The sequence below is a fragment of the Strix uralensis genome, chromosome 13 (assembly GCF_047716275.1).
Source record: "Strix uralensis isolate ZFMK-TIS-50842 chromosome 13, bStrUra1, whole genome shotgun sequence".
NCBI classification, from domain to species: Eukaryota; Metazoa; Chordata; class Aves; order Strigiformes; family Strigidae; genus Strix; species Strix uralensis.
Genome location: NC_133984.1, coordinates 23888121 through 24025705, shown reverse-complemented (window position 1 = coordinate 24025705; position 137585 = coordinate 23888121). Strand labels below are relative to the sequence as shown.

Below are 137585 nucleotides of genomic sequence, written 5' to 3'. Positions count from 1 at the left end.
TATATCTGTTTGCAGCGGTTCAAATACCAGTAAAGTTCCACTTTTCTCTGCTGGATAGGGGCCATAGGCAAGATCTGATGAGCCTCACAAGATCTGAAAGCCAACATCTTGAGCAAAAACTGAGCTTAGTCCAACACAGTGCCCCACAATCAAATCTGGCATCTCTTAGACCAGAGGAGGAATAGTCCTTAGTGTTACTGCAACACTTGGCTCTCTTACAGGAACTCTGTGGCTACCAAAAACCGTATGTAATCAAGTTTCTCCAGCCTTCAGCACCACATCCAACCCTAGCTGATGGAGATTAAATACTCACAGGACAATTTTGAAGCATCAGCAACCAGGCCTTCAAGTTGTTATTTTCCGATCTCTGAAAGATATTTTGCCTGAGCTGCAGGGACCTTACTTTTGAGATCTTGTGTGGACAGCTCACATTTTAATTGTCCTTAGACTGCTCATACACGAATGACAGCAACCGGTACATGGTGTGGGGCTGTTCCCATTTAAAAAGTCTGTTTCTGCATTGAATTCCTCCTACCATAATCTTAAGCATCACTCAAGAAGACAGCTGTGTGTGCTTGCCAACAGAGGAGCTTTTTTGCTGGTCTCCACAACTGGGGAAAATCATAGGATCGCAGGAAAATTCACATTAGAAGAGATTTCAGGACATCATCTAGTCCAACCTCCTACTCAAAGGATGGTCAGCTAAGGAAGAGCCCCATGACCAACACAAGTTGGCCATACTTATTCACACTGTATTTCTGCTTACATCTAAGTTTCCTCCAAGGCACATCTTCTGTTCCCGATTTATATGCTTGTGAACACAAGAGCGTTGGCAAGGGAACAGTGAGGAACTCAGAGGGAGTCCCAAGGCACATCCATTCACTTGGCTAAAAGCCCCAAGGATCTGGTCCACCATCTTCCCACTGGAAAGTGGCATTCCATTGGAGAATACCACCAAGATGACCATGCCCAGAGGTGGGACCAGACACAGGACCTGGCTAACTCAAGAACACTGGTTGCCTGGAGACTAAGAGCAGAAGAGGCCCTAATACTTGCTCTTCCCCCTTTCCAAACTGACTCAGCTATTGGCATGAACTGCCTTGGATATGAAAACAGGCACGAAACAGAATCAGTGAGACAAGCATATCCAGAGACAGAAATGACTCAGGATTTTAAATGGCTCATATTGAAGAACATTCCAAGATTTACAGATTAAAGTAGCGCTAACAATAGTCACAGGCAGTGGAAACCATGGTTCTCTCGAGGCCTGTTCATCCATGAGCAACAGCCATACAGATTTCCCCAGGAGCAACGTATCTCACTCCACTCTGAGATGTCTTCTAAAAAGACTGCCTCCTCCACTCAGAGGTCTCCTCTGACACTGCCAGCAGCCTGAAATAGTCTTGGGCATGAGACCCTTTGTTGTAAAAGTTTTTCCAAGAATCTAAAAATCACATTAAATTCCCTCCCCTTGTAGCCACACCAGACACCGAGTTCTCCTTACAAAGTTGGGGGAAGTGGCCATAATTGGGGTCAGACAGGAAAGAAAGCACAAGGTAAGGAATTACAAGGCTGTAGCCACACAAACAGTGAGTTGCTAAGAGCAGAGCAAGAGATACAGCACCTGAAAAACACCCTAAATGAGGAGGTCAGGGGACACGCACATTGCAACCCTTTCTGCCCCTCCAGACGTGCTGATCCACACCGTATCGGCTCATGCAAATCCGTGGCACAGCAGGCACCTGTGCACCACAGCAGTAATCAAAATCTCCATCAGTCAAATCCCTCCTGGATTATAGAGGCTGGACCAGACAGTCTCCAAAGCTTTGCATGATCTGTGCCCCTTATGTTTTGGCTGCAACAATAAGGGCTGGCTGGCTCCCCCCTGAGCTAGCCCTGCCGAGACAGCAAGGGAGGCCTTGTTAAGGATGGAGGCAGTGGAAGTCTTCCTTCATCCCAGCCAGTGCTGAAAGCCAACTGACCCGTAAGGGAGGGGACGACTCCTACCATCTGGGTAGAGCACGAGGACAGAGTTAAGGACGCAAGGGCTGTTCAGCAGTAGCACGGGATGGCTTTGAACAACAGGGGATGCTGTCGTGGGGAGAGGCTTTGGCCAAGGAAGAAGGCAGTAGCTAACTCAAGAAGTCCAGCATTAGACAACCTTTTCTTCGGTGGGGGTAGGGGTAGTGTTATCGGTAGCTGGAATTAGCTATCTGGAATTGTCTTGATCTCTGCTTTGTTCAGAAGGAAAGGTAACCCTCCACTAAGAGCATCAGTCTCTGTGGATACATCCATCAATTTAGGAGGCATAAAAACATCTTGTGAAACCTGTAAGCAATTATCTTTTAATGCATCACTCCATCACAAGGTTTTTTATTTCCTTCTTAAAATATATAACCTCTCTCCCTACCCCCTGCCCCTCCCCTCCTGCTCTCCTTTACCTGCTGGAACAATTGCCTGAACTCTGGTGCACTTCAGGCGCTGACGGCTTTGAGGCAAAACCCTTCTTATGGTGATCAGGGTTAAAATATGGCTGTCGCCATATTATTGAAGAGTAATCTCTCAAAATGGAAGTAGAGCAGCCTGGGAATATCTTGCTAATAATTAGCTAAGCCTTTCCCTCCCGTCACCCTGCTCAACTAACCAGAATAAAAGTGTGCTTAGTTTTAGATCCATGCTACAGTGCCCTTGAACTGAATGCGATTGCAGACTTAACCCCGACTATAGCAAAGCAGGAGGGTCCATTCTGAAGCTACAGGCTGGAGCAAGAGCTCAGGGATGTGCAGCACGGCTCCAGTACACCCACCTCTTTGGAGGCAAGTCCGTGCCATCACCATTCATCCCACCCAGCATCCAAGGGAGCTGGCTGCACTTACGTTGCAATGGCTGGGATGAAGGACCAAGCCAGGCAAGAGGTGACCTTCCCAGTGCTGAAAGGCAGAAGGGCAGCGTGCTGAGGGAGACATGCCCCAGTAACACACAGCTCCCCAGGCCACTGGGGAGACCTGCTCTGAGGCTGAAGGCTCATCAGCACAGGGAGGGAACTGCAGTTAGAAAAGTCCTGACCGCTTGGGTGCAGGCACCCTCCTCAGCACGGAGCAGGTCCTGTTTTCCCCACACATAAGCTAACCTTGAGCACAGCAGAGTCCTTTGCACCAGTCCTGTGTGAGGTGGCCTCTGCAAGCTGACATTCACAGTGGCTTTGAGGCCCTCTCGTGCTGCTAGGGGGAGCAGCCAGCTCACAGTCACTAAGCAGACAGGTGGTTGATGCGGGCAGGCGACCAGAACAAAAGATGCTCTGGCTGCACAGGGGTCCAACCCCTTCCCTGAAAGCTGCTGGTCCCACCCACTGCTGAGGAGCACCGAGCTGACACTCCCCTCCCAAATTGCTGGGAGAAGGGGGCTCTTCTCCCATCACCCCTTCCTCTCTCAAAGCATCCAGGGCCATCTCAACAACCCTACAGACCCAACTCCTGCCCCTCTCTCCTGGTGCTACCCTGTTCTCACTCTCCATCCCCACTGGGCCAGCTGCCCCTTCTCCCCACCCGCCTGCTCCTTGCAACCGTAGCAGCGTCAGAGCCGGCTGCTGCCTGATGCTTTATTAGCCCATCTCCATGGCAACTCGCCTACAGCTTAACTCGGAGAGACCCCTATCTCGCTTTGGCCATAAATCAGCCACCCGCCTGCATCCGCGGTCGGAGACGGGGGTGACCGCTCATCGCAGCCTCCCTGCCGGGGCTGTCCCACACGGGCAGCAGGCACCGCAGAGCTGCGGTTTGCCCTCCCTGGCACCACGTTTGCACCCCTCAAGCAAAGTCTAATAGCCAAAGAAACAGTACTAGAAAGCTGGTGGTTTTCCCAGTTTGAAGGCAAACTGGAGCTACCCATACAAACCAGCAATGAGCTGGTGCTCTTCCTGCTTTGGGCAGGGAGCAGAGCCCCGGGCCAGCCTCCAGAAAACAGGCATAGCACTGGGCTGAGGCAGAAAGGCAGCATCTCCTTTCCCCGTGGTAATGCAGCCTCCCCTCTTTGTCCATGGTAAAGCCCTCAAAGCCTGCCAGAAGGGAACAAAGAGCCACCTAAAATGCTGTGCTGTCCCTGGTCTCCAGAAACAGCTCAAAACCAACCTTTCCCCTAGCAGAGTTCAAAGGCAAGGCTCCCCTTCAAAGCATTCTCTCATCAGAACTGACCTTTGGGCACCACCTTCCCAGTAAACCCACTGGCCGTTATCGCACACGTGCTGGTGAGTTAAAAGTAGGTGACTGGTGAGAATCTGCAGGTCCCCACAAGAGGAGACTTTCCCACACACTTTTTCCCTGTAGCACCAGGAAGGGGCCTGCAGGACATGCTGCTCTTTTCACCCTCTCAAACACACAGCAAAAACGTGTTCTCGCTGCTGAAACTCTCCACCTCTAAACCTTAGACTTAGAAAACAGAGAGAACTTTTTCTTATCCCACGTTACGCAGTTTGTCATTTCAGTCACACATTTCAAGCATCTAATAATGTTGGGGCTAAATCTTGGCGACACAAATGCAAAGGGGGCTCCCACCACCACCAGTTTAGTCTACAGAAGCCTGGCAAAGTGAGAAAGGAAGCATCATCTTCAGAAGCTGTTGGGTGTTGCCGGGCTGTGCTGGTGGGAAGAGGAAGGGGATGGGCTAAGGCAAAGTCATCGAATGGCTCACCTGAGGTCACAGACACGATCCGTGACAAAACAGACAGGTCTAACATGCACTAATGGAAAGGATGATAATTTTTCCTCCCCTTTCCACATTCCCTGAGAGGTACTGATCTACACATATAATCCCAAGGGATGTCTGAGGCACAACACGGTGTTTCTGTACAAGATCCCATAATCCTTGCTGCTTTAGATAAGGGCTCCAGTATATCTGGTGTTTTACCCATAGCTTAGACATGCCCAAGGAAATACAGAAGTGGGCACTGGGAGAGCTATATATCTTCATTTTACATAGATGATCAGCATGTATACCCATGCCACAACTCAAAGAGCTAAAAAGCCCTTCTTGAGGGACACTGCAGAGCTTGCAGTCTGCGTCTCAGCAGATTCTGGTAAAGCAAAGAGCAGGAGGCTTGTTTCTATGACAAAACATGTCCATCCAAATCTCCAGAAGCCAGGTCCAACTACATGGAGAAGTACCAGAGCTCTTTTAGCAGGGATAGCTGTCTTGAATTTCAAGAACTATATGCTGGCAGTGGAACAAATTCATAAAAGCTAATGGGCCTGAGACTGTATTTGTCCTGCAGTCCCTTGGCAAAGGCAAAAATAAACCTGGAGAGAAAGACCTGTTCACATACTCTTACTTTTCTCTTCTGCAGTTACAATAGCAGCATCAGTTCAAAAATCCCCCTGTGGAGTCATAAGGTTTTAGATGCCTCAGCATTTCTATTTCTAACATTGCGCATGCTTGTCAAGTCCAAATATGTTTAGGCAATTTAGGTACCTAACGCTTATCTAAATCAAGTGCTTAGGAAGGCTGGCTTTAAGAGTCCTGCTTGTTTGCTTTTCTGATCCAGGGTTCTTCTGAGTTTGTCTCTGCACCCACAAAGCTGTGAACTCATTTTTTGTTTCAGAAGCAAGTGGAGAGTGGCATGAAGCCAAAACCTGGAACTTGAAACAGGGCCAGATATGAGGAGGTTCACACTAAAAATTGCAGGAAAGTGTTTGGAAAACGGCCTATGTTCGTATTACATGGAATATGTTATTCCAGCTCTTCCCTCCCCTCCAAATCCCTTCCTTAGCTTTCTTTGTCAACTCAGAGGAGACCCTCATCTCATCATAGCTTGATAAACTGAGCTCAGTTTACAGCTGCACACCAAAAAACAATGAGCCTCCTGGCACAAAGATGTTGCTGAGCTTCAGGTGCAAAGGCCATTAAGAGAATAAATCCCAAGGGGAGTATGAACCCTGCACTTGGAAACCTACCACATCTGGAGACTGACTGTACTTTTGTTGAAACAGCAATTTTAGGATCCTCTCCATCAAGCAGGATAGTTAGCCACGCAGTATGGTTGTGGATAGAGCCCGTCAGCAGGAGAACAGAAGTTGCCTAAAGACTTCAGCTGAACCTGCTACTTCAACAAGAGCTCTAAATGTCACCATATTGCCTGCACTACGGTCCCTGAAAGGATTAATATCTTGCCATGTTTGGTAAACTTTACAGGGACCGCAGGAAGCTGAGGGACAGGCAACTGCCTAACACTGAGTGGATCTCATCAGCTCTAATTAGCTCAAATAAAACAGCAGATACCCAGGTAATAAGAGCTCTTCGTGATAGTAAGGTGAGTGGTGGCTGCGAGAGACAGGACACTCCAACTGCTGATTCCGGGAAGCTCCGGTGTGGGAAACTGAAGCTGAGCCAGAAGCTCAGTAGTTAATGAAAGGAGGAATTGCTCTGAAATGGTTCATGTGTTAGCCTTGTCCTGGCATGTGGTGAAGCACAAAAAAAGGGGCAGTTCAAAGCCCAAAGCCCATCTCCCTGTCACTCACACATCTTCTCATGCACGCACAGCTGGTGCCAGGGGTGGAAGCATGCTGGAGGGCTGGCTTATCCATCAGTCCAGGTCCTGTCCATCCCTATCTTCATTAGGACTGATGATGAACCCCACTCTCAGAAGCACCTTCAGACATATGCATTGGAAACTACCACACCAGTTTCCTGCCAGAACTGGGCCCACACTGAGGCAGACAGACATTAGGCTACGGGTCCCAGGGCAGGCAGCTGGGACTCCTTCCTGGCACAGAGCTTCGAAGAATCCAGCTGTAGTTGTGACTACAAATGTACCACTGATAGTCAATGCTCTCCCAGGGCCTGTCTGCTTCAGGAGGGTTTGTTAGAGTAAACAGATCAGAGACAAGCAGCAAGAGGAGTTGTGTATTTGATGACGGGAAAGCACACGGCACAGCAGAGCAGCTACGCACGGGAGGAAGAGCCACAGGGCACAGAGACTGGGAGATGTTCTGCTGCTGCTATCAGCTGTCTGGCAATGGGACATGGAGCCTCTGGAAATGCAGTCAGCCTCAGCCAAACAAGAAAACACAGGCCCAGGGAATCAAAGGACACTCAAGATGAGAAAAGAGATTCTGTAACTGTCCCCAAACCAGCAATACTCATAACAGGCCAAGTTGCACAACCCAGAACAGCCCTACACAGAGGGAAGCCCTGAGGCTGGTTGGACTGTGATGAGCATCACTGCTTCCACTCAGCCCCATATCCAAAAGCACACCAGCCTTCAATACTGAGAAATTTGAAAGAGCAACATTTTCTAAGTCTTCTCCCTCCCACACCAGCTGAAAACACTCAGAACAAGACAGTCCTACAATGGTTTGGTCAAACACCTACCAAAGATTCAGGTTAGTTGTTTCCTTCATATTCCTCCCTAGTCCCAGGTCCTGGGCTATTCAGGTGAATCCAAAGGGTCCTGGCTCTGAGTTACCCCCACTGCTGATACGCTGCCCCTGCAGGGCTGGACTTGGGCGCCAGATGTTTAAGGCCACCAGCTGTAGCATCTGAGCGTTACACTTTGCAGGATTTACCAGAGCAAGCTTTACTTTGTTCCAGCTGATAGGAGGGGAGAGGATAATAATTAGCAGGATCCATTCTGCTTTTCCCAGTCCAGACAGGCTCACCATTAGGGAGGAGAGCTCCTCCTGTCTGGGAGCCACTGCACATGCCACCCTCTCCATTTGTAATTAGTAGAATAAAAATGCTAGTCAGATGGGAAATCTGCCTGAGTAAATGACATCCTCAAGTGCTTTCTAATCTGAGGAAGGCAGCCTCTCACTTCACTGCTAATGGGGTGCAGTGGGGAGCACCAAAATTTCTGCTGCGGACCCACATGCACCCAGGAACAGTTCTTTAGCTGATTCTCTCCAGGATCCATGCCAGCAGCCCCAGCTGGTCACCTGGGAGAAGCTGCTAGGTCCTGCCAAGAGTTTGTGTCAGTAATTAAACTGCCTCAGTCTCACAGCACTTGCTCCCTCCTCCAGGTATCATGAGCATATACTGTTTAAGGAATGGTCCAGGCAGAAGGAACTCTTGGGTCAAGGAATATGGGAGCTACAGGAAGCCCAGAGGCAGGTTTAAGGACAGCTGCAGTGCTATTTCCGTGGACAGGACTTTAGAAGTGAAAGAACAGAGGCTGTGAGTCAAGACAGAAGCTGCACAGCACCTGGCAAATCACACACTGGAATATTAACTAAAATAACCCTCTGCCTCATCTCTTTTAAATTCAGATGCACAGGGGAATCCATCAAGGTAATTTATGGTGTGTAGCTGCTGATATGCCAATCAAAGGAAGCCCAGAGTAACAAGTGTGTTAAAAGAGACCTCATTGATTGTTATCTCCACAAACACAGGCTTAATTCCTTCAATCCCAGTTAATCAGGCTACTTTGTTACATTTCTTATACAAAAGGGTAAGTGATCAGTGGGAAGCATTAGGCATTAGATATGCAGCCCCCAGATAGCTTCCCTTGTCTGGAGGGAGGCTGTGGAGGTGGTGTTTAGTAGGGCACATGTTCTGGAGCAAATCTGAAAAGTCCCCAGCCAGAGGTTTTCAATAGGACATTTTTTTTCTTTCATAAGTGGAAATTTCTTCACATACAAACCCCCAAGATTTTGATGAAAACCTGACAATTTGCAGATGCAGAGATGATAATTAGGAAGGCAGAAAGAAAAGAAAGAGCTTTGCTAAATTCCAGGAGCCCACAATCAGCTTTCACAGAGGGAGCAGGCTCACACGTTTTGCCAGGAGCAGCAGAGCAGACCTTGCTCTGTGGATTGCAGAGCTGGAGCCATCCAAGGTGCCAGGAGCTGCGGCAGGAAAAGTACCACTACAGCAGCTTCTCTTTCCACCTTCTGTTTAACAGCACAAGCAGAGGTCTCTTTTCCTAGGTCTGATATATTTTTGTTCTTTACTTGAAAAGAAAGCCACTCTGACCAGGTTGGTAGGGACCTTTTCACACGGCCTGATGTGCAATTGCAGTTCTGTAAGCTGTAACATCATGGCAAACTGAAAAGTGTTGAGAGAGCAGGAGGTAATGCACAGATCAGGACTAGATCTGGTCTTATTAAATGTAATAATTACCGATCTGTAAGAGGGAATAAGCAGCACATTAATTAATTTTGAAGAGGATCTGAAACAGAGGAGCTGCCAATTACAAAACTGAAAAAAGCATATGAAGAGAAGGAAAAAAAAAATCAGGTGAGAAGAAAGCAGAGAAGATCAGCAAAGGAAAAGACAGTAAAGAGAGGCTGGGGGGAGAGGAGGAGGTTCAACCCTACCTCACCCCAATGTCCCAGAAGTCCCTTGCTTATCTCTGCCTTTTTCCACAAAGCCAAAGCAGCCCCCGGGCAAAAAGGGGTTTGGCACACCATTGTAGGAAGACAAGTCCTCCAGAGTTTTTTACTTTAGTACTGTTAGGAGGGAATGATGGAAGCTTTGTCCCAGATAAGATGGGAAACTTTGCCCACTTTTAGCAAAGGGCCATTTTGGGAACCTGCAAATATTCATCCAAATTCAAGTTTCTTGCTGCAGGGCATGGCCATAAAGCACAGCACTGCAGCCTTGCATGCAGACCAATGCAAGATGTGTGCGAAACTTCACCCCTTCCTAAGGAGGAAAATGTGGGGCTTTGGAGTTTTTTTGGGGGTGGGGGTGTGTGTGTTTCTTTGAGTAGTTTAAAAGTTACAAAAAGCTTTTAGTGAAGCAGTCTTCAGGTGCAAAGGAAGCCAGGGAGTGGCATGCTGCAGAAAAGCTCTTGCTGAGCAGCAGGATAACTGGATGAAGCAGCAACCTCTCCAGGACAGAGATATACTCAGAGAGCCCAAGTGACTACCCTCAGAGAGGCACAGACACACTCCTCTATCAAGTTGCAAAACAAAAGAGCAAACTCCATTTCCCTGCCCTGACAGTGACAGCATTTCCAGCTTTGCTATGGCTGTCTTAAAGTTTCTACACATTATAAACTTCTTTAATGCAGATTACTTTGTTGAATATAGTATCTTCTTCCAAAGGTGATGTCTCAGTTGGTCTGCCCTGGAATTGCTAATGGAATGACATCACCACTAATTAATCAGCCTCCATCCTGGGCATTTCTCAAATCCCCTGAATTCAAAGCACAGCCAGCAGGAATTTCCACCTTCCTTCTTTTCTCTTGCACTCCTCTCCCATTTCTTGCTCACACACATGTTCTGTAGCTGTGTTGCTGAGCCAGCCCAAGCATATATCCACAAGGAAAATGTGATCATGGTATTGCTTGAAGTCCATATTTGCCTTTCTCATCATCATCCCTGATAGTGTTGGCCAACATCAGTATTAACAGCAGCAGAAATGCAAAGGACAAAGAAACAAATATTTCCCATACTGCTGAAGAGAGCTGGACTCCACTCAGCCCCCAAGCAACCTTTCTGAATGCCCTTCAAAAAGCAAGGGCATAAGCACATGCAGAACATGCACAGTAGGAATTCCAGATTAAAAGGGACAAGAGGGAGTTCAGTGGCTGGCAGCTCTACCTGTCAAGTCAGGGATGTTGGGACTGGCTGGGGAGGTAGCAACAACTGTGCCAAGGCCACACTGGTCAAATGCTGGGCTGAAGACATTGGATTCTGGACCATAAAGAGCAGCCAAAGCATGTGGGGAGGGGACCAAAGTCCATAAACACTGCTATGGCCACAAGTGTCTGCTGCCAACAGTCTGTGAAGCCTCTCCAAAAGCAATACCCACAAGGCTGTAGAGTCAAGCACTCAAATCAGGAGTGCCAGAATTCAGAGAAGCCCTGATGCCCTTACCTACAGATAGAAGAGCAGCAAATCATGATAGTTTAATTATATAATCCTATTACTCCACTACAGGATCTCCAGCTCTTTCAGCCAGCCAGATGCATCTATCCCAGACTGAATTAGCACAATGAAATAGCAGCAGTTCCTGTTTACAGGGAACTGCTATTTGTTGCAGATGATGAGGGACAAATAGCAGACAACCATAAAGCTGCAGAAAGACAGAGGATGCTCATCTTGTGAGGGCACATTGTGGGAGCAGGTGCTGGCCCTGGCTCTTACAGAGTACCGACAGAACCACTCAAACACAAGTTTCATAGGGAGCCACTTTGGTTCCCAGAAGTGTATGAGATCTCCTGGCTCTGCCTTACAGATGTGCCAGGCACCCACTACTGTTACTCAGGAGCAGCTGCACTGCAGAGAGCCCTCTGGGGTTAAGTATTCCAAAATCATGACCCTTGATATCTTCAGCTTGACAGCCAAAAGCATTCACTGCTTTTCTGCTTTAAACTCTGCATGTCAATTCTCACAAATTTAAAGAGAGGATAAAAATAACCTGTCTTCCAGTAGTGGTGGTGTGAAATTAAATTCATTACCATGTGTGAAGCAGTCTGATACAATAGTGATGAGTACTACCATGCAGCAAAGAAGCAGATTCTACAATAGGCAAAAGAAAAAAACCCTAAGAGCCACATTGAATGCAAGCACTGGGTATCCTGAGCGCTCAATGAGGCAGAGGTGCTTGAGAGAAGATCCACGGGGGTCAGGTAATTGGGCTGTATTGATGCGTATGCACAACCTGGGGTGGGGTAAGGTAAAAGGAGACAGATTCAATTTTCATCTCCCAGCTCCTGAACATCAGGCTTCACTGCCTGGACTTTTCAGTAACATCAGAGTACATAGTAGAGGCAAGCTTGGTAAAGAGCAGAAGGTTAAAAATGAAGCTAGGAAAAAAAGAGAAAGAAAAATTTGGGCCGAAAAGACTAGTAAAATCAAGGTAGAGAGTACCAGGTTTGCATAAAAGCTTGGCTGCTTACAAGGAAGCACAGCTTCTTGAAAAGGCTGATCTAAGAGCCAGTACTTCATTTACTCTAAAAACCATAGCTGTAAAAGAAAAGCTATCTAGAGCATAGAGCTCAGGGGAAAGGGAAGGTGGGCAAGTAGAAGGGTTTGCATCTCTTGGTGGGAAGGCACGAAGGTGAAAGCAGGGCTATCAGAGTGACTCCAGGCATCCTAAGAGCCATACAAAGCACACTCAGCAAGCACTGCTAACCCCTCCTACGACTGCAACACCCATGAGGCCTCACCACAGACTCTGGGGAGTGATTTTTCAGCTGTCTGATGCCTTTGCCTGGCTTACATTTTGCTGCTGTGGCTCGAGCCTTACAGATCAGCAGCCAGCTGTCCTTGGCCTCCAGCCCACAGCAAACACATCTGGAACAGCTGCAGATGGCAAACTGCTGTTGGCCAAGAAAGGATTCATCATGTGGATTTACTCTAGAGACTTCCATGTGATGTTTTGAATTGGAAGTGTAAGACAGCCACACTTGTTGTCACCTATGTAGGCATCTGGTTGGTCTCTGCTCCAGACTTGGCATTTCTGTGCTTGGGAGCCCCTGAACCACAGCAACAGGCTGGGCTCTTGGTTTCTTCAGTGAATTTAGTCTTTCCCACCTGAGCCTCCTGCAGGCAGTCAGACTGCTTTCCATCCCAGTCATTAGTCAGGTGGTTTGGTTTGATGCAAGCTGAAGCTCTGACTTTATGTCCCAGCTTCAGAGGATCTTGCCCATGACTCCACTTTCTTTTCCAGTATTTTGTCTCCTATATAAAGTTCATCCCATGGAAACCAATAACAGACTTCTCCTCATTCACATTTATGAAATGGCAGCACAACCTACAGCTGGTTCCACCAAAGGCTCTTTGCCTCAGTCTCACCTGCTATCCATTAGCATGAGGGAACTCAAGCTTGCCCTCAGGATGCTGCTTGACACATTTAGAAATAGGATTACCTGAGGCCTTTTTCCTGTCTGGCATGAGGGGAGGCACAACTGACCTTTTCCCACCCCCTCACACTGAGTTTCCACACCAAAACTTAGACGATCTTTTTGGACTAGTTTTCATTTTGTCTTGATTTCATCTCCAAAGCACCTCCATGGGGCACGGCACTGCAGCAGGAGGTCAGCTCGTTGGTTGTTTTTGGGGCATGCAGACAAGACCAGCAGGTGAGGGTGCTCCAAATCCCCCTGAAGGAGATAGAGGGGAATTAAGAGGAAAAGACACAGTGCAAAGGTGCGATGGAGCCGAGGAGCCACTGCCAGGAACTAAACAGACCACACTGCACATCAGCTGCACAGGCTTCAGCACTGCCCTGCTAGTAAGCACCAGAGTTACAAGGATGTGATGCTGGCCACTTATTAATTTTAAAATATTTTCTGCTGGATTTCCTACTTTTTTGAAAAAACAACAACTGTGACTTTAAAAAAGTAAAATGAAACTTTTGAAAAACTGTATTTTTCTCCAAGGTCTTACATTTCCACTTTAAGCTCCCTACCAGCCAGAACAGCAGTAAGAAAGATGAATTTTTCAGAGGAAACAGAACAATCTCTTTCAGTTCTTTTCTCCTTTTTATCCTTCTGTCTTCACCTGAGCAATGTCAGAATATTTGAGCAAGTAGCTACTGCTTTAGCCCCTTTCTTCATTCCCATTTTACCAACTAGAAAAGCAATGAGGGGTTTCCATCACTCTGAGGAAGGTGGAAAGGCCTGATAAGTCCTCCCATTAGAAAATAAAAAATTAAACCAGAACAAAAAAGCTTTGTCAGGTGAAAATGGATGAGAAAACTCAAAGAAAGAGAAGGCTGTTTCTCACCAAGAAACCACCCATTTGAACCAGCTTCAACTCTTGTGCTAAAACATTCCTCCAGAAAAAAAAAAGTGTTTAATACTTGCTGCTAAAGGTACTTTTTTTAACCTGGGCTGATAATATCAACCAGTTTGCAAAACAAAGCCCTGTGGTGAGACAGTAGAGAGAAACACTAAAGCTGCCTTTACCCCTTGGCAGGCAAACTCTGAGCCTCCAGAGCCAGGCAGTGCTGTGCACTGATTGCTGCGCTGCAAGGAACAGACCCAGGCTTGGTCCTGGCCGCGAGGATGGGGCCAAGGAACACCACTGCAATCCGCAAGAGGTGCTGTCCAGTGGGATTAAACACCTGTGCAAGTCACCCAGATATTGGGAGATTATAACCTGCGTGAGAACAGCTGCACATTTTCCTAAAACGCTGAGGGAAGGAAAGCCACATCTGGGGTGGCACTGGGCTGTGCTGATCAGGACCTCTTCCCAAAAGCGGCTGTTGTCCTTTGGAAATGACTAGCACCAGAATACCCTGTTTCAGGAGACCTAGAAAGAGGCATTCATAAAAAGGAGGTTACTGAGGGATTCCCTCAGCTATTGACACACCGAGATACTTGGCAAGATGCTCGCTCTGGAAACTGCAGAGATACAGATGCTGTGCAAGCTCCCTCTGGGGCTTTTAAGAAGTGTCTGACTCAAATAGAAATCAATGCGAGGCTGGAGTCAACTACTCTGGGGAGAAAAAGCTCCATCCAGAGCCAAGCCCAGGCCAGGCTCTTTGTGCTGCCCTTGGGCCAAGAGGCAGTGTCCCAGGGCCCTGCTTAGCACACAGCGAGGGAGCAGCATGCTGAGGGGAGCCCAGGGGTTTGCACCACGTTTCCAAGAGCGCTGAGTTTTCCCCCCTGCCCTCCCTCTTTATTTTCTCAGGCTCTGCCCACAGCCCTTGCTGGCCACACTCCCATTCCTTCGCCTGGGGCAGGACTGTGCCTTGGTCCCAGGACAGCTGGTGGCCAGCAAGCTGCAGTGCTGCCTGCCAGAGTGCCACAGGCCTCCTCCTGGGCATCACTGCGCAGACTGACCAGGCGCTGGGAAGTTTGTTTTGCCAAAACCAGCTGCTTCCCTCCTAGTTCCTGAACGAGGCTGGAAGGCAGAATTACTTGTAATGCAAGGAAAGCTCCCTAAATGGCAGTAGTGTCAGGAGCCACGGCAGTAACAGGTTTGAAGGACTGGCCAGTGTCATGTCCCGCTCAGATGAGGGAGACAAGTGACTCAGATTCATAAATCCCCGAGGGAGCGGATAATGGTGAGACAAGTCTCAAAGTCCAAATATTTATTAACTTCCCACAATGTGGTTGGATTTATTTATTAACTTCCCACAATGTCCTGACTGGATACACAAGTTGTGGCAAGCAACACAGTATGCCTTGCATTGCTTAATGGTAGTGAAGGAAAAGGGGAAAAAGGAAAGGAGGGAGATGGAGGGAATAGGGGAATAGAGATCACCAGTCTGGGCTCCTGCGTCGATCCCGCCAGCGAGGGTTGCAGGAGGCAGCCGCCTTCTTCGCTTCACTGCACTCTCCAAGCCCCCCCTGCCCTCTTTCCTCCCCTTGATATATACCCACTTGCCTTGGGTCCGTCCCCTAGGTCAACCCACATACCTACGTATCCCACGTACGGGGAGGGGTAAGATGCTTCATGGGATGATGTAATGAGCATGATCTTGTTAGTCTTTGTTAGCATATGCAGGGGGGTGTTAACTTTAACATGCATTTTGTGGATAATGAAGCAAAGGTCATTCACTGGACAGATGGCCCTCGAAATTTTATTCAGGCAGCCTTATCAGCTTCAACCTCCACATCATCCACCCCGTGACTATAGTTTTGTCTTGCGAGTGTTTGAGGCATTCCTTAGCTCGGAGGGTCTCCACTTTTCTCTCTTTCTCAGGCTGTTTTTCTCAGTCCCCGTTTTCGTCTCTCACAGCCAGGCCACAGTCCTGCTGGGGGCTGACACTGCTCTGGGGCTGATTCCTCACAGGGGACAGAAGCGCATTTCACAGAATCACGGAATCATCTAGGTTGGAAAGGACCTTGTAGATCATCTAGTCCATTGGCTCCAGCCGAGGTCCTGCTGCTCTCAGGTACCTGCGTCCCAGCAGAAGGGCGGCTGCAGGCAGCACGGGCCCCCCCGACGGGCACAGACCCACTGCCCGCAGGGCTGCCCAGGGAAGGAGCCCGGAGGGAGCTCACCGCGGGGGGGCGGGATAACGGCTCCAGGCACTGCCCATCTCCAGGTTCTGATCAGCCCCACCCGTGCTTGTAGGCAAAAAGTGTCTCTGTGCCCGCCGCGGGCTGACAGCGGGGGACAGGAGGGCAGCAGAGTGGGGGACAAGAGGGGACGGGGGGACAGAGTGGGGGACAAGGGGACACAGGGGGGCAGGGGGGGACACGGGTGGACACAGTGGGGGGCAGAGTGGGGGGCAGCAGGGGACGGGGGGCAGAGTAAGAGTGGGGGACAGGGGGGCAGAGCGGAGAGCCGCGGGGAACGGGGGGCAGAGTGGAGAACAGGGGGGACAGGGGGGCAGAGTGGGGAACAGCGGATGGTGGGGGGGACAGCAGAGTGGGGACAGAGGGGGGGGACAGAGCTGGGGGTGGCCGCTCCGCCGCCCGTTCCGCGGCTTCTGCTGCCCTCTGCCCGCCGCGGGAGGGAAGCGCCGCGGCCCGGCCCGGGGCTCTGGGGACAGTCGCACAGCGCCCGCGGGGGGTCCGGCGGGGCAGGCAGAGAGGAACACCCCCATCACCCGGGAGCAGGCTCACAGCAGCCTCCGGCGGGGACAACAAAGCCTCCCCCCCATCCGGCAAGTGCTCGCAGAGCCCCTCGGAGTGTGCCCGGTCGCTGCACGCTCAGGTTTTTCAGACTAAAACATCTGTTAGAAACCTCTGCACCTCCACTGGTCATAGCAGATTGCCCAAGGAGTGGACAAGGATACAGCTTGTTTTATTTATGCATATTTATTCATGCAGAGAAGTGATCAAAGAGCAGGCAGGGAGCTCCCTGGGAACTTCTGCACAAGGGTAGCACCTGAGGAATGGGGCTGATTCAAGAACCCCTCTCTGGACTCCAGCAAAATCCAAGCTCTGTAGTTAGATGGACACAGTCCTGTCTTCCCAGAGAGGGAAGACACCTCTGCGGTACACAGCAGAGTGTACACAGCCTCACCTGCCCCTGGTACACAGCACTTCTGGCAGCCCTTGACACACTCTTCCCAGAGCATCTTCGCTAGGCTCACCTGCTGAGAAAAGCTGTAAAACAATAATAGTGTCACCTGCAGACATGCACTGCAGCCATTCAGGTCAAGGAGTGCATTTCTGGTGAGTGGGCATGTCCACGGGAAACCCTGCTTTCCCAGATGAACTTCTATTTTAAAGGGAAGCTTATTCAAGCATTTGCATCTCAGTGATGCATGGAAGTGTCCCTCTGCAGGTAAAGTGACTATAAGACGGTATTTTTGTGTATCTGGACTTTTTTTTTTTTTAAACAAACCGAGTTGTGGATAGTTCCTTCTTCAAGTTACTGCTTTTCAGTAGAGTTAGGGTTTGAGCTACAAGCCTACCCAGCAAGGTAAGGAGCAAAACCAGGGGCTTTGCTTACCAAACCCCTACCCAGCAACTGCAGGTCTTACACAACTGTCCAAGCTGGCCATCTGAGAAGTCATTGGCTTTGCTTTTGAGGGATAGAGAAATTCAGTCTCCCTGCATCTGTGGAAGAAAAATTCAGCACAAACAAGCCTCATCCCAGCAGCTCTCAACCATACCCAGGTTAGCACTAGGCATTTGCCAGCTTATGCTACTGCAGATGTAACAAGGCTCACTGCAACAGGCTCATGCCTCTCAAACTCTCCATGCCAAGCAGGCAACGGGGCTCATAGGAAGACATTGGCGTGTGCCCCCAGGGCAGTCCCCCCTACCAACCCCCTGTGGTCCTAACCCTGTGTTTGCACCCGCCATAAGCCACAGAGGCACAGGCCCTCTCTGAAAGCCTGCACTGCTGTAAGCTCTGGAGAGGCCCCATAAAACCATGGGGTTTGCTTTTCTTTCCCATTAGAACTCCTTGCTACTAACAGATTGTGTGCAAGCGGGCTGAAAAGCCTTAGTTTGATCTCAAAAAGAGGAATATCAGCTTTTAAGAACTGTTCAGGCAAAGTGTGACCTACCAGGGTATCTGTTTCTTCAACAGATCCGCTTCCCTGCATTTGTTTGAAGTCTGACCTGATTATTCTTGTAATTGTATTTTTAATGCTCATCAGGTATCCTCAGAGAAATGGGTATCACTTTTTTTAGATCATGCATATGCAATCAGACAAACAAAATATAGCTCACCTGCCCTGTTCTTCCCCTTTACAGCAAAAAACACATCCTTAACAATTGCTCCAGTGGCAGCAACAGCTATTCAGATGGGACAGCACCAGTTTCTGATCTGCCTTGGGCACATGCACCAGAAGTGTCATCTGTCTTCATTGTAGGGATAAATGCTACCTTCATACTGGAATAAACCACAGAAAGTTGTTTCCCTGTCACCCATGCAGTTGCCCTACCCACATTAGGAGTTCATGCATCCAGTGCATTCCTCTAGTGTTGTACAAGTTTACCTCAATTTTTAAACTGACAACTTCAGCTCCATGGGTACTTTTATTCCTGTTTTTTTACAATCTATTAACCATTGCCTGGACAAGACAGAGGCAGAGAGAATCACTCTTGGTCCTTTGCAGTAGTGACCTTGCCAGGAATGTGCCATGGAAAGGAGAGGGGCACTAATTCAGCAGATGATGCAGCATCAGTTCAGCACTTTGTGGCTGGTGAGATGCCACCCACACGTGCTGGGTCACCCCCTGCCCCTGCCACCTCAGGTAATAGGAAGACCTGCTGAAGCAATCACTTACAACAGCTCAGCCAGCCCAGCCCACAGTGTGAACCTGAGACATCTGCTCCAACCTGTGAGCATGCCCCAAAGCCCCTCTGGTCTCTGAGGCTTGGCATGTGCTACAGTTCTAGGGCACACAGGAAGGTCCATAGGCAGCCCCTGACACTAGGAAATGGCATCTCATCCCAGTGCCTGACCAGCACAGCCCCCAGCCCTCAGTGAGTTGTGGTCAAGGCTTCATATCCCAGCCTTGCTGTTGAGCAGCTGCTCTGTCACAGATCAACAATCCCTCTCAATTCCTGCCTCAGCACTCCCAGTATTCCCTTCGCTGCTATTGAATCTCCCAGCCAGAAAGGGTTGGGATCAGGGTCAGCAAGCCTGGGGTGCAGGGGAGCTCCACACTCCAGTCTACGCAACAAGAGCTGTGGAAACCCCCCTCCAGGCCTGAGTTAGAGGCAGAAAGTTTGAGATGCTGCAGAGTGCTGCCATAAGCAGGAACCATGGACACAGGCAGTCTCTGCACGTCATAAATCATCAGGAGGGGGCAGAGAACTAGCCACCATTTCATCAGTTAATTACAACTGTTAATCATATTTTCATTAACCTGAAATGAAACTGCCAGCTTTCCCCCTATTTCCACCCCATGCCCCAAGTCCCATTTCTCAGACAGTGATTCTCTATCAGCCAGGACACATGCTGTCCTTTGCAACACACATCTGGCCAGCCGCCTACGTGCAGTAATTTCCAGACCCTGCTATTTTGCCTCTTTTCCACATCTGCATACACACCCCTTCCTAGGGGCACACATATTGCCTTTGAGGTGACATGTTTAACCCGCCTGTACTCTCCCAACCCTGCTCCAGGTAACCTCCTAACCCTGCTTAGGATGGGGAAAGCCTGCAGGGTCTATACTCTTGACTGTCAGACTTGCTAACATATTGATCATGTTGCTATAATGGCATGCCACAGTTTCCCCTATTTTTAAAAATAGACTGGTGCTATAAAGCTCCTATAAAGTATTTTGAGTTCTCCATGTATACCTGTAAACGGAGCTGCTCATGCCAGATAGCCCATGGGACAGCCAGGAGAGACGGAATCCTTCACCCTCTGCGTGGCAGGAGGTAGCTGCGAGGGCTGTTGCGTACTGCCAGGGGTAGAAAGCAGAGTTAACAGCTCAGCAGTAATCTTGCAACAGTCAGGCCTTCCTCCCCCAGGGACGGAGGAGTGGGCTGCAAAGCCCCTGTCCCGCACTGCTCAGTGCCCCTCATACAGCCACAGCAGTGGCTCTGCACACTCCAGCTCTGCTCCTGCTTCCCCGTCAGCTTCCACTCATGGCTCTCTATGAGGAGAAGGTTAATGTTAATTGAAGACTTTGGGTGCTACGCCTTCTGCCAGGGTACAGAGAAATAACGAGCAGCGTGACATCTGAGTTACAGCAGCATGCCTCAGCCCTGCCTGAGGGGACAACTCACCTCTGGGGCGAGAAAGGGATTCAGCATCCTGTGCCTCAGCTGCTCTTCCCTTCCCTGCTCCAGCACTCTGCTGCAGGCCTGGAAAATCCCCTCTTCCAGGCTGAGGCATCACATCCCTCACGTCTTTCTGCCCTTGGGAACGCAGCCCCTGAGCAGAGCCATCCCCAACTCTAAGCAGAGGGCACCACGTCAGCGGAGCAGCACTTACCAGAGGGTGGGGGAGAGGGAGGACATGAGAGCAACCACAGAGCTCAGAGCTTCCTGCTCAGCTGCTCTGGTTCAGCCTTGGTCTACAAAGGTCACTCCCCGTCTGAACTAGGTGGCTTGAGGGAAAGTGGTGACCACCCTGGTCAAAGCCAAGTCCTACAAGGGGCAGGACAACACTTCTTCAGCCTCCAGAGCTGTCCCAGATTTCTTAGACAGGGATGTTGCACCTCTTCCTCGATTTACTTCATCTCTTCACCCACTCCTAACACCCGGGAGTGAACTCAACTCTTTGCTTGTTCCACTACATGCGGGGCTGAAAGAAGGTCAGAAAGCCAGCCAGGGAAGGTAGGAGAGCTTGGTTATAAGACAGGACCAAGCTCTGCAGTTGCTTTTGCCTCCCTCTCCTCTCCCCCACCCTCCAGGAGCCTCAGATGTGCGAAGCAGCCTGTAAAGGTGTTAATGGGGAACGTATCACCTCTGTCACAATTGCAGTTGAACATGGCACCCAGCACAGAAATGAGATAAAGAGCGTACTTACTCTCCCAGTGTGAAAACTGCTGGGTTAAGTGTAACAGAGGCTTGCTGGCTCCAGGAAGCATAGCTGATCTCTTCATTTGATGGCAGAGTGCTTACTTCGCCAAACAGCCCTCAATCCCCATGGAGCAGGCAATTTCTCCTGTGTTATATGTGTATATACATTACCAGGTATGTTAGAGGTGCTTAAATTGCCTTCGTTATATATATATTTCTATGGAAAGCATCACAACACAATGTCTCACCAGCCAAGCCCAGCTTTTTTTTTGTTGTTGTTCAATTAAGTTTTTGATTGGGTCCAAGTAACACTGGTTCCTGCAGATGCAGAACTTAATGAAGGAGGAGTTTTGCAAAGAGGGACCAAGAAACCTTCGACACCTCCCTGGCAGCCTCAAGCTGAGACACAGCAAACAGGACACAGGATTGCTACTCATCAGGACCTGCTTCTGTGGCAGCCTTGAGAGTTAACATCTGCATTCCAGTTAGAGCTTTAGCCACAGATTTCCTCTCTGTTTTGTTCTTTCCTGACCCATTAGGCCTCAGACAGAGTCTTAGAGCGAGGATAAGCTGCATTTGTAATATACCATTACACTGACAGCACAGACTACTTGTCATTCACCCTAGGTCTTCCACAGGATCGTCTGTAATCCCTTGGACTTGAGTCCAACACAGGACATCCTTATCAGCTACCAGTGAGGAGAGCTTAAATGCCATGTGAACACTCCCATAGACCTGATCTCCCAGCTAAGCAACTCCCACACTTTGCACCCATGTTAGGAGACTGCAGGTGCTCACCATCATTAAAAATGAAGCTTCAAATGCAAAGCCCTCTAAATTCAGCAGTACACTGAGTTAGTTTAGCCATGGAAGAGGAGGGGGGGGAAGAAGGTGAGGAACAAGACTTCCTTCTACCAGAAGTGATCTTCGGAGTTTGGAATGAGCCAAGAAAAAAGCCACAAACCAAACATTTTTAATGGCAAGGGTAATCAAGTACTGCATTCTTTGTCTATCTGGCTGCATAGGAGCTTCTGTCTACGAGAGGTCTACAAACCAAAACACAACCCTTCTAACAAGCTGGCCTTGCCAAACACCTACACTGTCTTCATCCAGCTAAAGTTACTGGGCTTATCTACTGAGGAGAGTTAACCAGCTGAAGCTTCAGGACACCCAAGATGGAACAACATATCAAATCACCCCATTTGGCCTCAAACTCCAAGAGCTCAAACCTTCTTGAACCCTTATCAAAAGCTGAGGCGCTATAAGCCATTTCCTATAGCAGAATAGCTATAGAACTGCCAACCACACACAAGCACACTGCTCACCTTAAAAAAGTCAGCATTAATATTTACTAACCAAATGCAAACTGCATAACAGCTGTTATCTGTGCTAGGTTTAAGAGCAGCCCAATAAAGGCATGTCAGCAAGGCTTCTCTTTTAAAAAAGGTGCCAAGGGATCTTATTGTAAGTGAAGATCTTTGAGAAAAGTGAGGAGATTCATTGCATTAAGTGCATGGTATAGAACTGGGTTAGACAGGACTGCTCTCCCTAGGGAGCAGGCTTTGCCAGTCACCTGGGGGGAGTGGGGAGGAAGAATCTTTTAGATAAAAAACCCCAAACAATCCTCAGTATTACGCAATGTATTTAAGATCATGGCCCTTTCCCAACCCAGTTGTCCTTCTCAGCCGAATGGACGACACCCTCAGCTCCCTCTGTGCGTTATCCTAGATGGGTGAGGACATACCACAACAAAAGGCATCAGTACCATCCTCCTAACTCCCCTGCCACAGCCCACATCTTCATGGCAGCTACAGCTTTAGCATCACCTTCCTTTGCAGTATGTTAAGCTAATCCAGGTTGTTGTCAGTAGAAACCCTGAAGAGTAGCTGCTAATACATCCCAGCCTATTTTTAAGGAAAGACTATATACAGGGTTTGCCAGCTTTCTTATATCCACAGTAAGTTTATATCACTTCATTTTATTACCTAGCACTGTGACACAGAGCAGTGCAGGCTGCAGCTGGAACACCATCCCCAAATCTGCAACAGCTTCTGAGAGACCAGACTCACTGCCAGGAAAACTGGAAAGCAACAGAGGCTTATTAGCCTTGTTTCTTCAGGCTGAAAGAAGTGCTTTGAAGACAAAGGCAACAAACGGGGAAGTTTCAACTCACCTGAAGCATTTTGCTAAAAATAGCTACTCTACCCCATCACAAGCTTGTGTTAGCCTGCTATAGTATTTTAAAAGAAAGGTTATGCATACAGCTTTCTTCTCTTACCTCACTAAATTTCTGATCAGCAGCTGCAGCACATACGCACACTTTACAGCATGCACAGCACCCTGGCAACCACTCTGCCTTTAGGGCTTGTCAAGTATTAGGTCCAGCTCAGTAGGCAAACCCGAACACATTTGCTATGGGGCAGTGATTGCTCAGATCCCCTCAACACTTTGCAGAGGAATCACAAAACTCAACAACTCACTGCAGAAGGAAGAAGGCTAAAATAAAAGGCAGAAACAAGAAACAGTACTTAATTAGAGCAGGGACTAAAAAACCAGGCTCTGCAGTGCCTTAGACCGCTGCCTCTGAGGGCATCTGGTTGCACTGCTGGCGCTGGGTCCCTCACCAAGGTCCAGAGCACTCTGCCCCACAGCTTCGCTGCAAGGGTGAACCACGTCCAACCCGTGAGACCTCCCACAAAAACACAGCACCTACCCATCAGTAAATGTGCTGATTGTGATCTGCAGGTAATTCATTGCAGACGATGTTGCTGCAGTCTCTGGGGTGGATGCAGGGGCTCCCCACAGTATCCCGGGTGGGCACGGTTTGCTGCTGGAGGCTGGCACCTCCCTGTGGCTGGAGAGGGGATGGATGTTGGCAGCAGTGCCAAAGCTGCTACTCCCAGGCTCAGATTTTGTTCCTGCTCAGGCTGGAAGTGCCCGGTGTGAACACAGCACTTTGCTAAGATAATCAGTGCTTAAAATAATTCCTCAGCAAACACCCCACCTGGAGAGCAAAGTCTTCCTCTCTAATGCCCTCATTTTGCAACAAGATGTTTTTTGCAGGAGGGCTTTAAAGTCACTTAGTCTGCTCCAGATCACCAGTGAGAGATATGTTTGGGCTAATGCTTGACTACATCTCCTAGGGCAAAGGCCAGGGAGAAATACTGCAGGAGAGCAGAGAGGGAGGGAGAGGAATTCCCTGAGCAGAAATTACTTTGAGCAGAGAAAGCTGCAGAGCAGTGTGGAGTGAGGCAGAAGAAATGCAGGGGAGGGAGGTGGCTGTGCTGGGGTAGACAAAAGAACAGAGGAGAGTGGAAACTCCAAAGGCTCCTCCGGGGAGGATGAGGGGGGAGGTAGGATGCTGTTCACTGGGGCTCTGTAGAGGATCCCTGTCAGGAGCTGGCTGGGCTCAGCAGTGCTTCCCCCTGCAAAGGGATTCCCTCTGCCACCCGCTATTGGTTCTGGCGCAGTGACGAGCTACTGGAGTGGATTTCTCTTCCCTGCATATGTGGCAGAGGTATAGGAAAACAGCAGCCCCATCCCCCTCCATGCCCCTCAGAGAAAGCGGGATTCCTTCCTCTGCTGTTGCTGGATGCTCTACCAGGGCTGGGCACTCACACAAAATCACACGAGCTGCCTTCAAGGAAATCCACTGGGGTTTGTGCTCAGCCTATCTGCAAGATACAGGGGGAAAGGTTGCTGGGCCAGCAGAGCACCAGGGAAGGGATTCGAAAGCTCAGTCCCTGGTGAGAGCCAACACATCTCCACCTGCTGCTGGCACAGACACCCCCTCAACCCCATAGTCATACTAGGGTCCTCTCTGTCCACACAGAAGCAGGCACCCAGACACCAACGAGTCGTGCAAAGCTGTTGTGTTCCTGCATGTGCAGAAGGTGCAAGAAAGGCAGCTCAGGAGGTATGGGACCTGGGCTGCAAGCTTTCCCATTAACCAGTCCTTCTGCCTTTTCCTACATGTAAAAAAGGGACATAACTTCTACCTACCTGTTCAGGATCATACCCAACCACATCTAAGTACAAAATATTACAGTCTAAAACTCTACCTTAAGTTCAAGTTGTATTTTAGTGACAAAACACTAATCTCTGACACAGACCTCCTGGGTGATCTTGGGACACTCCTTTTTTTCTTGTCCCTCTTCCCAAGAGAAAGATCCTCACTGATTACCTTGAGGGCTGCTTAGGAGCAGGAACAGGCTCCTGCTCTGCCCAGCTGGGACATATGGCAAGAGAAACTGCAGTGTAGGAGACTCAACTGGTACCTTCTTTCCAGGAGTACATCTGCTATCTGCCCTCCTCCTTGGATAGGAGCTACAGAAGGGTCCTCAGAGAGCCTCTCCCACTGGGTGCTGAGGAAGCAGCAAGAGCAGGGCTGGTCTGTGAGGAGAAGCAAACCAGGAGCCAAAGGTGACCACAGCACAGGCAGTGTCCTTACCAACCAGGATGCAGCCCCACAGTACCTGAACACGGTGAGGCAGTCTGCTACACAAGGCAAGGCAGCTGAGCAGATCCAGCGAATCCAGCCAGAGACAAGGCTGTAAAATATGTGCAAGAATCAACAAACAAAGCTACAGCATAGCCCAAAGCAGCACTGTGGGTCTGAGCTTAAATGGAGTCATGGCCCAATGGGTGGGTGGGTGTCAGTAGACATCCCAAGTGGGGCTGGTTGGGGCAATCAGGTGATGCACTCAGGGCCCTGACATAGCTGCAGCTTCATAAGGTAAAGCTCTCCAGGGGTGGGTGTCCTGCTGGTTGAGTGGTTTTAGGTGTCACAGGTGGCTTTTCTTCTCATCACATCTTGCTTTATGCTGTTTCTGTGGTTTGGGAAGGAGCAGCACAGAACCATTGCAGAGCTGGATACTGCTCAGAGGCTGGAGAGAAACCTCAGTGAACCCTTGCAAGAGACCTGAAATGCAACCTGGATCTGTCTGCAGTCCTGGCCAGGGAGAAACCAGAACCAGACTGAAATATCCCCTTGATGTATCTGGACAAAAAGCAGTAGAATATTTAGCCTGGCATTACCCAAAACTGCGTGAAACTATGTGGTGTGTCACACTGTCCCAAATCATGCGCGTGAGGGTAACACGTCTGCCTCCTGTGGGTGCCTGGACAAACCCCTTTGAGTTGCCTCCAGGGTGGGAACAGGGACTGTTACGATTGCCATTTGTGTGGGGACTCCTGAGGGCTTCTCCAGCACCTCAGAGATCCTGTGTGGAAGCAGTGAAGGTTTTGGCCATGCAGGCAGACCTGCTTTTTTAACCCCTCTACCTCTTCACTCCTCTTTGTTCCTTAGGGAACACTTCGCATGATTTCTAATAGTGAACAAGAATTACCTAATGCTTAAAAAGCCCAGGATCTTGAACCATTTTAAAAAAATGTAATTCAGAGTCACCCTCTCCATCCTGTAATGGGGAAGGTAAAGCAGTCCAGAGCGGTCATGGGGATGTCGTGGCACAAGCAGAGCCTGGTCTCCTGCTTGCACTCCACATCCCTGTCCACCGCCCAGCTCTGCCTCCCCAGGGAGGGATGTTGGGAAGAAAATGGGGGGATATCAAGAAGAAAAGTGGTTAAATCCTCTGTCCCCCTTCTCCATGAGAGCCACGGTACTGATTATGCTGTTTTTCGCCCACCACAATAACATCGTTATTCAACTTGGCAGCACAAGGTGGAGTGAGTGAGTGAGAGAGGGACAGTGCGTGCGGTTGGTATTTTTTAAATCTATCAAACATTTCCACGTTCTGCCGACTGCAAACTCCTGCTCGGCCGTCCCCGCTGCAGCATCTCGTGTTGCCATGTCAACAGAGGCTGTCATCCCCTGTGTCGCGAGGGAACGCTCTGCTTTCCTGGGGGCTGCAGGCTGGCAACAGAGGGATGTGTATGTGCCTGGCTGATGCTCACCCCTAACCAGGGCATTGTTTGGCAATTTTTCCCCAGAGCTTCCAGTGCTGGGAGATGATTTACCCCTCATCAACCTCTTTAAGATGTCATCATCAGTGCTTGACTTAATTGGGACATCTTGGCATGAAAAACAGCCTTCTCCTGACCCCTGTGCTTCCACTGCGAGTTAGATATAATAAAACAAACAGCTCTTCCACTCCCCGCAATGCCTGGCCGCCTTCCTGCCCTCGCTGCCACTGCAGGGGAGCGTTCAGGCTGGTTTGAGCCTGTGGATCAGGCCGGGCTGCAGGGCCTCTGCCTGCTTATTTCTGCTCTCTCCTCTCCTCCTCTGCGGGAGCAGGGAGCCGAGGCACCGCAGAGCCAGGCTGCCCAGCCCTGTGCCAGCATGGTTTCTTTTAGAGCGTGTTTAAAGCACCGGCTTCCCAGGGAGACGTCCCGCAGGGCTAGTCAGGAAACAAAGAAGAGAAAGTTTGATGAGCTTTGCTTCTTTCTGCCAGGGTGAAGATGCTGTGGAAGAGTTGTGGATGTAAATGTGAGTGCCACCACCAGGAGATAACAGCCTCCTCCAGGGTGTTGGTTAACACCAACCACAGGGAAGCAGTGGATCTGCTGCCTGGTCCCAAGCTCACACCAGGCTGTCCTCCCTTCTGTCCCTGAGGGGAAAAAAAGTGTCATCACAGTGGGGACAGGGGACAGGGCTTGTGCTGGAAGATAAAGCGATGGCAAGCCAACCTGAGACCAGGAAAACAAGAATCCCCTCAGATCAGGAGTGTCCCTTGCTTTGCCTGCTGGTTACAAGGTGTGGATGGCTTGCAGTGTGAGGGGAGGTTGGACTAGATGAGCTCCAGAGCTTCCTTGCAACCAGCGTTTCTGTGATTAAATCTCTGGGCATCACCAATTTGTTGGTTCAGTTTAATCTGCAGAACTGGGCAGCCGTTGCTGGAAGGATTGTCATGTTGGTGGTCTGGAAAACAACTTCACAGCCAGAAGCTGCGACGGTGAGCTGGGAAGCTGCTGCTTCTCCTGGGAGATTGCTGCCTGAGGCACCCTAGGTGCATGTTCCCTGGGGACACAGCCTTCCAGCTCTGTCTTTGCTCCTGGGCTTACCTCTGGAGGCTGTCCCTTATGGTTATGTCTACAGAGTGCTTTGTCATCTCCAACTGTGGAAGAAAAGTGGCCCCTGCTCTGGGTAACAGAGACTGGAGGAAGGGCATAGCAGAAATACAGGTCACCTCACTTCAGTGTGGGCAGTGTTGTGCTGTGTCTTCCTTTGAAGAGGACCCAAAAAGATGTGAAGATCTGGATTTAGCTTGAACTGTGGGTTATTTAGGCTTTGCAGTACACTTCCACTGGGGCCTCTGCTGAAGGCAGCAGTGAGATTTGCTTTTATTCAGTTAAAGAAACAAACAAAATGCATCACTTACACCTTCAAGCCCAATAAGGCTAGGTGGTGGCTTCGGAAAATCATGACCAGCCAAATGTGCAACCACACCATACCTGTTTTTTAGCCTAGCCTGAGGTCACCTCCTATAGCCTTTCAGTTTGCAAATGAGGGCCAGAAACTCTAAATAAAGCAAAGAGAAAGATGATGTTTCCAGGATCCAGGAGTTCAGAGACAAACGGCAGCCTGTGGGAGAGTGCCAGAGGCCAGCGAGGCGATTGGCACCCACCATTGCCCCAGCCAGGGTTTGCTGGCCCCCAGGACCGCACAGCCCAGAGGTCCTGCTCCCCTGGGCTGCTGCTCCTCTTCTTTGCAAGCCCCTGCCCACAAGAAGGCCGAGCGCTGTGACCAGTCCTATTTCCCATTCGAAAAGGAAACTGCCTTTCCCTCCCAGAGGAGGTTTGTACCGAGCAGCATTGCAGGAATGCTTTATACTTCTCCTTCCAGTTGCTTTGTTCCCTTGCCTCCCTGCAGTTTCCTTGGAAAAGTTAATTTTCCCTGTGTACTTTCTTTAGATGGAAACATTTCCCCTCAATGGATTTGGTGAGCACAGAAACCATCAGCTTGGAACCTGAACGGAAATTATTTGAAGCACCTTGGTGAAGAAAAAAATGGGTCTGCACTGAGAAAGCTTGCAACCCTATATCCATGCCCCGGTTCACAGTACATATGAGATATGGCCTAAATTTATGTCAATAGCTTTCCAAAAGCTCTTGTGTTAGCTTCAACTCACTTTCTACTACCTTCTGCAGCAGCTGGCACCAGCATAAAGCAAATGTAACATGCTACTAAAGTGTTATGTCTTTGCACTCACTTTAGGCTGGTGCTAGCTGCAGCAGGAGGTGTTGGCTAGTGGAAAATAAGATGTTTCAGCTATTGCTTCAATTATAGATATCGCTTCCTGAGAAGAAGTAAGTGGAGTTAGAGGGACAGCAACCCTGCACAAGGATGGCTAAGAAAGGATTCATAGCTCCTCTCCACCCTGCACAGGGAACATGCTGTAACCCTCCTCTCTGTCAAGTTTTCTGGGTATCGCTCTTAAAAGTAAGTTTTTTTCCTTATGAAGTTCAGGCTATGGCAAGAACAGACATGGTTGGCAACACAGCTGACACAGGCAAACCCAGTGTGACCTGCTTCACCCTGCAAGCACCAGCCCCAAGGAACGCTGCCTCCCCTTAAGCTCTCAGGTGCTCTGCTGAAACTTAATTTTTAAAGAGAAAGCAATAGATTAATTTTCTCAGAAAACACAGTACAAAATGAAAATGTTCTGCAGAGAGAGATTGATTTTTTCCTCAATACTCATGATAGAAGATTGTAATAGACTTTGTTCTGATAAGTGCTGCAGTTCTTATCAGTTTAAATTTAGCATTGCCTCATATTAGAAATGACAAGAAAGGTACAGCTAAAACAAAACTTTATCCTGACATCTCAGAAGCAGCTGTACTTAGAAAAAGTATTTCTGCTCATCTTTCCAAACTGGGATAAATCAAGTTCTGGATTTGGGATTTCCTGCCAGGTCAAAGTCCTGTTACAACACTGTTTTCTGTCAGGCTGGGTGGAAAAGCATCAGGATGGAAAGAACTGAGCTAAAAGGTTTATCTTAATTATTAAGAGTCTAGAGCTGAGCATGGGGAAACCACAGTCTATTGCAACCCTACTACTCCCTCACTGTGTGAGTGTGAACAAGATACCTTGTTTTATGTGTCCCAGAGGCAACACGGATGAATGCCTCCTCCTGAGGACACTCGAGATAGTGTAGTTACTCTAAAAAAGCAGAAGGGAACGCCAGAGGGTGGCCAAAGGGATGGCTGATGTCTGTTTGCAATGTTGTTCTGGGCAGGGCAGTCTTGTGTGGTGTCAGGGTATTGATGCAGAGGGCTGAGTTCTCAACCTCCTGCCCAATTCGGTGCTGAAAATGGGCTGAAATGCAAGCAGAGGGGAAACCTCATGTGTGAGACAAAACAGCACTCCAGAAAAATTCTTTGGGATGTCTGGAGCAGAGGTTTGCAGCCAGGACCCTTGGTGCTGTGCCCCAGGTAGGGGGGATTACAGACATCCCCTGTGGAGGGATCAGCAGTGGTGAATGAGCGATTTACCAACAGGCCTGGGATTTCCCGGTGGGGAAGGACTCAGTGTCTCTTCAGTCAGCATGGTGGCCTTCCCCAGGGATCTTCCCCGAGGGCTGGCTGTACCCCCTCCCTGAGCCATAGCTCAGCTCCAGGCAGGGAGTCCCCTCTGGTCTTCATGTTGGTGTGGGGACAGGGATCCTCAAAGGTTGTTGTGGATGCAAATGGAAGGACAGAGGTGCAGGGAGACCTGCAGCTTTGGGAGGGACTATCAAGACCAAAAGCATTTAGTATGGATGGAAACTAATTGTTTTCCTTGTCCATTTACCCTGTTCCTTCCTTCCTTCCTTCCTTCCTTCCTTCCTTCCTTCCTTCCTTCCTTCCTTCCTTCCTTCCTTCCTTCCTTCCTTCCTTCCTTCCTTCCTTCCTTCCTTCCTTCCTTCCTTCCTTCCTTCCTTCCTTCCTCTGTTCCTTCTGTCCTCCCTTCCTTCTTTTTGCTTTCTTTTTGTTTTCTTTTTGTTATTTCCAAGCAGGTACATGCAAAGGAAATGAAGGTTAGACTCACACCCTCTGTGCTGACCATGCCTAACCCCTTAGCCTGAGTATGGTCCCCTTGGGACAGTTGAACTGGGAGTGAGATCCTTTCAAGGGTTTGTCTGAAAGGTGGTGTTATTCCCAGTGTACCTTGTACGGATGCTCATTGCTCAGAAGAATTCCCGTAACCCCAATCACTGCAATCAGCTTCAAAACTAGTCTGAGATCTCCAGGGGTTGTGGGGGCAGCAGGAACGTGCGAAACCATTGCAGGTGAAGAAAAGCTACTGGTGCTCAGAGGAAAACTGCATTTTCCTGTGGTTCTTTGGGTCAAGGTAGGACACATCTGAAGAGAGACAGCAACTGTCCCTGGGAGGTGACAGCCATGAGCCCTTGAAGCTCAGTGAGTGCCCAGATGTCTTCCCTGGCCTCCCCTTTCCTCTCTCCCTCTCTACTTCTCTCTTTCCCCCTACCCTCAGTTAGACTTTCACCTCTCTCTTGGTTCTTCTCACATTTTTGTGCCTGTGCCTTTGCTCCAGGATACATCCCTGTGCTGGAGCACACTCCCCTTCCCTCTGCTACACACACACGCAGGCACCCTGGCTGGGGATGCTCCTCTCCAGCACAGCCCTGGAGAAGACTTGCCCTGTGCTCCCAGCCTGTTGCCAGGCAACACAGCATCACATGGATTTCACTCCCAAGCTCCAAAATAAACTGTATATACAGGGATTTTCCTCCTGTTCCTCCAAAGAGGGACCTTGCGGACATGGGGACTGGCAGGTCTGAGAGGGTGAGGGGTCTCCAGCAGTCACTGTTGGTTGCTGGATTTGCTGGGGTGCTGCTCTGCCTGGAGAAGAAAGATGGGACAGAGTGGGGTGGTGAAGACAGAGAGGAGACACCTGTAACTCCTGCTGGGACCAACCATGGCTTTCTTGTCCCCGCTGTGTGTCTTGCTCACTCTTGACATCTACTCCCATGCTGCAGTCCCAAGGGATGGGCAGCAAGATTCCTGCCAGCCTGCGGGACCAGCGCTGTGTTTTCTGTTACACTGGTTCAGATCAAGGTGGTTTCTTACCAGTGTAAGAGGGAACACAGAGCCCATCTCAGTTGTTTTCTCTTCCAAGGTAGAGGCATACTCAACACTCAGTTCCTCCCTTTACCTTCCCATCCGCCAGCTTTGCAGTTGGGAAGTCCCACACCAAGTTCTGTTTGAAGGCAGTGGCTCCCTCCGGGCACAGCCCCACACGTTGATCCTTGTCTCCTGCAGGGATTTGTTTAACAGGTCCCCCACCTTCAGCCTGCACAGGACTGGCAATCTGCAGGCTTTAATTTGGCACTCTGCATACTTACACAGGAGTTTTGTTTTCACATCTACAGAATGAATGCTAAAATGACTTCAGAAGTTGAGGCATGGCCCAAGCTTACTTGTCAGACGGCTGATGGACTGTCAGACCTATTTCAGGAGCAAGACACATGTCTCGCTGTCTTCCACCCTATAATGTACAAATTGCATTTCATGACAGCCATATAACACTCCTGAGAGCAAATTTCAGCACAATTATCACCCTTTTCAGGTTGTAAAAGTCATTCAGCCCTCAGCCACCTGTTTTAGAGCTGTCAGCCAAAGCCCCTTGCAACCACTGCAATGGTTAAACACCACGGGAAAGCACACATTAATATTATCTCACATAAAATGCTGAGTTAATGAGGAGCATACATCATGTTCCCGGTGAGAACGTATTACAAATATGTCCCAGGCAGGAGGAGGCCTAGAGGAAGCACACCTTTCCCAAAGCATCATATGCCTTCAGAAAGCACATTTCAGATGTATCCTCCAGCATTTCTACACTAAAAACTGTTCAGTCTACTGTCTCCATCACAGAAACAAGCCTGCGAGTTGGCTTAGGTGTCCAGTCAAAACTAAGAGATGGCCTCAAGTTGCGCCAGGGAAGGTTTAGACTAGATATTAGGAAGTATTTCTTTGCAGAAGGGGTTGTTAGGCGTTGGAATCGGCTGCCCAGGGAGGAGGTGGAGTCCCCATCCCTGGAGGTGTTTAAGAGTAGGGTTGACATAGCGCTGAGGGATCTGGTGTAGTTGGGATCTGTCAGTGCTAGGTTAACGGTTGGACTAGATGATCTTCAAGGTCTTTTCCAACCGAGATGATTCTGTGATTCTGTGAAGAGAGACCAAATTTGGGAAGTCAGAGACCTTCCAACTGGGCATTACCAGTGGGGACCTCTTGATCCAGCACATAGTGGGGTCCTGGTCTGCTCCAGGGAAGCAACTGAGCAGAGCAGCTTCCCAGCATGGTGTGACACTAGAAAACTGCAGGCTGACAGCGCTGTGGTGCAGGACTTTCTGCTGCTGTAGTGTCCATGGCCCTGCCTACAGGGCTGTACTGTGCTAAATACTCTGCAGCCACTGGGACGCAGGAACGTAAGGGGCTTCCCTCAAGTGGGGCAGCTGTGGTGTAAATTTCTTGTAAATGGTCATTGGGATTGGTGCCACCTGACACCAAGGGAGTTTTTCCACCCAGTTTTGCACTCCCCACATAAATAATCACCCATGCCTGGTCTCTGGAGCTCAGAACAAAATCAAAGCCTTCCCCAGGACACAGACATGTCACCTGCCTCTCCTCCCTAACTGAGGTATTTTGTACATCTGATCACCAGAAGTGCCAACTTTTCATTCTGAAACAGAACTACATATTAAAAACCTCTCGGAAATCATCAGTGAGCTGAAAAATCCCAGTGACTGAAAGACCCAAAGAACTAACCTTTGCCTTTTTGATTGCACAAGTCCATTGTGTTTGGGGCTGAGATGCTCTTGCAATGTGCAGCTCTGGCTGCACTTCCCTGGGTTCTTGGTCCCTCACAGAGCTGCCCCTGGACAGACAACCTCCTGACTCTTGATTTAAACCATCAACTCAGGGAAAACTTCTCTTACTGTCTTTTTTTCCTTTTAATCTCAAATATTGTCTTTCAAAGGTCCAGGGTTTTAAAGTCTTCTATAAAGAGAAAACTCTAATAGTTAAAAAGGAGACAGGAGTTTTAGAGGACTGAAATTGTGCATTGCAGGCAAGTAATTAAGCTAGTGTCTGCCTCAATTTCCCACCTGAAAAATGAAAACAGGAATTTATGATGATCAAAGGAGTGGGGCTGTTCCTTCTGCATTAAGTCCTGGAAACTCTGAATGCAGATTTATGTTCTCTCTTTCAGCTCTGCTCAGGGTAGAAAGCCCAGATGGACACCTCGATGTGTGTGACACCAGTGTCCTTCACTGGTGTCACAGCCTGGGGACTTCATGCATTTTCATCCCTGCAGCTCACACGTCTTTGGGATGCTGCCTTCAGCAATGTGCTTAGTCAGGCACCATCTACATGTTCCCCCCATGACATCATTGCTTGACATTGCCCTCCACTGTGACATCACTGGCTGTCTTTCCCTGTCATTTCCCAGAGTGTGACTCTGCCTGGGTGACCCCTACAACTTCCTAGGCATGGCCTCTCCTGTGCAAGGGGGCTCTTTGCAAGCAAGCCCTAAGCCCGTGACCCAGCCAGCCCCCGATGAGCAGGAAAGTCATGGGAGAGAGCCCCAGCTATCTCCAAGCACCAGGGCATTGCCTGTGGAGGACACGACCATGAGCTTTGTCATGGGATAAAATACAGACAAGGACTTGCTCTCTCCTACGTGCCTGGGATGCAGGAGACATGGGCTTGACCTCCCTGAGGCTAATTGGGGAATCAAGCGCAGGTGCCCCACGGTGTGCAGGAACCATCTCTTTTATCACCTTTGCTGTGGCCCCTCAGTGCAGGTGGTGGATGCTGCAGGGCTTTGGGAGGACGCAGCTCCAGGTGGCACCTGCTCTGGGAACATGTTGTCCCTGTAGCCAGCAGGGATCAGCAACTGGATTTCTCAGCTCCTCCTGCCTCCTGGGTGATGGTGTTGAGCCCTGGCCCTCCTTGGAGCAGGAGAGCTGCAGGGTCAGAGGGAGAAATAGGAGCTGAAACCATCCACACCTCCGTGTGGTGGTCAGGAGTGGAATTTTTTACCTAGCTCCTTGCAATCTGTTTCACTGCTGTTTCCAGCACTTTCTGTGGGATCTCCACGACTCAGACCATGAGCTTTGACTCAGAAGGGGACGCCTCTGCTGGCGTAAATGGGAAGGAGCATCCCTAGGAGCAAAAGGTGCTACACCCTCTGAAATGGGGATGCCTCATGAGAGACATGGGCCCAACAGACACACTCTGTGTCAGAGCAGATCTCCATCGTTAACAATAATGAGCAGGGAGGCATTTTTAGCACTTCGTAACTGTCTGCAGGGGCTGAAGGGCCTTTTCCTTGCTTTGGGCCCTTCACACTGCCAGTCATAATACGATCAGAAATGCCAGTTCCAAAGGGCATCGCTGCTGCTCCTAACCACCATTGTGGAAATGTGAAGAGAAAATAAACTTGGGGCCTTTTATGCACTAAGCTCAAACCTGAGCCACAGATCAGGAGTTTGTGTTTACAGCCCCAAGGTGAGATGTGCAAGTGGGATAAGTCGATGACACGCCACTGCAGTAAGCAGGGCCAGGCAGGCTGACACCAAAGACATGCTGCTCCCGATCTCTGCTGCAGTCAGTAGCCGGGGGACTTACAGCCATACGTGCATTCACAAGGTTGCTAAGGCTCTACATCCCTCAGCACTCATGCAGGAACGAATTCACACCTCCTGGGGTACCAGAGCTCTGCTGCAGTTGCGTGTCAGCCCTAAGGCTGCCCTGCAGACCCATCTCACCTGCCTTCCCCATCACCAGCTTTCAGGTGTGGCTGGAGCAGGTTGTTTCCGTGCCGCAGGTTCAGCATGGTGTCACTGTCACCCTGCAGATTGTCTGTGCATTGCAGGAGAAGGCTGTGACATGGGGGAACCAGCATGCATAGGGCTGTTCTTTCGTTGTAGATGTGGGAGCTAAACCTTCTCAACAGTCATAGCTATCACAGCACTTCTGCACTCTCATAATCAAAGGACCCTCACTTGGCCATTCCATTTTTCAAGTGAAGGAACGCCCAACTTAGAGTATGTCTGCAGCCTCGTAAGCTAAAAGACAGGCTGGAATGGGAGCTGGTGCATGAACCCACCTCCACGGACAATCCTTTCTTCCTTCTTGCCACACATTCCATCCTCTAGTTAAAGAGATGTGAACACAGAGGAGCTACGTGACTGATGCAAAGCTCTGTTCACCAGTTCACCCATTCACAGTTCCTAAGAATGGTCAACATTTCCACTTGCTCTGGAGAAGTCTGCACTATGCTGCAAAGTGATGAAGGATCTTTAGCTCACCAAAGATGGGAAACTCTGTATATACACTATGTCTTTGGGATATTTTCTCAGGAATATATAACACCTAGCATATGGGGGGTCCAAGCAGAGGGGCTCCCAGGCTAATATATTAGGAGTGATTTGTGATTTAGAGGACACAGAGCTGCTGAAATGACAGTCCCAGCTGTCCAAGCAGTTACTGGTAGCTGTCAGCCCCCTCAGTACATGGGGGCTGCGACTTGTGGTCTTCTTTTGCCAGTGCCTGAGGGTGATTAGGTGACCCTGTAATTGCTGATGGAGCATTTGTCCTGCAGGATAGCTTGAGGGAAAACCTTTCCTGCTGGAACCTAGAGTTGGAATTGCAAAGGCTCTCAGCCCTGGACGCAGCTGCAGCAGGAGAGAGAGGCTGTGTGCTACACCAGGTGGGAAAGCTTCTCTTGCCTCTGCCCTTCTCTATTTCCACCTCATGAGGTACACTTCATTTACTTTCAGGGTATTTTCCACCTTCCACACAGGAATGCCAGCTCTAAGGCTGAATATTTTCTCCCTTCCTGCAGGGCTATTATTAAACTTCTGTTTTAGTGCCTGGTTTGTTTTGCTTTCTGTTCTCTTGTCCTTTTTCTACTTTAGAAGAACAACCATCTTCTTCTGGGAGTTGTTGGCTTGACAGAAGAGCCAACCATCCTGACAGCAGGGAAAAGGGACCAGGCAGATTTTCCACCTTGATGGCAAGCCCTTTGGAAAAGTAGCACTTATGTGATAATCGTGATGGCAAGGGAAAGAGCTCCTTGTTCCCTCCTGCTGTGAGAGGGACACGTGACACCTTCTCAGGGCAGGCGGTGACACAGCTAAGTGGTGGACCTGTATTTTGGATGCTCCCTAGTGCTAGTTCTAATTATGGTATTTCCTAATGTTGGATGCTTTCTACTGAAATATCTGCCCCGAGTCCGTTTGCTGAGTGCATCTCCATGCTTGGAGAGGAGGTCTCAAGCATGCCTTGGTGCTGGCAAAGCTCAGCCTCCCTTTCTCTCCCTGTTTTTGCCAAAAGGTAGAGACAATCTGATTCACTGCCTCACTGCTTTACTCGTGCAAACCCCTCAGGACAGCGCTGATCCTTCTCTCCCGTGCCATGAACCTAAAGATGGAGGTAGCACACAGATAAAGACCTAGCAAGTGCTCAGCTGTTAGACACTGTGGAGGAAAAAAAAAAAAAAAAAGAAAGAGGGGAAAAAGAAAAAAGCAGAAAAAAGGAAATTGTACTGTCTCTAGTGGCTGTAGACCATAAGCCATGATCCGTAGAGGCTTTTGGCACAACACTGTCACACTAACTGTGACTTGGAGTCAGCGGTGGCTACAGGATAAGAAGGGAGGTCAGGGTATGGAGCTTGTGGCAGAGCAACAAGTAAGAGAGGAGTGGAAATGAATGATTTAGTAGTGGAGGACAGCAAATGGCTATGAACACAATCCTCCATGGCCTCTTCAGGGTGATTACAGCCACAGCATGTCATCTCCAGCAGTCTCTCACAGCTCTTTTTGGACTCAGAACATAAACTTCCGAAAAACCCATTGCTGGGCTCTCACTGGAGAGCAGACAGCGCCCAGCGGGGGAGGGAGACCCAGCAGTCGGGATTCTGGGAGGGGGTCAAGGGTGCCCATCTTCCGGAGGGCAAGAAACAAAAACCTCAGTGAGCATCACCACATATCAATGTGCACCAGCCTTAATAAGACTCAGCAGAGCTGGGTGACTAATTCCAAAGCAGTCCTTTATTCATGAACATGGCTTCAGGTAGATTATTCAAAAGCACACAACAGCTTCTTTGAATGCATTCACTGCTAAGCAATCAGCTTTCCAAAGTTTCCTGTTGTGGCTGAGTGGTCAGATAATTCATGTGACACGGTTTCTGCTCCCGACTGGGTGAACTTGCAAGCACAAATGTCACCATTTGTGAGCATAATTTTTCCTCTTCATGTATGCCTCTGACATTTGCTTTCTACTTACCTTTATGCCAGTAACATGCAATCATAGCTGGTGGGAGAGAGCAGCGCCAAGGGGCCAGAAAAGGGAGGAGTGGAAGTGCCCAGGAGGAGCTAAATGGGGCCTCTGGTGCCCAGAGCCTTGGCAGAGGCAAATGTTTCTCATCTCCCCAAAAGCTCCTCCCTGGCACCCAGCAGCTTAATTCAGGATAGTGCTTCAGAAACACACTGCTGCCAGGAGACCTGTGTGCTGGCAACAGCAGCAGAGGAAAATACTGTACCTGTACAATGATCGGCACCCGAGAGGTGCCGGGGCAGCTTACCCCAGCCCCAGGGCTCCTGGTGGTACATGTGCACGTGGGGGGATCTCAGAGGACCTTGGCATATCCGTGCCAGGCTGGCTGTGCCCTGCACTGCAGAGCCAGGCACACTGAGGGAGGCACAAGTGACCATGCAGGAGACAAACTGCCCCGAGAAAACAGTGGGACCAGCTGCTTTTCAAGTTGGGGTTGAGCCTGACCAAGCGCAGCCCAGTTCTGCTGGGCTGGTTCCTCTTCTTCAACAGGCACATGGGGAAATCCTATTTCTTTGGCCCATCTCCCCACAGCCCTTTAGTGAAGGTGAACCCCTCAGCCACAGGAACTGGGGAGCCACAAGCTTTCTGGGGAGTTGACAAAGCAGGTATTGCTCATGACACCAGGGCATGGCAAAGCTAGGGCACGTCCTGAGGGCATACACCCTGGGCACAACAGTCGGCCCAGCACTGAGAGCCTAGGCAGACAGGCAGCAGTTACTTTGGGCTACGATGCAGCTAAATAGCACCAGCCATAGCTGGATGTCATGGTCGAGTCCCTGCATCTAACTGCAGCCTGGGAGGCCACAGCGAGTGGTCTGCAGTAAAAGCTGGTTGGTAACATGCTGCATCCCAGCCCCTGACTCTGTGCAGACACATTGGATGGCATGTGACAAGTGCCACTTATCAGCTTTGGCCTGAGAGAAAACACAGCAGGAGATCACTGCTCTGAGCTTAACTCACAGAGGACTGGAGAAGCAGGGGTGATCCAGGCGCTAAACCAAGCAGAGATCATTTTCCACCAGCCTCAGCAGCAGGTGAGAAGGCTTTTTCCCCTCCTGTTCTAGCACAGCCTCTCTGTAGATGCAAAACCTTCCCGGAGCCCTCCTTTTCCCCACAAGCCTTGTGTGCTGGCTGCCCCCAGGACCTCCTTGCTGTGACAGGAGCTGCAGAGGAGGTGACCTGACCTGTGACACCAGGACAACCCAGCTTTTCCTTGTTCTAATGTCTCTGCATCGCAACACCTCAATCTGGCCTGCAACAGGGAAGCTCTTCAAAATGGTCACATTCCATCCCCCTTTTTGGGCGAAGGAGATGCGCAGAGCACCTGACCTGTGGTGTGCCTCTGATGAGGAAACCACAAAGCACCATGCCAAGCATGAGGGAGGGGGGCATTATGAACCCCAGAGCCAAGGATTTGCTCAGCCAGGGCTGGGGCAGATCTCCCCGTAGGGAAGGGCAGGATGAGGGTGCTGCCCAGCAGGCCCTGTGCCTCTTCAGAGGTGTTTTCGACCTTGTTTTGCCCAGCTGCAGTGATACATCTGCTCTGACCTCTTGGCCCAGAAGGCTTTGGAGACCATCCACACACAGGTGTCAGCCAGCACCAGGGGAGGGGAGACTTACCTGCTCAGAGGGTCTGCTCTGAGCTGCCAGGCAGGTACAGACAAGACAGCATCTGGGACGGTCCTGGCGTGAGAGCTTGGACCGTCTTGACTTCCTTGAGCCATGGCTTCTGCTCTACATTCAAAGTGCTGCTGGATGTCTTCTTAGGAAAAAATCCTCCATGGAAAGACATTACTGCATGCCTGATGTAGGGATGTAGAGCTCCTTAATTATATCACTTTTAAAAGATAAAGTTCAGAAGCTGATGCACAGGAGATTGTGACTGTGAAGCTTTCAATGGCTGTTATCATTTCAGCAGGCAAAGCCACAGCACCAGGAGCTGATCCTCAGCAGCATTTTGGGAAGTTCAGGCTCTGTTTTCCCACAAACTGTATTGTACCCATAACACAGCACCCTCCAGGGAAAGCTGAACATCCCTGCTGAGCTGGGCTTCCCTGGCCTGGGGAAATCTCCAGCCCCACCAGAGGCTTCAGATCTTCCCCAGTGCCCCAGGAGGAGGCCACCAGGCCACTCTGCCCCGTGGCATGAAGAAAGTCTCAGTAAATCACCTTCTGATGAGGAAGAAGCTCAGCCTCTGCTGATCACACTATTTCAGGCAACCACAGCACCCACCAGCGCTTGCAGCTGAGCCACTCTTGTCCAGTCGCGTCCCCCCCACTCGCCAAAATGCCATCACCTTTCCCATCCTCTCCCCTGCTCCCACCTTCCTGGGAAAAAAAGAAAAAAAAAATCCTCTCTGCAAGCCAGCAGGGGTTAATGTTGTCAGCCATGACGTCAGGATCTCAATTTGTCCGGAGAGTCCCCCTCCCCATCCACAAACTCCCTCTCTCCTCCCCTCCTCTTGTGACTTTGCAATGAGCAGCAAAACTCCACAGGAGCTGCGGCAACAGCACTAGGGAGACATCCAGTCCTCCCTCGGAGAGCAGCTCTTTCCGCAGACAGGGATTTTTCTACACATGCATATATGTATTTATTTATTTACTGGGTTGCATTTGTTTTTCCTTTTTTAACCCTTTCAGAAAAGCCCCAAACCTTCCAAGTGATGAGCCTGAGATTTCCTTAAAATAAAATAACTGCACACTGGGGTTGGGTTGCTTCCCTTTCCCCCTCGGAAAATAAAGAGGGAAGGGGGAGCAAGTAGGTAAAATCCGGAATAAAATCCTATTGCTAGATAACTCACACCTCCCCCCTCACACACACACACACACACACACACACACACACACACACACACACACACACTCTCTTTCTCCTCCTCTTCTCTGAAGGTGGGTAGCAGGAGCCATGCAACATCTGCAGAACCGGATGGCAAAAAAGCAGGAGGAAAAATAATCCAAGTGGAGTGCTCAGGGGACACAGTTCTTTTTTTTCTTTTTCTTTTTTTTTTTTTAAATTTTTTCTTCTTCTCCTTCTTCTGCGTACCTGTGAGATTCAATTTCACATTTTGTTGAGCCCATTTTGGGGCATTTTATTTTTCTTTCTCTTGGGATTTTCTCCATTGCCAGAGGATGTCTCTTGTTGAGAGGATGCTGAAAGGAAGAAGAAACGAATTCTTTGACTGGCACTGAAGGAGGGGGGGGGGGATATTTTTCCCCCACATTTTTTAGTTTTTTTCATTATTCTTTTTCTCTAGGAAATCATTAACTGGGGGGGGTTGGTTTCTTTTTTCCTTCCCCCCCTTTTTTTGGAGGGGGATTTCAGAAGATCCATCCTTCTTTCCCCTCCCCTCCAAAGATTTTTTTTCATCCTTCGTCTTTGTGGAAATGTGGACATTTCAGGCAGACAGATTGAGTGGAATTGTCTCTGCTTTAGCAGCTCTTTGTCTCGCCTGCTGTGCGCAAAGGTAAGGATTGCGATCCCAGGCTGCAGGGACAGGGGGGCTGATACAGGATTTGTTTGGTTTGTTTGGGGTTTTCTCCATCGATCTGTATGTGGTAAGGGGAGGGGGTTCCTTCCCCGAATTGCTTCATTTGCTGCCTGCTGTTGTTATTTCCCAGTCCGTGTCATTTTAGAGGGAGGAGGGATGCTCATACATGAGATGTGGAGCAGGCTCTCCGCAGACTGAGCCCACCTCGCAGCCCACTTGCAGCGCGTCGTGTACCCCCCCCCCCCCCCCTTCACCCTCCCCAACCCCCCCGCCGTATGTGACCTGGGGGAAAATGGCAAAATGAAGCGTTTTGCTGGGGAACATGGTGTCCACAGGAGCCGGCGGGGTGCACGGCACCGAGCTGCGCGCATCCGCCCCCCGCGCAGGGCTGCCCTGGCCGTGCCTCTGCCCGCACACACGCAGCACACACGCAGCCACAGTCCCCCCCCCGCCGTGCTGTGCCTGTTCCCAAGCCCTGGCTCTGCGGTGCACGGCAGGCGATGCCCACGGCTGTGCCTCCCCGCAGATGGATGGCACGCAACATCATCCTCTTGGGGGGGTGTGTGTGGGGGGGGTGCGATGCGCTCAGATACATCCCTGCATGTGCGCCTTCATCCGAGCTCGTCGGGGTGCACACACATGTGTGGCACAACACCCCTCCCCGGCACAGCCCGCTTCACCCGCTCTGCTTACAGCCAGGGAAATGCTGGCACTAACACCCTGCATAGCTGCAGCTATTCCCAGGGTATGCCTGGAGCCCTCCGAGAGACCCAGAGGCGCAGGCACCCATCCAGCCTGGACCAGGGGTACAGAACACACCTGTTTGCTCTGACAGAGGCGTTTAGACACTGCCTTCACACACGGGAGTAGCGCTGCCCACTCCTCCTCCCCCTCCCCTCTCACACATGCAGGTGGGTTTGCACCTCTGCGCTGACAGGGTGCGTGAAGTCTGCTGGGGACGGGGCGGGGGGGGGGCTGAGCTGTGGCATTTCCTTGCTCAACCATACACAGGGAGCAGTGTGCCCCCGACACGCGCATGCAGGTCCCTGCACGGGCTTGCGGATCTGTATATACAAAGATTTATGTTCCCATAGTTATAAACACGCACATGCGCAGATTCGTGCCCACCTTACCCACACCACTCATCCATGGTTCCACTGGGTAGGGACACACACCCCGCTGTGCTTAGAGGCAGCGGCCAAGCAAATGTGTAAAGAGCAATGCCCGTACCAAAAGCCTGTGCTCAGACGTGCCCTTGCATGTGTGTTTATATCTGCTCATGTCCAGGACTGATATTCCCCTCTAGTCTGCATGTATATCTGTGCACACCTTGGAGACAAAACACTCTCCCATGTGCACATGCCTCCAGCTACTCCCACACATCCCAGCCAGCAGCACGGTGTGCATATATGTAGATATTTGGCTGCAAGTGTACGTGTATATGCAAAGCACATGCACACCCACACAGAGTCAGGGACACAGTATTCAAAAATTCAGTTCACAGGCTGGATGTACGTGCTCCCTAAGCGGATGCAGACCCACATTTGCTAGAAATAGCACTTCTGTGCAGCTGCTCACCCACAGCTGGGCAAATGCACAACTTGCCTGTTCAGCAGGAGGGATGTGGCTTTTTAGATCAAAAGGAGCACTGAGAGGCAAGCGACCTTGCCCTTAATCATGATGCTGGCTTATGCCCTCGCTGGGCCCACTTGTAGCTGATGAGGAAAGAGCCCCTATATCCCTCTTCCCACTTTGCCCCTTTCTGCAGGGCCCCTGACACGCTGGTTACAGTCTCTGCCTCGATTTCCTTGCCTATATTAAGGAGGTAACACTGTTTCCTGAGTTATGTCCTGTGTGAAGCTAAACAGAAAGTCTAAATCCCTTGAGAAATACATAATATCTAGATTATGAATATGGAAATCTATGTACCTCGGAATGCCTGTCTAGAGATGAGCAAATGCTGGTGCACACTATGGATCCACAGTGAGCATATATACATAAGCATGTCGCAAGACCTCACATACCTGCATAAAAATCCACAGGTGCAAGCAGACCTTGCAAGCCTAGACACAGTGTTGTGAAAACGTCCATCTGTGCGCACCTCACTGGCCTTCTTACAATGATTAAAGCAATGCAATGAAGAGCTGTACCCCTCTAAGGTGCATGCTCAGGAACGCAGCTCAGACACTTCCCCCCCCGCTGAGCACAAGTGCTGAACGGTTTGTTCATGCACCAAAGCTGGGCCTGGGAAGCGTGATGTCTCACATTTGCACATCCTTGTTCGGTTGATAAATCCCTGCACATTCACAGCTGGTGCATCCAGACCCTTAACGCATGCCCAGACCCCCCGGTGGTCCCACATGCCTCCACCCACACCTGTACGGAGAGTCTGGGCACCCGGGGACCCAGTCCCAGGTACCCACAAATGCCTGTTCCTGTGCTCCTGCATCAATGGTGCCCACAGCCCAGTGTCTTGTCATAACCTGGTGGAGAAAGATCTGCACCCACGGTCACCTCCACACAGGTTTGGATGTAGCCACACACACGCAGACACATTTGTGCACATTTTCACAGCTCTTTCGTGTGTCTGCATGCGTGTGTGCACAGGCAGTGGGTCCGTACATCCTCCGTACAGCCGGGTGAGCATGCGTGTCTGTCTGTGCGTGTCTGTCCGCAGACACACAGACATGCCAGCGCAAACCCCGGGGTGCAGTGGGGTATGGGGCTAGCTGGCAGAGGTAGTGCTGTGGTGCAGCCTTCCAGCTTGACTTGGATGGATGTGGGAGGTGGTGTTGACAGGGAGACATGCTGTTGTGGTGGGTGACTGCAAAGAGCAGCAGTTGTCACCGGCCGGGTCTCTATTCTTATGCAAAGCAGGGGACGAGGGTGGCATAAAATCTGGGTATTCAGGCAGAAAACCTATATACCCCACAGCACTGAATAGTTTCAATATTTTCAGCATCCTCTGCTTTCTGGTTTCCCACCTTCAGTTTTGCTTTGGCTCTTGGGCTGCTTTTAGAGGGAGCTCCCTTCTTGTTGAAATGGCTGGAGGAGCTCGATCTGTGTTAGAGAAGACGGTTTTACCCCCCTGTGTGCAAGTTGGAGTGTTGGGAGGGAAAGGATCACAGCTCTGGCACACAGAGGGAAAGATGGACTCTCCTTCCTTGTCTCTGTCTCTTGATTTGCGTTGTTAAGAAGTCATGGTGATGCTGAGTGACAGAAGATGAATTTTTACATGCCAAAGATCAGCTGGATGTTGAGGCCATAGGACAAAAGGAGAGTTGTTTTTCCCGTTACTTCAATAATATGAAGAAATACCTGGGTGCACTGAGAAGCAGAGGTTGCACTGATGTGTGTGAGAGTGCAGGGTGCCCGTAGGGTGGGGGGGACTTGTGTAGTGGGGACCTGAGTGCGTGACAAGTCCGTGCTGCGCGGTGTGAGACCAGGAGCAAGTACCCAGTGTGGCAGGGGAAGGGGAGCGAGCCCTGCGAGAGAAAGGCTGCAGCCACCCTGTGCACACCTTGGTGGAGCAGAAAGGACAATTTCTGCCTGCCAGTGTGCGTGTGCACCCACCTACGGGCAGGGCACAGTGAGGTGTCCCGAGTGTGTGGGTCCGTAGCCAGGGAGGGAGCGTGTGTGGTGAGCGGTGCCTGTGTTGAGGGGTGCACCAGCCGGGTGGGACCGCTGAGGTGCAGGCACGCACCAGGAGGGAGTGCAGGGGGATGGAGTTTGGGGTACCCAGGAGTCAGGGTGACCCACAGAGAAGAGCCAAAATACCTGCTGAGACTCCTGTGCCACTCCCCAGGATGGCTTAGGACCCATGGCAGTCATGGGGGGCTTGTGTGCAGATCGGGGGCTGAGAGCTGTGCCAGGGACAGAAAATATGAGTAAGAAAGGACACGGGGAGGCTCTGCCTGTGGCTGGGGTGTCTGTAGCACACACAGGTGCTTCAGTGCCATGGGGCGTGAGGGGTGCTGCGGTGGGACTGCCTGGCCAGGACCCCCTCCTGTGGCTGGTGGCACATGGTGGGTGACAAGGACTCTCTTCTTTTGTCTTTCAGCCCATCCACTGGGAATATTTCTGTGGTGAAAGAGATTGTGGACAAACTGCTGAAGGGCTATGACGTCCGCCTCAGGCCTGACTTTGGAGGTATGGTGACGGCTGGTCGCGGGGAGCAGAGCACAGGGGCCGTCGCGTGTCCGTGCTGTCGGCTTGGCCGCTCGCAGCACTCACTGACTTCGTGAAATGCTCCCATCTGATGTCTCCTACCCTCCTCTGTTTGCCAGACCTCATCTCCTCCTGCCCTTCTCCCTCACATTTCTTTCCTGCCTCCTGGTTTCCCTCCTCCTCCCACTGGCTCCTCTCCTCCCGCCATCACCCATTTCTGCAGACAGTTGGGTTGTCCATGGTGTGATGTTTCTGGGGACATTTTGCTGGGACAGAGATACTCTACTTTTCCTCTACTCCAAACTTTCCTCCACTGCAGACAACAGGTCATCCATCCTCTACTTCCCAATGCCAGATATTTTGGCTCTTTTCCCTGTAGGGTTGGGGTGATCGTCGGCAGAGTTGTTGGTTGTTCTGCCAGGCTGCCCCCTCAACAACAATATGGGATAAAATATTCCCTGGGAAGCTGGTAGCCTGGCTACTATTCAGCAGGAGATGCAGGGATCTGCAATTCCTCTCTTGTGTCCTGTGAGCAAAAAGGAGAATGGGAAGAGCCTTCTCTTTGTTGTCCTGGTGGAAATGAAATATGAAATAAACCTTGGGTACCATTGCACTCCAGGATACAGTTGAGGTCCATTTGTTGGAGAGGAGCAGGCAGTGGAGAACCACAGCTGACTGCACAGGGAGGGGGATTTGGAGGACAGGCTCCAGCCTGCCAAGCTTGATGTTTTCAGCCTTTTTTGGGCAATGCTATTTCCTCCTCACGAGGAGATGTGTGGGATTGGGGGATCTTCAGCCTGCAGGAGGACAGGAATCACATCGAGATGTCCTTCCCCAGATGACTGCTGAGAAGCAGATTCATGCTTGTGCTCTCAAGGGGGAGAGATGCCAGGGCCAATTCCATGGTGATATAATGGAGGAGTTTATTCCCAAAGGGCCTGATCCAGAGTTCCTTGAAGCTGGGGGTGGGGGAATATCCCCACTGATTTAATCAGGTTTTGAAGTCACCCCAGTGTATTCCGGTTTCCCATGACCCCATGAACAAACCTGTCTCTCCCTGAAACCTCTGGTTGCCCTGCACCTCACCCAAACCTGCCCCCATTCACTCACCACCCCTTTCCCTTCAGCAGAGACTGCCTTCCCTGCCCATGCACACTGTCCCCATCACCCTCACACCACGCTCTACCCCGGGGTGGAGCAGGGACTTTCTGGTGGCAGCACCAAGTGCTGCTGGACCCTGGCCTCAGGGAGAGCCGTGGGGTGGGGGAGATGCTCATCCCTCCATAGCGCTCAGGAGCATCAGGAAGGTCACTTCAGTGCGGTGGGGAACCACTTCTGAGGGGCTTGCAGAGCTCTGCAAGGAAACAGGAGTTCCTCCTCTCCCTTCTCTCCTTTGAACATGGGATTTGTTTTAAAAGCTCTGTCTGGGAAACATGAAAGCTCCCTATTAGCTGACCAGCCCCAATCACAGGAATTGGTGCAGTCACATTTTATGAGGGGGAGAACTGCAGAGGTGACATAAAAACTGCAAGAAAACCATCTTGTAAGCCATTGAGAAGATCATGATACAGTAAAACTGTAGGTGATTTGTCTTCACAGAGGCACAGAGCGGAGGGGTGCAACGGCGAACCGTGGGGCTGCAGGTCCAGCAGCCCAGGACCATTTCACAGCCTGTGTGCTCTGAGGCCAGGTTCCCAGGGCATCCAGCCACCCCCCCCCTAAGACATGAACCACCCCCTCCTTCAGTCTGGGCAAGGCAGCACGGGGCTTGTTGCAGGCAGTGCTGCTGACCCTGCCAGGTCTGTGCGGTGCACGGGCTGGACTCGGCAGGCACTGCGTCCTTTCTGACTGTAAAATGGATGGTTTTGGGCAACCGTTGCATTTTATTTGATTTTACTCTGAATTCCCAAAGTACAAACTGCATTCTCCCTCACTCAAGCAGAGAAATAGAAAGATAACAGTAACCCTCTCTCCTGCACTCATCTCACTGTTGCCCTTCACCCTTCCTTGTCCTTGGCTTTGCTTGTGAGTGCAAAGTTCTGTCTTGGAGTACCAGTGACTGTGTCTTTGGTGCTTGGTGTGCAGGGATGCCCTAACTCTCAGCATGTCTGGCCCCTTCCTGTGAGAATAAGGTATCTGGACAAAATTACCCCTGCAGCATTTACTGTTGAGGGAAGGGTGGGCTGGGAGGTGAGTCTGAAAGCTGGAGATCATTAGCATTACAAGCCCAGGGGAAATGGGTGGAAGTTTCCTTGCTCCACTGTTGTCCCCAGAGCCCACCAGTTCTCTGAGATTTTGGGCCAAACCCATTGCTAGGAGAAATCCTGGGATCATGCCAGGATGTGTCTAACCCTTTGTGGCTTCTAGTTCATCCACAGCCCTGCTGCAGAGAGGGTGAAGTTCCCCCCAGTAACTTGTATGCAGCTGGAAAAGGCACACTTTGGGCAAAGCCCTGGAACCTGTGTGTATGCAGACCTGCTACCTCTCAGGGCTGTTTGTTCTCCAGGACACGGCCCTGCAGCCCCCCTTGTGCTCTACCTGGACTATCCTGCCACCCCTCGGCTGCCTTTCTGCTGGGCAAGATGGGTGTAAGCAATCTCCACTGGGTGAGACAATCACTCTTCACCCACTCGTGCTCTTGCCCTGGGAAGACCAATCAGGGTGAGCTGTTGAATGGCCAAGACAGCACCTCGGAGGGGTGGCAAGTCCTGCTTCGAGCCATGTGCCCCGGAGGAATGTCATGGGCTGTCTCAGGGCTGGCCCAGCAGTGATGGAGGGGTCTGGCTGGACAAGTAGCTGACTGCAGGAGGAGTGGAGAGGACTGGAGCAAAGCAGCTACCACTCAGTCACCTGTGAGCCAGGCTGAGCTGCTCCAGAGGGCACCTCTACAAGTCAGAGCCCTTGGCCCTCTGCAGCTCAAGGATGAGGGCGCTGGGGGCAGGAAGGTCAGAGCAGGTGGTGCTGGGAACCCTGGAGGTGCAGACAGAGAACGGTCCTTCCCAGACAGAATGCCATGCGAGAAATGCAACCCACAAAAGTGATAAACCAGGATGCCCTCCCTTCCTCCCTTCACTGCTCTTCCCCTGCTTCCTTTCCCCATATCTTCCTCCTACAGCAGTGTTGTTTTCCTCTTGCCATCCTCCCCCCACATCAGAGCCTGGTGGCAATCACCCCTGCCCTGTCCCCACCCCTTAGTCCTGCGGGCAGGATACCACCTCCGCATCCTCAGTTGCCTTCTCCACGTACCCACAGTTGCTGCTCACAGACCAGGAGGGAGCTGTGGACCTTTGGGTGTAGAGGCACTGGAAGAACCTGTTCCCATGTACCCTTTGTGCTCCTTGCCATGGCAAGGCAGCTCTTGCACCTCACAACCTTTCTAAGAGAACCAGTGCTTCCACGGCACAGCAGCACCAGGCTGCCCTCCTCATTCCAGCACCCCCACCATCCCCGTGATGTGGTGCTTCAGCAGCTCCAAATGCAACTCACGGCTCCCCAGTCCTCTTTTTTTGAGAAAGAAAGAGAACTCCGACTAATGCCAAAAGGAGGACAGGCCTGCTGGGGATTGCAGTTCACTTTTTAATTTTGAGATGCCTCGTTAGCTCTGGGCCGAGCTGAGTGGCTGAGAAGCATCAGCCACTCTCTCTCCTCCCCTCTCCCCCACCCCCTTGGAAACCCATTAGGTCGATGAGCAGGTCAGCTCTCAGGGGTGGTGCTGTGGCAATGAGTGTGATGTGCTCATCTGGGGAGCTGGGCTGAATGGGGGGGACACATGGGGGAAAGGGGAAAAGTTGGAGCCATGTGGAGGTGATGGAAAAATCTGGGAGCAACTCCTCCAGAAAGCCATCCCTGCTCAGTGGGGGCAGCCCAAAGGTGTCAAGCACCAGGTGAGATGGAGGGGCTGGTGTTGAGGGGCCAGCAAGTACATCAGTTCTTGGGGCACAGGTGATAAACCCTTCCAGCCTGGGGATGCCTTGACAGTCCCCTCTTACTTCTCAGCCACAGACCCCATGTTGGAGAGATGCGGGACAGCGACAGGGTGGGACACGTAGGGACCACAAAGCCCCAGTTTTCATGGGCTCCCAGCAAGGAGACAGCCTGGCACTGAGAGTGCAAGGGGTCGCTGAAAAGCAGGTCTAAGAGGTTTGGCCAGGATTGCGGTGGGGATCTGGAACAGCCTTGGAGGAGCGATTTGCAGAGTAGGAAGAAGATCCAGCCAGAAGATCTTGGTCTGTTGAGGAGGGAGATCTCTGTCCTGGTACTGCAAGGTCAGCAGCGATGCACAGCGAGGTCTTTTGGCAGGGTGTGTGGGGAGTCTGCTCAGCTCTCAGGGAGCAGGACAGCGTGTCTCACAGGGAGATCAAACTGCAGGTGGGTGTCACCCAGCTGACCCTGGCCTGGGGGATGGACAGTATGGGGGGCAATATTCGGTGGGTATATTGCAAGAACGACAATTACACCACAGTAAGGCGAGCAGGATGCTCATGATTTAGGATTGGATGAACAGGGGATGCTACAGATCAGGTCTGGGAAGCACTGAAGGGCCACAGGTGGAGGAGAGGGGGAGGTTTCATAGCAGCATCCTGGTTCTTGTAAGTGCTCTTAGACTCTTACTTTCAGAAGCATTAGTTCCATAGAAGAAAAAAAAAAGAAAAGAAAGAAAATAAAGAAGGCAAATGAAGACTGTATTGCCCCAGGGTAGCGAAGGCAATGAAGGAATAGCAGAAGGATCCCACTTGAGCTCAGTGACTCAGCTGCTCTCTGTTGGTGCAACATTTCCAGCCCAAAACTTTGCAAAAGTTTCAAGCAGATGGCTCTGCTTCCCAGGAGTGGATGGAAAGGGGACCCTTTACGGTTTCCCAGCATCATTTACAGATCTTGTTAGCCATAAGCAAGGTGAAGGCATTCTCCACTTCTTGCCCCCAACCCACCTAGTGTGTAGGGTTCCTAATGTTTCTCCTGGGTGGTGTACAGTGTCTGAAAATGCCTGGTGAAAAAGGAATGACCAGGAAGCCCTCAGGACTACACAGAAATTCCTATGTTTTCATGCCTGTGGATCCAGCAGCTTTCCCTGCCCCATTTTTAATTCAAACTTCCCTAAGGAGAAATAGTGCTGAGGGGGTCTTGATTGAAACAAGCCTGTGTCCTGCTCCTCATCTGCTCTGCAGCATGGACCTGGCTTCCCAGCTCTCGTCACCCTCACCCAGTCTCACCCCTGTCCTTTGACACCCAAACTCTCCTTATCTGCAGTCTTGGTCTCCCTCCTTTCTCTCCCCTGCCCCTCCTTCCCTCAGCCCCTCTCTGCTCCATCACATCTGGGGGACCCAGCCTGCCCCTACGTCCTGCTCGTTCCCCAGCATTTCTTCTTCCAAGGCCACTCCAAATTCAGTGGACCTGGGGATAAAATCCTCAGCCCTTCCCTGTGTAACAGCATCGCTTGAAACCCAGAATTGTAAAAATAAATGATTGCTGATGCATAAAGTGTTGCAGTGAAGCATCGTCAGTAGTTCAAGGCTCCGAAAGTGGCGGGGCTGGCAGGCTGAGCGGCTGCGTTGGCTGGCACGGATGCAGCAGGAGGTGGAGAGGGGCCTGAGCCCTAGCCCACCAGCCCTGTGTGGCTGGGAAACAGCTGGTCTTAGTGGTCCTGTACTGGAAGGAATGGGAATCTGGTTTCTTACATAGCCAAGGCTGGTGGTATTGCACATTGTCAAAGCTTCCTGAAAACATCCCTATTTTCCACTGCGTATAAGGTTCAGCCACAGTGGTTGTGTTTTTTCCATGCAGCTAGCTTGCTTTGACTTTTTGAAGGGGAGGGGGGAAATTTTTGGCAAAATGATTCAGAAATTTCTGAGAACAAGCCAAGGCACGTACGGGCTGGGTTTTTTTTTTCCTCTCCTAAAATGTTGGGGGGTGAAACTGGCAGCACCTCCAGCAGGGCTGGCCCAGGCGCCTGTGTAGCGAACGGATGCCCGGGGCTGCCAGTGACCTGGCTGGTACGAGCGCTGCGGCCCCACCACCTCCAGTGCCAGAGCAGTGTCCCAGAGTGGTGGTGACATGGCAGGAGGGACAAGATGTGGGGCTGGGAAGGGGGCAGCCCAGCATGGGGCCGGTGCTGGTCCTAGGCTGCCTGTCACGGGGGCAGTAGGAGCTGCTAACCTGCCTTCCTAGGTCTTAGTCCTCAGCTCTCCAGTTCTCTTCCCCTCCATTTCTGTGTCAAAAATATTTAAATCTCAGAGCAACCAGATTCAATTTTCCCTACACTTCTGAGATGCTTTGAGCCAATTCTTGCATGCTTTGGGGCAAGGAATTGAGACTTAGCAGAAAGGCACTCCTCCCACCAGGGTCATCTGCACTGTCTGCAGGAGAAATTGTCCAAAGCTGGACACAGGGTTAACCTGAAATTCTGCACTTCACAGAGCCTTACTACAGTGGGAAATATCACCCTTCCTTCGCTATACCCTGGCAGGGCAGAGGAGCAGCTCTGCATTCGGAAGCAGAGGGGTGAATATGGTTCAGATTGGGGAAAGGAGTAAGTTGAGGAAGAAGAGGCAGGAGCTGTCAGGAGAAGTCCACAAACCCCAGTGTCACCCAAGGCCAAAGAAAAGGTGGCTATGCCACCAGGGCTTCCAGTAGTTCCACTTTCCTCCCTGAGGAAAGGGTGTTAAGAAAAGGATGTTCATGATCAGTAGAACTGGCTGCAGCTGTGCAGCCCTCACTTCCTCCCCCATTTACGTGACTTCTGGCTCCAGACCATGGGTCACATCCTCTCTAGGGCTAATCCAGAAGGAAGATGACAACCTCCTGCTGTTGTGTCTTACTTCATTAACTGAAGTGGCAGGAAATGAAAGGATCCAGTCCTTCTTGGGACATATGTGGATGTTAACACATTGCCACATGATGGAATTTCTATTTTTTTTCACTTTGCTCTTTTTATAGGAAATACATGCTGTGAAAAGGACTTTGAGGCTGTAAAGTCAGACACTCAGGACTTCAGAAAAGCCAGAATTGGGGTTTCTGCCTGGATCTATGTTTGATCCCCTTCTGAGGGTGCATCAGGAGGCAAGGTCCTCCAGTTGCTTCCTCCTGAACACCTCTGCAGAGCCTCCAAGAGATGCCATTTACACATGGAGCTGATCTTTCTTGCTCCCTCATTCCAGAGGGGCACAAGCTGGGAGCATGACAGTGGGGACTAGCTGAGGTGGTCACAGCAGGTGATTAGGACAGGTTGAGCCAGACTGGAGTGAAATGCATGTCTGATGCAAAGCCGGGGACTGAGCAGGCAAAGACCATCTTGGACTCGTGCTTTCTTGACTGCTCTGCATTCAGACCTCCTCACAACACAGAATTAGTTGTTTTTATAACTGTTGTCAAGCACAACAGTACAGCATGAACATGTTCGCATCTCCCCGCCGAGGAGTCAAAGGTATCCCCTGCTGTGGGGTGCCCAGCCAAAACGCCTGATTTTCCAGAATACTTAGCACCACTGCAGTCAGCATACTGCGTATTTGAAGCACAGATCCTATTGATTTCAGCCACAGCTTTGACTGCTCAGCCCCAGTGTCCCACGAGAGAGACATGCAGAGTTCACAAAAATCTGTGAGTCTCAGGTGACTTGCGTAGGAAAAGGCACATAGGAACCCCCGTGACACACCCAGTCCTGGAGAAGAGGACTTAGCTACACAAACATCTTCTTTTCTTTCCTGGAGGCCTCCCCCTCACTCACTGCATGTTTATCAGTGTCTTCAGTAAATCAGGCAGGGACCCCACTGTCAGCGCTATCCTCTGGTGTATAATCCTGTGTCATCCTCAGAGCAAACCCATCCTCTATCAAACAAGGAAAAGGAAGGAACAAGAATCCTGTGGACTGTTTAATTAAGAACTGGCTCTGTAACATCCATTCAGCAGTGGGCATCCTTCCACCTAACTTTCATCCATTTTGTTTTCTCTTGCATTTTTTCTGAGTGCAATAATATTTGAGAATATTAGACCTGTCCCTTCCTCCAGTGTGACAGAGCTTGTGAACTTCTTGCTGCGTGTTGAACATATTTTTGCATTCATCTGTGGCCCCACAAGATCCTTATTACCCTCCTTCAGAGATGGGAAGCTCTGACACAGGGCAGTGGGGGGAGTTCTGGGTGCAGTGACAAAGACAGCGATGAAGATGAGTTCCCCTGAGTCTCAGTGCCCAGAGTCAAACTGGACTTGGGTTTCTGAGCAACCTATGTGCCTGCCCTAGAGCTGGGCTTGGTAGTACCAAGCATTGTTTTCTGGATTTGGTGTCCAGCGGTGGACATAAAGCCTTGTGGTCATCCATTACGCCAGTACACTTTCACAGGAACTGGAGGAGATGTTGCTTCTCATGTTTGTTCCAAAGACCATGTTGGATAAGTGGATCTGGTCGCCCTCCTCCTTTCTTTTCACCCTTGGCTGGTGCAGTCATTCCCTGCAGCTCCGCTTGGCCCCTGACACAGCTGCTTTCCAGCTCTGCTGGAGCTAGTCCACAGTAGTGCACTGTGGCTAGCGAGGAGCTCTGAGATATCTCTCTAAAAGAAAGATATCATCATTTTAACAAAGCATTTATTCCACGAATTTTGCCTCTTTTATTAGTCATAGCTTTTTTATGACTGAATACAATGCATTCAAGTTACTGATTAGTAGAATAATTCTAATGCTACTTAATTAATTAACTGTTTAAAAGCAGATTGTTGTTTATAGCCAGTCTGGAGGATGTTTGCCATCTCACCTGGACCCATCTTCCTCCTTGACTAACATCTGCGTAACACTCACCATTTCTGAGATTATTCCTGCCAGTAAACTTGCCTTCGAGGGACCACCACTGAAAGGAAAATGTAAAGAGTGTAAAACCCATTAGTACAAGTCCTTTTGATTACTCAAAATATATTCCCACAGCCCTGGAGCTGTTCATCAGAGCAGCTTCACATATCTGCATTGTTCATTTCCTACGACTCCCAATATCCCAGTTAGACAGAAAAATATTTTTAACCCACATAGCAAGAAACATAAAAGCCAAGGAATATGCTGTAGTTTTACTGCTACATGGAAGACAGACTGTGTGTGCATGTCACTTTTCTCACCTATGTCTGGTTCAAAGGAAAAAAAGTTGGAGGCTACTGAAGTGTCAGGCTGAACTGATGTAAGATGGTTCTTCAGCAATAGTGACAGCATTTGGTGCGGAAGTCTGTAAGATCCATTCTTGCGGATAGCCCTTGGTGGGGTTTGTTAAGTGTCTATTTATATCTTGATATTTCATGTGAAATATCATGCACTTGTTAAAACATGACTAGAAACATGGTCAAGACAAATGATGTGCTTAACGATGGCATAAAGCCCATTAAAGGAATTCACATCACATATGTGAGAGAGAAATGTTGGACAGTGGAGCCCTATAGCACGAACAGATCAGCCAAATAAACAGATATTCTGGAGATCCAGTGACTGATCCTGTTCCCGTTAAATGGAAAGAAACAGAGCTCTTCTCAGTCAGCCCTTCCTCCCAGGCAGTAGGAATGCTGCTGTTTACTTCAAGCAGGGTATGAATTTCAGGCTGGTTTGGGGAACACTGATCACGCAGTTCCTATAGGCTATTCTTCTGCTTTTGGCATTTATCCTTGGTTCTGTGTCAGAGCTAAAAACTCTTTTTCTTCTCTGATCTTTCCCGCCTCCCTTTCCTCTTTCTCCTGCTCTTTGCAGTCCTGCAGGAATAGTGCTGTTAAGTAATTGTGCACTTATAGATGTCTGTGCTTGTGACAGAACTGAGCCTCAGCCAAACCCACCATGGCTTGAATTTCCCTCCCCAGACCTCAGGACCTCTTAGTTCAAGTCTGGGATGGCTTCGAGTACAGTTATAGTTGGAAAAGAGCCTCTGTAAAAATTACATCTTGTTGTTCCATATTTATTCTCCCTCAGTGGTTTCCATGTCAAACTTGCTCAGTTTACCAGTCAAAACAAGATATTTCTACCTGCCAGCTCTGCCAGCTCAGCCTGGGCTCTGGAAATCAAGCTGTGCTCTCTCTGCTCTGGACATCATCACCAGCCAAAAAGGATTCTCAAATCAGGACTGAGCTGGATGTGGGTTTGATTATGCACGAATATAATTTGTTCTCAAGTAGTATTACGGGCTCTGTGTGACAGATAACAGCAAGGCTCCTGTGCTTTACAAACACTGACTAACAGATCTTCCCCAGTACCTGTGGGATGACCGGCCTCCCTAGGTCCATTTTACAACCAGGGGACACCAAGAGCGGGCAGCTTGTCCGGGATGACACAGAAAACCTGTGGCTGCACAAGGAATAGCACTGGGAAGTTCTGCTTCCTGCTATTGCTTGTTATTCTTGAGAACAAACCTGAGCACTTTCAGTGCTCTGGTCCACTGCTTGGTCACCAAACCATGACCTTTCCTTCAACTGTGGAAGCCTGTGAAATCCCTGGAGGAACAGGCAGGTTGGCCCACTTCTTGCTGCAGAGAAATGGAAGGGGTATAGCCATGGGAAAGGCTCTCCCATGCAAAGGACATTAATTTTGTTCACAAATAGTTCCCCTTCTGGTGGATGGAGCAGGAGGGCGTTCCTCACCATCCTCTTCAGAAAAAATGAAATTTTGAAAATTTCATCATTGGCTGAATATTTAAAAAAAAATATACGTGGCAGATAATATATTCACTGGGTATGATCATATCATATAGTAGAAAAAGTGGGAAGGGTGTCCTGGCTATTGCACTAGTTTCAACCTTCAGTGTTCTTGTGCTTCTGTAATGGATCACTACAGGCTGTCTGCAGGAAGGGGCACCAGAGCCTTCTCTGCCCAGTGCGATACTCTGCTCTCTGAGCCCGCAGGGTCATTTCAGCCACTACAAGCTGTGGTAGGCTTTTATATACTATGCAGACCAACCCCTACCAAGAGCAATGTCCCAGAAGCAGTATGCCTTACTTGGTTCCTATGACAGTTTATCATCCTGTGCTTGTGTTTGGGACCAAGGCTCATCAGCCAGCTGAGATGTGAGAACACCAAACTGCCCCTTCTTCTTCCACAGGTCATAACAGCTGGTGCACTGCAGAACCAGCATAGGTTTTCTGATCAGGACATCTTTCCAAACACATCACAGCTACCAGGCAGCTTCCTGGTGTTCTTCTGGCTCTTCTCTTATGCATTGGCCACAGCGAGACAATCTACCTGCAGGATTCTTTCTTTAAGGAGCTTTGTGTTAGTGAGACCACAACAGATGACTCCTCCAGACGGAAGGGAATTTGTGCCATGGGAAAAGCCAGGTTCAGGGGGGTTGCACCAGGCAGTTCATCAGGGATGCATAAAGAAGGGGGCTGCCCATTGCAGGTGGCAAAGCTCTGGGTGTAATAGCAGAGGCTGTCGAAGAGGAGACCACCCGGGTTATGGGTGGGAGCTTACTGGTGGCACATTGTCACCTGAAGAAGGAAACATCCTCCAGCTGGGGAGAAGGTCTGCAGGAAAGCCCAGTCTGCTGCCCTCCGGGGAAGGGTCTCATCTTAGCAGGAAATTTTTGAAAGTGAGGAAGAGGGGAGGCTATGAGCTGAATTTTTCTTCTTATCCTCCTTTCATAGCAAAAATAGAACATTCATCACAAGTTCCCCTACATGTTTTTCTTCCCAATTGCACACTAGCTCCTTGCTAGTATTTGAAGCTGGAGAAAAAAATTGATGAGTACTCAAGTTAATAATGCGTGATTATTATGTTGATGAATTGCTCGAGATGAATATATATGTAAAAGCTCTGCAAGATTCGCTCATCCATGCATCCTGAGTGAAAGCAATTATTTTGGTGAACAAATGACAGTTAGTTCTATCTCTTAATAAGAGGTGCTGGGGTAAAAGGTAACCTGGTAACTTTTGTCCTGTTGAATTTCCAGGACACTTTTGCATATCAATCATTACTGAAATGATGGAAACACCAGCGCAGAGGTCAATCTTTCAAAAGTGACCAGCTTACAAACTTGAATACTTCTTCCTACAAAACTTTTGCGATTCAAAATCATCACTGAATTTTGTAAGATTTTCTCTGTCTTGAGACTGTGGAGAAAAAGTAGAACCTGATCAAGGTACATCCAAGAGACTCAGAAACTAGGAGATGAAAACATATCATCCCATATATAACATTTGGAAAGGGGGAGGCTTGTTTGTGTGTGCGCTTTGCTTCTCATGATTTCTAACTCAGACTCACGGTTTTAATGTGAATGTCATGATATTTTCAGGCCTGACTCACTCCTTTTTTTTCAGTACTTGCACTGTAAATTGTCCTGACTGTCACTGAGCATAAGCCTTGGGCACTATGTGACCCCCAAAGCTTTGCCTCTGAGCTGAGCCAAAGGGCCACGTACCCTTCATAGGGTAAGGAAAGGACCAGGCGTGTGGTGTGGTGACGTGGTGGTGGGAGGCATCTGAAGTCAGCATTAACAGAAGCCCTAATATAGCAGGCTCTATCAGGAAGGATAAGGTGGGCACTGGGGAAGGGCTGCATCTCCACAAAGGACTTGACAGAAGTAACAAGAAAGGAGTGACCTTCTCTCCCTTGGAAACCGCAGCCATTGACTTTGTGCAGTGTTGTGGGATGAAGGACCATGTCCAGCCCTGTCAAAAAATCATCTCATGGAGGTATGGCAAGAGGACCACAGCAGGGCTGTCCCCTGCTGCTCCTGGATGTCCCAGCCCTGACTTCAGTATCTGTGCAAGTTTAGCATGTCCTGACCTGGCCATCTTGTTTCTTTTCTTTTTTCCCTGCATGCTGCATGTGTCCAACTGGATTCAATCCAGGAGTTAGATGCTGTGGTATCCTTTAAAGACAAGAGTCCCTAAACAGTGATGAGGAGGTGTGACTCACTCATTAAAAATTGAAAACGGGGGGAAAAAAAGGAAAACACCTTTTTGTTGTCGCTTTGATAAAAATGACAAGTCCAGATATTTTGTTGTTGTTACAAATACTTCCAAGACAGAGTAATGGATTTGATATGATCGGAGAAGCTTGTGTTAACCCATTTAAATTAATTTGGTTCGGCTCATTTTCAGCTAAGGGGATTAGATGGCTCAGGATTTGGTAACATGTGAGAGTGTTTTCCCAGACAGGTCACATAATCAAGTACAGACCAGGTCTGCAGTTGTTTGGGGGATGGTATTTCCAGTACACAGAGAGAGGCTCCTCCATGTAGCAGACATTTATTGGTAACGTGCCAGAAAAGCCTAACACTGAAAAGGTGGGTCAAGACCTTTGTGCCCTGAGTGAGCAGATGAGAAATGAGATAGACTGATGGGCAACATGGGAGAAATTTCCACAGCTGCCAGCTGGTATGCAGAAAAAGTTGCTAAATGACCTGCGTGCCACCCTAGCACCCCACCTTATGGGGCTGGAGGGCCCTGTGGAGGGAGGGAGCCGGGCTGGGTGGTTGAATCCTGTGTCAGTCCCCAGCAAGTGCTGGGATGGGACATCCCACACATAGCACCACCCCTGCGATGGGGAGCTCTTTGGCTGTGGGTAGGAGGATGGTGCTGTGGTTTCCCCAGGTGGTTTGCTGCACTTCTACCTCCTGGGCTGCTGGGAGGAGTGTCATGGTGCTGGGGGGGACTCAGCAATAGGGATTCAGCCCTAATCCTGCTTAAAAATCTATGTGCATTTGTGGACATTGTAGCACTGGAGTTTGTGCAGAAATCCAGCGTTTTGGGTCACAAAGAGCGGTTTCCAGGCTGTGAGGGAGCTCTGGGAGTGGGTCTGCTCTGAGCCTAACCTGGTGAGCTGGTGATGAGGCAGAAGGGGGCAGCTGCCTGTGCTGATTGTGGTGATCGTGCTCTGGTGGAAAGCTGTAGGTACATAAATACCCTGCTCCCTTTCACACATTCACCTATGGGGTTCAAAAATACTTAGTGTCTCTGTAGAATCCTTTCTGAAGATCTGCCCTCTTAAAAAGCAGGGTAACAAGCAGTGGGCTAGGAAATGAGGAGCAGCAGGGTGCCAAAAGCTTCTGTGAGGAGATGGAGCAAACATGAGCTCTGAGGGCCTGAATAAAAGCAAAAGGGCTGGACTGCTCCTGAGTCCCCCCCACATTCCCTAGCAGGCAGGTAGAACCGTGCCCCACGGCTGCACTGGCAGGGCCCACAGCAGAGATGTTCTTGCCTGCCAGGATCCTGACAGAGGTAGGAGGGAAGTCTTCTCAGGTGGAGAAATGTGGGGGTGGCTGATCAGAGTAGGTCTGATGCTTCACATTGCTGCTGGGGAAAAAATGCCTGGCTTGTGTTGATCTGCTGTCAGTCTACAATATATGCTTGCTCGGGAAGCCCTGTTGCCCTCCTGCTACTAGTCTTGGTGGAGAGTAAGAGCTGAAGGGACCTGGGATGCTCAGTGTCTCTGCTTTTCCCAGGGTTAGCTCAGGGTAACCGCAGGGAAATGCAATGTTTCATAGTGCCCGGCTCTGCAGAGTGATGTAAAAGCAAAACACAGTGTGTGCCCTGCAGACTGCAAAGCTGCAGAGCTGGTCTGTGTGGGTGCCCTGGAGGACACAGGGAGGAACTTCCCTGGAAGGGGGGGGGAGGTGACGGGTCTTACTCTGGCAGCACAGTGCGCCAGGAGGTCAGGGCATTGCCTTCATCTCCAGATGGTCAGATTTGGATCTGCCTTCTGCAACCACCCTGCTCTGACAAAGAAACTGATGGCTGTGGCAGCCCTGCAGAGTGAACTGGCTGTGGTCTGAGTTGGGTGTTGCCTACTTCAAGAGATGGATGGTAGTTGGGAATTGGTGCTCTTGGTAAAGTTACTCCTAAAGAGCTGATGGCTTTGGGCCCACTGGTGATGCCAGGTTGATAGTGATCAGGTCTGGTAAAGTGAAGCGGTTGTGTATGTCTGTAAATGAGAGCAAATGTGCAGTTTGACAAACCTGGGAACTTATTTTCCCATGACTTTGCTGTAACCCTACCAAGTGTGCATCACCCAGGCAAGAGATATGCCTACGGAAGGCTTTGGAAGAATATCTTCATCACTGAGAATGAAATAGCTTTAAAAATCTGTCTCCTGAATACTGACCTAGGCCTTCCTAAGAGCAGATGGTATTCTGAGTTGTCAGTGATTTTCTCAGTGTTGAAAGCCCTGTGTATGTGTACAGGTGCTTTGCTGAACTGAGTCCACCAGTAGTACAGATGCTGTCAGGGTTGGCGTCTACTCTCTTGTTCCATTTTTAAGCCTGTACATTTGAGACCTTGTTTTTATTCAGCTTGGGTAGCTGTCTACCAACATCTTTTAAAATCAACCTTGATTTAGCTTCCTCTGTAATCCTCCAATACCTCTGGGACAACCTTTACACTGTTTTTGCAGCCAGTTGATTGTTCTCTCTCACTTCTAAATTTCCATGGGATATTTGCAATATCCCACTCTAATACCTACTAATCCATTAAAAATACCCATGAGATAGATTAGGTAATCCACTGTGCCTCACAGATTGTGCTCCTTAGCTCTCTGCTTTCCCTAGAATAGTCACAGAATGAGTGCTACATCTGCATTGGGAAAGCATTGTTCCTCCAAAAGGATCCCTCAGCACTGGCTCACAAGCATGCACAGCTTGCTTGAGAAAATGCTCTGTATCTATTCAGATCTACAGGGACAGCTTCACTTGACAACATGCTGGAAATGTGGCTGCCATTATCAAGGTTAACCTGTGTGTTTGCAAAGAGCATCACAGGATAGCAGTACTTGAGCGGTCAGTTCTGCCTGCTCTGCAAGTGCTGTGTCTCTTGGCTCCTTGATGAAGAATTGGCCTCATTGCTTGCTTGGACGAAAGCTCGTCTCTTATTGAAGCCCTTGATTTGTTCAGTGCTTGGATATTCCAAAAGTCTGCTCAAGAGCTATGCTACGGTCGTACCTTCCCTGAGACGTACCATCAAATGTGTGCTGTCCTCAATATCACCATTTTGGTGAGATCTTGCTTTAACTTTTCATTTCTCTTGGGAAGTCCCTAGTATTCCCCCTTCTTGAATGAATAGTGCAAATTCAGTCATCTGACTGGATGAGGTGAAAAGCCAGGCTGCCAGGGGAGCAGAATGATACAGGCTGGAAATCCTCATTAGCCTCCTAGCGCAGGGTGACACTGTCTGGTCTGATGTGGATGGATGGAAAGCCTAGCAAGGTTAGGCACAATCTTGTTCTGGGCGCAAGCTCAGCGGCTTAAAAAGTGCCAAGAACTCCCGAAAGAAGTATGGCAAAATGCAGGAAACCTGTTAGGCAGAAGAAACTGTTTTCTGCAGACCTACTTGGAAACTAGCTGCAATATCCATGAGAATTAGTGGTGGTAGATAACCCTCCTGCCCCTGAAGAACAATGAATCCATGGGGAAGTAGAGGCATTGACAGCCACAGATATTCTGGAGACCAGGCCCCTGTCTTTCAGCTCCAAAATACCATGCTTGCTTCCCGTGGAGGAGATTCCTCAGCAGCAGCAAGTCCCTCATACTCCCTGTTCCCCCACAGACAAGAAGGCAATGTCATATTTGCTGACTTGCCATGACACCATCTCCTTCTGGTCATGTATAACAGTGGCCAAAAACATAATGCCATGGTATGCTTTGCTCTTTTAAATCCAGCGGATGTCATGAAGTGACCTGCTAAGAGTAGGGGAAGAGCTTTGATATCAGCCTCTGACTGTGTTTGATGTTCCTGGCTGTTGTGCTGAGCCTGACAAGCTTAGTGTGTAGCATTGGCTGTGGGTGGGGGAGAGGTCACAGAATCACAGAATCACAGAATCATCTAGGTTGGAAGGGACCTTGAAGATCATCTAGTCCAACCGTTAACCTAGCACTGACAGTTCCCAACTCCACCAGATCCCTCAGCGCTATGTCAGCCCACCTCTTGAACACCTCCAGGGATGGGGACTCCACCACCTCCCTGGGCAGCCCATTCCAAAGCCCAGCAACCCGTTCTGTAAAGAAATACTTCCTAATATCTAGTCTAAACCTTCCCTGGCACAACTTGAGGCCATTCCCTCTTGTCCTATCACTTATTACTTGATTAAAGAGGCTCATCCCCAGCTTTCTGCACCCTCCTTTCCGGTAGTTGTAGAGGGCGATGAGGTCATGAAAATAAGAGTGAAAAAATAAGTGGAAAAAGGGTTGGAGAGTGTTTGATGGGTATTTAAACCTAGATTTTGTTGGAAAAGTTTAAGTAGGTTCTTAAGAGACCCTGCTGAACTTGGCACTTCTAGATGCCACTGCAAATCAGAGATGCTGGATGAAAGTGGTTCCCAAAACATTTCTGTTTTCGTGATACCTGGTCAACTTTTCTCGCTCCTCAAGCCATGTTAACACTTACTGAGTTTGTGCTGTACCTAAGCTTAAAAAAAGGAAAGGAACAGGAAAATTAATGTTGGGAAACTACTTTGTGATTTGGCTTGTGTGGCCTGCTGGGATGGCATCATTTAGATCTTCTCAGTGTTGAGATCTGTGAGCACAGCTATTATGCAGATAGCAATTTGTGAACTCCTCTTACAATCCTCCTCTACAGTGAAATCCCAGGAGCATTTCCATTCCCCCTGTCCTGGGGTGTAGCTATAGAGTCTTCCACAACGAATTTGAGTGTCCTGACAGTACACTGGCCTCTATGTTATCTTTGGGGTGGGTTTAGAAAACTATAGCCCAGGACTAATTAGTCCATCAGCTGAAAACTATTCAAGAGAAAATGATTCTGTTTTGGGAGGGACAGAGTTGGATTTCTTAAGATGGTTGCATCCAGGCAGCAGCTCCTCAGCTAGTGACAAGCCTCATGCTAAATGTGCCACCCTGTGCACCTCTGATTACCTGGAAGCTCCTAATTAACCATGTCTGTCAGCCCTTGTATAACCAACTCATCGCTGCACGTAGCAGTGACGTGGGTCGTGGCTTTAAGCTGTAAACATAAAGCCAGGGTGCCCTGAGGTTCAGTGCTGTGAACAAAGCGGAGGCAGCAGCTTGGCCAAACCATTTTCTGCAGAAAGAGCAAGTAGATACTGAACAGTTCTCTCTTGTTCAGGAAAGCGGGGATAAGAATGAAGGAAAAAGTCCTGGGAGTGAAATTACAGTCCGTGTGCTGGTCACGCCTTTGGCAAACCTGAGAATATCCTAACTGCTGCTCCTGTTTGGTGTGGGGGTCATTGAAAAGTGAGGGGCTGCAGTCCTGTAGCTACATATATCAGCAGACCTCGCCCTCTTCATGCCCACCTGTATCACACTGCATTTGCAGAAACAGTTCTGCCAGCCAGTGCGGGGCAACCTTGGCTGGGACTTGCTGTTTCTGGGCTCTAGTGCCACTGCTGTCCTCCAGCTTCTGGAGAGCTGGGGGTGAGGAGCAGGGTTATGCATGGGCAGAATCTTATGCCTGTGGGTATCTACCCTTGCAGTGTAAGGCACAGACCTGCTGTATATGTAGGTTTAGCGGTTGAAGCCTCTAATTTTCTCTGGTTGACTTTGTTTACTCAGCAGAAGACCTTAAAGCAACTTTCCTGCTGCTGCAGGGATATCAGAGTCTGGTGATGCCACAGGCAGGATGCAAACAGGGAACACGGGGGCTCATGCACAGAGCTGTCTTGAATAACCTTTATCTCTAGGTCTTGAATATCTTTTATCTTAAATAATCTCTGTACTTCCTCTTCCTGCATGTGTGGTGCACTCTAATGGCAAGAGCTAGGCTGCCCCTTTAACATCTCTAACCTCCCACACAAAGTAGCAGCTCCCAGGATGGGTTCAGTGGGTTTGGAGATGCTTCTGTGGTTTTATGAGGATGCTGTACATGGGAGGTTGCTTTTTCTTTTCTCTGTACTGGTGACATGTCATCTTTGCTTCAGTGGCTGGTTTCTGGATACCATGCTTTAAAATAGAGATGTAGACAAACTGGCAAAAGGCCAGAGAAGAGGAGCACTAATTGTCAGAGCTTTAGAAAACATGACCTCTGAGGAGAGGTTGAAGAAGTGAGGTGCATTCAATTTAGGCAAGCCAGTGTTGGTGGGGGAGGGAGAGGGATGTCATGGTTTCTCAGTACATAAAAGCTGTTGTTAAGGAAAGATGACTGATTTATTCTTTCGCTATCATTGGGGGGAAATGATGAGACAAAACTACACTTACACTGCAGAGAAGGTTTAGTTTGGATATTTAGGGCTAAGTGCAGTGAAATGCAGGAAGAGATTGTCCAGGGGAGCTGTGGAATTTCAGACACTGGTGGTTTAAAGAAACCCTGGTCTGCTTCTATGAAAGGTATGGGCTGTGCAACCTCCCAAGATCCCCGTTAGTGCCTTGTTACTGTATTTTAGGCTAAAGGGTAGATTTGAGGCTGATGCATGTCCCTTAGCAACCGCAAGCCTTGGCTCTGCCAGCATTGCCAAGCTCACATGGTCAGAAACGCCTGAACCAGACTCCTCAGAGCATTGGCTGTAGTTCATAAAAATGGTGTGGCTACAGTGGATGATAAAGTAAGCTTTGTTTATCTGCCCACTGTTTCTGAGTCTTTTTGGCTGAGTCTGTATTGCAGTTGAAGATCTGATGGCAGAGAAGCCCAAGCTTGCTCTAGTCTAACTTTCTTGGCTAGGAGTGAAGAGAGGGCAGCTTGAACCTTAGTACAGGGCAGTTGCCCAAGTAAGTATGCACTGCCTGGAGACCTATTACACTGAATTTTGTGCTATTTTCTTTGCTGCTCTCTGCAGCTGAGGTACCAGGCTGAGATCTGGGAGAGAAGTCCTGATGCAGGCTGCCGTCACCTCTGGCTGTTGGTGCAGGCAGACCCAGGCTTGGGAACACACCCTTTCCTCTGCAGTCGTGCCACAGGAATTAGTTATGTACCAACATGACTGTAGGTTCTGGGGCTTTTAAGCATTATAAAATAAAATGTGAAAGTAATAACTGGTTGCTGGGAAAATATTGCAGATTAGCACAACTTGTTCTCTACCTTGACTGTTTTTATATTTGACAAGTATCACTTGCAGAAAAAGGACAGGTTTTATTATAACTCTTTTGTCTGCTTCCCTTCCAACTTCCCAAGCACATTTTTCACAGGCATCAAACTACTTTCAGGACAAAATGTTGGTGATTTCTCCAGTGGTGATGAGAAACGGGGACGTGTGAGGGTGCCGTTCCCTGGTGAAAGTGGCAGAATTTCTCACACTCCCTCACTCGTGATCTTGCCTACAAATCTTTTCTAGGCGCAAGCTTTTTCTTTAAGGGGAGAAGGTCTAGTTTTTTGTACCCATTGGCAAGGCACAGAAAGAAGCATGGACCTTTAATATCAGGTTTTTCTTTTGCCTTGTCTCAGATCCACAAATGCAGTTCTGCCTTTTTGGACAAATTTACAGATGACGTTATCCCATATTTTAAATACCCTACTTTTGTATCCCTCTTGCCTGAAGCTATTAACATTGGCAGAATTGATGTCCTTTGTTTATTTTGTGTACTACTTACAGCCTGAATGTTGGACACCAGCCGGTCTAGTTTTTTGCTGGGCTGCAGTAAGAGATAGGGCATGCTTTTTCTGTTGGCTGTGTACATGCTCTTGCATCTCTGTCCTGAGGAGACTGTGAGCCAATTTTCACAACAGCGATGGAGAAGATGAAATGGCTTCCTTGTGATTGAGCTAAGAGTAGGTCTAATAAAGACAGGACTTTGCACACCTTCGTCTTTGGAGTGTTTATATGGCAATCACACGTTCTGCCTGTGGGTTGATGGGCACACACCCCAGGGGCTGCAAGCGGGCAGCGGACCCTCCCACTTGCTGTGTTAGATGGGGTGTAGAGGCCTTGGCAGTGCCCAGAGCAGCCAAGAGGAACATTGCTGACTGTGCGTGGGAGCTGGACGCAGCTGAGCCCAGGCTGATGGGGAGCAGCGTGGCTGATCTCCACTCTAGAGTTCATCTTGGATCTGGGAGTCGGGAGGTCTGGATCTTGTCCATGGCTCTGACACTGAGTCACTGCATGACCTCAGGCGCTCAGATACCATGGTGATGAACACAGCACAAATGTCTAGACAGATAGATTAGATTGAATAGACTCTGTATTTGACAAATATTTGTACATCACCACAGTCAGTGCTCCCCTGTTATAACTACCCAGCCTACTGGTTTCAGTGGGTCTCCTACACAGCAGAGGAGGGAAGAACTGCTTTTTGCACTGAGGAAGAGGGGACACATAACCACAGTGACACAAGTACTGGTGGTGACAGACGGGACGTAACGCCAGCCGTAGGGCAACTCTTAGAGGGAACAACAGTGCACGGCAGAAAGGATCAGGAGTCAGGAGCTGGCTTCTCCCCAGCTCTGCTGCAGCCTTGCGCACAGCCCCATCTTTCCTTCTGTAACCAATTAGTCTGTGAGATCCTCAGGGCAGCGGTGACTTCCCCCCCCCCCGCTATATCCCAAGGCCCTGATTTCAGAAAAAAAGACAAACTACCAAAGTGAGGCTTTCTTAAAAGCTTTCCTGCGCCACTGTCAGCCTCTGGTGCAAGGGAGGATGCAGGAGAATTGGCTCTCCCTAGCGTGACTCTTGGTTATTTTCCCACCTGGTTCTTTCGTGAAAGATGAGCATAGAAGTACAGCAAAGACATGGCTAGGAGTGTGCCCATGTGGGGATTTTCAGAGGCTCTGGAAGGTCTCCTGAGCTTCTGGCACCCCTGCCCGTGAGCCAGGAGTGCTGGAGAAGAGCACTGCCTCTTTAAGGAGATTTGCATAGCAGGGCCTAATTACAGTTGTTGATTCTGATGTTTTCAGTGTTGTTCATATTCCATTAAAGGATAATGCTGCTTAATTTGCAGCAGAGGGTCTCGGTTAACAGTACACCCAATCACAAGGCAGCCCTAATGACACTACTTCCCTACTTCTGGTAACACATAATTAAAAAATCACTTCATTTCCAGTTGTGTGGTTCTCCCCTCTCCCCCAATCTCCTAATTACTTTCTAAGCCATTTCATTATTATCTGTAAATATTTCAGCACTTAGATCTACTAATGAGTCCATGGAAGAGTTAATACCTTGAGTGGCATAACTGCTTGCCATTCCCTTTCTAGTACTGCATTGCAAGGAATCATTTTCCACCTTGTATGTGTGAGAAGAGGGGCTTTGCTTTTGGTGGGATTGTGTTTGTGCTCTGGCTTGGGGGTTGTGGGGATGACAGGAGAAGGGTAGCACTCAGAAATCCCATGTCAAGCTACAGGAGATTTTTTTCTGGTTTTGGTAATGGATGTGTTTCTCTCTGCAAATTGTTTTATGTGGCTTAAATCCCATTGAAAGGGCTGTCCTGCTGTCTGATGGTGGGAGCTGCTAGCCAGAGTGGCTTAGGTAGAACTGGGTCTGAGACTGGACCTGTCTGGGATGCCCACACATCTGGAATAATTGGCTGAAACTGGCTCTACAGGTTTGTGGGAAGTGGTAGCACAGCTCTTGCTGCACTTGGGCAAGAGAGGGCAATAGGTCAGGCTGTGACTGCCCTTGTGTGGTGCCTCTTCACAAGCTCATCTTGCATGCTGCAGTCAGTGGCACCTACTGCGGTGTGAGGGTAGCTTGGTCATTGGGTAAGGGAATATCTGAATTTCCCAGCAGACCTGTGCACAGATGTCTACCACAGCTCCGTGGCTGCAGGCAAGAGGATGTGAGGTGACATGTGACCTGATGCCCATGGTAAAATGGGGAATCTGTTCTCTAATCCAAGCACTGCTCTGGTCTGAAAAGCTACTATACAAATGTTGCTTTCTCTCGTCATAGACCTGGTTCCTGTACCTGTCTGGTATCTTGGGTATTCAAATTCACTTGGGGTTTTCAGCTGAGCACTCAGAGCTGACAGAGTGATGGAGGAGTGAGCTGGAGTAGCTTTCCTGCCTGTTTGTTGCATGGGCTTGATTGCTATGTTCTTTGTATGGTCAATCAGTAACACCTTATGCAAGCCCACTGGGAGCCTACAGATGGTCTCTGAAGGCATTATTTGGAATAACCAGAAATAATTGTATAACTAGGGGGTAATTAACTTCTAGGAATTAAAGAATCAAGCTTAGGCTGCACTACTCCTAGGGGTGAGTCTGTAAGGCTGGGAGTTAGAGAAATCTACTCTTCTCTAACCATTTGAGCACATGTGACTTGGAAATCCTTGATACTTGGGGAATGTGAGGCTGCTTCAAATCACATCCGTGCATTTCTAGGCAATTCTTTAATAGCAGATAAGGGAGGAGGTCTTGAATGTGGTCCTCACCCAGTCCATTTTTGTTTCAGGTAACCCTGTCACAGTGGGAATGAGCATCCATATCTCCAGCATTGACCAGATCTCTGAAGTCAACATGGTAAGTTTGGAAAGAAAAAAAAAAAAAAAGCCTATAAACTGTTCTTCCATTTTCTGGTTGAGATGTGCTTCCAAGACAATAGCTCCTTGGAGCCACCTGAGATCCCAGGGTACACTTCTGAAAAGCAGGGTAGGCACACCCCTGCTTCCTTCACCTCCTACTACAAATGTTCCCTGCAGCTGGGAAGTTGTTGAGAAATGACATTTCTCTGGTACTGAAGAAGTATTTTTTTCTGCTGCTTTGGACACAGAATTTTGGGGGGTAATGGGAACTCTAATTCAAGACAGAATTCTTCCTCACTAAAGCATAAGGAATTCAAGGATAATTTCTTCATGTGATGAAAAAGAAAATCAAACACTTGACTGGGCAATAGGAAATGAGGGGTTTTTTCCAAATTTCCTTCTCAGCATACTGGTTTCAGTCTGAGCCTTGCTCCTTCCACCTGCTGAGTGGCCTGTGTCACTGGGACTGACTGTCCATTGTCCCCACAACCTCACCCCAACCCCAGGCTGAAACAACCCTGAACTCACTGAAACAACACTTGCAAGTCAGGTGTGGCATGTGGGACCTCTGCAGTACACGCCTACCCGTGCTGATGGTACTTGTGATGTGGTTGGACATGCTGAAAGGCTGTAGTTCACTTCCTAATGCGGGGTAAATTCTAGTAGGGTTAGTGACGTCCATACTGGCACACTGAAGTATCCCTGGTGTTATCTGTGAATATGTGGATGGGAGGATCTCTGCTGACATCTCTGGAGCTAGTGGCATCTTATCCAGAGTAGATTCTCATCCCTTATACTTCTGTGCTGGTTGCACAGACACCTCTATCAGTCATTAATGCTTATGCCTGAGAAGAGTAGATGCGAACTGTATTTTTCAGTTGATACAAAGGCAGTGGTGGTTTTACAGTCAGTGGCTTTTCATATTTTCTGGTGGTAATTTGGCATTTCTTTGGATATCTGTACTGGAAAGGGAGGCATCTAATGGTTACCTGGTTTTGGTTGGCATTGATAGACTGGAACTTTTCATACCATTGAGAAGAAAAAATTTATCTGCTCACATAGCAATTGTTTGGGGTGAAATTTGTTGATTATATCGGTCATGGTTTGAGTACACATCCAGGCCTGTGCTATCTGTCTCTCAGAAGCCCTTAGCACCCAGCAGAGGACATGGATTGAGCTCATCATTGACTAACCTTGCGTTCCTCCCTCCTTCCCAGAGGCTTTTCCTCCAAACTTCTCTCCTTTCCAAGAGGCTGCATGGAGTGGACGGCTAGTGGGGACTTCCTGGCAGCTGTTGTCTTGTTCCTCAGTTCCTGACCCATGCAGGAGAATCCTAGGCCAGTTTAGAACTCTTGCTGTTCAAATCAATTAAAACCTTTGTCTCCCAATGCTCCTGTCCTATTTATCTGTTTCTAGACTCTCCTGCCCTGTTTCTCTGGCCCACCAGCTACTCTGCTGTTGCATGGCAGGGAGGAGGGGAGACAAGACAATCTGATTAGCTGTTTTGGTTTCCAAACTGCTTGAAAATCCTGAATGCGTATGTTGATATGACCCAGGGTGAAGGGCCAACCACGAACCTTCAGTTTCTCATATGGAACACTTTCTTTTGCAGACTCTCTGCTACCATCCCATCATTACCGGAATTATCTGCACGACATGTTACACCTCAGTCTAGTAACAGTGACACTGGACAGTGTGCAGTTGGAAATTCATTGCATTGGGTAGCTGTGCTTGAGGTTAGGCTCAACTTAGAAGAGCCAGATGGCTTAACCTAGTTCCATCTATCTCGCCTGTCAGGGCAGAGCTCAACTTTGAGTTATCTCCTCCCCCGGTCTCAACTTGGACCTGAATTTTCCTATGTGGTGAACCAGCTGTCACCCTCCTTGCTAGAGCCAGCATGAACAATTGAGGTCTGGACCTGTAGCTTAAGACCCCAGCTTGCACAAACATAACTGGGAATGAGGGATTTGGTTCCCAGCTTACCTGTAACAACTGTCCTGATCTTCCTCTGCAGACCTAAGACAGCTGAGCACTGCAGGGGCAGGTTCAGGATGAACCTCCTGCTGGAGATGTGTCCATGGACTATAAAAGCTGATCAAGTGCTTTGTCGTACACCTGTTCTGAGCAGCTGTGGCCAGGCATGTCATGTCCTAGGCTAGTAGCCATTCTCTTAGCAACACTTTTCAGCCCTTGCCATGTGAATGCAATGCTCTCCCCTCTCCAGCGAACACCCGCTTCCCTCTGCCGCAGGATGGCTGGGCCAAATGTGTGTGCTTGGGGCTGGGAGAAACAGCAACAATAATACCTCTGTGGGGTGCATGGGAGAGCAGGTTTTGGACCTTCCTCCACACGCTGCTCTGGATCTTGCAGAATTTGGGCAGCACTACTGATGAACGTGGAGTGTTTTGATGGTTGTGACATGGCTGTAAACATGCTGGGCAGCAGCACTGTCCATGCCATACTCCCGCTGATACTATGAAGACATGTCACTTCTGGGCTTTTGATTATCCCTCCTGGTTATCTGTTTGACTTGGCAAGCATAATCTCCTGCCCAACCTTCCTACATATATTGGGGGATGGAGAATGGGGGACAAACTGGCTATATGTGAGAACCTACTCAAGATCAAGATCTATAAGCACTGTGCTGAGGTACCTTCAAAAAGGAGTAAAAAATCAGAATCATCTTAAAGAACAAACATTTAGGGAGCAGAAGATTTCTCATGTGCTATAAGTTTCCAGGCTGAAGGGATTTTATGTGCATCATTCTTCTGTGTGACAGATGCCCTGGGGAAAGGGCTGTGTCTTACCCCTGCTCTGGACATGGATACTGGCAAGAAAAACAAGGCATTTTTTGGCATCATGTGTGATTGGGAAAGGGACTGTGCAACGAATAAATTAAAGGCACACAAGTGAAGCTGGGTTGTCATGGCAACCAAATAGCTTCTATTGTTCCGCAAGGAGTGTTATTACTTACTGCCCCTTGTAGGATAATTAATTAATCCTCAGACATCCTTTCGGGAACAATGGACCTGATGCTGGTGCTGGGCAGGCTGAGGAGAGCCCCCAGTTCTCCCATGCCTTTGCCTGGACCTCTTGGTGTCTGCTGGCTGTGTGATGGCAGGGAACAAGTGCTGTCAGTGACTAGCCATTGCATGATTCAAAAAGTTGTTTTCCCCAGGAGTTCAGCTGGATGTGGTGCTGTGGAGAAATACAGCTCCACCCATGACCTACGGAGCACTCCTAGCCTTCACTCCTATGGGAACTGTATTCCCGCAATGATGATACGGTGACATTTCAGTCCTGGAGGATTCAGGGCTCTCTGCAAAGGCAACACAGTTGTGTCTTCATGCTGGAAGTTCCCAGATGCTCTGACATACAGAATGTTTTGCAGCTGCCTGTACATGCTATGTGTTTCCTGGTGCCTTGCTATACAAAGTCGACGCATCTCCATCTCCTTGAGGGCCATGGCCAAATACTGTGCCATGGTACAGCTCAGAAGATGGACTCGTGCCAGGATGCAGGACATTCATAGGTACAGTGCTGGCTTTGTAATGATGTCCCAATGATGAGGGACCAAAATTACAGTCCTTATTTAAAAAAAAATGGCACTTTCTCGTTCATCACAGCTGCTGCCTGTGTGTGGTCAGCCGTATTTTCTAGCTCACTTGCTAGAGTAATGCTTTATTACTGTGTACTCCTCTTAGCCCTGCTAAGCAACGCTGAGCTGCAGCCTCTGTTCTTGTCAGTGATTAGAAGGATTATTTGCTGAGCCAAGATCAGTGACATCAATTGAAATGCCTGGGAAAAGATGCCAGGGGCCAGGCCAAATAGGTATTGGGGAGGGCACATCTGATTGGCAGACCCTCTGGGAAGTGCTGATCCATGAAGATGAAAGGCCTAGTTGGAGTCTTTTCATATCCTGTACGAATTCGCAACTTGGGGATTTAAAGGCAGGCTGAAAGGAGGAACGTCTTCATAATGATGTTCAGTAGCTCAGATGATCTGCCAAGAATGGAAGGATGGGATCTCCTAGTTCTCCTTAAAGGAAATGGGCTGGAAAAGTTTCTGGTAAGTGCCATTTTGCTACAGGTGGTTCAATTGCAGTAAGCATGGAAAAACCTGCAGGTGTTTATAGATGCTTGTTGGTGTATAGCAGTACTTGGACAGTGCTATGTTCAGACCTCTTAGTATGGTACCCAAGTTACTGAGGAGTCTAGCAGTACTTCTGACCCAGGAGAATGAAGAGTACTGGCAGCATGGAGCTCCAGTCACCTGCAGCTGAAGCAGCATGCAGGGTTCTGTCCTTGTCGTATGTGGCCTGAATGCTGCCAAAAGTCACTGTCAGCTTAATGCTGTGGTTCAACCAACCTGCCTTGGATCCAGTTCTGGTGGTATTCAGTACCAATGGCTTCCGAAGGAGCTGGAAGTCTTCCTCCATTCCTGCATGTCCTTTCAACAGACAGCTGAGGACTGGCCTGTTCAGGGCATATTGTACTTGCTGCATGGTGGGACTAGAGGCTAATACTCCCAGCTGTAGCCTTCTCTCTCTCTAGGTAATCTTTGGGGACATATTTTTCTAGTACCAGACAGTTCAGACTCCCTTCAAGCATTAATGAACTATTCCAATAAGGAAAACAACCAGAAGTTTTGTATACCTTTGAAATAGGAGATGGTTACCCTTCATAACGCTTCAATTTTCCTGCCCTATGATCTGTGAAGTCCTAAACCTGCTCCCTCCTGCGTATCTGCGCACCATAGACAGCTCAAAGCATCCAGCCGTTATAGCTGTGATTTCTTTGTGGCTCCTATAATTTATTCATCCCAAGATGCTCTCCTACATCTGCAATAACATTGTTTCAGTTTGTTATAGCACTAGCTTTAAAGTTTTATAAACCTGGTGACATGTTGAAAAGTTACAAGAGGATTGTTGTAGAGGGCTAGTGTAAGAAGCAAGGCTTCCAAATGCGGGAATGTATGTGTTAAAGGAAGGATGCCTGTGGGATTGGCAAAATACCTTTTGCTGGGGGACAGTCTGCAGTGTGGATAGGTTAGAGGTTGGTGCAGGATGCTTGGCAAAGCTGACCTTGATGCTTCACTTCATTGCCTCCTGCTCCCTCCTCCCTGTATCACCTGTTGCCACGCTGCTCTCTTGTCAGAGTGCGTGCACTCGCACTGGCACACTGCACTGGATCTCTTGGGCGTTATGGAAGCAAGCATCGTGTCTGTTATTTCCCAGCTTCCTAAGGCTTGCTTGAAAAACAAGCTGTCTGGTTTGGCAAGAAGTTTTCGCTGTTCAAGAGGGATGTAAAGCATGTCCCAAGAAAGCGATGAGCTGCAAGGGTTTTAAGATGTTTTTTTAACCCAAAAGAAAGTGGATCAGGTTGTGTGTAAGGGTGTTCTTGACCAGGGCAGTTCATTCTTCAACCTGTTACACCATCATCAACGGGGCATGGCTCTTCTCACTGTGGCAAATTTTCCATCTATTAGGCATGTTGGAAATAGCCTTTAGTGGAATCTGTCCTGATCAGGCTTTGCAGTTCTTTTTTCACTGGAATATGGACATGCACTGACTAGCTGAATCTCAATTTCAGTGTAACCCATGCACAGTAATATATGTGCTTGACTCTGCTGTATGCTGTAGTTGATGAAAGAAGGCAGTGTGGATGGCTAGGCTCCATACAAGAGGCTTTCTTTGGTGCAGAACACAGCAGCCTCTAAGGTGGTACGTTCTCCTGGTCAGAGCTCTTCACCTTTGGGCCCCTTCAGGAAAGGGAAAGGCAGGAAAATGTATATCCATGTGGGATCACTGATCTGGATGCATGATGTCCAATCCATTCTTGAACTGCTCTGACAGCCAAATTGTGTATGCAAACCCCTGGTTTCCTTGGGGCTGATGCAGCTTTGGCAGTAGCCTCTGAGGACCCTCAGCAGACCCTCTGTACGCCTGCAATAATGGACAGAAACAACTTTGCTGCAATATCCTCCTGAAAAGGATTTCCCATTGGTGTAGATGTCTTGAGCTTTAAAACTTAAGATTTTTAAGAAGAGATTTCTACTATTATACTGTACCTTACACTACCATATATTGCCTTCAAATATATCAGCTCTTATTCTTAAATGACAGTGTTCTGTTGCCATCTCTTTTCAATGGAGAAACGACTTACAGATACTTCCCAGTCAGTCTATTCTATGTCCCTGGGTATGCAAAGGTTTTAAAAAAGCAAAGGTTAAAGCATTTAAATCTTACAGTCAGGGGTTTCTGGAGTTATATGCTATGAGATACAAGTATGACATGACACTCCAGTGCATAAATGTTTCCCTATAGCCTAGGGTATCTCCAGCCTTGTGACACTGTGGTATCTAAATTGAGTGTGTGTGTGTAGATACATTACATCTTGGTATTTAAGGCTGCTGAATATTGCAGACTGCCAAAATATGGTAAAACTGAGAGGCAGCTTTGGTGCTGAGCTAATGATGGTCTGCTGTAATGGTACCACAGGGGCTAACTCTTTGGATTGCTGTGGGCTCCTGGGCTGGTAGTGTTGCAGGTAGCAGAGGATGGTGTGGGGCCTTAGTGCTGGAGAAGGGTCAGATCCTACCAGTGTGGCATGAGAAGAAGGGCACAGCTCTGGTTTAGGGTGAAATATCCCCAGGCTCTGTGCTGGCATGGACAGGTAGGAGTTACGTTCTCTTTTTTTCACATGCTAGGGGCTTCTGTGTGTTGTAATTTAAACTAAGGTATTGCAAACTTGCAGCTGAGATGGAAGGTTTCTTCAGAGCTGGCAAGTGTCTGTGCCTTCCTCTGCTGATGATTGCTTCAGTACAACTTGGGTCACGCAGCTATTGTCACTTCAAGTCCTGGTGTGCAGGGCTGCAATACATTGGATGGCTGTTTCCTTGGGAAATCAAACAGTGGCAATTCTGTACATGTGAAACAGCATTTTCCTGAAAGGCAGAGTTACCAGGGAATGCAGAGGGCAGTCCTGAAAATCGTTGTGTGCAGTGTCCTGTGCACGCTGCCATCAGTTATGTGGCCATCAGGCCACCTTGGTGGCCTTCCTGTGTCTCTGCTTCTCTGGCAATAGGAAGTAGCTTGTGCATAAACACACAACAACTTGGCTAGTTGAAGAAAAGCAACAGTACCTTGATGCTTTTTCCTTCTGCTAGGGGGATGTTTGGAGAAATAAAAGGTGGTTGTAGCGGGGTAGGAGAGTAACCTCCAAACCACTCTAGACATAGCAGATTTGAGATGGTCTCTTTCGCAGGCAGGAGGTACAACTGCCTGCTCTGTGGCTCTTCTAGATAGATGGTAAAAGCAGAAATCTACTGAGCTCCTAGAAACATCTTTGCAACAAAGCAGGGGTCAGGGACCCATCTTATCTGCCATTGCTAGATTTGAGGTTACTTTGTCTATCCTTGCAGAGGTGACATCCTGTGACTCCTGAGGCTCAGAGTGACTTTCACCAGCCCTGATACAAGTCTAAAAAGTCAAGAATCAGATGTGGATATCTGTTCACACCACATTATGTTGTTCTTTAACAGAAATCGCAGTGATTGTGCTGAAAGATCCCTTGGACTAAGGTAGTGTGTAAGGACAAGTAAAGCATCTGGCCTCAGGGGTGCTCTGCAGTGTGATGGTAGCAGGGAGTGGATGCTCAAGTTTAAACACGCAGTGGTCCCCTTTCTGCCTGAAAGACAAGGATGGTCCTTCTGCAGAAGGGTAGGGTTCTTTCACAGAACAGTTAAGAATAAAGCAAACTTGTGAAGGGGCCTGAAGTACTCCCTGTTCGTTGGTTCTGAAATTGGTTGCAAATAGATTGTCCCAGCTTAAAAACCAGAAAATAGGTCAGTGTGACTCATATGTCAATATTTACTGCATTTATGGTAACTTGTAGAAGGAAAAAATCTTATATGTCTTCCGTAATATTTCACAGATTATCCCATTCCTATGACAAAACTCTCCCTATGCCCTTGGTCCTGATGTTGCTTGACTGCAGAGGCAACCCAGTAAATTCACTACATCTTAGAGTCAAGTTGCTAAGTAACAACCCAAAGATCATCATACAGTCTCTTCGAATGCTGTGGCCAGCTGAAAGCTGGGATCTGCACGAAGCACCAGGAATTCCTTCTGAGAGAGAGGTCTCAAGGATCCAGTGCGTGTGTAGCAGAGACCAACCTGGTAAAGCTGCAGTCCTGCCAGGTACTGCCTGGAGGTGTCCTCATGTGGAAAGGGACAGCTTGATCGCTTACCCTTGTGCTGAAGGGCTCTGATATTTTGAACATTAATGATGTCGTTCAATGAAATATTTTTGTTGGCTGAATTGCATGATTTTGCCAGGTACATAGATCAGTAGATGGTGAACCGTGGAAACCTTACTGAAACAAGCTCTCACTTGAAGGAAGACTGTGGATTGCTGGACTAGAGAATGACTCTCTGTCCCTGAGGCTTTCTCTTCTGCCATCCTTGTTTCTTCCTAGGTATCTTGTAGCATTCATGTGATATCTTAATTGGAGAATTTGCAGAAAGCTCTTTGTCTGCATAACTGGAAATTCTTGGTTATGGGAAAGCTGTTGGATAGACTGGCTGATTCCTAGCCTAAACCTTGGGTTTTGCAGCACAAATAAAACATGGTGGCAATGCTTCTTGCAAGTGATTCCCCCCTGTGCATCTTTCCATGATGCTGTTATCCCTAAAGAGCAGCTCTGCAAGTCCTCCAGTATCACAAGTTCAAGCCTCAGGAGGGCTGAGTCAACCCTGCTCCAGTACTGAGAAACAGAGTTCACATGTTTTGCTCACTAGGCAATTTCCCAAATGAGAACATTTCTGTGCTCTCACTGAAGAGGCTAAGTTCATTCTGCATTTCGTAGGTGACTCCACCCCACAGCAAGAGAGAATTCATGCTGGAGAGGATGAGAGTCCATGGCTATATAGTTTGCAGCATGCTTTCAGCTGAACAGTGCTATGTATTGCAGTGCTCCATCTGTTCCTGTATCAGCCAAGTTATCTTTAGACCTGAACATGTCAGTGTTGTATGGTGGTGGTATGAACTGCTTCAGCTTGCACCCCAGCATTCCTGTAGTAGTTAGAATTGCTACTGCAGAAAACTTTGCCCAGGATAAAAATGTCTTCTTTTTTCCTGCTCAAGTTTTTATTCAGGTTTTTACACAGGCAGAACTCCCACAGCCTTTATATATATATTTATATATATATATATATTAAAAAGCTGTCTGCATTTAAGAGCAATGTTCCAAACTGCCACCTGTTTCAATAGCAATGCTGCAGCATTGGAGAGGATTACTGCAGAATGCTGAAGTATCTTCCCACAAGTGAAAGCTTCATCTGGTTTGATTGAAAACAAAATTAGATCTTGAGAATCTGACCTTCTGACATCCTGTCATATATACATTTCAAGCATCGAGCAATAGAGAATGTATGTGCGCAAGAGTGCCAGTACCTCAATATAGAACCTAGATCCAAATACAAGTGCGTGCGTGTCGTGTTGCTATTTGAATATGTAAATAAATGGGGCTATATATAGCTCTATATGTTATGTACATGTTAAGTGAAGGTGGCAGATACGACAGCTGAATAGCTTTGCTGTTTCTGAATGCTGGTAGAGGCTCCTTGCATGCTCCCTACATCTCTCGTGCTTGCTCCTACCCCTCTCAGCCTTTCTGCTATCACATTTTTCGGGCCTCTGGAGAAGATCGTGTGTGGGGACAGGAGTTGTTAATATTCTGAGTCTGTGCTGAGTTGCTAGGCTACAGAGAAAAATGAACATTCAAGAAAAAGGGATGGTAAAAGGAAGAGGATCTGCTGAGCTGTTTGGAGATCCAGAAAGGTCCTCTAGTCAGATGAAAAGGATCATTTTGGGGAAGGAGGGTGTGCATGCATGTGGGATGAAATGTGGATAGTCCCTGCTGCCCTTACACAAGCGGAGTCTCCCGTCAGCATCAGACAGAAAAATGGCAGACGAGGGAGTAAAAGGCATGATCCACTGGCCCCTTTCACACCACTGCTTGCCAGGGGTGTGCAGCTGGCCTCCTACTATCTGTGCCAGGGTGCAGTGGGTCACCAGGCTGGAGTATGTCCTCTTATACATCCTTCGCCCTCTCTTTGCAGGGTGCACTGAGCTCCCATCTGAGGCTCTAGTGAAGAGAAAAGCAAACCCAAAACATACCCACTGCTTACAGGTTGGACCTAATCTTCCTCTTCCACTGCAGCAACCTGCTACCACAGTATCTCCTTTAACTTCAGTGTGACTGCAGGGGAAGGCAGCCTGTGGCTTGTATCTCCCTGTCCATTCGCTTTGATGCGTTCCTAGGTCAGATACACAAAGTGTTGACCTTTTTATCCATCAAGAGTTTGCCGCTAAGTTTCAAGGGGACTTGAGGTTTTACAATATACAAGCTCCTGTCTGAGCCTAGTTTTCCTGATTCCCAGTCTAGTTCCTGAACACAACCTCTTCCTTTTCAGCTGTTCCCCCGCCATAAATGAGTGTCAGGTATTTAGCTGTACAGGCTGTGAACCATCAGACCTACCTTGTGTTCCACTCTTCTGGAAGGGTGGCTTTGCCCTGTGCTCCTGTTCCTGTCTGCAAGATTTCTGTTCCCTTTCAATATTACTGGCTGTATCAGAACCCTCAGAAAAATTAAACAGTGCCTTTGGGTATTTTTATTATCTGGATACTTTATTTACCGAGCTCACATGGGCTCCCTGCCAATAACTTTCAGCTAGCTCTGCAAATAGAGCTCCTTGGCTCCAGGACTGTTGGTCCTGGTACTGCAGAGAGCACTCACTCAGCATGGACAGAGACTGCAGCTTGTTCTCTGCCATCCAGTTGGCCGTGAACTCAAAGTCTGCTTGCTAGTGGACCTCCACAGCCTGCTGAAATCTCCTTTTTCTTCATGCATCCTGTAATAAGCTTGACTTGTTCAGCAGAATCAGGAGTGTTTCATACAGCTGCATTTTGAATGCTATTGTCAGTTAACTACACTGCACCCGTCCATGAGGTTTATGATCCTGCAACGTGGACTGCTGAAGTGAAAGAATGATAGCGTGGGCTGTGTTGTGTGAAGCTGGTGCAGGATCTGGAGCACATGTCGTACGAGGAGAGGCTGAGGGAACTGGGGGGGTTTAGTCTGGAGAAGAGGAGGCTGAGGGGAGACCTCACCGCCCTCTACAACTACCTGAAAGGAGGGTGCAGGGAGCTGGGGATGAGTCTCTTTAACCAAGTAACAAGCAATAGGACAAGAGGGAATGGCCTCAAGTTGTGCCAGGGAAGGTTTAGACTGGATATTAGGAAGCATTTCTTTACAGAACGGGTTGTTAGGCATTGGAATGGGCTGCCCAGGGAGGTGGTGGAGTCCCCATCCCTGGAGGGGTTGAAGAGTAGAGTCGACTTAGTGCTGAGGGATCTGGTGGAGTTGAGAACTGTTAATGTTGGGTTGGTGGTTGGACTGGATGATCTTCAAGGTCTTTTCCAACCTAGACAATTCTGTGATTCTGTGTGCACTGCTGTTGTGTCAGCCTGGACTGGTTCCCTTGGCTTTACCCTGGTGTAACCAAGGGCAGACTAACCCATGGATGGAGGCAGAGGTAGACAAAACCCATGGTGGTACACTGCCTGGTCAGTACCCTTGATGGTAGAAATTCTTTCCTAGAACAGATCAGTTGTTACTCCTGTACTTTTTGGTTGTCCCAGCATGACTGTGCAGCGCTCTGTTCACACCACAGTTGAGACAGTTGATTGCTAGCCCTTCTCTCTAATGATAACTCAATCTTACTGAGTTTGTCAACTCAGAGGCCACAGACACAGCTATGCAGAATATTCATATGTAGAAGTAGTCACCCCAGATATAGAACCAGGTCTCTGTGCAGAAGTCCTAGGGTTTTCAAGTGTAAGAGTTTGCATTCAGTTTGCTTGGGCTTGTTGAAACGTAGGCCTTGTTTTTCAAACTACAGGGCTGCCATTCTCTACCTTTAGCAGACCACCCTTGACCTAACAGAACCCTATTGCCAGAAATGCATTCTGTTCTTCTGCGTTTCACCATCTTATCTGCTTACTCCCAGTTGTCCTTCCTACATGATCAAACTTGGCTTTCTGCAGGAAATAAACACCATTCTAACCTTTTGGTCAAGTCAGTCTGTGCCAGCCTAGTTGAGGTGATTGTTCCACCCAGGACACGTTAGTCGTCTTACAGCATTTGAAGGATTTATTTGCCTCTGGCTGCCTCCTGGGAAATGACATCTTTGTGGCAGTTTTTGGAACCTGGAATGTCAAACGTTCCTTCTCTAGGTTAAAACAGTGTCTTTAAAGCACAGTGTGCCTTGATATTGTTGCAGAGCCTCATGGTTTCGGTGCTCAGAGCTGTATATGCAACATTTTATTCTGGCATGTTAAGTAGTAATATTGCTTCATTCATAACATGATTCCCCACCTATGCAGCCCCAGACTGCATTGGTGGTCTTGACTACCACAGGGAATTACAAGCTCTATTTAATGTTTTTCCCCAGGGAGAAAAAGTAATTTCTGTTCGTTACACACTTAGCGCTTGCCTAGAGATACAGGGATCCCAAACTGCAGCATGGAGGAAAGTTAGCATCAGTGTCTTATTTTTACAGATAAGAGAAAATGAGGCATAGGCGAAAGTGTGCAAAGTCTCCTAAAGTTAGCACTGAGTGAGCTGAAATCGATACCCAGAGGTGTTTTCTAGAGTACCTAATTCCAATGGGCTACTAAACCCCATAACTGCTTCAATTCCGCATTCCTCCGGCCTCTTTTCCCTGTGACCTTTACTAGTCAGTGTCTATGCAGAGGGCTGCGAAACCTCTCCTTGAGGTAGTCTGACTGGATTGCTGTCCAGTAAAACTCTTGGCTAGGTGAAGACGATGTTTCATTTCAATAAGATAGAGGAGTGAAGAGTTCTGGGAATGTTTTAGAGGAATTTTTCCATTACCAGGCTGCTCCTGCTAGAAAGCCTATTGAGTGTTAACCGCTTGAAATGAGCATCCCTCAGCAAGCAAGAGGTAGGAAAGTCACTGCAAGGTGAAAATTCTCTGAGGATACATGCAGAGGCTGTGAAGCCCCTTTGAAACATTTTAGAGAGCATCGCTGGTCTTCCAGCATCACCTTTCCCTTGAAATAATCCAGTTTTCTTCCCACATCCTTCTGAGGCCTTTAGAAACCACTGTCTTCACTAGTCACTGTTCAAATGTCTCGCCGAAATTTAATTTACTCTAATAGGCTAGTTGTTGCATGTTTAATTAAATACAAAGTGATTATTAAAACATTTTTGAGCTTTAATGGCTGTATATTAGATATGCCTATATGTGTATGCAGGAGGACACGGGCAACACGTGCTGTAAGGCAGTAAGGGTAGTGCCAGGAAAGTATGAAAAGATGAGTTGGGAGAAGCTGGGTGGGAGAAGGGAGGAGGAGAGGTGGGATACAGGCACTAGCACTGTACCTTGGCTTGTAGGTGTGCAGGGGCAGTTGTGCAGCGAACTAGATCAGTGCAGGCAAACAGTGGATGGTAAAGATGGCATTTCTGAAAGCACTGTGTTTTCCGTCGTGGGTCAGCAGAAGCCTATGGCAGCATAATCTGTTTTAAATTACCAGGTACTTCAAACCAGAAAGTTTGTTGTAATATAAAATGCCCTCGGCCTCCCTTTCCCAGCTGTGCAATGCATGATCATAATACTTCTCTGAGACTCCACAGAGAGTGCGTTACCAGCGCTCGTGTGTCTCACACTGTGGTAATGGGTGACTTTGTGCATACCTAGAGAGGTTAAGAGAATCAACAAAAGGGGCTAAGTTAAGACTTTGCCTTAAGTAAATATGGTAAGAGAGAGAGGGGATTTGGGAAGGCTTGGTGAAGCCATTTGGAGACATCTGATACACTAGCAGAACATAGATGTAAGCCATAAACCTTTAAGGACCTCCAGGAGAGGGAAAAACCCGTGTTACCTGCACTGTCTGGGACCCATGTCATTCCTAGGACAGAATTCACTGGGGAAAACATACATTGTACTTCTCATGGAGGGGGGGTCAGCTTGCTGCCCTCTCTGCACAGTCCCCTCGAGCCAGTCACCCCTCTAACTTGCCATTTTTCTGGAAGAAATTACTCAGTTGGGGACTTGCTGATTGAGCTCCCTCCTTGTTTAAGTGAGCATTTTACCCCTTTTTAGCTCTCCTGGTACTACAATGAATTCTTACCAGTTCCCAGCCCATCTAGGATGAGAAAATAGAGTAAGCACCATCCCTTTGACTTTCTGCCTGAAAACTGGCCAAATTCACACCTCACCTTCTTCTGAACTCAATATATGGCCTTGCTTCTCTGGCTTTAGTTGGCTGTCTAGGCAAAGCACGCCCTTCTGTGCTGGTTCAACATGGGAAGCTATAGGAACCAAAAATGAGTTTGACCATTTCTCATTAAGTGATTCCTCTCTAGGAAAGACAATTTCTCAGTTTATGATGTGGTTTGGAGTGAAAGCTAGTTGGTGATACAGAAATGGGAAGGTCAAACAATCCTGCTTTTGGGGGTTGGTTTTTCCCAGCTACTAGTTCATGGGGGACTGAGTGAGGAGAACAGACCAGCAGAAATAGTATCCAGTAGCTCACAGATTTTACGGCTTAAGAATAGAAACTGCCTGGCATTGTTTTCTAAGAGCTTGCCTAAGGAAGATATCATGCTGCAGGTGGTGATTTTGGGATTGCTGTCTGTAACCCTGAACAAGGTTGCTGTTTAGCATGTACTCATAGAGCAGGTGATACTCATCCCTGTGCCCATCAGTTCTGGCTTTCTCCTCTTGACCTCTGCTTCCAGCATGACTGGGGCTGTTAAGGACATGACATGTGGTGCTGCCTCCTGCTCAGATAGGGCATTGATATACAGGCTCAGAAGTCTGAAAGCCTTGTCACAGGCAGATCAGTGCCCTTTTGGGTTAGAACTCAGCCAGGTATGTCCTCTACCTTACACCTGCAGGACCAGCACCAGTCCAGGTGCTGCAGGGATAGGGCATGTCAGGAGAGAAATAGGACAACACTTGCACACTCCTAGTTGTTGAGGATATAGCTGATACCTGACCCACTTTCTGGACATTCATTCAGCAATTAAACACATGCAAATTACTAGAAAAGTAGATCAGATTAGGGAACATCTCCATGCAAACACTTCTCAGGTCCTAAAGAAAATGAGTTCAAGAGCACAAAGACCCACAGCACAGAAGGGCATAAAGCATATCCTAGAAGCCAACCATTCCTGTCCCCCTCCATTACTGGCAGAGAGATAGCAGGTGGAAATGCTCTTCCTGATCCCCAAGTCAGTGCTGACATCTGGTTATTCAAGAACAGGGGAGGTGAAAAGAGATTGTGGCTTTCTCACCTGCTAAGCTGAGACACAGGGAGAAGGGCAGTATCTAAAATAGTTGTCACTTTAAGTATAGCAGTTGTCATACAGGACTTCAGACTTGTAAACTGGGCACTGGCTTGCACCAAAAGAGAAATTAAAAGCAGCATTTTGGCGGAATACTCTCCCCATGAAAAGTACAGTAAATACAAGGGCTGCTGCCTCCTGCCTTAAGCAAAGGTGAGAGTTTGAACAGACTTTGTGCTATCTTAGTGCTGGAAAGACTGCATATTTACTTATGTCAGATTAAGTGGTGCTCATTAAGGTCTGGGACCCATCGATTTATCTGCATGGAAATGGGCAATCCCTTATGAGGGGAAAGTAGTTTTCTTAAACGAGCTTGCTAAGGAAGAACCACAGCTGTCTTGCTCTGTCCTTCATGTATTCTCCTGTACGTTTTACACTGCTCTAATTCTTTGCAACTGATTGCAGGCACATCCTGTCTCCTCCCCTTAAAAATAATATCTCTTATTTCCCCTACCCCCTCCTTAAAATGAAACATACTTGAGGACTACTTTGTCCTTTAATTTCTTTCCCAAGAATGACGGGAACAGGAGATGGTGTTTAATCATCAAAGAAGTTGAAGCCAGCAAACTGTTCATTAGTCTCTGGCAGTGGCAGCTTGGTTTTTACTAAGTCTGATGTTCCATTTTTCTCCCTCTTTCTGGAGCATCTTGGCTTTCCTAATGTTCTTTTGTGATCTTGGGCAAGGAGACCATATGTCATTTACTTATATGGGGAAGGACTTCTATTTGGTCACTTCTCCAAAAGGAGGTGCTTTATCAAATTCAAGGTGGAGGGGAAATGGGGGAAAAAAAGTCAGCTGGCACAGCTAGTGCTAGAGGCAAGCTGCAAAACCTTTATCCCTCATGCCCAAAGTCATGCAGCAGCAGAAGAGCAGTGTGCACTCTCCCTGCAGACAAGTTATTGCTTCCAGTACATTACAAGTGCTTGGTGAAATACAATGTCCACTAGCAACCTGGAATAGTCACCTTCACTTTCAAAGCCCCTCCAAAATGTATCCAAGTCATTTGTCATCCACAAAAGTGGACTAGGCACAGGAGACATCCGTGTTGCCAGAAATACTGTCTTCTGAGCAAAGATTTGACCCTTTCACATACATTATTCTTTCCATTTCTAATCCTGGCTTCTGAGTCTGGTGTAGCTCCCAATGAGCATGCACATTTCTGCCTCTGGACAAGTTTAGTACTGGGGACTCTATAGGTCACAGCACAAAGGAATATGATCTGACCCAACCTGCCAGCGATTCGCGTCTCCCAGGAGCTGTGCTGAGGGTTTATGAAGCAGCCTGCCTGGGAGGAATGCTTCTGGTGACTTTCTGTTGGAAGATGGAGCTTCTGCCTTGCAGCTGGAGGCTCTGTGTCCTTGGGCTATTCTTTCCTGTTAGTCCCTTCCTTTTACGACTTGGACTGTATTTTCCACATTAATGCCTAGACCTTCCAAAATATTGTTAAGCTCCTGACTTCATGCTTTTGTAACAGCAAATTCCACAGGCTATATGGAAAGTTAATTCCACTACCTTGCCTTCAGACTGTCCTTGTGCAATAACCCATTGCAGAACTGTCATCACACAGCTCTGTTCTGTGTTTAACCTGGGCAACAATTCTCCCCTGCCTTGCTGCTTCCTGCCTCTATCAGAGCCTTTCTACTACTTTTGAGAGTGCAAGTAGTTATTTGTGTTCTGCTCAGTAACCCTTAAGTATCTAAAAGAGTGTGGGACCCTGTAAGTTTGAGTAGCATAGGGTTATGATTATTTACTGACTTAATGCAAGCACTACAGGGAGTCAGAAAAGAGTAAGACTGATTTTGTACTGGGTTTAAAGTGATGTAAATACAGTGAAGAGCTAAACTGTGGAACTCGCTACCACAAGATTGCAGATGCCAAAGGCTGAAAATTCTGAGAGCTAAGACAAGCTCTCAGAAGAGAAACTGAGTATCTTCAATTAAGAAGGTACCAGCTCTGGCTCAGGAGATCCTTAAGCCTCAGATAACTGGAGAATTAAGTATCACAACAGAGACCCTGTTTTGTTTATATTCCTCCCTGCTATTCTCTCTACTGTTACTGAAGACAGGATACTCATGCAGAAAGGCTTTTGGTCTGACACAGTACAACTGTGTCTCCAAAGTCGGCATAAGCACACTTGTAAGACTACCACTTGGGACATACATCATGTTTGTGTTCTGCGTTCTGACATGAGACTGTGGAGAAGTGCAGCTCTTTCTGAGGAATAGGGTCTCCCTAATTTTGGACCCTTTCTGTCACTGCAGTGAGCAGAAAAGGACACATGATGCTATCCTCCAAAGGGGCATCCTTGAGCCTAGGGACTCTAACGGTGTGTCGCTGCATGCAAAGGAGAAGTGCCTTAGGTGGCTTTCCAGTTAAAAACTGAAGCTGCTCTCTGCAGAGTGCTGCCCTTGTTACTGAGGTGCCTTAACTGGTTCTGCTCCACCTCTTGCTGTTCTTTGATCTGTAGACAAGGAAGTTCATGTTCCCACCCTGAACTAACTCCCTGCAGTGTTGTGTCCCTTGGTGGTCTGGGCGCATCCCTGCATACTGCTTAATACACGTGGCTGACCCTCAAGCAACTGGCCACATGCCCGTGTCCTCATCTGGGTTGTGGTAGGTTCAGATAGTATCTACTACCCTCAAGTGCTCCATCTTCCTCCTGCCCTCTGCTCTGTCAGTGCTTCAGTGGCAACCAACCCGTGCTCACAGCACCAGGAAAGACCCCCTCTCCTCTATTAGTCCCCTTTCCTGGACCCACCTGTCCTCTCACTGATTTGGTCTCCTTAAATTTTGCTTTCCTCTACACAAGTGGGTTTGTTCTCATTAGGCTCAGATCTGGCATCTTCCTCCTGGGACACTTCTGCTCCATGAGGCAGCTTTGGTCTCCTTTGACAGTGGGCTTATTTCTGTTCCCAGACTGCACAGAGCCAGCACAAGTGGGGACAGTCCAGGGTGAGTCCAGGTTTCCTTTCTAAGGATGGGTGAGCACTGCACTCCCAAAGGGGCTCTGTGAGATGGACGGGGTTGTAGGGTAGATGCTAATAAAGGTGTTTGGAATATAAGCCAGTGGGAAATTAATTCTTGAACTCATACTAATGGTGCCAGCTTACTTCCCTCTTGCTGTGCCTCAGCTGCTGTTCCCTTTGACTTGTCTACCCTGTCTTCTAAGAAACTGGGAATCCCTGTGCATGCTTGGCCGAATTTGTTGCCTCTGGGGTTCTGCAGGAAATACCTTCCTCCATCCATGCCCCTCTCGTGTCAACATTTCAACCTTTCACTGTTCGGTCCTCTTACATCACCTTTGGTTTGGGGTCTCCACTGAGTTTCAGGAAAGGCTGTAATTACCAGTCTCCTTCTCCTGTCTGGAGATGGATGCTAGCAGCCCTGTCCTCAGCAGCTGGTAGGATGCACTGTCATTTCAGCATGCGAGACCTGCAAGTAAGCTCCTCTTACTTCTCTGGGGCTTTTGTGGGCCTCCAAGTGAGCTGTCCTCTCTCCTCACAGGAAGGCACCTCTGCAACATAAGTGTCTGCCGGCTCCACGTGTTGCTCTCACCCCTGTTTTGAGTGCGTCACACAGCAAGAAGGAGGAGACAGAAGGGGAGCAAAGCCTTTGAAAACCTGGGAGCGGGGGAGGGAGGCAAGGGGGGCTGGGGCTGGCAGCTCGCAAGAAGCTGCTTGGCAGAGCAGACCGAATGGAGGCATGTGGAGGGGGGGTCCCATGGGGACGGTCGTGCTGAGCAGCTTTCCAGCAGGCTCAGGTGCCATCTCAGCTTTCTGGGGGGCTGAAGGGGAGCTGTAGTGCTGAGCGTGGTCCCGCACGCAGCTGGGCCACAAGCTCAGCCTTGCAAAGCAGGGAGGGCAATGCACGAGTACTGTGGTAAATAAAAGGGCTGGAAGCAGCGTTGGAACTGTGCAGTTTGTGAGCTACTGGGTACTGGACTTCTGGGACAAACCAAGGGATCTGGCCACCTATGGGCTAGCAGAGATGGATGAGAGAGGAACAGCATGTTTTGAACACACAAGCTCTTCTGGCATAAGGGACACGTGATCTGTAGGTCAATGAGACTTGGCAGGAGTCATCTGGGTCTGAAAGAGGCTTACACCCTTGCCATCACTGTTGACTACAGTGTTTCATCTTCCCACAGTGGGATGCTGGTCAGGGTAGGTACAGGCTGATGTGGCCAGTAAGCTAGAGAAAATTTGCAGGTATCTTTGGAAAGCTTGCTTTTACTGGGGGTGGAAAACAGAGGAGCAGGTGGAGGCATGTAACTTCTGGTCATGTCCACCCTTCAGAAGCTTCCTTTCCCTTGTCCAGCCTTCGTCATTTAAAAACTGAAATCTAAGTTAACACTGAACAATTTCCAAAGGTCTTTGCAGTGCAACCTGCACAGAGCTTCTGATGAGAAGTGGCTTCTCCCTTCCTCCATATTTACCTCTTCTCCCCCAGCAGCCACCAGACAAAGCAGGGGGTTGCGCAGGGTGGCCTGGCACATGTGTGTTCCCTCCAGTGTGGGTTCTGCCTTTTCTCCCCAGTGCAGTAGCTGTACCTGGCAGGTTGAGCTGGGAGCTTTCTGCAAAGCTCTTGCATCCTTGCCACAGCAGTGACTGGCCTTGGGCAGACTCTGTCCCTGTGGGAGCATTTTATGGTCCTCCAGAAAGACCTAGTGGAATCCATAACAGGAAATTTGGAAGCGTTTTTGGTGCTACTGGAGCTGCGCTGGTGCAGTGTGGAGATGGTCTAGGCTGCTAGTTCAGAGGCAAGTGGAAAGTCATATTTGCCTGCATCTCCCGCTTGCTCCTCCAGCAGCAGCAGTGGAGAAAGCTGCTTACTGGGTACGCATGCACAGAGAAAACCCCCTCGCTTATCCCTAGCATGGGCACCAGGGACATTCAGCTGTGTTGTCCCACTAAAGTGCTTCAGTAGCGAGCTGGAGGGGTGCATGGGCTCCAGGTACGTTTGGTTTTGAAGCTCTTCATTGAGCCTGGTAAATGGGCCAACCTTCTATCTGCTGGTGATGCTGGGAAACCCAGCTTGTGGTATATCTGTGGCATCAGTAGGCTTGTGAATGTTACTGGTTACTGGGAGGTTTGGGAAAGCCTCATATTAGCCCAATGACAGATAAAACCCTACAACAAAGGGATTGTCATTCAAGACTTGGAGGAAAATCAGGCTCATTACTTCTGATTCCTGAACTTATGAACCACTGCATGTGTTGGCTCCATCTGGCCATTCTGCTTCTACAGAACGATGTCACCCATGGTCATTATTTTATATGCCTCTGAAAGGAAGGCTATGATTAAGATCTCATCAGCTCTGGAGCCTGGCCAGGTGGTGATGCTAGGGTGTCACGTGGGTAGTTCATAACTGCCTGACCAGGCTATGGGGTATAAAGGGGAAGGCAAGCTCACTGCTTTCTCTCCTGGGTACTGGTCCCTCTCACTTGCTGTAGTGGGCCATCTCAGTGCTTCTTCCAGCCCCCTGGTCTGTGCCCTGCCCTCTCTGAGGTGCCTGGAGGCAGAGCATCCCTCCTCCACATAGCTCAGTGTTGTGCCCATCAGTATGTCAGCGGTGCCTGTCCTCCCAGAGAGGACTGACCTCTGTGAGGTGGACACTTCTGCTCTTTTCCTCCTGCCCAGAAATCCCACCCGCTGTTCAACAATGTGATGGGGTAGGGAGAGCAGGAGAATGAAAAGTGGAGCACAGGAATCAGCAGAGAGAGGGGCTGAGAGAAACCTCAGGCACTAGATGAGCCATTATTATCAAGTGCTCCTGACTTCCATGATGCTGCCCAAAGAAATCTATTGTGCCAAGAAGCTCAAGAAGACTGGAAAACAGAGCTCAGCCCAGGGCTGGGCTGGCTGTTCTTCCCAGAAATGTCTCTGCACCTGAAGAACATCATCAGCCTGATGGCTAGGGCGTAGGCTTTTATTTCTGCACCCTTCTGAGTTTGTTGCCATCAATCCTGGAAATACAGAAGATGTGTTTAGGTATATCTCTTAGGCAGTTCAGAAGGTGGATCTCTTAGGTGCTAACGACTGTTCACTTTGTAAGCAGCTTGCCCTTTTTATCTTCTGGAGGTCAGTGCCACCTCTTGTTTGCTGCTGCTGGAAGGCTGGCAGGAGCCTGCAATGACAGCAGGGTGGCCTGGTTAGGGGTGAGGTGTTGCAGGGCCCTGTCAAGGATTAGGAAAATGCAGGTCAGTGAAGCACCTTGCCAAGATGTGCAGGTGGAATTCTCAAAGGGGTAGAATGGAAATGATGCCTCTGTAGCTGAGTTTCCCACAGGCGGGGGAAGACTCTGTTGCCAAGGAGGGTAAGAGGCTCCGGGAACAGAGGCACTCTGTTCCTCTGCGCTCTCACTGCAATGCAGGTCCAAACACCCTGGCAGGGGTACTGGGGCGAACATTTTCCTTTGCAAGGTCTTGACCAAAATGAAAATGTTTGTGCCCCTGAGAGATGGACTGTGAGGCTTCTGAAGCAGGAGTTTAACAGTCCTTTATAAAGCAAAGCAGAACAGCTTCTTGGCCAGAAATCTGTCACTGTGTTTTTGTTCTTTTCAGTATAACACAGAAAGTGACAGATATAGCTTTTGTATCCAGTCTACACCACAGATTTACTCTGTGACCTTTCGAATATGCATGTGGGTCTAGATTTCTGAATCATAGTTAGATACCCAATAATGTGGGATTATTTGAGCTTGTTTTCAGAGGTGTTAATCCAACCTGGCTTTGAGTGAAGTCAGTGGGAGAACACAGGCAGGCAGGATGCCTCTGTGCTCAGCCCAGATGTTAGTGCATGAGCAAGGTCCTCACCAGCCCCTTGCACAGAGCTGGAATTTGCAGAGCAGAAACGCCCGTCATGCAAATCTGTGTGGTCAAGAGGATTCCTGTGGCACTGTAGGTGTCTGCTTGGGAAGAGACAAAGCATCTCTGGCCCCACCAGTTCTACATCATTCTCATGTATTTGCAAAAATGCTTTTTATTTAAGGACTTGTGAAAAATCACTGACTTCTGTAAGGCCACTGTCAGCAAGACTTGCACCCGCTTCCTAATCAACATCCTGTTATTTTAATGCTAGCTGTTTTACCCCCAGAAATCTTGGCTCCTAGCCTACTTAAGACCTGTTGTGAGAATGTTTTCTGTCATTGGTGTGTACAAGACCCCTTCCTGTACTACTCGTTTATCTGAGAAGAAATAATTGTTCTTCTGGTATGGTGCCACAATACTGTGTCTCTGAACAAGCCGATCTGGGGCCTCTGGATCTGCCCTGGATGTGCCATTACTCTTCAGCAGCTCATACGGTTTCTGCAGCTATAGCTGTGGGTCGGCAAACAGCTCTCCCTGCTCTCTAAAAATTTTTGTCTTAACAAGAGTTTTAAGTGTTGGCTTTTTACTATTGAACAGGAGAGGAGCAGGAAATATGTATGACATTGTGCTAGCTGGGGATGGTTAGGGAACTGCCCCTTTACCAGTGGATCATGCTCCACTGGTGACAGATTTCCTCCACATATGTCCCTTCCTGAGAATCGCAACGAACTCCCAACTTAGCTCATATAACAAGGCAAGTGCTGATAGCTTGTCACGGCTGGCCTGGGTTGACTTTGAAATCTTGGCCTCGAGGTGAGATTCTCCATGTGCCCTTGGGAATCTCCTGAGTTTTGGCTCAAAATAAAACTGGCTTTTACCAACTGTGTGGTAACAAGCAGTGGCTGAGCGTTGACTGCATTGTGTCTAGATACCTTTACATGACTTAATTAGGAGATCAATCCTTGAAGTCTTTGGCGTGGTGTAGCCCACTGTTGGTTGAAGTCCTAACCTCCACTAGTTTTGCAGCCAAACTCTAAGCAGGTTGGGACAACATGAGTGGGATGCAGTTTTATTTGATTGGAGTCATGTATTGTCATTTTGTCCTCTACAAAGCTCAGGCTTATTTCCATTTTCCCAGAACAAAGCACAGTCCTCGCAAGTGGTGGAGGTGCAGACACAAACATTTGGGTGCCAAGAAATTTGGAGACCCACCAAAGGTCTCAGCAGCAGCAACAGTGAAGGGACTGAGTTACGTCCCTACCCTGGAGCCAGGCTGATGTTTGCGTGTTTCTCTCCCAGGACTACACCATCACCATGTACTTTCAGCAGAGCTGGCGGGACAAACGCCTGGCGTATAATGACCTTCCTCTCAACCTGACCCTGGACAACCGGGTGGCTGACCAGTTGTGGCTGCCCGACACCTATTTCCTGAATGACAAGAAGTCCTTTCTGCATGGGGTGACGGTGAAGAATCGCATGATTCGGCTCCATCCTGATGGGACTGTCCTTTATGGCCTGAGGTGAGTCTAAGGGGAATCTTTGTTGGTTGTGGTTGAGAATGACATCTCATCTAAACTTCCCCCGTTTCCAAAGGTATTATGGTAAGGCAAGGACCCAAAAGCCCAAAAGATACTCAAGTGTTGCACAGTTTTAAGTACCCGTTCTTTCTCCAAGCTGGAAATGTTTTTTTCCTTCAGGCCTCCAAAGTTTCCTGCACTGCTATAGACAAATGTTGGAGATGGGAATAGTCTGCTCTGAGCATTTCAGGTCACTGTCATTCATGTTGCATAACACTTCCATTTGAAACACTCATTTTCAGTTGCTTATAATTTTCTGCAAGTTTGGCCTATGGAGAAGAGACTTTGTTACTCTTGTATCTAAGGCTGAATTTCTGTAGCATTTGAGTCAAATCATTTCAGTCATTTTTGAGTATAAGATAGGAGATGTGTTTTTGTGCAGTTTAAAAAAATGGGTCTTTACCAGAGCAATTCTGAAGATTGAGACTTGAAAGTTGATAGGGGAATGGTCCTCAGTGAGGAGGCTTTTTGTGGTGTCTGGGATAAATTAATGTAGGCAAGCCCACAGCCTTTGAAAGTGCTGTGCTTGTGTGTGGTGGAGAAGGCAAAGGTTGGCCTTACTGCATTATCTGGATATGTGGAGATGCCAGGGTAGGTAAGAAAGTTAAATGGAGGAAGCAGAGGGCTAAAGGGGGAGTTTGCAGCTATAGGTAAGAGTACAGGTTTTGGATGCTGTAGCTGAAATCTAGGCAATGATTTTCCCAACCCTGTATTTGTGTGCTTTGAGCTTTTCTCTTAGTTGTTTTTTTTTTTTTTTTTTTCCTTTTCGACTACCAAAATTCACAGCTGGCTTTTTAGACCTGCCTCCACATTCACAAATGATTACGATAGCAGCTCTGGGCTTACGTCCCAGTGCAGCAAAGGGGGAGGAAAGACCTTTCTCCTTCAAAGAGGGTACACCCACCCTTCCCATTTACAGTATCAGCTCCTCTGCTGCTTCGTGTTTTGTGGCAAAGTCTGACTTGTTATGATTTTTTCCCTCCTCTTTAAGTAGCAGGGCTGTTTTGGGGAGGGTAGGGGTGGCTGTAGGCATAGCAAAGTAGGAGGGTGCCCAGGGCATCATCCTGCCAGGGCAGCAAGGTGGCTGTGCCCTGTGCTTTCCCTATGGCAGAGCCCTGGGAAGCCAAAAGAGCAGAGGGACAGGCATGTGGGGTGATGTGTGTACTACTTTTTCCTTCCAATTAGTGGCTGCCTCTTGCTCCAGAGCCAGAGATAGCAAAAAGTGCCACAAGGCCAACTTCGTGACTCTGTCCCTGGCTCTCCCTTCCCAGGACAGGTACATACATCCCTCTACCTTGGGCTGATCATGGTCTTTGGTTGATACTGCCAGGGAGCCCTGAGCCAGCTTTTCTGACCCACCAGAAAGTCTGCAGCCTTCCCACAGCTGATTACCCCATATTTGTGTTAAAACAAGAGTAAAGGCTAGGCAAGAAGATGCTTTGACCTGGGGTAGGTAGGAGCATAAATTCAACCTGTTGGGAAGGAGGGGGCAAAGAGTGCTGTTAAGCTCAGGCTGCTCTTCGCTGCTGAGCCAGCCCACCTGAGCGTAGAGCTGCCTCCCCCGGGCTGGTGGGAAATTTTGCACACACCTGCACAGCAAAAGAAGAAAAGCTAGTATATTTTTATCAGTTGCCATTTAGTCATCTCAAATAATTAGCAGTGTGAACCTGCAGCACAGGTGACAGGCATCGGAAGTCCTTGGAGGGTTTGCACTCGAGCTGGCCTGGGCTGTGACATCGTGCAAACACCTCCTGCACTGTCCCTTCCCCTCCCCTCCCATGGGGCCCAGCAGCACGGGGAAGGGAACTCAACTCCCTTGCATGACCTGTGTACAAGGATGAAATGAGGAAAATTGCATCCAGGCCAAAAGAAAGAAAATGACAGCTGTTTGCCCCTGTTGTTTCCAGGGCCGTAGTAAGAGCTGCTGTGTTGTTTTAACTTTTGGCTGGTTTTCCTGGAAGCTGCTCTCTTGCCCCTGGAGAGAATGGCAGTCGCAAAAACCAAGCACTGAGCAACTGCAGCTCCTGTTCCTGAACTGTACCTCAGGTCAGGATGGCTGGCTTTTACTATCCTGAAAGCACTGGGGTTTTAGGGGACAAGCCAGGTGCCCTGAACGCTTGAAGTCCCTGTAGATTTATTCATAGTGGTGTGGACAATGATTTCTTTAGGGCTGCTTTCTGTACTGACTCCTGCACCTGTGATTTTGCTGACAACAGAAGCACTAGGTCCAGTTTTGCAGGTGCAAATAACTGTGATCCTATTCAAAAATACATAGCCACGTGCACAGCAGGTAGGAGCAAGTAAGAAAATAGTCATGGAATATTCAACTGTGCTCCCTTTACCTTTGTAAAAATGCACCCATGCTTGTCCTGCAAACAGGAAGAAAAGTGCAGTGTATTTTGAAGCCTGTTCTTGTCTTTTCCTGCATTTTTCAGAAGGATTCATAAAATGGAGTTTCCCTGGTGAAAGAAGGCCAAAGGAGGCAATATCTGTTTCTTTTCCTTTGTTTGCCTGTTTGTTTTTCCCCGAGTGAGATACCACAGCTCTGCTCCTTTTCCTGCTACCTTCTCGCCAGTCACTTCCCCCTCCTTTGAGCTGCTCCTGTAGCAAAGTGACTCAATCATGCTATTTGTGGCACACAGTCATTTTTCTTTCCAGCAGTCTCTGATGTCAGAGACCGGGGATGATGCCACCCCGGCAGGCCCCTGCCTTCAGCAAGTGCTCAAGCGACCAGCAGGATCAGGCTCACGCACTGGATCAGACCCCAAGGTCCGAGTTAGCTCACACGGAAGTCAATGGGTATTTTATTTCTGACTTCAGTGAGAACAAGATCAGGCTTCAGATAACTTGTTTGCATGAGTAAATGAAGCCCTTTATTCCTCTGCTCAGCCCCATTGTGAAAGTCGTGTGTCGGAAAAGCATATGCTTGTTTTTGGTAGAATTAGCAAATTAATGGATGAAGGGAGTGCAGCAGATGCAATACAGCTACATCTTAGGAAAGTGTTTGATACAAAAGCTTACTCCAAAATTAATTCCCACTGGGCTGGGATTAAAAGCAGGTTGCCAGGTCTCCAACAAAAGGAATGCACAAACAGCAGCAGGCTGCGCTGGGGTGGCGACGCTGGGCTGCTGCGGGGCTGGAGGCTGGGCTGGTGTTCCCTACCCCCTTCCCCAGCGAGCGAGCAGATGGCATAAACCCCGCAAGGCCAAACAGGGGCCTGGAGCCCAGATCCAGCCCAGAGGACACTCGTATCTCTGCAAACACAAAGCAGGATGGGAGGTTGCAAACCGACAGAGATGACAGGGTTTTTAGGAGGTGTAACCTGGCACGATGGTGCCTAAACTCGCCTGGTGCCCGAACACCTTGTAGGAATTCAAAGTGCCTGTGAAGCATAGGAGAGCTGGTCACCTGTGGCACACAGCGGGAAAGTGCTAAAATGATGTGGAAAATCTGCAATATAAAGGGAGGCTTAAGGGAGCTACCCACAAAGACAAAGCAATCTGCTATTGTGTAGTGGAGGGAGGCGGATAAAATAGTGAGGAAGAGCTGGATAGTACTGGCTGAATTCAATATATTTTTCCTCCTAATGGCTTTTTGTCAGAAATTGCATTGGTTTCATCAAATTTTAAACAAAAAATTAGGGAGAAATTTTTCATTTAAGAAAAAGCATTTCAGAGACTCTTGGTGTTCGACTCCTAATTTTATGTAGAGAATTTTTCACTTATGTCAATATTTCCCTCACTATTTCAAGCTGCTTTACTACCACTACTGACATCTGAGTAACATAGGGAGTCATCAAAGGCTTTCTCTGGACCTTCAGAGGCTGCCTTAGTCCACCCCACCACAATATTCAATAAGCTTTACACTGTCACACATACAAGCTATACATTACAGTCTGAGATTTTTATTTCCTTTTCTAGACCATGTAGCATCCATTTGGTAGTGAAACAAGTTGACACTTGTCAAATGCTGGTGTCATCAGTATTTTGCTATCTGTTTTCAGAGACCTAAAAATAGAAACAACTGTAACAATGCTGAAATTCTCATATGGTAATTTGAATTCATATTTGAAACCAGCTTTAAAGCATCCTTCAGGGAAATCTTGAAGCTGTTTGATTTTTTGTTCTAATTAAGGACAAAAATGGATTCCACCAAAACAGGTGCTTTGAGGACCCCAGGCTGCATCCCTGAGCTGGCAGGGGGAGCGGGTGGGCTGGGGTGCTGGGAAGCAGGCGCGAAGCCGGGTGGACAGCAAGCGAGATGCAATGCCTGGCTGGCGAGGAGCCCAGGCAATGTAAACTGAGCAACTGAAAAACTGCAGAGGAATTTGATGACGGAGACTAAATCCTGTGCAGAGAGAATGAGGGATCTCCTCCTGCGAAGGTGGTAGTGGTGGTGGGGAGCGTGTGCATGTGTGTTGTGGTTTTTTTTATTCCTGTCCGTGATAGTGGCTGCAACGAGGTGTGTTTTAGAAACGGGGCAGTTTGGATGCATGCAAAGGTGCCAAGGCATGGGGGAACCCTGAGCCCAGTGCGTGCTCTTCTGGGGAAGCAGACCCCTGCTATCCTCAGCAGTGCTTAAAGCAAGGGGGAGAGAATTGTCATACTTCAAGCAACTCAAAATTTGAAGTTTTAAACCGAGACAAGCTGGACATATCTGCTTTGGCAGCACTTAATTTCTGCTTTTCATGGGGTAAGTTCCCATCAGTCAGCTGCTCCCTACAAGGTAGTGGCTCCTGGGGGATGTCAGCCCTTGCATTGCCAAGCTACTGCTGACCCGCCTGTGGACCAGGCAGCAGCTAGAGCATCGCTTCTAGCTCACCTTACATAGGGGAGCAGCACAGGTTAACAGACGTACGTCAAGCATCCCACCCACTTGTTCATCCAACTCCAGGTACGCTGTGAAAGCCTCCCATGCCACCCTGGTGTGCGGTGCCTCCAGGGCTGCCCTGCATGCTCCCCATGGCTGGGGCTCTTCTGGAGCTCATCTTGGGGACTTCTTCATAGCTCCCCTCTCCAACCTGTCTCTTGATAAGCACCAAGCCCTGCCTGTATTGCATTCCCCAGGTGCCAGCCAGGGGTTAGTGTGGTCTCCAGCTGACAGAAAGGTTTCTCCCGCTCCTGTCTCACTTGACACATGTTGTTTGCAGCCATGTCCTTGTTCTCTCCATGAGTATTATTTGTTTTTCTACAGAGAAGATGGCCTGATGGATTAACACTGAGGAGTTTTTTCTGTACTGAGATCACTGAGCAATTTTCTTCTCCCCATCTCACAGGCCAGAAGGGAAGAAATCCACAATTTTGCTTCCCCTTCCCTTCCTGAGAGAGGTTTCTCTGGAAATGTGAGAGATGATTCAGGCTCTACCCTGTCTCTAGTAGCTCTGCCTCCTCCCACTGCAGGTTAGGCAAAAGCAACAGAAATCTCTCTTTTGGCAGCTTGGGTGCAAAGAGTTGGGCTTCTGTCCAGCCAGCCAGCCCCTTGGAGCTAGTCCTGCAGCCTTGTGCTGCTCTCACCATGCAGCTCTGCTTTGGGCCATCTCTTTAGCACAAAGATGGGGAGGCGGGAGAAAAGTTTGTTAGGTGGGTGAGGGCAAATGAGAATTTAATTAGAAGCTCAGATCCCCAGTTGAGGTTAAGGACAGATACCCTTTGCATTTTTGCCTTCTAGGGTTGGGATGAGGGATTTAGCTGGAAACACGGGAAGGAAGTTTAATAATATGGAATTTCAGAATAATCTTAGAAGCTGTGGAAGAAATTTGAGCTCACTAGAAAAGGATAAAGCAGCAAGACAGAGCTGCTTCTCCATCCTTAATATTGCAAGAACAGAGGCAAACATCATCAGGGCCTGGCTGGAATTGCTGCCTGTACTACATCTCCTATAAGTTTGACTCGTTTATTAGCAAAAATAGAGGTCAGGGAGTATCCCACTGTCCCCTCACAGATCACTGAAACAGCTTGTGTGCCCTGAACCGCCAGTTCACCCTGGCAGAAGACCTCTTAGTCTTCCTGCTTATCCTATCCCAGCCACCAGTCTAAGCCCATCCCTGGACCCTGTCTATTCTTTATCAAATCCTACAGGTTACTAATTCAACTTCATCCCAGCCTGATGCTGTTGAAGGAAGAGACCTCCTGCCCCATTAAGTGGAGGTCACTCTTGTCTGAAGCAACCGTAACAAATGAATCTCTTTTTAAACATGTTCCACTTGGGTCTCTCTTGTCCCCCAACCCGGTTGAAAACTTGCCAGACACACAGCACATTTGGAATAGAATAAAGAGGCAGAAAAGCAAAACCTTGCAGCCAAAGCAACTCTGCTTTGTAGTCTCCCAGGGTGGAAAAACGATTGATTTAGATGACTGGTACCCTAAGTACTAGTTTAGAAGAGCTTTTTTTTCCTCCCCTATCCGAGTGCAGTGCACACTGTTATTCATCAAATGATGCCTCTGCAAGCACAGATGCTTTTGGAAACAGAGTGACCTTAGCAGGGTTGTGCCAAGGCTTATGGAGTCAGTTTTAGGCAAACGGACACAAGGGAAAAATATTCTATATCCTTGCCTTGCTCTTGGTTCTAACATGACCTCCAGGAGTATGCAAAGATCAGACTGTGTTAAAAGAATGGTAAAATTCACCACGGGTTTATAAATCCCTCCAGGCCCTTCGAAGTTTGTGCTTACTGCCAGGCAGAAGGTGACATTTGCCAGCATGTTTTTATGACTGACTTTGAGAACTCACAGAGTAAAAATTCAATTTTGTTTTTTTCCCATGTTCAGCAAAACAGCAATTTTGCTTCTCTACTCTTAGTCATCAGAATTCCCTTACGAGTCTAACTTGCCCCATGGGGTGAGCCTGCACAAGTCCTGTGAAACCTGAGCTGCTTCCCTCTGTTCTCCTTATTGCTGCAAACTGTTGCCAGCTTTGGGAGTCTGTATCCCCGGGGGACAGGAGCATCATCAGCTTCTTGGGAGATTGAAATCCAAAAAGTTGCAACCAGCAACTTAAAAAAAATGTTTATCTTTTGCTCTGGCAGTGCTTGTGTTAGTTTGTGCATAGTGACACTTAATCCATAACTGCAAAATGGGGTCAGTGCCTGAACTGCTGGCCCTGTCTCCCCTTGAATGAGGAAGGCAGCGGTGAGGGTATTTGTGCTATACTCCTCCTGTTCTCATCCATACTGAGTTTTAGGCAGCATCCTTTTGAAGCCAGAGGTATCGGGGAACATTCCTGGGCACTGGACATCAGTGGCCCACATAGTCAATTTGTTTCCTGGGTTTGGTCTGTGTCCACAAACAGTCTCTTGGACATTTCCCAGTTAGAGCACAGCAGAGGCCAGTGACCATTCTCAACAAGCATTCTGCATGCAGCCAGACCCTTTTTCTGGAGGGTAGGAATTTAAGTGTAGACAAAAGCTATTCCATACCTATTGACATTGGCCCCAGGAACCAGTGCCAGGCATGTTTAGTTTGCTGGTATATACACAGTAATGATGCAGACAGTGCAGTATTTTATTTTGTAAGGGTGAGCTTAAGAGGAAAGGGACTCCACTTGCTTTAGGAAGCCCTCAAAGGTAATAGTCCTCTCTTCCACCCCATCCTCCTTAGAGAGTCTGGACTTGCTCCTTTTGAAATCAGATGGTATTTTGGGAAAGTCATCTTTTGCTCTTACACTTGTAGCTGGTGCATTTGGTTCTCCCAACACACTGGAGATGATCTAAAGGATGAATGGGTGGTGAGGGCCTTCAGAGCTGAAGTTTGGTAGAGGGAGATCTGATGGGGGCAGGAAGTGAAAGGACAGCTACCTTGGAGGTGGCCAGGAACAGTATAAGGAGGAGATGGAAAGAAGACATTCAGCCACAGTGGGTTTTAGTGGCAGGTTGGAGCTCTATGTTACTCTATGTCTGTGAACTTATATAATCATTCTAAATAAGACAGAAGAAGCCATTAATAAGTAAACAACGATGAGGAGGATCTGAGAGGGAATGAAATGGCTGGTGGTGTTCATGTCAGAGAACTGAAATATTTGAGGAGGACTGATGGTTTGCAGAACCTTGAGCATTCCCTTTTGAGCTGCAGCTGTGGTGGGACAGTCCTCTCCTGCTGCTGGGTTCAGCTTGCAGAGCAGACAGTGGTGGAGGGACAGCAGTGTGTGGTTGCATTACCCTTTCTGTGCCAGCATCTGCTTTGTCAATACAAGCTTCAGGTGGGCAGAGCTTTCCTCACTGTAACAAATAGAGACCTATCTCTCACCCTGTGTGACTTAGAGCTTTGTGGCTGCTTTTCTAGAGCTGATCTCTACCTCCCCTGGGGTTGAAGGATGCTCTCCAGAGTGAGGTATCCGTGCTAGTTTGGCTTCTGCTTGGATCCACTGGGTGCTGACAGAGAAGGGGGATTTCCATCAGCCCACAGCCTGCCAGAGCTGCTCAACATCTCATGAATGCATGTCCCTTTTTTTCTTTTTTTTTTTTTTTTGTGATGTACAGTGGTTTCTCCGCAGCCCTGTCTACCCCCAGATGAACTGTGTCCGCCTGCCAGCTGTGCAGCAGAGCAGCAGAGCAGCAGGGCAGTGAGGACTTGGCTGCTTGATAGCATGACTGCCTACAGACCTTAGGAGAAACAATTAGGGCAAGGGCATGAATGTCTTTTTTGTGGGGAAGGAAGTGTAAAGGTTGTGACATGTGAGGGGGCTGACCTGGAGGCCCACGGGGTGGACTGAGATTGAGGAAAGGGGAGCTGGAGATGGGGGATGGTGGTGGTGGCTGGGCTGGGCAGCTGGAGGAGGACTGCTTCATTGAGTACATCGTGCAAAGAATAGGAGAGCCTCTCCACTCCGATGGGCAGTGTCTCTGTGAATTGCCGTCAAAGCAGATGAAATTTCACACCACACAAATTTTTGAATTTAAAAGGGGAGGGAGGTAGCTAGAGAAACAGGAGAAGAGGAGGGGGAGGGAGAAGATGCAGCCTGGCCAGGCGCCAGCACCTCTTGCTAACGCCATGGGGAAGGTGGCATCCTTCCCCGGTGTTCCCTCCGGCCCCCGCGCTCCCTGCTCCCTTTCACTTTGGTTGCATCTCCTGGAGGCAGCGCGCTCTGTCTAGAGCTGTTTACAGGGTGATGGTTTGTTCTCTGTCTCCTCATCTTCTTTCTCACAGAGTGAGTATCCACGCCTCCTCTGCTTTCTGTCTTTTAACCTCTCAATCTTCTCCAGCTCTCCTTCCCCAGGCTGCCTTACCCCTTGCTTCCCCTGATCCCTCTCCTCTGTTCCCTTACCCCAATGGCTTCCTGTCCTGCACTATCTGCTCTCCTGTCTCTCATCTCCACTCCTGCCTCCTCCGTCAGTGCTCATGCCATCATCACCCTTTGAGCTTCTCCTCATTTTTCCATCTCTTATTTTCCTTTCACTTTTATTGCCTGTTAAACCTGTTGAGACACCCAGGAGCTCCTTAGGGTCAATCCCCCAATCTATCTCTCCATCCAGTCCTCCCCACACTGTCTTCTATGTGCCAAGCAAACACATCAGAGCATATCAAGACAATACATTTATATCCATCAAAGCATGAGGCAGAGGGTGGTCCTGTGGCCTCCTGGACCAGAGATGGCATGTGCTGTGACCCCACACAGTCACTGGGGTGCTTGAGTTTTGCTCCCATTCCCCTTTGGCTGCGAGAGGAGAGTGGAGCCTCTCATTCCTTTATGAGTCCCACCTGCCTGTAGTACACAGCCACCAAAGGAGCGAGTGAAATCTCTTGTTGGCCTCTAGGACCAAGTGAATGTTGAGTCAGTCACAGAGGACACAGGGCATTTCACCAACAGTGGCAGCTGCTGTGTAAAGCAGTGACAGGGTTGTGATGCTGTGGGTCAACCATCGGCTTCAAGCAGGGTGTGGCAAAGGGAAGTTGGTGTCCAGGATGCTTTATGAGATCTTGAAGTCTAAAGAATTAAACACCTCCTTCCTTTCTGAGATACCACTTGCTTTATCCCATGTAGGGCTGGTTTATCAGGGTTTAGGATGCCCAGAAGCAGGACCTGAGATGAACCTGGTGCCCCAGGCCAGCTGCCCTTTGTATCTTGTCATGCTGCAGGAGCCCCACATCCAGGTGGTCCTGTGGTGTTGGTGGCCCTGGGCTTGTCAGGCAGGGCTCACCATGGGTACGGCACCACAGCTGAAATGCTCCAGATGAACAGGTGGCTACAGCCCAGGACAGCTGCGTGTGGCTGTGCTACCTCTGCGCTGAAAACAGAACAAAACCTTCACCCCACATGGTCCAAATTCTCACCTGCCCGAGCAGTGTTACATGAGCAGATCACCAGGAGTTTGGGACCTGCAACCAACTGGGGTATCTCTGGAGATGCTGAACTATACAGTGTGGACACACCTGCCCTTTATTTGGAAGGAAAAAGAAATTACCTGGCTTTTGAGGACAGATGCCCTCTTAATCTTGTTTTTCTCCTTTGTCCCACCTGTCCAGAGGTTCTCTTTTTTTTTGGAATCCACAGGGCTAAATTCTGCCCTGATATAATTCTCTGCTGATATAAATCGGTGTGATCTTGCAAAAATCATTGGAGTGACTCTGGATTTATGCCGGCTGTTAGTGTGAGCAGGATTTGGCGCATGGAGTGTGGTAGCCATAGCTCACTGTGTCGTGCTCTGCATTTCCAACCAGCACTGCAGGTGATAAGCAAATCCTGTTGAGAGGTGAGAGGGTCCCTCTCGAACCAGAAAAAGCTTCCCCTGGATGTCCTTTGTGTGGCCAAGTTAGCCAGCCAGGCTGCGATTTTGGCGTGGACACCGTGGAAAGGTTTTAGCCCACAGGGTCCCACAAATGGGGTGGAAAAATTTTATTTAATACATTTTTGCATTTCACACTTTAGAGAAAACAGGAAAACGCATTTGTAACTGCTGTTTCCCATGGGTGCTGTATAATATATACAGTATATGCTGTGTGCAGCACAGGGGGATGAGTCATACCCATGCACGACTCTGGTCTCAGTGCCTGGCCAGGATGGACTCTGCATCTGCCACTTTGGGCTTTCCTGGCAAGGTGCACCTCCCCCCCCAGGTGTGCTTCGGATCTGCTCCTCCACCGTGGTCTCCTGTGCCCAGCTACCCTGGTCCAGGAGGATTAGGGTGGGAGAGGCATTGCATTTCCAGCAGCCCTCCTAGAGATGCCAAATTGGGAGGCTGTAAAGCGATACATGCAATCCCAAAGCCACAGTGATAATTTTTAAGTGGCTCCTGTCCTGTTATCCTTCTCCCCCTCTGAGCTTTCTCCTCCACCCCAACCGCATTACAGATAAAAGGGTTAAGAGCTCACTTGGGCCCCCTGTTCGGAGAGAGGACAGTTGCAATGTTGTATCTAGACCCAGTGAGGATATATATAAATTCCCTCCGTCTCTTCGGATCTATTTATAGCACGGCAGGCAGTGGCAAAGGCTCTCCTCAAGGCTTCATCTCCTACAAACAGTCTTCACAGACAGCAGAGAGATAAATTTAGCACACGAGATTTCTTAAAGAGCCAGCAGCTCTGCGGGGCTGCTCGCCTGCCCTGCTACAGCCCCTGCCCCGATACTCCCACTGGGGCAGCCCTCTCCCACAGGTGCTTGTCCCCCTGCCTTCTCCCCCCACTTCCTAATTTTCTGTCCGGCTTCACCCATTCTCTCCCCCTTTCTGGTCTCTTTTTCTATCATTGATGTTTTTATTTTTTTTTTCCTTCTTTTTTGCTGGTTCGCCATCTCATCCTCTCTGCTTTCTTGTTTTTCCTTTTTTCCTCTTTTTTCTCTCTCCCAGGCCACAGGGCTCAGAGGATAAAGCTTTCTCGTTAGCAGTTCACTGGTTATGCCTACATAGTAAAAAATGTGTAGCTTGATTAATGCCTTCCAGATGGTTAATTGAAAAAAAGAGGGGGGGAATGCACCAATCTCTCCCCACTCTTCAGCACTCTGTACACATACATTGCACAGGAAGAAAACTGCATTGAAGGGTGAGGGGAGTAATATATTTGAGAAATAGGGGCAGCCTGTTAACTCCAGGGCAGTGCTGCCAGGCTGGTGAGTTAGCTGTTGATTTGCTCCGTCCCTCCTTTATGCCCTTTTTCCTCATCTATCCTACCCCAAAATTCCCCCTCCCGGAGGGTGATGCTCCTTCGTGTACAACAGGTAACACACAAGCTCTCCTTGCGCCCTCACTGCAGGCACCGTGCCGCTTTGCACCCACCCTGTGGTCTGATACCCTCAAAGCAACACCAGCCGTCATTGTCTCCCCATATTTATTTTTTGGAGGGATGCACACACCCCGCCATGTGTCTTTCATGAATTTTGATCATGCAACCAGTGTTCCCAGAGCCATGAGCCCACAGGAGTGGAAGGACCCTCTCACTGGGGTCTGAGTTTTTGGATTTGCCAGTGCCAAAGTGGGTGCGATGGAGCGGGCGGGGCTGCAAGTAGGGTCAGTGGGGCAACTCGGGAGGAAAGAGGGGTGGTTATGTGGTCAGCTATTCTTCTCCATAGGTCACTGCTGGGCAATTTAATCAATGCATCTTCTGGTTTATGGACACGTGTATGCTGTCTCCCTCTTACAAACTGACATGCCTCTCCTCTTCCTCCTCTGCCTGTAGCTCTGCCTACTCCTGGTTTCTTTGTCTCCCTCAAGGGAGAGACAGAGGAGGAACACAAATCCCTCCCCACCCTGTTAATAGAGATACTGCCTTGCTGACGTGAGTCATGAAGGGTTTAAGCCGTGCAGTTGAGGGTGAGCTGCATCCAGCCCCCCGCCCTGCACACCTCCCACTACGGATCTCCCTGGTTTCCAGGGAAACAGTGGCCCCAAATGCTGCCTGACTTTCATGTCTGCCTTTCATTTCTCCTTTTTAATTTTTTTTTTTTTGGTAAGAAAAAACACACAACTGATTTTTTTTTTTCTCCCTTCCCCTTTCAGGATCACCACCACAGCCGCTTGCATGATGGACCTGCGGAGGTACCCCCTGGACCAGCAGAACTGCACACTGGAGATCGAGAGCTGTGCGTATGCCTCGTGCCTGCCCTCCGCCACTCAGTGCCACCCAGTGCCACCCTCCCCAGTCGCAGTTTCTCACTCATGGGATACCTCACAGGGTGTTACAGACCACCCCACCTGGAGGATGTCCCCTCAGGCAGGACCAGGCTCCCTCATCCAAACTTCATCCTGAGGAGACCTCATGGGTGAAATGCCCAGGAAAATGGAGCTCTAGCGGCAGGCTGGGCATTAAAATCACTCTCAGGAGGGTGGTGGAAGCCTCTCTTAGCCCTAAGGAAGCCGTGGGAGCCTGCCCTCACTCGTGGCTGGCCCTGCTCTGTGTGGGAGGTGGGACCTGAGCCCTCCCACAGTCTCTCCCTGCCTGGATCTTCCCTTGACTCCTATGGAAAGCCTCTCCCGACTGTGCTGGCGGAGGAGGTCCGGCTCTCCCTCATAAAAATGCACCGCAGTATCCCCGCAGGAGCGGTCCAGAGCAGCAGATCTCACAGTAATAATGATGCAGCTTCAGTGGTGATTATCAGAGAATTGCTTTTTTCATAAAAGAGGTCCCACAGCATCCATAGTCGGAAGGCGCTGTGCCGCCTTACCAGCCCTGCCGGCGCCTGGGAGCCCCCTTCCCGCTCGCCGCTCGGGTTGCTCGGGATGCGCAGCCATCGCATCGCTTGGCGTGGTGGGTAATGGGATGTAAATTAGGTCCTGCTGGAGGCACTAATGACATGTCATTTCTGGCACTCCTTACCATTTTGAGAATAGTTTACAGTACAACCAAGAAAACAGAAGGCAGAGAATTACCCACAGTTCCCCATGTTGCGATTTTGTTCTTAATGGGACATGTCAAGCCAATTTGTTAGTCGGAGCTATGTTTCCTTACAATATTTCTAAGATCCATGCAGACATGAAGAGATTCAATCGTCTCCTTCCTTAGAGCTTTTGTCTTTTACGCACTTGCACATTTGAAATCTGCAGGGCTCCATTTTGTTTGCTTCCAAGTCCACACAACTCTGGAATAACAGTCCTTCTAGAGCTCGCTTAAAAAACAAAGTATATTTAAAAAAAAAAAAACCAACCAAACTACCAATATAGTGGTGCAAGGGTGCTGGCTTTGTAAAGCAGCAGCAGGCAGCTGGGGTCTCCCCCACAGCAGCTTGGGGCACTTACCTGGAGAAGATAAGCCAGTGCTGGCACTGCCTGTTGATCCCATCCCTCCATCCCTAAAACCCACCCTTACCACACATACCCCTGCCTAGCTGTGTGCCAGGATTCAACAAAAACCTGATGAGACAGGCAGCAAACAGGCTGTTAATCTGATATTTTAAGACGCTGTATCAATAGTTTATGATATTTCAGGTTGAAATGACTTGTCTTTGTGAAAGTTCTTTTACTTTTTAAAAGTAAAATGGAAATTTGCTTTTCTTTTTAAAGTGAGAAATCAAAGTGAAGCATTTATTTTTAGACTGAACAACCTTTCCCTTTCGAATCACTTTTAAAAATGGCTTCCTGAGAAACATGTTTGATTTCATATTGCATAATGCCATAATAAATAAAAAAATATAAAAATTGGTACCCAATACCAGCAGGTCATAGAATAAATGGAATAGAGCTGGTTAACTGTGAGATCTCCTAAAATTAGTTACTGTAATTTGACATTTTCATTGCTGATCAGGAAGTAAATTTGAAGTCACTGCTGTTAAATTTGTGGATGATGAAGATAGCAGTCTGCGTGGCTTGCTCGCTGCACATTTGAATACTTCCCAATTTGAATACATCCAGAATGCATTTGAATACAGCTAAATGCGGAGGTCTGTGCCTGGGTGCTGCGAGGCTGAGGGACTCGTACCCGCACGGGTATGGGCATGGCCAGGGGATGTGATGAGGGGATGGCAGCCCCCAGCACCACCGCTGGAGGTTTTGTAGCTGGGCTCTGACAAAAAGGGCTGGAGTGAGCTTTGGTTATATAAACCAGGGGAGCTGTGAGTCAGAGCAGGGAATCGATTGGCCTCTGAATATGTCACTGGTGAGACCAGGAAAGGGACTCTGTCTATATTTGGGTTCCAAAATTTAGAAAGGAAGTTGAAAAATCTGAAGATGTTGAGAAAAGATGCTAAAAAGTGGTTCAAGGGCTAGAGCAGATGTTTTGCAGTGAGAAACCTCAATAGCTCAATCTGGTTTGTTTACTGCAAAGGAGGTGGAGAGGTGACTTGTTTATAGGCTGGGTGCACCTCTGCAGAGGGGGAGCGCTGGGTGGAAAGGGCTCGATAACCTCCTAGAGAAATTCAGAACAACCACCAGAGTCTGAAATTCTGAGCCAGATGAATTCAAATGTAAAATCACACACAATGTTTTTAGCTGCAAGAGTGTTTGAGCCACTGGAATCCACCACCGGGAGGAATGGGGGGCTTGGCTGTTTCTTGCTGCTTTCCACACCAGGTCTCGGTGCTCTGGGAGAGATGCTGCAGCCAGATGCAAACACTAGTTCTTGTGCACAAAGCTGGGGTACTCGAGGCAGTGCAACAGCCTGTGACACCGCAGGGTCTGCAGCAGATGAGATGATAACCTAGGGGTCCTGGATCTCTGTGGGCTCGTGGGGGGTGGGTGCTTTAACACTCACTGCCATGGGAGCAGAAGCATGTCAGGGGGGAGGAGGTGGAGCCCTGGCTTAGCTGACTTACATCAGAAGCAGATCTGACATGGCATTTGGAAGATTGTTATTATTTTTTAGCACCCATGAATAAGCGCAGTAATGACTGAGAGCGCAGGATGTGGGCTTAAAGACTACACAGTCATCAAATAATTCAGTTTGGGAAGAGACCTCAGGGTGTCTCTAGTCCAGCCCACAGCTCAAAGCAGGGTCAGCTATGAGATCAGACCAGGTTGCTCAGCTCTTTGTCCACTTGGGAGCTGCAGGATGACACCATCCTCTAAGGTTCAGCTCTGATCTGGGGTAACTCTTGACCTCTAGGGCTAGGTAGAAGAATTTCTCCTCCATGGTACATTCAACAGCTCTTCATTCCCCTGATCCCTCTAACACACTGGTGCTGGTTTTGGTGTCAGCTCTCCCTGGTGGATGTTAGCCTTGCTGGAGATTGCTAGCCAACTGCTTCTCTGCTGAGAGGGCTTGTGGATAAGGCAGGCTATCGTGCTGCAGTGCAGGTTGTGAATAAAAGCTGTCTGTGGGCCTAGGTGAAGTTCATGATCTAAAGCAAGCCTTACACCATGCCATACCAAAGCCTCTGCATATCTTACTGCTTCTTTTCACACAGAGGTGCTCCCATACAGCTCTGCACTTTGCTTAGAATAAGAGGCCACCCCTTGTGCAGCAACAACCACAGTGCTTCAAAACCCAGCTTCCCACAAGCAGCATTCATTTTCAAGTGGAGATGAATCCTGGCCCATAAGGACAACGGGCAGGGCTGTGAACACGACACTGATGGGAGGGGAGCTGCATGATTTTGTCCCCTGAGCCTCATTTCCCACGAGTCCGGAGCATCTGGGGAATCTTTCTCCTGGGACTGTGAATTTGGGCTCCTCAGCATTTCCAGCCCACGCAGCCCTGTCTGGCACATATGGTCTGGGGTTAAAGTAAGAGGCTGTACCCTTGGCTGAATTAACAAATCCATTAACCTGAAATGTAAGGGATGAGTAGGTTACCAGCCTCACTCCTCTTCCTCTCTTCTCCCATTACTGCCCTTTTCAGCCAGCACTTGGTAAAAGCAGCCCCTGATCTCAGTGACTGTCCACTTCCAGGCTCCAAATTTTGACTGAGAGTTCTGAGAGAGATGCTCTGATGTTCAAATTTCTTTTCAACTACTGATGTAAATATTTCTCTCTGTGGGAATTTTTAATACTTAGACGTTCTGTTTACCTAGTCCCCACCAGAATGTATTGTGTGGTCTCCCCCTTCTGGTAAAAGGAGGCAGTTTTTAAAACCCAAAATGCCGTGTTTGGTGCATTTGACAGAGGCTTCTGATGCACCAGTCCCTGTCATGTCAGCCACGGAGATTATGTAGCGCAAGTCCAGGCTTGGTGGGCCACTTCTCACCTTTTTCTCCTGAATTCTAGCCAACAGTGGGAGTTCTGACCATTTTTTTCCTCCTGGGGACTGTACTGCCAAGCTCAGCTGAAGAAGAAAAGTACGTCAGCAGGGAGGGGCTATGCTTGCTGCCTGATAGTGTGGGCTTTCCTTTGGATCCTCTTCCAGATCACCTTTGTGAAAATGGGGTTGTCATCTGTTCCAGCTTGTCAGCTTAGTTCTCTCTCTGTGCTTCTTCATCGCTGCAGATGGTTACACGGTTGATGACATTGTCTTCTTCTGGCAAGGAAATGATTCTGCTGTCACCGGGATGGAGGTGCTAGAACTGCCCCAGTTCACCATTATCGAGCAGAGGCTGGTCAGCAGGGAAGTGGTCTTCACCACCGGTGAGTCTCTGCTGAAGGGATGCGATGGAATGTGCAAACCTTCTGCTGATCAACGTCCGTGTGGTTGTTCCTCTGATTCAGATGCTGAGGCACTAACTTAGGATCTAGGCTTCAACTTTTCCTTTGGAAAAGAGGCATCTTCTGTGCCCACCAAGTTTGGTCTTTTTTTTTTGCCTGCTTCTCTTCTTATGGGATCATTTTTTTTTCTGCCGTTGTTTTCATTTCTTAATCAAAACACCAACTGAGCTCAGAACAGAAACTCTAGAAGGTTCTCAGCCTTTACCTTATTTTGATGTGGTTTGCAACTGGCTCTTGAAGCTAATGTAGGTGCAATAGTAAGCAGAAGAATATATCAACTGAAAAGGAAGTGGTCCATGAAATGATGCAAACCCATCTGTACATGGCAATAAAAAGATGTGGAGAGAATACCTTGGATGATTCAGATACTGCCAGTTGGGAAGTTGTAGGGGTTTGGATTTTGGTTGCTGTCTTCACTTTGATCTGGCATGGAGTTCACTGCCAGAACAGCATGCCACACACTTGTTAAATAGGACAATTTTTGAAATGCCATGAAATCACAGCCTGAGTCTATCAGCAGTGGTGGCAGATGGTGATGTTGTTACAATAGTGCCTCGGGGGCATGCTGGGAGCAGGGTCCCATTGCAATGGTAATCTAGAGACCCACAACAAGAGGCAGTATTCCTCCAAATGAAGTTTGCAGTCTAAATAGGTAAGACCTTCCAAAAAAGGCTTGTGGAATATTGTGTTCAAGCTACGCAAATGGCACATAATGGTGAAAGAACATAACCTCCTTTTTCCCAGTCTACATCCTTGATCATTAAAGGCTGTTGTTCTCTTGTTACTTTAGCTGCCAACCCACGATTACACCCATGTTTCAGGCTGCTGTGTTGCCTAAGGGATGGATGGAGGTGGGAAGGAGGAATGACTTGGACTTTGTTTCACAACAATGAGAAAGGCCCTGCTTTGTCCCTGTCAAAATGACCCTGCTCCAGTGGAAGGACTGTAAAAGTACTTATTGTTGTCACTATCCCCCTTAGGTTTGCTAAAAGATTGGGAGGAAGTTGCAACAACTTGAAAAAAAACCCCTACAGTTTAACTAACAGTACTCTATTTGCATACGAATTTGCCCAGTCTGACCATAACCCATTTTTAGAACAACATGGGAAAAATACAATTCATATCTTCATTGCTGTTTGGAGGAAAAGCTAGCACATGAAATACTGGAAAATCATCTCACTGCATCCGGATATAGGGTTAAAGTCTCCTGTGTGACCCTGTATCAAATTGGCACATACTATAACAGCAATTTCAGCACGGAACAGACATTCTCCCATGATGTCTGACATAATAAAACTTATGTAGAGTTTCCTTTCTTCTTAACATTCTGAGCCAAGTGAGCAGACTCTGAAGAGCCCCCTTCCAAAAACTGATGAGTCTGCAAAACCAAATGAGGAAAAAAAGAGAGAGATTTCTCATTCTCCCTGTCTCTTGAGAACATTTTCCAAATAAAATTTCAATTCCTAACCTAAGCTGTTACTATAAATACAGCCTTGCCCTCCTCTCAAACTTCATCTCCCTTTAATATCTCATTGACAGGTTCATATCTGCGCTTATCCTTGAGTTTCCGGATTAAGAGGAACATTGGTTACTTCATCCTGCAGACTTACATGCCATCTATTCTCATCACCATCTTGTCCTGGGTCTCCTTCTGGATCAATTATGATGCTTCTGCTGCACGAGTGGCACTGGGTATGTACCTTTTCATTATACGTTGACAAAGGTGGTTTTTTGAGGGACATCATCTAGGACAGCTGTAAGAAAGAAAATACCTCTTTATGAAGTACCAACTAAACAGGCCACATAGGTCAGTCAAACTTGTCATCCCAAATGAAGGACATTTCTTCTAAGAACAAACTTCAAATTTTCAGCCAGAAGAGATACTTTTTTGGTCAGAAGTATCAGTAAAATACTCCCAAATTTGAGTCTGTATTACTTGAATCAGTAGAAATTCTACCATAAATTTCTGTGGGTGCAAGTTTAAACTCTATAGCAAAAGCATAAATGGTCACAGCTTCTCAGACATGTGAGACTCTGATGTGCCATGAGCCCACTAGTTCCTTCACTCTGGTTTGTATTTGTTTTCTTAAGAGGAGAAATCTAGGCACCTCTTGGTCAACAGGTGTGTCAGGACCAGTTAACTGGATGACAAATGGTGGGGGTGGGTAGCCAAGGAGTAGTAAGAATGGTGAGTGAATGGCTAAAAGATGAAAAAAATAAAGTGGCATTACTCATTTTCATGACAATTTAGGCCCCATACAGCCCCATAGCGAAAGACCTTCATAACCATGGCAAATGTGGGACAGTAGTCAAAGTCCAAATTCTTCTTAAGCACATGCTCCCCTAAATAGGAATGTTTTCCTGTAAGAGGAAAAAAAATGAGGTCTTTTAAGCAACAGAAGGGAAGTGGGGGTGGATTGCAGATGAGGATTTTGAAGAAGGAACAGGAGAAAGGGGGGATGGCTGGCATATAAGAATGGGGCTGTGCAACATGATAGAAAGTTCAGAGGAAATAAGAGAGCCAAGGAGGGAGAAGGATTTCATCTGTGAGTGGGAAAAGGCTCAGAGGCAATGGAGCACAGGTAGAGGCTGAGTCTTACAGAAAAGGCTGGGGGTTTAAATTAGCTGTAGAAGACAGAGTTTGAGAAGACTCAGCAGAGGGATGGTTTGTACAAACATATAAAATAGATAATTTGGCTGTGCTTCTTGGAGAGGCTGGAGCAGAGAGACAGGGAGGGAACAAGAACATGGTAAATTAAAAAGGTAAGTTGCATTGACAAGAGTATAATCAGTGAGAGAAGAAAAAGAGACCATGGCAGACATTGCTGGCACAGAGAAACTACAAGCAGAAGGGTGGACATGAGATGCCTAGCTGTTGAGTTTCTGCTGACATCTGGATTCAAAGGAGAAGACAGAAGAAAAACATTGTAGATCAGAATTGGAACAGCTTTCCCTAAACTATTCCTGACAGCTCTCCATCTAACTGTCTTTAAAAAGCTCCAAAGAAGGAGACTCCAACAGCCTCCTCTGGGCACTTTATCTCCAGATTTACCTGCTCGTACAGTCAAAAAGCTCTTCTTTGCCTCTGTCCTAAGTCTCCATTGCAATTTGTCCAGTTCTTAGTGGAGACGTGGAGAACATTCTATTCCCCCTTTCTTTGCCCCAGATTTCTGGATATTTAGACTACTATCTAAATATAGACAATATAATACATTGTATGTATATAAATAATCTCCCTTCTGTCTACTTTTCTGTGAGCTGAAGGCTATTAGTTCTTTAAATCTTTTATCAGGAATGACACTAAAGACATGATGAGGGTGAAGGGGAAACAGGACAAGCAGAGGTCCAGGATGCACAGAGAGGTTTGAGAACCATCACTGTAGAGGTAGGGCTGAAACCAGAGAGAAAATTAAGGTCATGGAGAGTAAGAGAGCTGCCATCAGAGAGAAGAGGAGGAAGGACATTAGAAGAAAAGGAGATTAGCAAGGTAGTAAAAAAAGCAGGACAGCTGAGCTAGAGAAGTGGGAGAAGAAGACTAGGTTGAAGAGGAAAAGTTACTGTCCCAAAAGAAACATGACAGCTCATTGCCATTTTTTTGAAGCTGGCAGAAGACTGTCAGAGACAGATCTGAGGCCACTCTGACAGTACAGAGGAGGGAAGAGTCTGAGAAGAAACTGAAGAGAACTGAAGCTGTGAGAGTAATCATTGTGCACCAGGCTCTTGGAGACTGAGTAGATGGGGAAAAAAGTGTTCAATGAGACCAAGAAATATTTATTTAAGATGCAGAAAATATGAATAGGCCTAAAAAGAAGAGCATGAGAACCATGGGAGGAGCGTGTACAGATGATAATTGAAGTAGTGAGTGGTAAAGGTGGTGAGAGGAAGATAGGAATTGATGGGGTCAAGGAGTAGACAGAAGCCTATGAGGCAGGCTAAAAAAAAGGAGAGCACCATGAAGAGCGAATCATAGAATAGGGGAATGGTTTGGGTTGGAAGGCACCTGAAGTATCATTTAGTTCCACCCCCCCTGCCATGGGCAGGGACACCTTCCACTACCCCAGGTTGCCCAAAGCCCTGTCCAACCTGGCCTTGAACCCTTCCAGGGAGGAGGCAGCCACAGCTTCTCTGGGCAACTTGTGCCAGTGTCTCAGCACCCTCACAGGGAAGAATTTCTTCCTTATCTTCTGATCTAAATCTCCCCTCTTTTAATTTAAAACTGTTACCCCTCATCCTATCCCTATACTCCCTGATCAAGAGTCCCTCCCCACCTTTCCTGTAGGACCCCTTTAGGTACTGGAAGGCTGCTATAAGGTCCCCCTGTAGCCTTCTCTTCTCCAGGCTGAACCCTCCCAACTCTCTCAGCCTGTCCTCACAGGGGAGGTGCTCCAGCCCCCCGAGCATCTTCGTGGCCTCCTCTGGACTCACTCCAACAGGTCCATGTCCTTCTGATGTTGGTGCCCCCAGAGCTGGACACAGCACTGCAGGGGGGTCTCACGAGAGTGGGGCAGAGGGGGAGAATCCCCTCCCTCGCCCTGCTGCTCACACTGCTCTTGATGCAGCCCAGGATATGAGGTTTGCACGAGTCTCTTCACTCTTTCTCCTATTCATGGCATTGGAAAGACACAGCAGATTATAAATTCATGTCAAGGATACTGAGGCATTCAATAGTGCACAGGGAAGCCTGATGAGTTCATGAAGTGGAAAAAGAGAGAAGAAGAGGTTGAGAGACTGAGAGTAAAACTGAATGTTTCCTACCACACTGAGGGAAGGAAGGAGGATCAGGGAGGACTTAAAGAACCAAGGTCCAGAGGATGTTGATCCCCATCATCCTGATGATACTCAGCTTTGACATTTTCTCCCACTGTTGGCAGCTGGTTTATTTTCTGCAGCAATTTGTACTGGGCAGCTGGGCTTAGAATAATGACAATTTTTTTCCCAGCTGCACTGCTCCTATCCCTCTTGAGGTTGTCCAGCTGGGAGGAGGGATGGGGAAGCTGAGAGTGGTGTTTCAGGAAACCATCCCACCTTGGTAACAGAGCACCTACCCTCTCCTTACAGGGGTCACCACGGTGCTTACAATGACTACCATCAACACCCATCTGCGGGAGACTCTTCCCAAGATCCCTTACGTCAAGGCTATTGATGTTTATCTCATGGGTTGCTTCGTCTTCGTGTTCCTGGCGCTCCTGGAGTATGCTTTTGTCAACTACATATTCTTCGGGCGAGGCCCCCGGCAGCAAAAGAAACAGAGTGAACGGATCAGCAAGGCCAACAATGAGCGCCACCGTTATGAGGAGAAGAGGGTGAGAGAGCAGGTTTGTCCCCTTCTTTCATTGTGGCAGGAGAATTCAGACTCTCCACTGTTCATTCAGTCCTGGGTGAGCTGTGGAGCAGCCTTTCTCCTCAACGCCAGAGATGAACTCCAGTTCTCCTGTCTGGTGATTACTGGGAATTTTTTCTCCTTCATCAGTGTGTCATCATCCTCAAGCCAGTCTCATCAGGACCATCCTCTTGCACAGGGTATGTGTACCCAAAAGTACCCCTGTGGCTTTTGGTCCCACTGTGTTGGCAGAATCACACTACCCCACTCAAAAATGTGCTGCAAGCACATGTGGTTAGTCCTTCAACCCCAGCATCAGTGGACAACATTTTCAAATGCAGAAGTCCAGGTTCAGAGCTCACAAATGACCCAATCAGTCGTATTGTTACACAGAAAACAGTTCAAAATCATCCCCGATAGTGTGGCCCTGTGTATGTTGTGCACAGGACATCCCCACGACCTTTCTCTCTGTCTTCCCTATTCTAGGTTGACCCTTACGGTAACATCCTCCTCAGCACTCTGGAGATGAACAACGAGTTGCTGGCCACGGACATGATGAGCAGCGTTGGCGACTCTCGAAACTCTGTCATGTCCTTCGAAGGCTCAGGAATCCAGTTCCGCAAGCAGCTGGCCTCTCGGGATGGATTTGGTCACCACCCAACCCTGGACCGCCACGTCCCGCTGACCCACCATGCTGCAGCCCGCAACCGTGCCAACTGCCGTCTCCGCCGGCGGTCATCTAAGCTGAAGCTCAAAATCCCAGACCTGACAGACGTCAGCACCATTGACAAGTGGTCACGAATCATTTTTCCAATCACCTTTGGATTCTTCAACCTTGTTTACTGGTTGTACTATGTAAATTGATGCCTGCAGCCTCCGAGAGAGATAGGGACAGACACTCAGACAATGACAACACAGGAGTGTTGTGGTCTTTTGGGTTTGGGTTTTACTCTTTACTATCATTATCATTTATTCCTTTGATTCATTAGATTTATTCTAAGCTTACTCTTCTCTTTTCAGCACATGTAGAACCACGGAGTGTGGGGTGGGGTAAGGGAGAGAGGGTATATGGGAGGGGGTTTGGTTTCAGGGAGGGATGTGTTTGTCTTGATTTTGGTTTCCTGCTGAAGGACTTAAACCATTGTAAAAAAAACCAAAAACCACCAAAAACAGAAAGAAAAAAAAAAAGAAAAAATGACAGAAAAAAGAAAAAAAACCACACAAAAAAACCAAAAAAACCCAAGAAAAGTTTAAAAAAAGGGGGGGAGGGAGATTTAAAGAAATTGAGTCAAAAACTGGTGGGAGCGATAGGTTATCTTTGGCTGTGCTCACTAATGCGCTATCCTCACTTTCATTCCACTATTGAATTTCATCTTTCTCTTCTCAGTATTATTATATTTTTTTAATCTTTCTTCTGTCACTGCTCTTAACCCCTTCATGTTTATTCTTTCATGGATTCATGACATGGTGGGTTTCATTCTCATGCTACAAGATTTCTCTTTTCTTTTTCTCCCTCTCTCTTGCTTACAAGCCTGAAAGAATCTTTTAAACTAACAAATAAAAATAATATTTATTTTGGAAGAGCTGGGAAAGGGGGAGGACAAGGCAATTCTTTGGGAGGGAAGGGGCAATGTGGGGTTATGGGAGGGGGGAAGGAGGGAGCTTATCAAAAACAAAGGCACATTTGCAAGTTGCCTTTTTCCACCTTCAGGAGTTTGCAAGCTGTTTTTCCTGTATGAATGTGTGTGTGTGTGCGCGACGCATCTGTGTGTGTGTATGTGCGCATGTATGTAGATACGGATGTGTGTGTGCAAGCATGTTTTCTGGGGAGGGGGAGCTGGGGAGGGGGGTTTTGTAATGTCTTTTGTAGAAAGAGAACACAGATGACATTTAACCGGCAGTGTTTTGGAGGGAATAGCAGGGTTTTGTTTGCTCATTGCAACTTTGCGAGGTTGGAGGTCAGAGTCCCAGCTTGTATTAGAGAGACAGAGCTGGGGAGGTAGATTGTGCAAATATATACTTGCTGAGGAAAGAGGGCTTTGGGGATCAACAATGGGACAGTGCTGCTGCTCACCTGGCATCTGATCTCTAGTAGACCAAGCTGATTCAGCCCTGAAAGGAGGGGTTGTTCCTAATCATTCCCACCCTGCATCGTTCTCACCGAGTTTGGGGAGAAAAGCAGTTGCAGGACTCTGAAAACTCAACTCTTCCCCCTCTCTGCGCGTTCCTTGTGCCAGACAAGGGACTTCACACTCCATCCCACTGAGTGACCATAGCCTACAGCAAGGTGCAGGAAAGGGTGAATGTCATTTGTCTTTGTTGTACTTCAGGATAAAAAAAAATCCAGAAATGATAACTATCCCCTTTCCTAAGAAGTTCAGAAGCAAACGATGGGCTGGCACCCTCTGATCTGTACTGCTTCTATCAGGCCTTGCTTTATGTCTGTTAATACATGCAGAGTGTAAAGAAAAGTACCCTGTGTCCCTTCTTGTAGAAGATGTAACTAAGGATGCAGTAGAGTTCCATGGAGCATCATCCCACTGGAAGACAATGGTCTTCAAAGACTGGGCAGGGTGAAGGTTGCAATGAAAATGCTGAGCTTGTCAGTGCTTGTGGAAGCCCCTAAGTCTGTAGCAGCTTCCATCCACAGGCACTCTTATAAAGGTACAGAAGGGTAACTTGGCCTTGGACAGCAAGGTCAACTTTTTCCAAAGGAGCCAGTGACTTTCAGGAAAATCATTGAATTATTGGCCACTTTGGCAATCACTGATGATTGATAATGTCCCTTATAATATTAATAAAAGCCATGAAAATTATAAATTCACAAGTGCAAAACTTTAACCCTAGGGTCATTCTGCCATTCCTGGAGTAATGATGAGAACCTTGCTCTTACCTGATGGAGGCTTTTATATGCCAGACACACACACACTTCCTTGAATCCAACCATCCCTTTATTTTCCTGCTATCATTCTCTTCCTTTTTCCTTGATTCCTATTATTTGGGAGAGCAGAGTGATCCTCTGAGACCAGGGAAGCTCCTGCTTTTCAGATGACAGATGCATCTAATGCACATCTTTTCACTCACTAATTTATGTCTGTACAGTGCTATGAAAATGTGAATCACTATAGGTATGAGCTAGTAACAGTGAAGTCATGGGAAGTTTGGCCTTGACTTGGATGAAGTAGGATCAGGGCTCATCAGATAATAAGTATTGTTATTTTTATATCAGTAATGTGTCTTAAGCATTTTCTACTAACAGAATCCTAAGCATAAATGTAGAGCACCCATCCTTCTCAATCACCCCCAGTCTCTGTGTTCCTCTCTCATGTTCATGCATGCACACATTTGGTCCAGGCCTCCCTGGACTCACCAAGGTTTTATCACAATTGTTAAATCAGACTTAGATTCCCAGCTGCCCTGCAGAGCAGTCTCTTGCTGGTTTCCACATTCAAGAGCGATGCTGTTGAAAATGGGTTTTCCCAATATTATTGCAGTTTATGGTCTAGATGGGTCTATATAGGAGTAAGAGTCTGAAGAGTGAATGGAACTGGATGATAGGGCTTGGCCTGGACTGGGTAGTTTTGTCTACCCGATACGCAGGAAGTTGAAGCTTGGCCAATGGAGAAAGTTACACTTTCTACTGGGATTCTATTTGGAAATGGCTTTTAAATGTTCTAACGGAAGCCATAAAGTTGTGTTTTATGACATCAGCAATATAATGTAGGTGGATATATGCATGTCACATGACTGCAGTTCCCAGATAGAGGCTGCCTATCAGCAGGTTCAGTTTTTAAGGGGAGTCTAATCAGCTGACTGATGATTAAATAAAATATCTAAACACTTACCTTTTATATATGTGATTGCAATATAAAGGGTGGTCAGAATTATAGAAGGGAAAAAAGAGGGAGTTATAAGAAGTTTATTAGGATTGGAGGGAGAACAAAAATCTGTGTGGTAGGAAATGATGAAGCTGAGGGGGTGACTCAAGAACTCCAGTAATTTGATAGCTGTAGTAAAAGCCTGACAAATGTATGGTAGGAGTTAGGCACCTGAGAGCTCTCTCGGCTGGTCCCAAAGACTGGCAGGGGCAGCAGCACACAGATGATACAAAACCCGCCCATACTCTTTGCTGCTCGGGCGCTGAGCCCCCCATGGAGTGGGATCCTGACCCACCCCATCCAGCTCCCTGCAGGTACAGCGCAGGGCCTCCAGCAGCTGGAGAACAGGCACAGGGGGGGCTGTGTTTAATATTTCAGGCTTCAATTAGAGTTTTAGTTGAGAATTTCATAGCGACAATCCAAAAGCTTTCCAGGGAAAATGCACTGCTCAGCTGATTTCTTCACCTGCTGGGACTGGGAGCCAGACTCCTTTGCTATTGCCTCGGTTCTCTGTTGGCTGGGTTCTCTTTCTTGTCAGGAGTCATCCTAGTTTCTCTCTTTGAATGTTTCTGACCTGGTATTACTAGGTCAGTTTTACTTCATAGAGTCAGTATATCCAGACATCTGGACTATTTGGTCCTACACAATAATCTTTGCCAAAGAGTGTGCGGTCAGGACTTTTCACAGTTCAGGAACTGCCTTATAATTTCTGGTGACAGGGCAGAATGTCGGAGAACAACTGAGCGTCCTGTGAGCCGGACAATAGAAAATGTGTTCCCATACAGGGGTAAGGGAAGAATGCTAAAGACCCTTAGAAATGCCCTCCTCCAGAACCAAGGTGGCACCTCCATTTTCCCCCTCCATAGCTGTTTGCATCCACCCCTAAGAAAGGCAACAAACCCATGTTGTGTTTTGAGGTCCAGTGATCCAGAAAGGAGATAGTGGAGAAAAAAAGACATTTTAATCATACTCAAGGCTCAGAGGTTTCAAGCCATCACAAGCATGAGGAAAGGAAAGGCATGAACCTCTCAGGCAATGGGTACAAATCTTGTGTTATTGGAAAGGTGGAGGGGAATTCCACACTGCAGCTTGTGTGCCTGCTGCTGTCCACCTTTCCTTCACAAAGGGAGAGCAGTGGGGAAAGGAGGAAAGAGTGTGAGTGGAGCTCGAAAGTGGAGCTTCTTCTGACTTTCACTGCAGTGGTGCAGGAGGCGATTCTGATCAGGGCTTGGTTTGTTTGCAGCTTGGGGCAGGATTGCTGCTTGCTGGGTCATGTTTTTTAGCAGAGACTCTAACACGAGCATGAGGGATGCTCCAGGCTGCCTGAGGGATCTGGGCTGGGGGAGATTGTTTTGCACCTTTCCCATGCATAACAGCCTAAGGCAGGTATGTGGAGGAGAAGAAGGAAGAGGAGAAATAGAAATGAAATCTCTCTCAGGATATACATGGCCAATGCAACTCTATCGCTTCATTTTCTGATACTGTATAGTGCTGTCACTCAGGGACCTTTAGGAACTAGGACCTTGGGACTGTAATCCTACCTGTCCCCCTCCTATCCCCCCTTCACCTTGGGTATTAAGAACTGAAAAGAGAATGAGAGAAAGAGCAAAAGAGGAAAATAAGAGCCCTGGTAGCAAACCCCTGCTATTCCATGGGTGAAAGCAAAGCTTTGGTTACTAGGGTAAAGGGAAAATGTATACGTTTATATTCATGTCTTCAAGCATAAACCAGCCCGTAGTGTATATAGGATAAGTTCACAGTGCATGAAACAAACAGGACTGTAGGTCTTAACTGGCATCCAGCTTTCTTGCATGCACATCTGACACCACGCCAGCAGCTTATGTCTTGCAAATAAGTAGGGAACCTGCCAAGGCTTGACACTTCCTCTGTCCAACGGACAGCACATCCACTTCCCAGAAACAGAGCCACGTGGGAACTGATCCGGCCAGTCTGTTTGACCAGATCTGCTCCAGAGGCTCTGGCAGGAGGAGATAAGGGGTAGTGGAGAGAGTTGGTTTTGTTTTCTTTTTTGTGGGGAGGAGGAACTGGTTTTATATCCTGAGCTTTTATCAGGCAGAAGAGAAGCCTCTGGAGCTGCAGACCAAAAGACAGTGGCTTTAGGGAAGATGGCTACTGAAATCCTAGTGTAGAGGATGGGATGAGGAAGAGGTTGTTGGTGGGAGAGAGCTGTAACTTCAGAAGCAGAGCAAATAGGAGAGAGGTAGTGAAAATATATGTGCAATACAACAGGTTTGAAGGGACTAGAGCACTGAAAACTGGGGACCTCCACTGAGTCAGACAGGCTGGGTGCAGCTGCAGGCAGCACTCAAGGAAACCCAGCCGTGGCAGCAGTCCCCGGTGGGCAGAGACCGCGGTCTCTGGGAGATGGTGAGGTCAGGAATGAGGAAAATAGAGGGAGACTCATGGTGCACTGCCATCAGTATGAGCTCTGTCCCTTTAGGCAGGGACAATCATTTGCATCTGGACAATGTTGCAGGAGCTGGGCTGGGATGCGCAGGGAAGTGACTGCCGTGCCAAGCTGGGGCAACAGCTGAGCTCTACCCTGGTGTCAGAGATCAGAGCCAACTGGGCAAGAACCGCCATGCGTGTTACCAAATGCTTTCTTGGAGATGAGACTGGGCTTACCAAACAGGGTGGGATGTCTTTACAGTAGACATGGAAATTGGGTTGGGGGCATGGGTTGGGTGAGAGATGTGAAACCTATGTGTTGGAAGCAGGACCTAACACGGATGCTGGGAGGGAGGGAGGAAGGGTGGGTGGGAGGGAGGGGAGCGGAGACTGGGGAGGAGAAGATGTACATAGTGTTGGGGCTTGGGTTTTATTTTTCATTTGTTTTTTTGTTTGGTTTTGTTCTTTTTTTTGAAAAAAAAATGTTTGATTTCTAATGTCTTGATGTAAACCAAATAAAAATGGTTCTGTACATTCAGAAGTAAAGAACAGCTGAAAGGTGACAAGTGTAATAAAGAAGCACTGTCCTCCAGGCTGATACTATAACGCATTTCCCCAGACTTTTCCCACAGGGGTTGGAGGGCAAACCTGTGCCTGTGCCTGCATGGAGGCGCAGCCCGCCGGGATGGTGACCTTAGGGCTGGCTCACTGATCCACCTCCAAGCGCAGTAGAGAAGAAGTGGGCAGTAGAGGTGGAAGTGATGGTATGTAAGTAACTTTTCAGTGTTTGACCCCACCATCCCTGAGGCCAGTGGGAGGAGGCTGTGTATTAGACTCTTGCACACATGGTCTCTTCCTAGAGAGCCAACCTACACTATGCCTTACTGTTTGTATCTTAGGACGTAGTTAAGGGGTGAAGATATCAGCTATCACTTGCGTAAACGAAGTAATGCAGATGCCGTAAAGGCAGTATGAGCCTGAACTTTCTTAGAGAAGCTTTTGTTGCTGCTGCTGCTTTCCACCATGTGACTTAATCTAGGGTGACAAGCGCCAAGAAATACCCAGCTGCTCAGAAGAGGTGCGAAGAAATCCCTCCATGTGAAAAGATTTATCTTAAGACCCTTTGCAATATAATAGACCATGCCTGTGGGTTCCTGGCTGTTTGTGAAGGGTGGGTTTGGAAGACAGTAAGAAGCAGGGACCTTGTGTTAAGCTTAGTTATCTGTTTTAGTGGCCATCGGCCTTGCAGAGACAAATTATTCAGCAGAAGTACAAATGAGTGGGCTCAAGTGTTGGGCACTGATTGAATTTGGACTGAGGGACACCTGGTTTCCACACAGCTTCCAGTTAGCAGAAATGAGTGATGGGGAATTCTAAGGATCATGATGGTAGTCGGTCTGACACATATGGGTAACCCTCTGTGTTACAATCCATCTTTGTCTGGACTGGGAGGAGCGTCAAGAGTAAAAAGCAGTAAGAGAAACTGCCTGTCTTATGTTTAGTGCTTTGGAAAAGCAGAGGACAGTCTTGCCTCCATGGGCCAGAAGAGTGGCTTCTTTCTACAGCTGGGCCAATGAATGTTGATTTGTTTGTGTTACTGCAGAGAGGCTAAAAGAAAAAAAAAAATTTATGTGGAAGGCAGACCAGAGGGAAGTCTCAATCCTCTTAGGAAAGGCCATTCTTCAGCGGTAAGGCTTCTCTCTGCTGCAGCTGCCACTCCAGTTAGAGTGCATCACTATGGTGCAGCCGCACAGCCCTGGCTCAGCCATTCCTGCTATTGAGCAGGCCAAGCAGGACTGGTGGGTAAGCAAGGACAGGTGTTTTGCAGAGACTAAACAAGGAGGAGTTCTGTGAGCATAAGGTCCTGCACCCCATTGTGCTCTAGAATAGAAAACCCTGGAACAAAATGCAGTCCCTTGCTCCAAGAAGCTTATGCTGTCATCATCCCCCCTAGAGACAATGGTCCCAAACCATCCCAAACCTCCTGTTCTCAGCTCCATGCCAAGGGCTGCCTGCTCCCATCTAAGATAGCCGGAACTTGCCAGTGCCACGGGCAGAAAGCACTTACAGAGTAGTATTCACTATCTGTATGACAAAGTGGGGAGATGAGGTGGTAGACCATTTATGATACAGGGATGCACATGTTATCATTTGCCCAGGCTGAGCTTGGCATTTATACTGCCAGACTTTGCCCCCAGAAAGAATGAGATAGCACAGTGGTGAGTAACATTACTTTTTCGAAGAGGGTGATAATTTGTCCTCCAGTATGTGTTTTAAACAGTAGATCAGTATTGGTTTGCCTTCTGTAAAGGCTAACGCCTCCCAGCTTTCAGTGCTATGCCAGCTGAATGACATGGAGCAGCTCCAGGGTTATTTGCCATACTCAGTTAGATGCTGGGTCCAGGTCTTATTTGGGGTCCTCTCTGGGCATCCAGTGGACAGAGTGTCCAGGCAGGAGGGTCCAAGATCTTTTCCCTGACTTTCCCACCCCTCTGGACATGTCTTTGACCTCAGTGTGCTTCACTGGGTATGCCATCATGCGGCTCATGCTGCCCAGCTGCAGAGATAGCCCTGGCACTGCTGAGCCCAGTGGAGAGGGCTTGGGGACCAGCGGGCTGGGAGAAGCCAGGCCAGCAAGGAAGGAAAATGTGGTTGCCTTTGTTGTGATGCCGATGCCTCTTGAGGACTCAGAGTAGGGGCAATGGCCTGTTTTTCAGCGTCAGGAACACCCTGCCTCACGTTAGCAGAGGCATTTCTCTCTGTGGCTGATCTGCAGAGAAAGGAACCGGCACTGCCTCTTCACTGACAGATGCTCTGCCCCACACTGGGACGGACTCGCTAACCCCACTCAGTTCTTGAGCGGGTCCTCTTTATTTTTACCTGTAGGAAATGGTGCGTTTGGTTGGTCTCTTCTTTCTCATCCCCATCCCTTGGCTGTGCCCAGGGCCATGGAGCCTGTGCTGCTGCAGCACCAAGCCTTGCAGAGGCAATGGCCCTTCCCAACGGGTCTCAGTGGTGAGTGCAGGAGGCGAGCAGGTAACTCCTCACTGCAACGGTGGCTGTAGTGCAATATCATGACATGTCAGGTGGGAGGCCAAAGAGGAGGCGCACCTCATGAGAGAGCTGGCACTGGCATAGCTGGCGATGCTTAATCTTGTTTCTCCAGAGTCAGTGACCCACAGGACCTGAAGTTCTGGGGACAGCTGTGCTACCTGCCTCAGGGACATCTGGGGACCCATCAGAGGTGTTTTGAAGAGGAATATATCTTTTTCTAGTGCATCTTCCAGGCTGCTGTTAGGCCAGCCTCATGGCCCATGAATTTGGAGGCCGAGAAAAGTGTCCTAGAGCCTCTTGCAGGCAGAAACTGGGCAGAAATAACTAAGTTTCAGCCCCTGCCAATGTTAAGTGATGAGAAGGAAGAGGTTACCAAGGGAGGTGAGGTTACTGCAACCTTCCCCTCTCCCAATTCAATTTCTCTGAAGCAAAAAGGGGATGGGCAAAGCAGAGAAATACACTGGGATTAAACCCACACAGTGCCCCAGTCCAGCAGACCCCCATCCCTTGCTCAAGTCTGAGCACAGGAGCAGACCTGACAACTGTGCATCTGCTTAAAATCATGCCACAGCTTCACTGGGTTGGGATCCATGTGCTTGGTAGGCCAAAAGGGAAGATTCTTAGTGAGCAACTCCGTAGAAAGGCTCAGCAGAGAAGAGTTTCTAACATCTGGAAAGATTAATAGCGAGGTGGTGGAGAAGAAAATGGAAAAACAGAGTAAAGGAAAGCCTCAAGAGTTACCCGGAAACATCCCATCCATTGGCAAGTACAAATGACCCTGCTGGGAGGACCATTGTCCGGTCTGTGGTATTTTTTCTTTCCATTGCCTGGCATGTCATAATATTGCATCTTTGTGTGAAATCACATCCCCTTTCAGAAGAGAAACCTGTTCCTGAAGGACAAAAGCCCCCTCACGATGTGCTCACTACAGGGATGTTATGACAAGAGGTATGAAAGCAAATAAGATTAGACCTCTAAGGCCAGGGCATCCTTTCCAGGAAAATCTAGACCATTTATGCTAATGTGTCACTCTCTCAAACCTCACCCATCCATCTTCCTCTCAAAGATGAAGAAGCAGCAACATCTTCTCTAACTGGGGACATCTCATGTGGCCTGAAATTCAGACAAACAACTAACTGAACAACAATGACAACAGGACAGGGAGATCAATGTCAATGTATACTATCAAAGGGACTGCTGTGAACCATCTCAACATACTCTGAGTGGCTGCGTTGCATCCTGTACAGCGTTACAAAAACAAGAAACAAAAAAACAACAAAAAAACCCAGAATAAACCACCCATTTTTATGATCTTTAATTTGCATTTTCTGCATGAAATAAGACCTTGATCCTTGTCTTTTTTCACAAAAGCAGATTCTGCTTTAACTAATGTAAAAAAAAAAAAAAAAAAAAAGGAAAGAAAAATAATGTTTCTAGCAAAGTGATTTAGATGTAGAAATTTTTGTAAAAAAATAAAAAGGGAAAAAGAAAAAAAAGGGAAAAACAACAAAGAAATAAAATAAAATGACCTAAAGAGCCATCTTTGTCTACTCTAGAGGTGGGAAGGTTTGATTGGTGGGTGGCACTTTCTGTGTCAGTTGGAGCAGCGCTGGAGCCCACGCCTGGTGCCGCAGGAGGGCTCCCAGGAAGGCCGTGCTCACCAATTACTGCCGGGTGCTTTCAAAAACTGTCTCCTTCATCTTCTTTTAGGGAGAGGGGGCAGGAGGGCAGAGGGAAGGGTGGGAAAGGGCAGGGAGAGTTGCCTTGATTTTATTTGGGGTTTTGTTTGGGGTATTTTTGTTCCTGCAGTGACAGTTTTTGAAAGGTGATGATGAACAAAAGTAAAAACAAACAAACTTGAAAATAGTTTACAATTTTGTACAAACCATTATAAATACTAACAACTAATGTTTTTAAATATGGTCCATACCAGTGCCAAAATAATGTAATGTGTACATTAATTTATTCTCTTTTCTTTTTTTTTTTTTTTGAAAAAAGGTGTTAAAACACAAAAATATTTCTTTTTTTAACAAATGCTGTACGTGGACATAAATGTACTTGAACGCTGTTAATTATTAATTGGTTAGGAATCTTTCTTGGGCTTTTGGGTTTGCTTTTTTTTTCCTACCCAGAACAAAAGTAACTTATGAAATACAGCCTTTAAAGGAGAAACAGTCAACTTTTTCTCTGCTGGTTTGAATGTTCTTACATGTTTCCATTTCCAAGGCACTGTCGTTAGGATAAATCTGTATTACTGGTCTCTGAAAAGCAAATCAACGTTACCGTCCAGAGGGCTCAAACTTGTCCTTAACTAAACATAACTGTAGTGATGCCATTTGGAATGTGTGTCTGACAGACTTTGCTGAAACTTAAGCAAAGTATTCTGCACGTCCAAGCATTCTGCTGGGTTGAACCAAGAGCTGGGATATGCACAAGCTCTATGACACTGCCTAGAGCAGAGGGGAAAATTAGAATAAATCCTCAGTCTTATTTTTCCACCATATGGTGAGTCACTTACCCTAACTTTGAGGAACAAAGATCAGAGATTACATTTTCAAAGGTTCTTGAGTCTTATTTCCACAAGCAAATAAAGTACTCAAGCACTTCTAGACTTTGCCGTGTTAACCAAAAGTGCATTAGACAGCACCATTCTCAGAAATGACTGATGCACTTAGAGTACGGCATTGAGGTATTTAATGTTAACAGACTGAGTCTTAAGCTCCCAAATTTCTTTTTAAAAGTTTAAAAGTCTTGGCCTTCTGAGGTCATCTAGAAGTTTTTTGGATGTGCAAATAAGGCTGTCTGGACAGCCATTGCAGAGTGGGTGAGTGTGTTGAGCAGCCAGGGTGCTGCAGCGTGTCGGCATCACTCAGCAAGGGTCTGTGGGGACATGGGGGGATGCTGTTAGGGAGGTGGGACCCATGGTCAGCTGTGACAGCAGGTAAAAGGAGGCATCTGGCTTTGCATCCCCACTTTGCACAGTGCCCCTCATCCCAAAGTCCCCCACTGCAGCTGCACTGGCTGTCCATGCTCCATCCAGGCTGTGTTCTTCACAGCTTGGTCTGCTCCACACGTCTGTGGCTTTGTGCAGTAAACATACATCTAAGGATTAAAAATACAGGAAAAGTGAGTTGTGCAGGGATGCTGGTGGGATGCTGCACATCTGCTTGCCACAGACAGGATCATCCTTTCATCCCCAAAGCAGAGAAATACTGTGTCCCCCACACTCAGACAGGAAAATGGGAAAATTGCTGCCCTCTCCTCTTGGACTTCCTTCCCACTGATCCCATATTTGCTTAAAGGAGAATCTTTTAAAAACCTAACATGTGAGCTAGATGTCCAATCCTCAGTCTTGGATGTCCAAATTCTTGAGGGTCTCAGCCTCACCAAAATCATAGCTGAAAACTAAAAAGCTTTTGCCCCTCAATAGAAACAGTAAGAGCCAATTATTTAGTAGCTTTAAAAGAGAAATGGCAAGCGGATAGTGTCTGCCGTGTTTATGCTCAAATAGAGGCAGAATAGAGCAGAGGAGAGCAGCACAACAGAAATCTTTTCAAGCTGTGATGGTGAGTTACAGTTCCTGCTAACCTGTGATGCTCTTGTTCCTCCTGCCTTCATTTTATTAAAGAGATAACTGTGTTTATGTTTGGCTGCTGGAAAAACTCCTCATCTTGCCATCTCATTTAATTTAAAGTGAGATTTTAGCACAGTTAATCTCACCCTATCTTCCTGTTCTCTTCTGTTTAATCTATAGACCCCTGGGTTTCCATGGCAAGATCTCATACTGCAACAGGAAAAAAGCTTTAATGATTTCTTCTAGTCATAGTTCAGGACGAGGTGCTAATAACTGCTTCATATCCATAGACAATCTTCAGGGTTCACACCTGGCCAAGCCAACTACCCTCTGTCCTTCTGTGAACAATATTTTGTCTAGTTTAGAATTTTGCTATATTAATCCGTATCCTTAGTAAGAGGCACCACTGTATACCCAAACACCCTGGAAGCCCAGATAGGGGACATCTACACTATTTGCAGCCACAAACACTCCATTAAACTCAGTACCTCTGTTATGGGGTACTGAAAGTATTTTTTGTTAATAACATCAGCGATATTGTTATTATTTATGGTGCTAGTAAACTTACTGAATATTCAAATAATGATAGAGCTTCACATTTTCAAAAGCCTTCTGACTTTTCAATGGCTTGGGCATTTAAGTTGCATCATAGGAACATCCAAAGTGATATGCGTAGTTTGTAAGAACATTAATAGTGTGTTCAGGTTGGTTTATTCTAGAAATTCTCTTGCTGTTGGAAAGAAGAAATCCTCAAGATAGTTTGTATAACAATATGCAAGAATATCAATACACTCTCTCCTAACTCTATTTGCAGGAAGTATCACTGCAGATCAACCTCCAAAAGTTTGGAAGGTAGCAACAAGGCAGAGTTTAGTGCATTGCTCTGCTAACTCTCATGCATTAAAGTGAACACATAGCCTCTTAAATTTGAGAAAGAACAGAGATTCTAAAAAAAGAGTTGTTTTGGAAATTTCAAACTCATGTCTTTAATGCCTGTGAAATCTTTAGTGTCAAAAAGGCTTCATTTTTTGTTGATATATCTTCGGAGCATTTTATGTCCAAGAATAAATTATGTTTTGACCTGTATCAACACAATTTTCATTGACTAATTTAAGGCAGGCAGAGGCAGAAGGAGGAACATTCATAAAAAGAAAAATTGAGAACAACATGAGTACTAAAACTTAAATGAAATGAAATATTTTATTTCAAGGCAGCTAAAAACCATTTCATTTGAATCACCATGATTTCACTTTTTTTTTTTACAGTTTTTGAAAAAAATGCAGATTTTTGAAGGAAAAAAAAAAAGAACAAGCATTTTCCAGCCAGTTGTCTTGTGAAGTCTCATCTAATAGACGTTGTGCTGAAAAGCCCTTGTAAGTCACTCTCTGCCTGGAGAGTAGAAGGACCCAAGCCGACTCAGCTGCAACCCAGACACATGGTTTGAGGGAGCCTAGACATTTTGTGCTTGCTGTTTAGATCATGTGGCTTTCCCCCAGACAATACACTTCTCCAAAGGAGGGTGACGCTGAAGCAGCTGTCTAAATCGGGCACTGTGTCAACAGTTTAAATATTAACTGTTCCATGTGTTCTCACCAGCCCGTGGGAAATGCAATATCAGCCAGAGGATTCAACCTTGAATCCCGCTCGTGGACTTTTTCCCCCAAACAGAGCTGTTCAGTCACGAACAGCCTGGAGATAGCCCACATTCCCTTCCAACAGCCAGCTCTGTCACTCCATTTCTTACACCAAAGGAGCTAAGTAGGAAGACAGGGCTTTTCCATGACTGCAGGGTCTGTTTGGGCAGGCTGCTGCAAACACAAGGCAAAAGTAACTCAGCATTCCAGGACATGTCTGCTGAAGGGATGAAGGCTTCCTCTCCATGAAACTGAGGACCTATTCCCTCCAAAAAAGGTAGGTTTGAGGCTTTTGGCTACTTGGCAAAAAAACCCCCGAACCGTAAAACCTCTTTCCTACCATCAGGAAGCTAGCGTGCTTGGTGTCAAACGACCCCACAACAGATATTGCTGACACGCATGATGTCAGAGTCTGCACCAGCTTTGGTTAATGGGTTTGCTTAAACTTTTACATCAAACTAAGCACAGTGCAGGAGTCTGGCCTGGCAGTAGTGAAGGCACAGATTATTACATCTGTAGCTGGAAAAACAGTCGCCAGAGGAGTTCCTGGTTTAAAATGTGGTTTACGTAAGTTAATGGACAGTAGTTTTGTGTGATCATCTCAGTTTTAGGACTGACAATTCACCTCTGTAGCCTGCATGTTAAATATCACTCTCATTTGTGTTGTATATTTACAGGTCAGATTCTATATCAGGGTTTAAAAGAGCTCCCTAATGCTCATTATACTGCGTCAAGGAAGGGTCTGACTTCAGCCTGATTCCACTATATGGAAAACAGATCAGCCCATTCCTTTCCCCTGTACTTGCACTCGTGTGACAACAGAAGAGTTCAGCTTTAGCACTTACACCACTCTCTTAGGAGGAGTTGTCAGGTAAACATGCAAGACCAACTAGAAAGTATAAGTCATTGAGATAAGAAGCATTATCAACAGATAACGGCAGATACAAGGCTGTGTTCTTCATGCTCCATGTCTAAAATCTCTGCTGTATAAGCCCTCAGGAAAGAATTCTCCTCATGTAGAAAAAAAATCCAGCATTTTGGTGGCATGTTACAGAGCTCACAGCGGTACTGTTTTGAGAGGGCCCATCTACCATGTACACAATCCCACAGAGTAGATCCATCCTCACCCACCCACATCCTCACACTGTATATTCTTTCACTCTGTGGGTTTATTGGTGAATGATGAGCACATTTTCAACTGGATTCATCTTTCAGTTGCTATGCGGAGACGCACCCTCCTCAGGGAGCTGTGAAGATCACAACAGGAGCTGCTGCCCAGTTTGTTAAAATACTGAGTTTAAAGGTGGGTGCTGCAGGTACAGACGGAACCTCTTTGAAGGAGAGGTGCGAAAAAGTCAGCACTCTGCTGAGCACCACCGGTCGCACTCCTGCTGGAGCAGGAACTGTGGCTCGGTTCTGCACCTGGACTTCACTGTCGTCTGACAAAGACATCCCTCCCCTACCAAGCACCTGCAGGCAGAGCTGCTGGCAAGCTGGTTCTTCTGTTTAACATTGGATGACCAAGGAGGATACACAAATGCCATTACTATTTCATATTTCTATTTCTAGTCTCTGTTCCTTTTCCTAAAGGCAAGCTATTTTTTTATTTTTTTTCTAAAGTTTGAGCAAAATCCATTCTGCCATTTTGAAGTCAGATGGGTGAAAATGAGCCAACTTTAAATCACAGTTGCCAACTGGTTTAATTTAATTTGGTGAATTAATCATGAGCCTACTTCTAAGTCCTTCTTCAAAAAAACAACAACATGTTCTTCGATTCATGGGAATACATCCAGGGTTGTGTTTGCATTTAAAAACAAAAAGTAAGTTTCTGTCATGGAGACAAGCTCTCATAAATGTACTGGAGCCTGTTATCAGAAGATAAATTAAAGGGATCCGCATTAAATGTTTATTAATCAGGTAATAGGTTTCAAGTAAAAATCAAGATTTTGGAAAAGTGAAAAGGCAAATAACTAATGATTATTGAATATTTGTGCCTAACAGTATTTCTGTACCCAGTCCAAAATCCCCTGAGCTCCCTTCCTCTGCAACATACATATATGTGTACACCCCTCCCAGAAGAATTTAACTTTCTTATCTGGGTCTCTCTAGCAACAGTGCTTCTGATCAACTTTGCTGGACAAAGGGAAAAAAACAATTTATGCAGTGGAAGCAAGGGTGTCATAGAAGTGCGTGACTGCTCATTTTTACATTTTTGTTGGATAAAGTTTCCACCTGGCTTCATGTTATGAAAGAGCAATGATGATTCACGCTGCAGGAACACATGAATGCCCCAGGAGGTATGTAAGGAGAAAAGGAGGGAGAACCCAAAATAGTATAAACAAGAAAAGCAGAAATGTAGAGTTCAGGTCTCCAGATCCCCTGGTGCAGTACCCTATCCATGGAGCATGGCACTTGTGGTCTTGATGGGGGATTTACAGGGATTCCTGCTGCAGAGAAGAGCTTGCTCCACTCCAGTGATGGTTCAGAAAGAAGAGCTAGGACTGTCATCCCAATCAGCCAACTTTATTTACTGGTAGAACTGTCCAGCTGGAGGTGGGGGGAAGCACTGCATTGTCCTTGGAGGCAGGATAAGGTATCTGTTGTTCAACTTAGGGAAAAACTCCTACAACCTATTATGACAATGTGAGTGCTGCATTGGCAGAAGCTGTTGTGCACCCTGGGTCACCCTAATTGTATCAAAAGGTTGTCCACTGAAAGGTGTCAAGAAGGATAAAACAGAAGAGGATGTTTCACTCATCTTCTCATCACCCTACATATTTGCATGCATATTGACCTACTTGCCACTACGCAAAGTTCCTAAACAAAGTCAAGTTGAGGCATTGGGATAGTGAAAAGCACCTTCTTTATAGACCTTAGGGGTGAGTGGACAGTGTTTTACAGAAGAGGATCCCTTCCCGAAAAGTGTCTTCAGATCACCACTTTGTCATCATTCCTTATGGCAGGGAGCAGGTTGATGTGCAGACAGGCAAAAGAAAGATGAAACAGCTCACCACTGAGGGAGTCTTTTGCAATTTCCCCTCAAACATGTGCCTAGTACCTTTTCTTAAAGAAGGTTATTCACAGGAAAATCCCCTTCCATATGCAGCTCTCCGGAGCTTGCTTGATGTTCCTATATGGCTCATAAATCATGCTGTTACCATCAGCATTTTCCTTCTCCCTTGAAGTACCAGCAGCCGCAGCAGCTGCTGAGTCTGAAGTTAATTTCACAAATTAACCTGAGAGTACCCCACAGTCCCAGGACAGCAACCCTACCTGCTCCATACATCTTCTTAGGAGGGACAAAGCTTGCGCACTCAGCAGTTCTGTAAGCTTTCCAGGAGGAGGAGGAAATCTTAGGAGGGGGAAACCTCAGCTGGTTAAGTGTTTCAGCCAGAAGGCAAATGGAGAATACAGGGTGTGCTGTACAAAGGCAAGGCACAGAGCAGAAATAAAAATGAGAGAGGATAAAGGCTCCTGAGAGTATGCATGAAACAAGGAAGGACATGCATAGCTATCAGTTATACTTAGAAAGGAAAGAAATGAGGAGTAAGACTGGGGCTGTACCAGCGAAGCTAACCAGGTCACAGGCGCCAGAGTCCCTTGGCAGATTGAATTCCTTTGTTTCATTTAATGTGCTGTGAATTTTTCAATACCATGCTGGACTTGCACACACACACCAAGTTTGCCCATGAAGATTTGTCTTTGCTCTCTTTTGTGTCTCTGGGGTGTGGAAGCTTCTGGTGAACCCAGCCCTACATCTCCCCATTTCAGTTGTAGGGACTAACCCATGCAGCTCATTATTGTGCTCTGCTTTTCCTCCACTCCTTTTACAAACACACCTTCATTCCCTCTAGACCTTGGCATAGGGGACATTAAAGCCAAAAAGAGAAAGGAAGGAGGGTGGCTTTTCTCTTTCCTTGGCAGGTATTCAAAGCTGTTGTGCTACCCCAGTGAGCTGCAGAAAGTGCAGGGCCTCCTTCCTGCAGCAGGCTGCGTGCTGTCGCCGGCAGGCAAACCTGCTAAATCAAACCAGGTACCTGCAAGGGATGCACACCTGAGTCATGCTGTTTGCTGTCCTGTGTCAGGGCCCTGCCTGCACTAACAGGCTTTAATTAGCTTGAAGAGCCTGACCTGGGACCTAGTCCTGCTATGAGCTATGCTGCTGGTGGGTCTGTGTTAGCTCTGTCCTGGCTTGCTGGTGGGACTGGCTTTGTCTCTCTACCTTATGTTTGTTTCACAGTTATGGGGATGTCAATCTATCTCATTGCCAGCTCTGCTCTCTTTGGGTGCTGTGTGATTATGATTGTTCTTGTCACAACTCATGGAGCAGCTCTGCTGTTGCCGCTTCCCATCATTGCAGAAGATCTAGTGGCATTTGGTAGCAGGACTGCTGGGACAGCTCCTCACTTCAAAAAATTAAAATCTGAGACAGCCAAAACACATCTGATGAAAGCCCTGCCCTCTGAGGCTGGGATGCAAGAGGCCCTGAGCTGTAAGAGAAGGAATGGGGTGGCAAAAGTTCTCTAAGGAAGTCTTGAAGTGTGCGAGGGACTTTCTGAGGTGTGTTAAATGTCCTCTCTGGTGTCCAGTACTTCAGAGTTCAGGGTTCAGGGTGTTTCTTGATATCGAAACTGCTGAGATATTGATATCAGTACCCAGAGTTCAGGGTGTTTCTTGATATCGAAACTGCTGAGATCTGTTGTTCTCTTGTTCATGAAGTGGTGGAAAATGTGAAGGCAGTGGACATTGTTAAATGCCATGCATAACTCCTGCAGGCACTGCACCTGGGTGGCCAGGGCCTGGAACAGCAGGCAAATGCGTTTGATAATGTAGATGAATGAATGGTGAGCTTCAGTAATTGATTTGGGTTTTTGTCCCTAGAAACACAGCTAGTGTTAAAATCCCTTACCTACATGAGTTTTGTATTTCTCCTTTAAGGCTGATTAATTAAATGATTTATTTCTGTAAGTACGTAGCAAGAGGGAAGGAAGGTGGCTGAGAGAGACTGGCGCAAACAATTGCCAAAGGATGCCTGATTTCCTCACCCGAGCCATGCTCGCAGGGGAATCCTGTCCTCCTGCTTCCTGGGTAGCTCCTCAGTTCTTTGTACACCAAGTACTTCTTTACAGAGACTTCTCTTTTCTCCTTGGTCAGGCTCCTTTGGTCAGGACCTTTTCTACATGGTGCATGGGGCAATCCCATGATGTTCCTACAGGTGAGGAAGTTCCCTGAGCACAGAGCCATAAAAGGCCTTAAAGGCAGGCAATGGAATAGCAGAGGGCATGTTGAGCTTGCCTGCTTCCTACCACTTCCTGATCCTTTCTTAGGCTCAGGGTCAAACCCGCTCTCTACCTTCTGCTGGAGAACATGCTCTGGGGATGCAGTCCATGGCCTCTACCTCCTGCGACAGTGAACATTTTGTTATTCATGTAAATTGGAAAGCAATCAAAATGAGAGGGATGGAGCAGCCTGGTATGCCCTCCCCACCTGAAAGATGTGGGACCTGCTGCTTCAAACCCCTTTGGGCAGAGGAGGGAGCTGAGTCTGCCCACATCCTGACTGTAAATGCTGAGCCTATGTTGGGATCAGGATTTTTCCTCCTGTCCCAGTTCTGTGAGACTACTTAGTTTCTTCATTTCTTTTCTTCTTATGGGGATAAAAAAAAGAATTAAGCCTGCTGTATGAAATGTCTGATTCAGTGTAAAGCCATACATACTTCATCGCCCACCCTTCTCTGAGAATTGCTTCTTTACTTTGCCTAACAAAAAATAGTATGTTTGTGTGAGCACGGCCCTACTTACAGGAGGAAATGAAAGTTCAGTATTGTCCAGAGTTTTGGGCTTTGATATTCTTGAGCACAATGTACTAAACATAAAGAGTTCGAGCCATCCCTTCTACAGAAAGGGGATATGCTTGACGTGCATGTTTGACTACGCAAGACCTAATCCTGAGTGCAGTTGAGCACCTGCAGAATTGGAAGTGGCAGAGCCGAGGTGACACTGTGCATCCCTTGTCCTGTGGAGTGCTGACCATGAACCTGCTTCTCTCTTGCTCCTTGGTGTGAGCCGTGCTGCACTACCCCTGCTGCTCCCAGCTGCAGGACCTGAGAGGGATGTGTGCTAGAGGAATGCTGATCCCTCACATCTACTTATACTTTTGCTTCCAAGAATTGCTCTTAGGTAAAGAACACTTTGATTAAAAGAACTCATTTACAAAACAACAATAAGCAAACCCTTCTGTGAGCTCTGCACAACAGTTGCAGCACCTTGTTGCTTCTATACCTCAAAAGACCAACTTGACATTTCATTCTGCCTCCTGTGCTGAAGCAACAGGAATAATGGGGACCAGAGAGGTCTTGCAAACCTTCGGTCCTCTCGGTCCTTCAACAACCAGCCCCCTCCGAGTAGGTTCATGGTTACCCCAGAACAACATCTTGTCATAAAGCAGTGGGGTTCCGGTCATTCTGCCCCTCAGATTCTACTTCACAGGGAGTTTCCTATGTAATGGTACATTAGATTTACACCTCCTATCTGCTTCTCTACTGTCTTCTTTAATAAATATGTTCCAGGGCTCTGTACTAGTTTCACACAGTTTTCCTAGTTCTTTTTCTTCTTAATGTCTGTCCCAGCTTTCTCAGTCAGGACCTTCAAAAAGAATTGCCAGTCTCACAATTAATCCTTGATCCTGCTCTGATATATGATGTCGCCTGGCATCTTTAGAACCTGATGCAGGGATATTGATGTAAAGAGTCTGACCCAGCATGTGCAGCTCTAGTCGTGGGTTCCTCTTCACACATCCCCTTCTGTACTGTTCTGGTATATGTGCAATGCCCTGCTGCATGTCCTTCCACACACAGTGTTGCTTTGGTGATGTTGACTCAACTGGTGACAAATGTCATCTTTTTGGTCTCCATCCTGATTTTACCTTAGGTGTCTGTGGCTGGAAGGAGAGAACATCAGGTTCAAAGAGAGTCCCTGTGCTCAAAGGGGTAACTGGTGGCACTATGTTGTGTAGTAGGTGGGAAGAGTGGATTGACCATCTTGGAAGATCCAACACTGTATCTGTGCTGAATACTGGAAAAAGGATCCCCTTTTGGGGAAGACTGTGGAGAAGCTGCTTCTTGAGAGTCATATCTATTGGTGTATGTAGCTATGCACATCCTGATTTGGAGCTAAATCCCCAGGAAGTCTGATTCTGCGGCTTGGTTTGAGTCTGCTGTGCTCAAAGCTGAGGCTGCATGTGCACCCTGCTTTTCACAGAGGATTGAGAGCTCTTCTTGGGTCTGTGTACTCCCTTTCTGATTTAATTTGGTTCTAATTAATTTTCACAGTAATAGGATGAGAGGCAGAATTACAACAGAGGAAATT

At 48.0% G+C, this 137585-nt stretch overlaps 1 protein-coding gene across 2 annotated transcripts; it reads left to right on the top strand.

Moving 5' to 3' along the window:
- The first annotated feature begins 40066 nt into the window (after positions 1–40066).
- LOC141949146 (gamma-aminobutyric acid receptor subunit beta-4) lies at positions 40067–117250 on the top strand. Of its 2 annotated transcripts, none has more exons than XM_074882386.1 (9): positions 40067–41543; positions 45628–45716; positions 68961–69028; positions 92577–92797; positions 105778–105860; positions 110134–110271; positions 111889–112041; positions 115408–115652; positions 116156–117250. In XM_074882386.1, the coding sequence occupies exons 1-9, from the start codon at positions 41464–41466 to the stop codon at positions 116531–116533; spliced, it is 1455 nt and encodes a 484-aa protein (XP_074738487.1). In that variant the 5' UTR covers positions 40067–41463; the 3' UTR covers positions 116534–117250. The 2 variants fall into 2 exon arrangements, with proteins under 2 accessions (XP_074738487.1, XP_074738486.1); XM_074882385.1 differs by having other exon boundaries at positions 115408–115664.
- The last annotated feature ends 20335 nt before the right edge of the window (positions 117251–137585 follow it).

Coding starts and splice junctions, on each gene's coding strand:
- LOC141949146 (XM_074882385.1), top strand. CDS start 41,464: ATGTGGACATTTCAGGCAGACAGATTGAGTGGAATTGTCTCTGCTTTA. Junction 45,717..68,960: donor CCTCAGGCCTGACTTTGGAG/GTATGGTGACGG, acceptor TTTTTGTTTCAG/GTAACCCTGTCACAGTGGGA. Junction 112,042..115,407: donor TGCTGCACGAGTGGCACTGG/GTATGTACCTTT, acceptor CTCTCCTTACAG/GGGTCACCACGGTGCTTACA.